The sequence below is a fragment of the Oncorhynchus clarkii genome, chromosome 7 (genome assembly GCF_045791955.1).
Source record: "Oncorhynchus clarkii lewisi isolate Uvic-CL-2024 chromosome 7, UVic_Ocla_1.0, whole genome shotgun sequence".
NCBI lineage: Eukaryota > Metazoa > Chordata > Actinopteri > Salmoniformes > Salmonidae > Oncorhynchus > Oncorhynchus clarkii.
In genome coordinates this window covers 63334785-63444355 of record NC_092153.1, presented here as the reverse complement: position 1 = coordinate 63444355, position 109571 = coordinate 63334785, and the positions used below count along the sequence as shown (strand labels likewise).

Here is a 109571-nt window from a genome sequence, read left to right as displayed (position 1 = left end):
GGAGGCAGGTGGAGAGGGCAGAACATACAGAAAGTCAAAGTGCAGCAGAGTTAGCCACAGGTTTGTGAAGGGTTGCTAGTCTCCCTCAGCATAAGGGTTGGCTAATGCTAATGAGCTAGCATTAGTGTTCAGCATCCGTAAGCTATTGGGTGTCAGTCAGAGTTATTTAAAAATACAACTTGATATTCTAACTCTGTTTAAAATGGGCAATGTTGAGGTGGTAGAACCGATGAAATAAAACGAATCAACAAGGTCTTATAACCTATTCCATTCTACAGGTAAACATGATTGACTCATGTTTGTCTCATGCTTGACTTTGTAAAAATAAATAAATACTGGTCATTAAATCTGTGAAATGATTTCATTTAGTTTTTTGTATAATTCTTTCTATTCACTTAGCTACTTGTTCTATTGTTGTTACATTGTCGAGAGGTTAACCTGCAATTAATTATTAATTATTTCATTGCACTGTGTACTCATGTATACAGTGGGGCAAAATAGTATTTAGTCAGCCACCAATTGTGCAAGTTCTCCCACTTAAAAAGATGAGAGAGGCCTGTAATTTTCATCATAGGTACACTTCAACTATGACAGACAAAATGAGAGAAAAAAAATCAGAAAATCACATTGTAGGATTTGTAATGAATTTATTTGCAAATTATGGTGGAAAATAAGTATTTGGTCACCTACAAACAAGCAAGATTTCTGGCTCTCACAGACCTGTAACTTCTTCTTTAAGAGGCTCCTCTGTCCTCCACTCGTTACCTGTATTAATGGCACCTGTTTGAACTTGTTATCAGTATAAAAGACACCTGTCCACAACCTCAAACAGTCACACTCCAAACTCCACTATGGCCAAGACCAAAGAGCTGTCAAAGGACAACAGAAACAAAATTGTAGACCTGCACCAGGCTGGGAAGACTGAATCTGCAATAGGTAAGCAGCTTGGTTTGAAGAAATCAACTGTGGGAGCAATTATTAGGAAATGGAAGACATACAAGACCACTGATAATCTCCCTCGATCTGGGGCTCCACGCAAGATGTCACCCCGTGGGGTCAAAATGATCACAAGAACGGTGAACAAAAATCCCAGAACCACACGGGGGGACCTAGTGAATGACCTGCAGAGAGCTGGGACCAAAGTAACAAAGCCTACCATCAGCAAGGGCATTGAAGATGAAACGTGGCTGGGTCTTTCAGCATGACAATGATCCCAAACACACCGCCCGGGCAACGAAGGAGTGGCTTCGTAAGAAGCATTTCAAGGTCCTGGAGTGGCCTAGCCAGTCTCCAGATCTCAACCCCATAGAAAATCTTTGGAGGGAGTTGAAAGTCCGTGTTGCCCAGCAACAGCCCCAAAACATTACTGCTCTAGAGGAGATTTACATGGAGGAATGGGCCAAAATACCAGCAACAGTGTGTGAAAACCTTGTGAAAACGTTTGACCTCTGTCATTGCCAACAAAGGGTATATAACAAAGTATTGAGATAAACTTCCACCATAATTCCACCATAATTTGCAAATAAATTCATTAAAAATCCTACAATGTGATTTTCTGGATTTTTTTATCCTAATTTTGTCTGTCATAGTTGAAGTGTACCTATGATGAAAAGTACAGGCCTCTCATCTTTTTAAGTTGGAGAACTTGCACAAATACTTTTTTGCCCCACTGTATATGACAAATAAACAAACTTTATCTTAGAAGGGAAGGGGGAGGGCAGCCAGAAAGAGAGTGGAAAATATGGCCAGCTTTGTGGTTAGATTGTATCTGAACTAAACGTTGAAAATACAGGTAACTGCCAAAATAAAGGAAACACCAACATAGTGTCTAAATAGGGTATTGGGTCACGTGCCGCCAGAACAGCTTCAAAGCGCCTTGACATAGATTCTACAAGTGTCTGGAACTCTATTGTAGGGACGTGGCACCATTCTTTCATGAGATATTCCGTAATTTGGTTGTTGATGGTGGTGGAAAACACTGTCTCAGGTGCCGCTCCAGAATCTACCTTAAGTGTTCAATTGGGTGGAGATATGGTGACTGAAACACGCACACCCTTTAAACCCCCTATGCTCCTTTGAAACCCCTCTTTCTTGCACTTTCTTATAGCCATGGTAGCCAAAATAATGGGCACCTGGGCATTTTTATGCATGACCCTTAGCATGATGGGATGTTAATTGCTTAATTAACTCAGAAACCACACCTGTGTGGAAGCACCTCTTTTAATATACTTTGTATCCCTCATCTACTCAAGTGTTTCCATTATTGTCAGTTACCTGTACATAGGCCCTTAAATTGTGTCCTCAAATGTTATGTCATCTAAAAATCACACATTAGCTGGTAGAACTGACAAAATTAAATGAATTAGAAGATAGGTTTCCAAAAATCCCAAATTGTTTGCATAGAGTCAACTTACACACACAGCTCTGACACACACATTTATCCCACCAAATATGCCACCAGGGGTCTTTTTATAGTCCTCACATCCAGAACAAATTCAAGAAAATGTACTGTATTATATAGAGCCCTTATTGCATGGAACTTCCTTCCATCTCATATTGCTCAAATAATCAGCAACCCTGGTTTCAAAAAACAGATAAAGCAACGCCTCTCCCCTATTTGATCTAGATAGTTTGTGTGAATGCATTGATATGTAGGCTACGTGTGCCTTTTTAAAAATGTATGTAGTTCTGTCCTTGAGCTGTTCTTGTCTAATGATGTTCTGTATTATGTTTCATGTTTTGTGTGGACCCCAGGAAGAGTATCTGCTGCTTTTGCAACAGCTAATGGGGATCCTAATAAAATACCAAAATACCATTGGCAACAGATTTTCATGCAAATATTCTAAAATCAGCACAAAAACAATATGCACATTTTCCCAGCAGAGGTGTTTCCATCAAATTGACTTGTTGTGGATAAAATGCTGTGGGTGATGATGTAGTGCACATTAAAATAATTTGCGGTTAAATTCCCATGTTCCGAATAGCAAAAAAGTTAAATGGGTTTTCATCGCATTTTCAACTCTACTGATGGTTTTCTAACAAAAAAATTGTGTGTTTATATAGTGAATGTACCAACTCTGGTATTGGCATGTGCTCTCTAGCCAACAGCTTGCAGATACAGTGCAGGTATAGGCTAAATTATGAGGTTATTATGGACAAAAGAGCAAAATAATTTTAATTTATACAATGGCATCCAAGCATGGATCATCATGTCAACAGAATGACATCCTCAATATTAATTGGAAAGTAGCATCAAACGCATCAAGCCCATAACTTATTTAATCTGTAGTTTAATGAACTGCATGCTTTCCCGAGTCTTAGTGGGAGGACCACGAACCATGTCATTGAGTAACTCCAAGTTTACTTCATTATGATGGATATTATATCAATATTTGCACATAAAAGCATTTCCAGCACTTTTTCTCACATAATACATTTTACTGACACAAAGTTTCCACCTTGTCTAGCGTATTTTGATTTGTCGACCTTTGGCAACTTTACTGACAAATTTGCTGTTACCATCATCCCTGTCAGAACATTTGTACTTTTCTCGCATAAAAAGGTTGGATGAAACCTGGTTAATGTGGTCTTATTCCATTTTACAGGTCAAATGTTTTGGCTCCTGTCTCTTTATATTCTTATAGACTAGCTTCTTATCTGTCATATTTGGAGTTATGTTGCTCTGTTATGTGGACACTTGAATTTTTCTTTACAGTTACCAGTTGCCCTGGTCGTGTCAGTATACAGCAACTTTAAAAAGCAACTGCCCCTAAAAAAAGAAAACAGCCTATGTGGCATTGCTATGAGTCAGAAGCATTTATTCTACTGTCAAAATGTACCATAAGGTGTAAAAAAATATTTTTGTGGTCATAAGCTCAGTCTCGTCCAAAACTGAGTTTTGTGAGACTTGTGGACTAGACTGCATCACAATGTAAATTAAGGTTGGGTTTGTTTCAATTCTGACCACAGCTGGCAGAACACAAGTTTTCATCAATTCGAAGTGCAGCTGCAAGCTACCCGATCATAATGCATGTGGTAAATTTGGCTTGACTTTGGATATCCCTATAGGACTCGTTAGGGACCATCTGTAAATTATACAATGTAGATGGGACAATACGTTAAAATTCCAATAGCTCCCAATTTCAATGACTTCAAAACAACTATAAACTGTAGAAATTCATACACAAACAGTGAAAGCATTTAATGTTTAAAATATTGTTTCATTTACATTACAGTGGAGAGAACAAGTATTTAATACACTGCCGGTTTTGCAGGTTTTCCTGCTTACAAAGCATGTAGAGGTCTGTAATTTTTATCATAGGTACACTTCAACTGGGATCTCTCACAGAATCTAAAACAAAAATCCAGAAAATCACAATGTATGATTTTTAAGTAATTCATTTGCATTTTATTGCATGACATAAGTATTTGATCACCTACCAACCTGTAAGAATTCCGGCTCTCACAGACCTGTTAGTTTTTCTTTAAGAAGCCCTCCTGTTCTCCACTCATTACCTGTATTAACTGCACCTGTTTGAGCTTGTTACCTGTATAAAAGACACCTGTCCACACACTCAAACAAACAGACTCCAACCTCTCCGCAATGGCCAAGACCAGAGAGCTGTGTAAGGACATCAGGGGTAAAATTGTAGACCTGCACAAGGCTGGGATGGGCTACAGGACAATAGGCAAGCAGCTTGGTGAAAAGGCAACAACTGTTGGTACAATTATTAGAAAATGGAAGAAGTTCAAGATGACGGTCAATCACCCTCGGTCTGGGGCTCCATGCAAGATCTCACCTCGTGGGGCATCAATGATCATGAGGAAGGTGAGAGATCAGCCCAGAACTACACGGCAGGACCTGGTCAATGACCTGAAGAGAGCTGGGACCACAGTCTCAAAGAAAACCATTAGTAACACACTACGCCGTCATGGATAAAAATCCTTCAACGCACGCAAGGTCCCCCTGCTCAAGCCAGTGCATGTCCAGGCCCGTCTGAAGTTTGCCAATGACCATCTGGATGATCCAGAGGAGGAATGGGAGAAGGTCATGTGGTCTGAGGAGACAAAAGGAGGAAGAAGAAGGATGAGGTCATCCCCAAGAAAACCATCCCAACCATGAAGCATGGAGGTGGAAACATAATTCTTTGGGGATGCTTTTCTGCAAAGGGGACAGGACGACTGCACCGTATTGAGGGGAGGATGGAGGGGGCCATGTATCGCGAGATCTTGGCCAACAACCTCCTTCCCTCAGTAAGAGCATTGAAGATGGGTGGTGGCTGGGTCTCCCAGCATGACAACGACCCGAAACACACAGCCAGGGCAACTAAGGAGTGGCACCGTAAGAAGCATCTCAAGGTCCTGGAGTGGCCTAGCCAGTCTCCAGACATGAACCCAATAGAACATCTTTGGAGGGAGCTGAAAGTCGGTATTGCCCAGTGACAGCCCACCAAGTAAGAACAGTAGGCTAAATTATGAGGGGAAAACAGACCAAATTATTAAGGTGAGGCACATGGGCTACTAACATCTTAATACACAACATACACTTAGTATTACTTTCTTAGCTACACTATACATATCTCCCTGGTATATTAAATCATTTATGAAGTAGCATACAATACATTTTTGGACTCACCTTGTTGTGCTATGCTCACTTGAACAGGAAGGTGGAGCAGTGGTCCTTTGTGGGCTAATTTTGTTTTCAAACTTTGTCATCACAGTCTGGCATTCTCTGGATTTATGGTGCTTTCAAGACAACTTGGAACTCTGAAAAAGACAAGGTCAAATCATGACATTAGTGATCTTCAGGTCGGAGCTCTAGAAAGAGGCCAGAGTTCCTGACTTGAATTTCCGAGTTGGATGACCTTTCAAAATGTATTTTCCCAATTGGAACTTGTTTTTTTCCCCCAGAGTTCCCAGTTGTCTTGAACTCACTGAAGTCTGAGATTTCCCCGTTCTGAGTTCAGATTTCAGAGTTTTCAGTTATTTTGAAAGCGACAGAAGTCATGCTGGATTGACATGGCAAATGTTGAATATTTATCATTTTAAGCTTGGAAAAGAGACCCTTAAACCCAGACTTGGACCACACATCCACTCCACTGAATAGCAGGCTAGTGATTGCTTTGCAATGCTTGCAGTTAGCCACTGATTCCTTCCAAACCACTCATTGTTGAATTTGCGCTTTCCAACTTGTCGTGTGATGTTTATTTCCAATGTGGTTTATCTATAATTTCTCAGAATTTTACTTCATATGAAAAGGATTTGCCAGTAGATTGTCAACTTGGTTCATGATGATGACTGCTAGCTTGCTACCTAAGATTTTGAAAGTATGATGTAGACATAAGTCCAATCAAAGCTACTGTAGAAATAACGTGATTTGACATCACTTTATCTGTGGCCCAAGACCTCGAGCCTTCTTGGATGGGTACTTCTAATGTAACTCTATGGCAGAACCCAAGGGGCTTGAATTTTTGAGCTCTCCCCGTAGATTTTGCGCTGTCGTAGTGTCTCCATGAGTGACAGAACACTGAGCCAATCACGGCACAACTAGAAAACATTACTAACCCCTACACTCCGTATTTTCTACTGGCTGCCCCACCACCACAGAAAACACTGAACTAGGCTGAAACACCTACATTTTGGAGCTTCCTTTCTCAAGAAAACAAAACATATTTTTTATTGTTTGCAAACTGATATATGAAACGTATTAATGCCAAAATAACATGCAAACAGGCAACAACAAAAACAAAATGTTTGTTGTTAAGCTCTGCCCACCTGCCCTGAATGACGGGTCGTCACTACACCGGCCCAAACAAGTTACCCCAGTATCCCCTTGACCATTTTAGATTGCAAAGAGACACAACAGATAAGAAACACCCAGCAACAGAAGAATAGGATATAATGGAGAGCCACACCAGACGAGACACAGAGACAGCAACAGAATGATAGGTGATGGAGAGAGACACACCAGACAAGATACAGAGACAGCAACAGAATGATAGGTAATGGAGAGAGACACACCAGACAAGACACAGCAACAGAAGAATAGGTGATGGAGAGAGACACAGCAGACAAGATACAGAAACAGCAACAGAAGAATAGGATATGATGGAGACACCAGACGAGACACAGAGACAGCAACAGAAGAATAGGATATGATGGAGAGAGACACCAAAAGAACAGAACAGGCCATAACAGAAGAGGATAGACAAATGAGATAGTAACAAGAACCTGAGATGGCAACAGACAAAACACAGACAGCAACAGACAAGACACAGAAAGTGACAGAAGAGGGCAGATGGACAGAGAGGGTTTGAGCACATAGTAGACTATCACTTCAAGCTGCTCTATAGTCTAGTTGTATTTACACAAATTATAACAGGTGACATAGAGACAGTTAAAAAGTAAAAAAAGGTTTACAAAGAATTTGCAGGTGAGGTGAAAAAGCCTTACTTCTACACTTTTTACAATCAGGACATGGAGGATAGACAAGAGACATCAACATAGAAGGCTAAGCGACAGCAACAGAAGAGGACAGACAAGAGAGACCACAACAGAGAAAGCAATGGAGAGAGGCAGATGGGTGAGCACACAGTAGACTGTCACTTGAAGCTGCTCTATGGATTCCAATTATTGCATAGTGTGTGTGTGTGTGTGTGTGTGTGTGTGTGTGTGTGTGTGTGTGAGTGTGTGAGTGTGTGAGTGAGTGAGTGAGTGAGTGAGTGAGTGAGTGAGTGAGTGAGTGAGTGAGTGAGTGAGAGAGAGAGCAAGCAAGCAAGCATCCGGGTACTGTTAAGCCGTGTTCTCATTGGCAGTTTGAAGTGACTCAAATCCTATGTATTTGCAGATCCAATTCAAATCTGTTATTTTTCCTGCAGTCTGAACAGACCAAAAACACATGGAATCTGATATTTCAAGCGACATTTCATACCACCTTTGTACAAATCTGATTCCTGGGCATGTGACTTGTGTCTGAATGGTCAAATCTGATTTATTTGCCCTCAAGTGGTTTTTAGACTGTGATTTGGCATATCTCGTTGCTTGCTAGCTACACTGTTGATAGTTTAACAAGAACATGTGGGAGCTAACTAGCTTGTTAATTGTTAAGTGAATGTGCTAGAAAGCTAAATGGTTACCTAGCTAGCTAGTTAACTGCTGTGGCTAGCAAAACATGATTTGTTTTGGAAGTTGGATCGTCTTATCCTTCGAGGCTTTAAAAGTGTTCTTACAGCATGATTTTCCATGAACATTCAAAGAATGGGCGCCGCCACCAATCAGCCTATACCACTGCACACACACCCATCATTACTATGACAACTAGCGTAGCCATGTCAGCAAATGACTGCTGTCTATACACACACATCCAATTTGGTCACTTGTAACTTGCTGTTTGGACAGTCAGTAGACCAAAACGGATTTGAAAAACAAAACTGATTTGAGCATTAAGGCCTGCAGTGTGAACAACCTTTAGATTCTTTAATCAGTTTGTCTCATTGGACATGTCAGCGTCTATGTTTTATGTTGTTGAGTGGTCTAGAGGTTTTTGGCAATACACTGTAGATGTATGTGTTCCAGGGTAGAGAGACCCACAGTTGCTACTGTAATTGACTACTGTCAGTGTCTGCTGTGGCAGGTAGGAAAGTGCAAGTTACCTGATAAAGAGCTAATCTCTCAATGTTCATCTCAAAGTGCACCAAACTTATGAATTTTAGCTGTTGAAATTCCTTTGCCTCCGGACCCCCTACTGGTTTTGAGCTAAGCTCCCAATGTCTTCAAATCCTAAAAATGCCCCTGCCTCTGGGGCCTGTTTGGTGTCACACTTTTTCCCCATCTAACACAACTGACTCCAATAATCAACTAATCATGATGTTCAGTTTAGAATGCAATTAGTTTCATCAGCTGTGTTTGCTAGGGGTGGGGGGGAAAGTGTGACACCACTCTGGGCCCGAGGACTCTAGCAAAGATTATGGATATACTGACAAGATACATGCCTCTCCGATCTAACAATGGGAGTCGTTGTCCACAAAGCGGCACGGCTGGCTGTCTAGCTCCCACCTATCCTTTCTTTGGATTGGTGGATACATCTCATTATTGTAATCCTTTTTTGAACATTCAATGAGGGTTGTTGGAGAGAGACGCTATGCTACCAGCCTCATGCCATAAATATGCATAGCCATCTCGAGACAACTCCGATATAAATATTTTTTTCTCAAAGTTGCTGGGATGTCACATGTCCTACTTATATCAGTACACTTTTAACAACTTAAGCATTACACAAAACATATATTAGATTAAATAAACCTCAAGTAGAAAATAAGCCATTCATTTTTTGTTGTTGACCAAATTCAACACTCATTGACCTCCATACAAGAATTCCTAGCTTGGTTGGGCGAAACAAAAAAAAAACGCTACCTGATGGATGGAGACAGAATTTCCGCCGAGTTTGGTCTCTTCCTCTCTGACTGTAGTTTCCCATCCCTGCCCTAACCCCTCCTCACAATGGAATGTCTCGTAGTCTACCTGAAGTTTGTTGGGTGAAAGTGTATACTTTTTTAAATGGTGATAAACATGATTGTTTTAATTAGTCTTTGACCTCTCCTCGACACTCTTCTCAACTTCCCATGCAGATTGATGTCTTCTGGTTCCATATTACCATCTGCTGGTCAGTGTTTTACCCTACATCCATTCTAATAATGGGGCTACAGTAGATTGTAAAAAAAACAAATAATATTTCTGCTATTGTATGGCGATGGCACACTAAATAATATTATTCTAACAACATCAGAGAAGTTTTCAGAGCATCTCAATAAGAGGGCCTGTTAGACAAAAACAACGCACTCTCATCCAGTTGGATCAAACCAAATCAGGGTCAAAGCCTTTATTATTTCTACTCCAGACACATAGGTAAGTCCGTGATGGTCACTTCACTTCCGAGTTCGTCGTTTCTTGGTGGCCCTCTGTGATGAGGAGAGACTCAGTGGAGCCCTGGATGGTTGGGGGGCCCGGGTTTGGCTTCTTAGGGAGCCTGGGGCCACAGCCACTGTCTTTCAGCTGGTGCCAGCGGTGGGTGGGGGTGTGGGGTTGGGTGCAGGAGTGGGGGCAGGGGGCGGGGCAGGGGCGGTGAAGCAGCCCCTTTTGTGCCACTGCATGTCACGCACTCGTCGGACGGACTGGATCTGAGGCGCCGTGGCTCCCCAGTCGTTCCAGTGCTTGTAGTCTCCAAGCTCAAAGACATACTGGCGACCCCTGTAGCCTGGGAACATGTAGCCCACCCACCTAGGGAGGATAGGGGAAAAGGAACATAGTGTCATAATCACATTTATGGAACACAAAAAAACACACTTGCATGATAGATAACCTTGCAGTAACCTAGCTGTAGAGAGATACTGTATTCCTGACCTCAATTATATGTAGAGGTGTTGAACTTACGTTCCATTCAGAGCCTTTACACTAGCCACACAGTCCTGGAAGCCATGGACCCACAGGCTGGGGATGTCGTCGTCCACAATCTCCATCTTCCTCCCTGCGTAACCTGGTTTGTCAAACAGGTGGAGCTTGTGATCTGCACTGTCCTGGAGAAACACAGATGAGAACAGGTTGTGGTTATGCTTTGTTTTCCACACTGCTATTTAGTTGGTGTTTAGTTTGAAAGATGGTAGCTACTGGAGATTGAACCAAACTTGCAAGCTTATTATGCAAGATTATAAAAGTCCTTCAACATTACCATCCACCAGTAGGTAAAGGTCAGTTCTGGGAGACTTTAGGCCAAACTGGGAGAGTTGACAACCCTAGACAGAATAATGTTTTGGTCTATACCCTTTAGCTTGACTAGTCTCAGATATCGCCAACCTTGGAGCAATATAAGCCTATAGCCAACAGGTCTGGGGAGGATGTTGTCTTTGTTGGCTTTTGTCTGACATTTCAAAAAATTATAACTTTTTATTTTTACAAACAACTCTCCCATCACACGGGCTAAACATGTGCCTCTGCCTGGGGCCTCCAAATCACTAAATCCACCCGTGCCTCTGTCCCAACTGATGTCCAACTTGTACAGACATTTTAGCTGGAGCATTGATACATTGCCAGACGCAAACCGTCTGTTTAGAGAGACTATATATAGCTTGACAGTCTTATCTTATGACAGCTGGATGCCTGTCCACTGTGGGTTGCTAAGGTCAGTAGGCTAACATCCTTATATACTGTATGTAGATTATGTGTAAATTATTTGGTCTATATTCTCTCTGTATATTCTGTTTATTGTACAGCGTTTCACCAGGTCAAATTCCTGAAACATGTAAATACTTTGTGAATAAAGTTGATTCTGATTGTAATTATAATTCCAGGGACATACTGACCACTTGGAGTGGCCTGAAGGACAGCAGGTAGTTGTTAGTCTGGCTGTTGGTCCAGGTGCTCCAACGAGGATACTCGCCCTTCTCCAGGACAAACTGCTCCCCGCCAAATGCCTGGCACTCAAACGCCACCCAGCTGAGAACACAAGTGTAATTGCACTTTACCAATTGTTTGTACATAAATGGTAGTTGTGAGATAATAAATAAAAGGTAATTGGTAATTGGTAAAAACTGTAAATGTGATCGAAATGTATATACTGTATGTATTTCAATAGGAATGTAATTAATTTTCTAGAGACTGAGGTTGAATTAAATAAGGGCCGTCAATGCCATAAGAGGCTGGGAGTAGTGGAGAGACAGGTAAACATTAAGTGGCTACGAATGAGGCATCATGGGTAATGTAAGAAATCAAAATCATTGACACTTACGGTCCAGATTCCACAATGACAGATCCCACCTTCTCACATTCCTTCTCAATCACATCCTTACACTCTGCAGACAGCTCCACCTTCTTCCCACGGAAATTCTCGAACTCAAACACCACCACCTGCAAGGCAAGCCAGGGAGAGGCACAGGTCAGTGTTAAGTAAGTAATAATACATAGTGTAAAATAAGATAAACAATCAAATGTATTTATAAAGCCCTTTTTACAACAATAACTTTTTGTTTTGTTTTTTTTGTTGAATTTTTACCCCGTTTTCTCGCCAATTTCATGGTATCCAATTGTTTTAGTAGCTACTATCAACAATACAACTCCCGTACGAGGCAAAGGTTGAAAGTCGTGTGTCCTCCGATACACAACCCAACCAAGCTGCACTGCTTCTTAACACAGTGCGCATCCAACCCGGAAGCCAACCGCACCAATGTGTCAGAGGAAACACCGTGCACCTGGCAACCTTGGTTAGCGCGCACTGCGCCCGGCCCGCCACGGGAGTCGCTGGTGCGCGATGAGACAAGGATATCCCTACCGGCCAACTCGACGCTGGGCCAATTGTGCGTCGCCCTACGGACCTCCCGGTCGCGGCAGGTTACGACAGAGCCTGAGTGCGAACCCAGAGTCTCTGATGGCACAGCTGGCGCTGCAATACAGCGCCCTTAACCACCCGAGAGGCCCTACAACAACAATTTTATCATTAGCACAAACTGCATAGGCCTACAAGTTGCACAGTTCTAATGTAACAATGTGCTGTATAGTGAGGTGTAATTGTTCTGTACTTGCTTATTTCATTGTAAATACATGGTATCAGTGACCCTTCATAAAAGTGGGACCCTGGGAACACTAGGATATAACAATATTTTTTTAAAGTCCAGTGACCTTGTAGCTCTGGGGTGAAGTTTCCCCAAAGTTGCAGTTCTACGATTAGCTTTTGCCTAACACCCACCTTATAGGTGGCTCCTGCCCCTCCTTGGCTCTTCCCAGCTGCTAGCTGCTCCGGTGCACCCTGCTGCTCTGACATTTTACCTCTACATTCCAAAACATTCCCAAACACAGTCAGTCACTTAACACAATGGCAACAGGGACTATAACAGGGACTATAACAGCTAACTCAGAGGTGGTCTGTGCCGTGGTCACTTTAGGTCTGGCCAATAAGATCAGCAAGCCTCTGGCGTTGTCCAGTACCACATTTGGCATTCGAGTGCAATCAAATACTGTAGTTTTTGCATGCACGAATACTCCAATAATGTATTGTCATTTTGGAGTCACTTTCATTGTAAATAACTATAGAATCTGTTTCTAAACACTTCAGGATCATCCATAATCATGGTAGCATCCACATTCATGTTGAAGCGTTAAGATTTCAATAAAAGTGACTCCAAAATGACACAATACATTATTTACCATTCATTTCTATTGGGCACAAAATCATCTGAAACACAACCAAAACAAACAGAAAATGTATCCAACAAATGTTTATTCACATTTATTGCGTGCTATGAATATTGGACCAGATATTTCCATTTTTACTACTTTATTACACATAAGTGAATTTGTCCCAATACTTTTGGTGGCCCTAAAATGGTGGAGACTATTCACAAAAAGTGCTTTAATTTCTAAACGGTTCACCCTAAATGGACGAAAATACCCTACAATTAAAGCTGACAGTCTGCAATTTAGCCTCATAGTCATTGTATAATTTATATTTCCAAAGTGCTGGAGTACAGAGCCAAACTCCCAAAATGTGTCACTGTCCCAATTCTTTTGGAGCTCACTATATTACATATTCTTTTCCACTATCGCATTTGATACATTCACACATATTCAATTCCAGGTAAAACAACAGTGCACACAGGGTTATGGAGAGCAATAAATAGGGATAATTGAAAACAGCAATAGTTGTTGGCAGCACAAGACGACAGACAGAGAGGAAAGAGAGAGATCTGTTTTTACCTGGATGGCTTGTGCTTCACTGCACCACGTACGAGGCACACTCTCTTCGTTTTTCCTTGTTCTTTCTTCTTTTTTAATTTATTTCTCTCTTTCTCACTCTGTATGAGGGCGTGTGAGTGTTGAGGCCTGGCGAGCAGGCACTAGGGGCCAGGGGGGGTATTTATGGTTTATAAATGGCACACTGCAGCAAAAAAAAACAGGAATGGGGATGCTGTTGATGCAGCAAGTCTGTCGCTTGCATTGTGTCCATCACACTGCCCCTCAATAGGGCTGCCACCCAGGCCGACCACGCTCATGCTGCCACCCTGCCAGTCGCCCGATGGTGGGCACACACAGACAGCGAGCCAAGAGGATTGAGAGAGATCAACCCCACTCAGCACTATTGGCCACACCTAGCTGCCCATATGTCTGTCTGTCCAGCTTTCCATCCGTCTGCCTGTCCACTACCCCACCATCTCTCCCTCTCTTTCTCCTGTCTATTGTTCTATTTACTCCCCTTCATCTTCTCCCACGTTCACTCTCCCGTAGTGCATTTCCTTTACTTCTCTCCTTTCGTCCTTTTCATCACCCTCTCTTATTTTCAGCCATTGCTTAATCCTTTAAGTTTCTTTCCTCCTCCTTGTTTGACCTCTTACCCTTTTTCTCTCCTTGCATCTCTCTCTATTCACCTCTTTCTCTAATCTGTGTGGGACACTGTTTACCTACTCTTAACACTACCCTGTCCTATGCACTAGGTGTCAGTACATGGTTCAGTTCTATATTAGCAGGATCCAAGTCAAACATTGGTCTTTGCCATGCAAACAGCAATGCAAACAACATGTAAATCTTCTTACACACCTCCCTTGATGCACTGGACATTTTTCCAAGCTCACTTTCCAGGGGGAATCTGGAGAAGCCCTTCCTTGCAATACAGTAATGATGTTGTCTATTGACACCTGGTGCATTCAACCAACATGCTCCTATCACACGCTTTGCACACAACCAATGTAGACAGGTAGGTGTAGGTGTCAGAAACATTCTATGGTGCCACTCAAAATAATGTTTCTTACTGTATATGGGCCAACCGTATTTGTATCTCTGAGTGTGTGTATTTTTGTGTGTTTTCTATTATTCCAGTGAATTTAATAAACATAGCATTAAAGAAACAAAAAATTCCATAGAACATTTTTGAGAGAATTGACATCTTTGAGACAGGGTTAGTGATCCTTTGACACAGGGTTAGTGATCCTTTGACACAGGGTTAGTGATCATTTGACACAGGGTTAGTGATCATTTGACACAGGGTTAGTGATCCTTTGACACAGGGTTAGTGATCCTTTGACACGGGGTTAGTGATCCTTTGAGACAGGGTTAGTGATCCTTTGAGACGGGGTTAGTGATCCTTTGACACGGGGTTAGTGATCCTTTGAGACGGGGTTAGTGATCCTTTGACACAGGGTTAGTGATCCTTTGACACAGGGTTAGTGATCCTTTGACACAGGGTTAGTGATCCTTTGAGACGGGGTTAGTGATCCTTTGACACGGGGTTAGTGATCCTTTGAGACGGGGTTAGTGATCCTTTGAGACGGGGTTAGTGATCCTTTGAGACGGGGTTAGTGATCCTTTGAGACGGGGTTAGTGATCCTTTGAGACGGGGTTAGTGATCCTTTGCGACGGGGATAGTGATCCTTTGCGACGGGGATAGTGATCCTTTGCGACGGGGATAGTGATCCTTTGAGACAGGGTTAGTGATCCTTTGCGACGGGGATAGTGATCCTTTGAGACGGGGTTAGTGATCCTTTGCGACGGGGATAGTGATCCTTTGCGACGGGGATAGTGATCCTTTGCGACGGGGATAGTGATCCTTTGCGAAGGGGATAGTGATCCTTTGCGACGGGGATAGTGATCCTTTGCGACGGGGATAGTGATCCTTTGCTAGTGCATAACATTCTGAGAACTATATGTTTCTTAGAGTTTGGTAAGAACGTGGTTGTCCTATGGTTATTTTTGCATACAACCTTCCCACAACTTTGGTATTTCATTTCTTTAACAGAACGTGTCCTAAAAGTTCAAACATGGTTACATTTCATCAACATTTTTTAAATGTTCTTGGAGCGTTCTCCAACTGGTTTCACATTGAGAATGTTCTCAAATAGTTCCGAGAACGTTAAGAAACAATGTTCTTCAGGGGAATTTCAGTATTTCAGCAAAACGTTTAATACAGGTTTCCTCATAGTTCTTTTTAAAGTCATGTTCTCAGAACATTAGGAAATCTTTCCATAAAAACCTCAAGAAAACATAAGTAACCTTCAAAGAACTTTCTAACAACAAAACACTCTCTAGCCTCCGTCTTGTTAAGCATGTTCAGGTGTGTTGGCTGCACCTGATCCCACTTGTGTTGGCCACACCTGATCTTAATGAGTGCTTGTTTCCATTGAAATGGGGTGTGTTTTGAATAGACTAAAATGAACAGCTTTGTTTCAGTTTTTTTTTTAAACACACCCCATTTCAATGGAAACAAGCACTCATTAAGATCAATAACCTTTACATTTCATTCAAAACATTTACAACATTTAGAGAACATTCTCAAAACGTAATTGAATTACCTTCAAATAACCTATAATTTCTGTTCTCCGAACGTTCATAAAACCTCCCAGGAAAACTTTCAGGAAACCATAGTAAAATGTTCTCAGAACCTCCCTGCACCCTAAAAATGTACGTTCCCAGAACAGAAAACCTTTTTACTTCCGTTTTCAGAATGTTTAAAAACTTTTCGTTTTACCAGTCAAGAAACGGTTGGTTTCATTCCCAGAACCAATGGGAAACCAAAAACGTACATTCCCTCAACTTCCATGGAACCAAATGTGCTAGCTGGGTCTTTGAGGTTGGTGAGAGCATGGTTGTCCTATGGTTATTTAGCATACAACCTTCCCACAACTTTCTGGGAATGATGCAGGATAGTTGCTTAGCTGTGAAACGTTTAAGGAACTTGACAAAAAAAAACGTTTTTCTTGCTATTTTATTACTTTAAGAGAATGTATCCTAAAATGTCAAACATTGTTACATTTTATAGAATATTTTTTTTAAGGAACGTTCTCCAACTGGTTTGACATTTGGGAATGTTGTCAAATATTTAAGAAACAATGTTCTTCTGTGGGAATTTCAGTACTTCAGCATAACATTTCCTACAGGTTTCTATTTAAAGCCATGTTCTCAAATTGTTCCTAGAATGTTAAGAAAACATTCCATAAAAATCACAAGAAAACTTTCATAGAATTGTTTAAAGAATGTTATTTAAAAACATACATTCTGTTCTCAGCTTTAACAAAGCTCTCTTTATCCTCTATCTTGTTAAGTGTGTTCAGGTATGTTGGCCACACCCACTAATTGGCCACACTTGATCTTAATGAGTGCTTGTTTCCTTTGAAATGGGGTCTGTTTGAATAGACTAAAATGAACAGCTTTGTATGTGTAAAAAACATGTCATGCTAGCTCCATCCTGGTGGCGCAGTGGACTAACAGAAGATTATAGGTTTGAATCTCAGTGATGGCTTGTCACAATAAAAAATATATATGTTTTTGCTTGATTAATGCCTAATAAAATACATTTTCATGAGTCCCATCTCTGCTTGGAGTAAATAAAAGTAAGCTGAACTGTTATTTTCAAATCATGGGAATATTGTTAATAATGTTATTTTACATTCTGGGCATTTTTTTAACAATCCCACAGAAAAATGCAGTAAAGTGCCTATACAAAGCCCTCCCTCTGTCACTCAGAAACTTCTTCCAGTGTCTGCCTGCCAGCGTGTGTAGGCTACTTCCCACTGAAGCGTGTAGCCTACTAAAAGACAATTTATGCTTGATCCAAAAATGTGGTTGGAGGCTCCGTATGGAGGGTGTGACGCAATGCAGAGCTTCCGGAGACATGCAGAGGCCAAATCAAGCTCTGTACCACATCACTGTGCACCTCCCCAATTTTGTAACAATGCGGAGGGCTCAGTATAGCTCCGCATTAACATGATTGGTTGACGGTAGGTGGGGGCGTGAGGTCCTGTATAAACACAAACTCACTGCTTCCTTCACAACAGCTCTGCACTGTTCTGCAAAGCGCAAGAGGTATGAATGCCCTGACTTCTGCAGAGGCCATATTTAAGAGAACTACCTAAAGTTCAAAGATATTCAAAGTTCCTCCATAGAAGCCGCTACTCCGTAGGTATAATTCTGTGGGCTTAATTCAGATAATGTATGTCATAACAAGATGCCCAGCGGTTCAAGACAAGCCTCCTCCACCCTCTTGTTATCTCCCCACCTGCAAAATTTCAGTCACATCTCTCTGCCCTACACTCTTTCCATCACACATGTAAACAACTATAGCTTGCCAGCTCCATAGCAAGCTGCTCTGTATGCACAGATTGGTGAAGTAATTTAATGTCGAGCTAAATGTTTAAAAAAAAGACAATTTCATACAGTAGGTTTAAAAAAGACCAGAAAATAATCATATTAACTGGTACTTTTTGGGGGTTTGAACCGGTTCAGAACTTTATTTTGCTGGTCAGAACAGTGGAACGGAACCAAAACAATTATGGTTCTATTAAGAACGAAACTATTGGAAAATAATTTTTTAAAGTCTTGAGACATTCAGTAAAGGTTTTAAGGAAGTTATTCAAAAACCTCCAGACAGAGATACTCCTTTTCCTGTTTGGATAGAGTAGAGATCATTTCAATTTATCTAGCAGATGCTTTATCAAGAGCAGCTCATCCGAGCAGCGAGTGAGTGCATAACATAAGAGCAGAGAAACAGATGGGTTAGTTCAAAACAAGAGATGAATCGAGAAAGAAAGAGAGTTCATGGCTAGGTGGCAAAACATGTACAATTCAAGTAGTTTGTGAACATCGTGGTATTGTGGATATTTGTGTGCATGACCTAAACACACATGGTAATTATGTCAAGTGAATCTGGAATGCAAGTATGGATGGATGGAGAGATACAGTCTAGAAAATACAGTGGCCTGGGATAAGAGGCAAATGTTGCAAATTAACAGAAAAGGGCATTTTGAGTCCACTCCTCAAAACATGTGTGTGTGTGTGTGTGTGTGTGTGTGTGTGTGTGTGTGTGTGTGTGTGTGTGTGTTGCAAATAAAGTATCTACATGCTCATAGTTCCTTTGTCAAATAGGAAAGTGGAAAAAGATGGTCACAACGCAGGGAAGTATCCAATGCTTCTCCATTGTCTCGCATAGTTAATTCATTAAAAAAAGTGTGTTTTTGAAAAGGTACATGATTGGAGTCCAGCCCACAGTTGAATGATCTCCTTGTCAATGGTATCTCCTAGAGGTAAACAGAAATACAATATTATTTACATGACACAGATAGGGGGCATATTTTAATGTGATATTTCTCTCCAAAATCAAAGTGTGTCTTACATTGTCAATCTGCAAACTTAAAGATGTAGTCTGCAATCTTAAGCACAACAAATTTGCAACATATTTTATGAATTGGATTCTTAACATATCATACATATTGCAAAGTTTTTTTTTAGCAGGACAACATATCATACAACATAGATGATGTAGTACACAACTGGGTGACATGGTACACCGAAGTGAGCAGCACTTTCAAAACTACTGACTGAAATTACACAAAAGTTCTGGAGCATCACTTTAACAAACGTTAAGCTTTCTTTAGAGTTAACTATCACTTTAAGGTGTGGATAGAAGGGGAATGTGATCAGATATGGACTTTGATTTGTAATATTTGGTGTAAAATTGGATCCATCCCCTCACCCTGCTCTGCTCAGTTAGGCCTCACTGTTGTATTGACTCGAGCGCTTCTTAGACTTGAGTTCCCGCAGCCATGAAGGAGACTTGTCCCCCCTGAGGGTCACACAAACAAAGATCAAACGGTTTGCCTTGCAGTTAACTATTGTAGCTAATAGCGAACTAATGTCGCCAGCTAGCTATGTCATCTGCATTGCTTGTTGTTATATCATATTGTTATTTTTTTCTTATTCACATTTTGTTGCTTCCTGTTGAATAACATTTTAAAACTACAAAATCACTTGTGGTTTTATGCTAGTAAGATAAGAGCAGCATGTTGGGAGTAAACTTACCCTGCACCTTTGTTCCCTACAGGGGGAAGCACTCGTGACATCCCGGGGAGGAAGGAGGAACGTCTTGGAGAGCGGGAGAGCTGAGAGGGGGAAGGGGAAAGTCTGTCTGTCTGACGGTCTGTGTCTACTCCTTCACCGGCTCCACCACCTCCTCCACCACCACCTCCTCGCTTCTTCAGTTGGGCCTAGGAGAGACAGTGATACATTTAAGATATGAACAAGTCATATATAGACATTTGTGATAGTACAGGAAAACACTTACTAAGGAAAATCACATTGGTTCTGCACTGTGAAAAATCTTTCTAAATTAATGTTGTCTTGATTCCTGCTGTAAGAAATAACTTGTAAAAAATCACACTCGTTTTGTTTATCACCCAAAATGCACTTTTTTTATGGAAATGTGTCGTTTTTCCACATGCAGTGCAGATGTCCAGCAGTGCAGGTATGATTGAATTTCAGCCTTAGGTTACATCCCAAATTGCACCCTATTCCCTATATCCCTCAAATTCTAATCTTTACCTCGAAGCCAGTTCCATTCTTTTTTTATTCTTCCCTCCTAATCAGGGACTGATTTAGACATGGGACACCAGGTGGGTGCAATTCATTATAAGGTAGAACAGAAAACCAGCAGTATTTCAGACCTCCAGTGTAGGATTTGAATATCCCTTCGATATATAGTGCACTACTTTTTATACCAAAGCCCTGTGGGCCCTACACAGGGAAAAGGGTGGCATTTGGGAAGCACACAGTGTTTCAGGTTGTAAAATAGGGGTGCTGAGAGCATGTACCTTGAGGGCAGACGGGTCCATTCCAGAGAAGAGGGCTATTCTCTGGGGCTGGGAAGGTTGTGAACAAACCTCCCTCCCTCTGGGTTGCTCCTCACCAGACGCACAATCCCCCCGTATAAGAGAGTCTAGCTTATCTGCAAAAGGGGCAAAACAGATGGTTGGCCTTGTGTGAATGACCTTACATGAGGGATGGTTGTAATAATCCTTAACCCCTACCTTCTAGCCACTTGTGTGTATCTGAAAAGATGAGATTGGTGTAAGAAATATATATTGGGACTTCCACCTAGACTATTAGAGAGCAAGGTGTAGCTATTCCCATTTTTCCTAGAACTATACGATCCCTTCAGGTCTACAGTGCATGGGGAAGGTCAGTTCTACGGGTTGATTTGGAATTGTCTACTAACCTGAGGAGTCATAGAACCTCCAGTCGTGGTCCGGGTCTTCCTCAAGCATTATTGTGGTAGAGCTCTGACGGAAAGCTCGAGTGGGGCGGGTTCGTCGACTCTTCCTCAGCTCTGCCCTCGCACGCAGAACACTGGTGTCCAATAGAGGGGCGGAGATCTGTATGCACACACAAAGGAACAAGCACAATCAAGTATTGTATTGCCTGTAAATGCTTGCATGCATAATGGAAAGTACCAGATAAGCCTTGACTTACATAAGGAAAGGGTAATGGGTCCTCTGTTTCTTCTAGTGGAGATGTACTGTCAGGCTCATCTGGTGTGATGACAGGCGAGATCTGGTCCTCTGTTTCTTCTAGTGGAGACGTACTGTTAGGCTCAACTGGTGTGATGACAGGCGAGATCTGGTCCTCTGTTGTCTGCCGACTGAGGATGTGGGAAATTCAAAAGAGATCACAACATCATTCAACTCCAAAAACTCAACGGATACAGTTTGGTGGGCAAAATATCTGAACTTAGTCTGTAAAAAATAAAAATAAAAAGGTGACATACATAGACAAGTAAAAGTGATTTCAAAGTATTTGGGTACTTGGGAACCGGTACTGCATTAATTAATATGGGTATACCAAACCATGGAGATGTGCCTGTTTATATACTTGTCATGACTTGGCCCTCTTTGGGTACAGCGAGCACCATCCCCCTCTCTCTCTCTCTCTCTCTCTCTCTCTCTCTCTTCCTCTCTCTCTCTCTCTCTCTCTCTCTCTCTCTCAGCACCTCTCTCTTCCCCCTACACCAAGGCTCTGTTATCGCAGGTCATAAATTCCTAGAGGAGTCTCTCTCCTCATGGCCATGCAGTATAGAGAGAGTGAGTTTCACAGGAGAACAAAGGAACCTCTTCCACATCACAGAACTTGAGAACTAAACAATGTCCATGTTTTGGAAAATGTGTACATGGTCGGGGGAGAATCCAGCTACGACAGGTCCATTTAGTTTAATGTTTAATGTTTGTGAATCTCATGAATCTCATTACCATAACTCTGTTTATACAAGAGTCTCAGTTGTGAGGCTTGCATCTAAAAATTAAAAATTATGAAATTATGTAATGTGATTTTAAACTGTTTAATGAAGGAAACTATATAACCCCCACCTTGGGAATTCCCCAGCAGACCAGTACCTCGATCACAGAGGGAGCTAAGGCTTGAGTAGAATGAGTGAGCGTTCATGTGCAAAGGATTAGCATTTCAATTAATATAATTATCAAGTGTGTAGTGACTTATTTGCGTAATTCCCACGTTTCTCAGTCTACACCCACTTCCCCAAGCCGTAATATCGGTTTAGCTCACTAGGGCATATCCCATATCATTTCCTTGTAACCATATCTACTTTGTTGTTTGTTAATGCATTTCTGTGATTATTTAGTTAGTTAATAAATACATGATTGAGACAATTGATGTATGGATGATTCATAGTGAAGACTGGGTTCGTGCAGATTACCAACAATTTATGGCGTTTGGAATGAGACTAACGTGAGGTAAAGAATAATTAATTCAACCTCTTCAGTCTACCCCCTCCTTTTTCGAACATTCTGTTAAAAATCGCACAACATTTCAGCGTCCTGCTACTCATGCCAGGAATATAGTATATGCATATGATTAGTATGTGTGGATAGAAAACACTCTGAAGTTTCTAAAACTGGTTAAATCACGGCTGTGACTATAACAGAGCGTGTGTTTCATCGAAAAGCGCAAGAAAAACTGGTCACTGAAAACTGAAAAAAATATCCATGCGCCACTTGCATGTATTGTTGAAGGGACACCAAATTAAATAGGGCCGAGATTGCAATTCCTACAGCTTCCACACGATGTAGCCAAAAACGTCATTTTCATTGACAAAAATCCTTTGTGTCATGACAAATAGATCCTTCATTCCGTCCAGCATACAGCAATCGATTTTGGAAGAGAGAAAAAGGGACATTGTTTTCTTGAGTAGCTGCTATTGAATACAGATCGCCCAGTGATCAATTTGATCGCTTATTAACGTTTACAAATACCTAAAGTTGGGTTACAAAAGTAGGTTGAAGTGTTTTGTCAAAGAATATAGGCAACTTATATAATTTTTAAAAATGACGTTGCGTGTTGGAAGAGAGCTTTTTTCCTGAACCAGACAGGCTATACAAATGGATATTTTGGGCATACATGGACGGATTTAATCGGGAAAAAGACCCAATTGTGATGTTTATGGAACATATAGGAGTGCCAACAAAGAATATCATCAAAGGTAATGAATGTTTTATATTTTATTTCTGCGTTTTGTGTAGCGCCGGCTACGCTAATTCTTTTGTTTACGTCCCCTTCAGGTATATTGGGGTGTTGCATGCTATCAGATAATAGCTTCTCATGCTTTCGCCGAAAAGCATTTAAAAAATCTGACTTGTTGGCTAGATTCACAACGAGTGTAGCTTTAATTCAATACCCTGCATGTGTGTTTTAATGAACGTTTGAGTTTTAACGAGTACATTTAGCATTTAGCGTAGTGCATTTGCATTTCCAGGTGCCTAGTTGAGACGTCTGCGTCTCAAGTAGGATCAAGAGTTAAAAGACTAATTGATCAGATATTAAAATACCTGAAAAGTTCTATTAGGAAAATTATAACTTTGTAATCTGAATATTTTCCTTGGTGCCCCGACTTCCTAGTTATTACTTCCTAGAATTGATTTGATAAAATAACAGTCTTCATTTTAATGATGCCAAAGACACGACATATTGAAAGTGTCGGTCCCAGGTTTTATGAGTTGAAATAAAAGATCCCAGATTTTGTGCACAAAATTGTTTACATCCCTGTTAGTGAGCATTTCTCCTTTGCCAAAATAATCCATCCACTTGACAGGTGTGGGATATCAAGAAGTTGATTAAACAGCATGATCATTTCACAGATGCACCTTGTGCTGGGACAATCAAGGGCCACTCTAAAATGTGCAGTTTTGTCACATAACACAATGCCACAGACATCTCAAGTTTTGAAGGAGTGTCTGAGACCAGCCTCACAGACAGCTGATGAAACAGAGGAGTATTTCTGTCTGTAATAAAGCCCTTTTGTGGGGAAAAACTCAGTCTGATTGGCTGCGCCTCTGCCCAGTCATGTGAAATCCATAGATTAGGGCCTAATGAAACTCAGTAAAACCATTGAAATTGTTCCATGTTGCTTTATATTTTTGTTCGGTATACACTACCCTGTGATGTGTTTAATCAACCAGCAGAGGTCGGAAGAAGCCAAACTACTTTCCCCTGTCCTATCCTGTCTCTTCACATCACAGCAGACAAAGAACAGGAGGCAAGGTAAGGAAACTACTTAGGATACGGGTGTATCTTAATCATCTTATCTTCTCACATCAGAGCAGGTAAAGGAGAGATGAGACCAGGAGAGGGAGCTACTTAAGACTATTGAGCTGCACCCTACTATACTTATCAGTAGTATAGGACTCATGTATGGTTCCCCTGTTTTGCAGTGCACCCACCAGTCATCCTCAGACAGTCTCGTGTCACAGCCCCCGTACTGCTTGTCTGGCTCTCCACCAATCAGAGACTCTGTGTCACGTCCCTCTCCTGCCCCCACATAACACGTCAACTGAACCTGATGGGTGGGGAGAGAGAGAGAGAGAAAACAGAGAGGGACCATTATCGAAAATGTAGATAAGTTTCATGGAGAGGGAAACTTTGCATGGAGTAGAACAAATACCGATACTCAGCTGACACTTTTGCCCAGAGGGCCGATATAATGCTAATGTAAGGAGCATTCCATGAATGCTGACCTATGTATGATACCTGTATGATGTACAATGACATAGACTGACAGACAATTGAGATATGGATAGTGTATGTGTGCCATTCCGAGGGTGAATGGGCAAGACAAAATATTTAAGTGCCTTTGAACGGGGTATGGTCGTAGGTGCAAGGCGCACCGGTTTGAGTGTGTCAAGAACTGCAACACTGCTGTGTGTATCAAGAATGGTCCACCACCCAAAGGACATCCAGCCAACTTGACACAACTGTGGGAAGCATTGGAGTCAACATGGGCCAGCATCCCTGTGGAATGCTTTCGACACCTTGTGGAGTCCATGCCTCAACGAATTGAGGCTGTTCTGAGAGTAAAAGGGGGTGCAACTCAATATTAGGAAGGTATTCGGAATGTTTTGTGCACTCAGTGTATGTATGATGTTATCTGATGAATGATCTTAGCTACGGTATCTGTATGATGTCAACTCTCATCAACTATCTTTTTGTTAACTGACAGATTACATCAAATATGCTTGTCTGTATTTTGTGGAATCTTGTTCAGATCTTCCCCTGAACATGGAGAAGACAAGGAGTTGCAATAGAATGGTGTCCAGTGGTGGAAAAAGTACCCAATAGTCATACTTAAAAGTATAGATACCTTAATAGAAAAATACTCAAGTAAAAGTGAAAGTTATCCACTAAAATACTAAAAATACTACTCGAGTAAGAGTCTAAAAGTATTTGGTTTGAAATATACTTAAGTATCAAAAGTAAATGTAATTGCTCGAATATAAATGTTACCCCACTCTTCCACCAAGGCACCTGCAATTTCCAGGACATTTCTAGGGGGAATGGCCGTAACCCTCCAATCCAACAGGTCCCAGACGTGCTCAACGGAATTGAGATCCGGGCTATTCCCTGGCCATGGCAGAACACTGACATTCCTGTCTTGCAGGAAATCCCCCACAAAAAAAGAGCAGTATGGCTGGTGGCATTGTCATGCTGGAGGGTCAAGTGAGGATGAGCCTGCAGGAAGGGTACCACATGAGGGAGGAGGATGTCTTCCCTGTATGCACAGCGTTGAGATTGCCTGCAATGACAACAAGCCCCAGACCATGATGGACCCTCCATCTCCAAATCGATCCCGCTCCAGAGTACAAGCCTCGGTGTAATGCTTATTGCTTCGATGAAAAATGTGAATCCGACCATCACCCCTGGTGAGACAAAACCGCGACTCGTCAGTGAAGAGCACTTTTTGCCAGTCCTGTCTGGTCCAGCGACTGTGGGTTTGTGACCATAGGCGACGTTGTTGCCGGTGATGTCTGGTGAGGACCTGCCTTACAACAGGCCTACAAGCCCTCAGTCCAGCCTCTCTCAGCCTATTGCGGACAGTCTGAGCAATGATGGAGGGATTGTGCGTTCCTGGTGTAACTCGGGCAGTTGTTGTTGCCATCCTGTACCTGTCCCGCAGGTGTGATGTTCGGATGTACCGATCCTGTGCAGGTGTTGTTACACGTGGTCTGCCACTGTGAGGACAATCAGCTGTCCGTCCTGTCTCCCTGTAGCGCTGTCTTGGGCGTCTCACAGTACAAACATAGCAATTTATTGCCCTGGCCACATCTACAGTGTGGCACATGCCTCCTTGCAGCATGCCTAAGGCACGTTCACGCAGATGAGCAAGGACCCTGGGCATCTTTCTTTTGGTGTTTCTCAGAGTCAGTAGAAAGGCCTCTTTAGTGTCCTAAGTTTTCATAACTGTGACCTTAATTGCCTACCGTCTGTAAGCTGTTAGTGTCTTAACGACCATTCCACAGGTGCATGTTCATTAATTGTTTATGGTTCATTGAACAAGCATGGGAAACAGTGTTTAAACCCTTTACAATAAAGATCTGTGAAGTTATTTGGATTTTTACGAATTATCTTTGAAAGACAGGGTCCTGAAAAAGGGATGTTTTATTTAATTATCAAAAGCAAAAGTATAAGTATAAATAATTTCAAATTTCTTATATTAAGAAAACGAGATGGCACCATTTTCTTGTTTTAAAAATGTGCATAAAGCCAGGGGCACACTTTTTACTCCAAACTCCAATGTATGGAGTAAAAAGTATAATATTTTCTTCAGGAAAGTTGTGAAGTAGAAGTAACATTTTCTAAAATATAAATAGTTAAGTAATGTACAGATACCGCCCAAAAATACTTTTACTTAAAAGTAACGGTAACTGACGGTGATAGGGAGAACACAATAAGTCAAGAGCGGTAACTACAACAACAAAAGGAAGAGGTTGAACAACGAGCCAAGCATGCATCTTTTAATGAGCTGGTCCTCCACAAACACCACGCACACACACACACACAGACACACACAGACACACACAGACACACACACACACACTGACACAGTCAAACACAAACACCACACAAGCACACACACACACATACACACACACACTGACACAGTCAAACACAAACACCACACAAGCACGCACGCACACACACACACATACACACACACACTGACACAGTCATACACAAACACCACACGAGCACGCATGCACACACACACACACACTCAGTCAAACACAAACACCACATTAGCACGGACACACTACACACACATACACACAGTCAAACACCACACACACACACACACACACACACACACGCACACACACACACACACACAAACACATTCTTTGAACCTCACCTCACACTAGTGTTTGTCAAGGCACACATGCCAACCTACCGTCGTTTTTTATGTTACCCGGCAACAAAAACAACCTCTGTGTAAATACAGTGGGAGAAGAACGGCTTTTGATTTAGTAAACATCTTCCTTCATAACTACTTTCCTGCTTTGTGCTGATTGATTGGTTGGGGTGAGTCAGGCTACACACACAGAGAGAGAAAGAGTGAGTGAGATATTATCTCTGTCTGACTTCATTTGCACAATGCTTCATATCGTGCTGCATCACTCTGGTCTGGCTGGCCTTGTCACTGTGTGACTGAATGAGCCTCTCTCAGGGGATTTGCCTACAGTACAGTAGGCTATGACCTCATAGAGGAAGTACAGTGACAGACAGGAGGACTGGGTGTGTTTCGGCTCCATCTCAAATGGCAACCTATTAACTATATAGTGCACTACTTTTGACTAAGGTCCATTGGGACAGAGCCGTATGGCCTTCACAACCCTGTTTGATACACTACATGTCCAAAAGTAGATGGACACCTGCTTGTCGAACATCTCGTTCCAAAATCATGGGCATTAATATCGGGCACTGATGTTGGGCGATTAGGCCTGGCTCGCATTCGGCGTTCCAATTCATCCCAAAGGTGTTTGATGGAGTTGAGGTCAGGGCACTGTGCAGGCCAGTCAAGTTCTTCCACACTGATATCAACAAACCATTTCTGTATGGACCTTGCTTTGTGCACGGGGGCCTTGTCATGCTGAAACAAGAAAGGTCCTTCCCCAAACTGTTGCCACAAAGTTGGAAGCATAGAATCCTCTAGAATGTCATTGTATGCTGTAACATTAAGATTGACCTTTGCTGGAACTAAGGGGCCTAGCCCTAACCATGAAAAACAGCCCCAGACCATTATTCCTCCTCCACCATACTTTACAGTTGACACTATGCATTCGGGCAGGTAGCGTTCTCCTGGCATCCGTCAAACCTAGATTCGTCCGTCAGACTGCAAGATGGTAAAGCATAATTTGTCACTCCAGAGGATTTCCAGAGGCAGTTTGGACCTCGCTTGTGAGTGTTGCAACCGAGGACAGACATGCTACGTGTTTCAGCACTCGGCGGTCCCATTCTGTGAGTTTGTGTGGCCTACCACTTCGCGGCTGAGCCGTTGTTGCTCTTAGATGTTTCCACAATAACAGCACTTACAGTTGACCGGGGCAGCTCTAGCAGGGCAGACATTTTACAAAATGAAAGGTGGCATCTTATGACATCCTATGACACTGAGCTCTTCACTGAGTTCTTCAGTACGGGCCATTCTACTGACAATGTTTGTCTATAGAGATTGCATAACTGTGTGCTCAATTTGATATACCTGTCACCAAATGGTGTGTCTGAAATAGCCGAACCCACTCACTTGAAGGGGTGTCCACATACTTTTGGTCATGTAGTGTATGTATAGCAGCAGGGTTAAATTGCCAGAGTTTCATTGGCAGCTGTATATCAGTTCAAAGGGCAGATTGCCATTGTTTACATAAAAAGCTTACAATGTCAAATAAGGTAGGCGGTAATAAGTAAGAGCAACTTTCTAATATTGAGTTGTACCTCCCCCTTTTGCCCTCAGAACAGCCTCAATTCATTGGGACATGGACACTACAAGGTGTCAAAAGCATTCCACAGGGATGCTGGCCCATGTTGACTCCAATGCTTCCCACAGTTGTGGCACGTAAATGTTTTGTCTTGCCCATTCACCCTCTGAATGAAACACACAATCCATGTCTCAATTGTCTCAAGGCTTTAAAAACCTTCTTTAACCTGTCTCCTCCCCTTCATCTACACTGATTGAAGTGGATTTAACAAGTGACACCAGCAAGGGATCCTAAGGGGGAGGGTTACAAGTCAAGACAGAGCAGGTAGTACTCTGCAGTCACACCTCATTTTAACATCTGTGCTTCACAGTAAAGTTATAGGGGGGCTCAAAGCCATCCAGACTGAAAAAGGACCCAATGCTAGCTTGCACGTCCTCTAAACAATGCAGCGATAAATGACACATACACATGTGCGCGTGTTCAGACATTAAATGTGCAGGCTTCAGGCCTGATAGAAATATACACAAGGAGACATACTCGCTTCCGAGACAGAACAGGGTTTTTAAAAGCGTACTCACATAATTTCGAGGAACTCACACTCACTAGTGGTTATGGACGGCATATTGTTGCACCCTGAAGCAGTCTACCTTTCTGCAGGTCTACAGCATAAACCACACCATTAGCTCTGTTACAGAGATGTAAACAATGCAATACAGCTGTGTGGTTCTGCTAAATGTGTTCTGCAGTGAGAGGAATAGAAAGACTATACATGGACACGAAAACATGGGCCTTGAGAGGTGTGTGAGGTTAGCATGAGCAGAAATGCATAGCAAGGAGCATACACACACACACACACACACACACACACACACACACACACACACACACACACACACACACACACACACACACACACACACACACAAACACAAACACACAAACACACAAACACACACACACACACACACACACACACAAACACACATGCTACAGTGTTTCCATGGATCTTATCTCTTTCCCTCAGGCCTCCTGTCACTTTCCCCAGACTCTCATTCACACCACTGACAGAGGGAAATGCACACTGATAAGCACGGCACGCACACACACGCACACCATAGGCCTACACAAGCCTCTGAGGGGCGAGAAGAAGGATAGGAATAAGCAGAAAGAGGTCGAAACGTGTTGGAGAGATGGAGGGGGAGAAAGAAGTGGTAGTGGCCCTACAGACTATTTAGGGAATTAAGCTGTTTGGCTAAGTAGAACTTTTAGGTCTATGTTCATTCTAAAAACAGTCTGGTTCAAGAGAAGATAATGACGTTGTTCAGATGAGTTCTCTTACAGCGCTGGTGTCTACTGCCCGTCTACTTAGCTTGATCCGCTGGCGACTCCGGACCGAGAACAACCTCAGGGATCGCCGGCTCTGGGAGGCAAAGCTACGCAGTGGAGACACGGCCCTCTGGAACCTCCCGTCCCCACCTTCTCCCTCCTCCTCCTCTACCTTCTCCTTCTCTTCTTTCACCACCTCATCCTCTTCATCATCATTTTTCCAGACTAAGTTCAGTGCCTCCTGTAGGGAACGACGCACGCTGCCCACCCAGCTAGAGACCTGGACCTGGGCGGAGGACAGTTTACCGCCCAGGTTCTGCATGTCTATTGGCTACCACCGTGATAATGCTGAGTGGTCACAGGGGTGACCGGGTTAATATGGAAACCAGCGGAATGTGCTAACCAAGGGTCAAGACTTTTTTGGGTTGGATTCAGGTTTGGGGTGTGGGGGTTGAGAAGTCCTCCTTCCCTGGCTGTGTTTTATTTACTTCCTGGTTTCAGAGGACAAAGGTCAAAGATGGCAGTGATAGAACATGTCCTCATCACGGAAGGTCCACAGTAACCAGTCCAGTTTGAGTTAATCAAAGTCCAATTTAGGTTCAAGGTGTACTTCTGTATACACAGTAACCAGTCCAGTTTGAGTTAATCAAAGTCCAATTTAGGTTCAAAGCATGCTTCTGTGTACACCTCACTCCCACTTACTGAAACAACTCTTCCTGTTTAGCCCTGCCAATCATGTGAACTGGCCAACCATGTGCTCTGAATACAACAAAACTTTCCTCTGACACCGCAGGGCTCACCACAATGGATGGGACTAGGCAAACCTGAGCACACACAGTGACAACTAGACTCTGTCAAACACTAAGAAACCGGCTGAAAGTGAAAACACACTGTAAGATATCAATCTATGACTCCTGTTGCAGCTGATAGACTATTTTCCTTATTGTATTGTTCACGTTCAATGTCAAACCCAGCCAGCCAGATGGACTACCTAGCCTATATCTACTCTTCATCTTTGTACAACCACTTAAGCTCTTGCATGTTCTTTATATATTAAGTCTCTTTCTCTCTCTTTCTCTCTCTTGCTCTGACACATTCCCTCGTTCACAAACCAAACCTGTCTGTCTCTCCCGCAGTTAAAGACCCCGGAACTCCCAGGTTCTCTCAGACCCTTCCTCCCATTTCTTTTAGAAAAATGGGAAAACCAGATGGGAATCTTGACTTCTCCTTGCATCCATTCATGCACAACCAGGTGAGTTGAGCTTAATTCTCTGCTTTTATCTCCACAGAGTTGGGTGAACGTTCTCAGAGGACAACAATCAAAGCTGGGCTCTGTGTTAGGAAGGAAGGAAGGTGGAAAATCCCACGGGAAGGTGAGGCTGGACCAAGGTGCTGCTCTGCTGTTGCTTCCGTCTCTCCCTTTCTCTGTGCTGTAGGTAAGGGCAGGTGCCGGAGTCAAAATCTACATTTTTCAGGCTTGGAGAGAGAGAGAGAGAGAGAGAGAGAGAGAGAACGAGTGAGACAGAGAGAGAGAGACTGAGTAGGTGAGAGAGAGAGAGAGAGAGAGAGAGAGAGAGAGAGAGAGAGAGAGAGGGAGAGAGAGAGAGGGAGAGGGAGAGGGAGAGAGAGAGAGCGAGAGAGGCACTCTCTCAGCAAAGGGAGGGGTGACAAGGGACGGAGAGAGAGAGACAGAGAGCAAGATCTAGCTTGTCGTACCATGTATGGTATTTATGAATTGCTATCATGAGAGAAGTGGGGTTGTTGAACAGTGTTGATGGATGGAGGGTGAGGGCAGGATTCTAATATCTTATTAAGTTATGCTTGCAACTTTCCACTACTACATACTGTCCATCTATCAATCAGTCAATCTGTCAGTCAATCCGTCTGTCAGTCAGTCAATCAGTCAGTCAGTCAGTCTGAACAGCCCTCATGGTTGGCTGCTCAGCCTGTGTTTGGAGGGCAAACACACTGACACTGCTCTCTCAGACCAGAAATAGCCTTTCTCCCTCTAGCTCTTACTGGAGAAACCTGATTCACCTTAAAAAATCCTAAAGATAATATGAAATGGGAAAGACTGTTTTAGCTTCACAGATGTGTTGTTTAGTTTTATATTGATGAATTACATCATATACATATTGAGCATTGATTGGGGGATGATCTAATCAAATAAAATGTATTGGTCATATACACATGGTTAGCAGATGTTATTGTGAGATAGCGAAATGCTTGTAACTAGTAACACAGTGTCTGTCCTCCTTTGACAATGCTCATTATTAACTTTTCAAATCTGCATGAAACCAGTGAAATGAGTGAGGGATTGCCACGATGGGAAGTAAATATAATTGGACTCACTGAAAGGTAACTTCAGGTTTTGTACAAGTAAATATAGTTTGGTTATTTAGCACCATCTACTGGACTAAATGGTAACTCACTCATTCAAATGAAAGTGAATTGAGGAAGTGAGCTAAATATAAGGAAAACATAAACTTGGATAGATGGCTCACGTGCCACAAAACCTATATCAGCATGGGCAGGGCCATTGAGGACTTTCACCATGTTGAAGTAGTCACCTGGGTGGGACTTCTGATGGGTTCATGAAAAGATGACATAATCCCATCCAAGTCAGCAGGATGGATCAGACAATGAATTATACTCCTGAGAAATAAATCCATGATTGCAGGTGGCAGTAAATCACCAAGCTTGGCTTTATACCTATTCAGACAGCAGCTGTATCTGGTCCACTTAGTTCATTTGCCACACACCAACCAGACAAAAAGGAGCCTATGAAATGTCTTGCTTTCTCTATCTTCTCTGAGTGTACCTTCATGTAAACACGATATAGTACTATAGAATGAGTAAGTAAGGCAGAAAAAAAAGCCACACACCAACAGGAAATGTGAATTCCTGTTGAAGGGAGATTACTTAGAATTTGACTTATTGGAAAGTCCTGTCAGCCTACAGAAATGTAACATTGAAACTGAACAGCATGTTTGCTACACATAAATGCTGTTGTTGTGTCAAACCAAAGAAACAGGAGCTGTCTCCATATAATGCACGTTGAAAACATTGCCTAGGTCTTGGTTAAAACTCAACCGCCCCAACATATAACTTGTGTCTGAAAATGGTTTGGGAGCTGTATGAGAGGGAAGAAATAACACATTCACTTAGATTATAAAGACCTACATTTATTTGAAGATGGAGCCCAGTAATGAGACTATTAATGGCATGAAATAAAGCCCCTCCCCACATTTTGTTTTGTATTTGTACTTTTTTGTGTGTGGGTTTGGGTGTCTTTTTCTATTGCTCTATTTGTTTATAATAATGATTATCTCTGTCTGGAAATGTTTTATGATTTCTGTTATGTTAAACCTAATATAGTTTCACTTATTTTACCATGTACCATGAACTGTACCCATCTGCATGTAGTAGTATAAGTAGTATGTGTCTATGTTCATCTGCTTTTATGAAATTGAAAATAAAAAATGAGTAAAAAAACAAACTAATTGCATAGGTCTAAATTGTCTTCATCTGCATCTGTCACTAAACCCCTAATTCAAATACAGATTTTGCATGATCAAAATACAACAGCATGTTGTTAGCTGCTACCTCTTAGTCCTGCCAATGTGCGTGGAATAGCTTGACTTTTTTAGTGGTGATTTCATGCTCTTCTCAGCGAGTAGAACGAGATTGATATTCTACAGTAAAGCTACACTATTTGTGTTGTGCACAGTGTGGCTCTAAAGAGATACCTTCCTATTTAGCCACGCTAACTGCCCTGACTTCTCTAGTTCTCTTTCACAATGAACACAAGTGTGACAGCTTTCAATATACAATATAGCTATTAGTTCTTCTATGAGCAGAAGAGATCACTCACCCATAGAAGCCTCAGGCATTTCTATTTTAACACTTCTTCATCAGTTTATCCCTATGTATCGGTACATAATATCTTATCTCTCTGTCTTCCTCCTTTATACATCACCCTTAGTATTGCCTATCCTTCATGTATCTCCCAACGTCCTTTTTCATATCTATGTCAAACAGCTAAAAGAGGAGATATGGCTATTCTAATTCCCTTCCTGTATACAACCCTTTTATTTTTATATATACGTTTTATTTATTGTTTTTAGATCACAACAAAAGACCTGAAACTAAAATACTCCTTAATTTAAACAGACCAACCATCCAAATTTCATAAGACAATATCATTGGAACTATTGGCCAATCATTGTATATACAACCCCTTTCTAGTAGAGAAATACATTGAGTGAAGGTAAAATGAAAGGAAGACAAAGACTGCAATAGTGATGGAAGGGAAGTAAAATGTCTCGATCTCGGTTACTTTCTATTTCTCGCTCACACACGAAAGCAAGCAGCCACGCCCACACACAAAGTACATGTGGGGATATTTGGGACTACTTAGCTATATTGCCGAAGGGAATTTCCTCATTAAAGAAACACTTTCGTATTTACTTATACTCAAGTTCTAAATTCTGTCAAATATCCCAATGTGTTTTGTAATACTGTCTCTGTACTGAATGGGGGCAGCAGAGAGCCACAATAAGTTATTGCTCAATGACAACTTCTCATTCAGTAGAAAACCACAAGAAGTGAATGAAATATCACCAAGACCAAGTAGGCATTGTCATTGTCTGTTAGTGTATGTACCCGGGTGTATTTGTATCGTATGTGTATTTTTGTGTGTTTGTGCAAGTGTGTGTGTGTGTGTGTGTGTGTGTGTGTGTGTGTGTGTGTGTGTGTGTGTGTGTGTGTAAGAGAGATAGAGAGTCTGTGTATAACTACACACCCCTTGAACCAACACCTATTTGTACCTATGGTTATCTAGGTAGCAGGCAGGGTAGGTAGTGAATAGGTTCTGGTTTCAGGGCATGTCAGTATCATTACACAATGACACACCTTGATCCAACTATTTACAGTTACACACACACACACACACACACACACACACACACACACACACACACACACACACACACACACACACACACACACACACACACACACACACACACACACACACACACACACACACACACACACACACACACACACACACACACTGCCTTCTTTAGCAGTGACTTCATACCTGTTCCTTTAGCAGGTAGTACCACATTAAAGGGATACCTTGATATTTAGCCAATAGCCGTGTAACCTGCTTTGAGATTTTATATAAAAATGATCTGTATCTGTATGGCTACCCCCATAAATGCCTTTATGTGGATTCTTATGGAAACACAATTTCCCCAGTATACCACCAGGATTTAAGCCAATGGAAAGTCAGTCAGTGTTGGAAAGGAAAATGACCTAGGCCATTAAATACCCTTTTTGTGTTATAATTTTCATATTTACTCCCCAGTTGATATTCCCCTTGCTTACCTCCTCCATGTCCATGATGGTGCCCTCCTCCTTATACTTCTCTTCCTCCTTCTTTTTCTTCTCCTTCTTATTCTCTGTCCCATCCTTTGGGGTGGGGACTCCCCCCTCTAGATCCCTCTCAGCTGGGTGAGGTTTGACGCTGACTGGACTCTCTTGGGCTGGCTCCCGGGTGTCAACAACGGTTCTCTGGAGGTCGGATTCCGAGGAGCCCAGTGACTCAGGCTCCTCTGTTCCAGGGGAGGGTGACTTGACCTGGGCACGGTCAGCAAGGAACCTGGCCTGAGACCCCCACCGCCGGGGCTTGACGGAGAAATCATCATAGACCATCTTGATAAGAGGCTTCTCCTCTTTGACAGAGAAGTCGTCGTAGACCACCTCGATGTGAGGCTGCTTCTCTTCTTTTGGTATTGGTTCTATGATGGGTACGGTAGTTGAGGGAGGAGGCTCTGGCTTGGGAGGTTGGTCAGGTTTAAGAGTGATGAATTGGATTGGGGACACTGCTTCTTCTTTCTTCCGATCTTCTTCTCTCTTTATCTCATCTTCCTGCATCCTTTCCTCCGCTCTCTGTATTTCCATTTCTCGCTCTTTTTCTTTGAGTTTCTCCCTTTCCTTCTCTCTCAATCTCTCCTCTTTCATCCTAAGCTTCTCCCTCTCTCCTTCCTCTACCTGTCTCTCATTTTCCCTTTCCACTTCTCTCTGTCTTTCTCCCTTCTCTTCTTTCCTCTTTCTCTCTTCCTCCTCTCTCTGTCTCTCCCTTTCCTTCTCAAATTCTATCAGTCTTTCTCTCTCCTTCTCTTCTTTCCTCTTTCTCTTTCTCTCTTCCTCCTCTCTCTGTTGCTTCCTTTCCTTCTCAAGTTCTATCTGTCTTTCTCTCTCCTTCTCTTCTTTCCTCTTTCTCTCTTCCTCCTCTCTCTGTTGCTCCCTTTCCTTCTCAAGTTCTATCTGTCTTTCTCTCTCCTTCTCTTCTTTCCTCTTTCTCTCTCTCTCGTCCTCCTCTCTCTGTCTCTCCCTTTCCTTCTCAAGTTCTATCAGTCTTTCTCTCTCCTCTTCTTTCCTCTTTCTCTTTCTCTCTTCCTCCTCTCGCTGTCGCTCCCTTTCCTTCTCAAGTTCTATCTGTCTTTCTCTCTCCTTCTCTTCTTTCCTCTTTCTCTCTCTCTCATCCTCCTCTCTCTGTCTCTCCCTTTCCTTCTCAAATTCTATCAGTCTTTCTCTCTCATCTTCTTTCCTCTTTCTCTCTCTCTCTTCTTCATCTCTCTGTCTCTCCCTTTCCTTCTCAAATTCTATCAGTCTTTCTCTCTCCTCTTCTTTCCTCTTTCTCTTTCTCTCTTCTTCATCTCTCTGTCTCTCCCTATCCCTCTCTTCCTCTCTCTGTCTCTCCCTTTCCTTCTCAAATTCTATCAGTCTTTCTCTCTCCTCTTCTTTCCTATTTCTCTCTCTCTCTTCTTCATCTCTCTGTCTCTCCCTATCCCTCTCCTCCTCTTTCTGTCGCTCCCTTTCCTTCTCAAGTTCTATCTGTCTTTCTCTCTCCTTTTCTTCTTTCCTCTTTCTCTCTCTCTCTTCTTTATCTCTCTGTCTCTCCCTATCCCTTTCCTCCTCTCTCTGTCTCTGTCTCTTCATTTCCCTCTCCATTTCTCTTTGTCTTTTTCTCTCCTCTTCTTCTTCCCTCTTTCTCTCTTCCTCCTCTCTCTGTCTCTCCCTTTCCCTCTCCACTACCTTTTGTCTTTCTCTCTCCCTCTCATCTTCTGCCTGTCTCTCTTCTAGTTCCAGCTGTTTTAATTTATCCACTTCTGCAAGTTTTTCCTCCTCTTTTACCTTAGCCTCCATCTCTTTCCATATTTGATCAACTACTAGCTCCTGTTTTTTCCCTCCATCTTCCTGTCCATCTTCCTGTATCCCTACTGTTTTGTAGAGTGGTACCACATCCTCCTCCTTCTCTCCCTCCTCCTCTTCCTCCTCCTCGTCTTCCTCCTCCTCCTCCTCCTCATCTTCTATCCCAGAATGTCCAGCGTGAAGTAGGGTGGAAGCCTTGTCCTCTCGAGGAGCTAGCTGAACGCTTTTGCTCGTCGCCAACGACCCCCCAGTGACACTCAACACAGGGTGAACTCTGACAGGGAATGGTTGAGGGGCAACATCCACCCTCTGATTGGATGCCTGAACAGGAGGTGTGTCTGCTGCCCAGTCTTTGATCCGCTGTTTCACACCACCAGAACTAACTGCTTGTTTCATTGGACGAGGTACTTCCTCCCTATTGGTCAGAGCCTCTAGTCTCGAGGAGGAGTCCAGCAGCAGACTGATCCTCCGTTGTATGCTGTTCCCTTTCTTTTCTCCTTCCTCCTTTACCCCTTCTCCATCTCTCTCTTCCTTCAGTGGTGTTGAGTGCTTGAGTCTGCACTCTGGTTCAGACGGTGACCCTGGTGAATCAGTGACCTTCTCTTCCTCTTTTGCCCCGAGGACTGACACTTTGGGGACTGCAGTCTCTCTCATGGTCACCTGTTCCCGTTCCTGGTTAGCTGGTGGCTGTGAGGGGAGTGAGAGGCCAGCAGACTCAAACCTGGAGGTGAGCTCCATGGACAGCCGCTTCCTGCCTCCTCCCAAGTGGGCTGCCTGATCCTTCCCAGCGTGGCGCCTGACGACTGCAGGGGTGGGCTCACTCACAGTGTTTTCAGACTGCGTTTGAAGAGGAGTTGAGGTGACTGATGGTACAGGCTCAGTTCCAGTGGCGGAGTGGCCTGTATCAGAGGGGCCATGTTCGTCCAGTTCAGAAAGACTGACTTGATTTACCTCTGAGGTTCCAGTTGGGTCAGATGTGGTAATAGCTGGTGGCTCAGATTTTGGGATAGTAAGGGATGTGGAAAGAGCAGTTTGGTTTTGTTCAGTAATGTGGGTCGATTCAGTTTGGGGTGTTATGGCTGAAGGAACTTTGAGAGCATTGGTCAGTTCAGGTATCGTGGTGCTCTCTGCATCGAGTTTCACAATGCTGCTTGAGTCAGACACAGGGGCACTAATAGGCTGACAAGGCTCTGGTTTGCTGGAGGTAGTGGGCGTGGTCTGAGATGGCTGTGGAGTCATTGTGAGTGTCTTTGGGGCTAGGATGGAGCGGAATGTGGTGTTCCTCTGCAGTGAAAAGGGTTTGGGAATCAGGCAGGGTTTGGGGCCTAGCTCAGGCTTGATACCTGCATCTCCTGCTTGGCCCACCTCACCAGAGGCCACGTCCACACGAGCTGCCATGCCCTCACTTCGTTCCTGAGAACAGAAAAAAGTATGAAAAAGGGGACGAGAGGATAGGGGAGTGGAGCAAAGGAGAGTGGTTGAGAAAAAGGGAGAGTTTGGCAGGAGAGGTGAAGGGACAGAAGTGGAGGGAGAGGGGAGGAAGAGGAGGAAGTGAGAAGAGAGGGGAGAAGAAGAAAGGCTATGTTAGGCTAATTGTGCTACATGAAGCCAGGTACAAAACAAATCATTGGCTTTACTTCACATTACAGTTTTTTTTGGATTGCTTACACACTAAAATTAAAAGTAGTACACTATTAGCAAAACCTTACACTCAAGAAGCAAAACATCAGCCCATATTTGCACAACTATAAGCACATTGTCAACCTCACACTTGTTGCAAAACTCTACACACAGTGATTTGCAAAACACTAAACACACTTAACATACATTACACACAAAAATCTATCATGAAGTCACGTCCTTGCAATACCAAAGCACTGACTGTCACCGTCCAACCAATTGGTTCAACACAGTCATCAGGTGTGCAAACACTAATTTGCTTAACTGTAGACACACCAATCAGGTGTATAAGCACTATAAAAAGCAGCAGGTGAGTTCATCGGTCTTCAAGCACAATGGAAAGAGTCAGAGAAAGAGTAAGACGAGGAGGAGGACGACGAGGAGAACGAGGAGGACGAGGAGGACGAGGAGGACGAGGAGGAGGATGAGGAGGAGGAGGAAGGGGAGGAAGAGGAAGACAAGAAGGTGCTCAAAGAGGACCGAATCTGACAAATGAGATCCGCGCAACACTGGTTGACCACGTTGTCAACCACGGCCTGACGCTGAGGGAGGCTGGATTGCGAGTACAGTCAAATCTAAGCCGATATACAGTCGCAAGTGTGATGAGAACATTTCGACTGGAAAATAGGTATTGTAAAAATATCATCATATCAAAAACATCTGCACGGTTTCAGTAACTGCTTACAGTACTGTATTCTATGCACTATCAGCACTTCTGTTACCTTTTCCTGTGAAATTACTGTACTATTGTATACTGGGTTTTTTTCTACATAGGATTGAGGGTCAGGGACGACAATGCTATAACACTCAAGCAGCTCCAAGCTAACATTGTCAATAACCACGCCATTTTCAACGATATCCATCAGGTCTCAACATCAACACTGGCACGCATCCTTAAAAAAAACATATTCAAATGAAGCAAATTTATCGAGTGCCTTTCGAGCGCAATTCCGAAAGGGTGAAACAACTGCGGCATGATTATGCAGAGGTATGTATTTACTTTAGCAGTGTGATCTTGCATACTGTCTCATAATCTATTACTGTACTGTAATATGTATACTAGATCTACACTGAACTACACAATTTTGCCTGACACTGTTTTACGAATGGATGGAGAGGAGGTCCAGCATGAGTTCATTTACGTAGATGAGGCTGGGTTCAACCTGACGAGAACACGAAGGAAGGGAAGAAACATCATTGGCAACAGTCAATGTCCCAGGGCAACGTGGGCATAATATAACACTCTGTGCAGCCATTATACAGAATGGGGTCCTCCACTGCCATGCCCATATGGGCCCTTACAACACAGCACTCATACTTACATTATTGGACCAATTACACAACATAACAGCAGCAAATCAAATCGATCATATGCAATACATTGTTGTCTAGGACTATGTGTCTTTCCACCGCTCTGCTCTGGTTCAGAACTGGTTTCAGCAACATCCACATTTCACCGTCCTATATCTTCCACCATACTCTCCATTCCTTTCTCGGCATGGCGGTGGAAGGTATATGATCTCCGTCTCCAGGCTGAGGTACCCCTCATCCAAGCCATGGAGGAGGCCTGTGACCAGATGGAGGTAGCAGCAATGCAAGGATGGATTCGTCATTCAAGATGTTTCTTTCCAAGGTGTCTTGCTAATGACAACATTGCCTGCGATGTTGATGAAATTCTCTGGCAAGATCCAGCTAGGCGAAGAGGCAATGTCTAGTTATTTTTGTATTTATTTTTTTGAACTTACAATATGTAAAGTGACGTTTGGTTACAGTATTATGACTCTCCTTGTCAACATTTTGGGCGTGTTGAGAAATAAATGAGTTTCTTCAGTCTGCAACATTGGTCTTGTGTAGTGTTTGGTGAATTTACATTATTTTGTACTTTGTTGATAGTAGCCTACTCTAATCATAGGGAAGTAGAAGTGCTAAAAGGGTTTTAGGTTTATCACAGCAGAGTGTAACTTGTGTAAACAGAGTATAGTAATGTGAAACGTGTGTGTTTCATATGGTAACAAAGTGTGGTTTTTAAAAAGAAGTGTATCGTTTTTACAAGAGTGTTTAATTTTGCAAAGGATCTGTAGTGTTTTGCTAATTGGGCGTGTGGTTGTGCTAATTGTGTGTAGTGTTTTGAAAACACAGGCCCTATTTTGAAAATCGTGCTTAAGCAATCAAAAAAAACTGTAAGCTGTCACTCTGCTCTCTGTGAAAATAACTTTCACCATAACATATCACTTTCACATACTCTGATGATACTCAGGGTTGAAAGCCAGTCGGTTTGGTTTTCTCAGGCCAAGCTAAAAGAGGCTGGTTGGGCTAGATTTTTACAGAGGAAAAATACCTCTGAAAAAGTTCAGTTGAAGTCTGAAGTTTACATACACTTATGTTGGAGTCATTAAAACTTGTTTTCCCACCACTCCGCAAATTTCTTGTAAACAAACTATAGTTTTGGCAAGTCGGTTAGGACATCTACTTTGTGCATGACACAAGTCCTTTTTCCAACAATTGTTTACAGTCAGATTATTTCACTGTATCACAATTCCAGTGGGTCAGAAGTTTACATACACTAAGTTGACTGTGCCTTTAAACAGCTTGGAAAATTCCAGAAAATTATGTCATGGCTTTAGAAGCTTCTGATCGGCTAATTGACATCATTTGAGTTAATTGGAGGTATACCTGTGGATGTATTTCAAGGCCTACCTTCAAACTCAGTGCCTCTTCGATTGACATCATCTGAAAATCAAAAGAAATCAGCCAAGACTTCAGAAAATAAATTGTAGATGTCCACAAGTCTGGTTCATCCTTGGGAGCAATTTCCAAATGCCTGAAGGTACCATGTTCATCTGTACAAACAATAGTACACATGTATAAACACCATGGGACCACGCAGCCGTCATACCGCTCAGGAAGGAGATGCGTTCTGTCTCCTAGAGATGAACGTACTTTGGAGCAAAAAGTGCAAATCAATCCCAGAACAACAGCAAAGGACCCTGTGAAGATGCTGGAGGAAACAGGTACAAAAGTATCTATAGCCACAGTAAAACGAGTCCTATATCAACATAACCTGAAAGGCCGCTCAGCAAGGAAGAAGCCACTGCTCCAAAACCACCATAAAAAAAGCCAGACTATGGTTTGCAACTGCACATGGGGACAAAGATCATACTTTTTGGAGAAATGTCCTCTGGTCTAATGAAACAAAAATAGAAAGTTTTGGCCATAATGACTATCGTAATGTTTGGAGGGAAAAGCAACCTTGCAACCTGAAGAACACCATCCCAAACGTGAAGCACGGGGGTGGCAGCATCATGTTGTGGGGGTGCTTTGCTGCAGGATGGACTGGTGCACTTCACAAAATAGATGGCATCATGAGGTGGGAAAATTATGTGAATATATTGAAGAAACATCTCAAGACATCAGTCAAGTTAAAGTTTGGTCACAAATGGGTCTTCCAAATGAACAATGACCCAAAGCATACTTCCAAAGTTGTGGCAAAATGGCTTAAGGACAACAAAGTCAAGGTATTGGAGTGGCCATCACAACGCCCTGACCTCAATCCCATAGAAAATTTGTTAGCAGAACTGAAAAAGCGCAAGGAGGCCTACAAACCTGACTCAGTTACACCAGCTCTGTCAGGAGGATTGGGCCAAAATTCACCCAACTTATTGTGGGAAGGTTGTGGAAGGTTTCCCGAAAAGTTTGACCCAAGTTAAACAATTTAAAGGCAATGCTACCAAATACTAATTGAGTGTATGTAAACTTCTGACCCACTGGGAATGTGATGACAGAAATAAAAGCTGAAATAAATCACTCTCTACTATTATTCTGACATTTCACATTCTTAAAATAAAGTGGTGATCCTAACTGACCTAAGACAGGGAATTGTTACTAGGATTAAATGTCAGGAATTGTGAAAAACTGAGTTTGAATGTATTTGGCTAAGGTGTATGTAAACTTCCGACTTCAACTGTACATCTTATACCATAAGCTACCTCTTACACCATAAGCTACCTCTTACACCATAAGCTATCTCTTACACCGTAACTGTACAGTATTATTGTTATGTCAGTGAAATAAATGTCATTGGACTGACAGTTGTTATGCTAAATTCTACATTATGCATAACAATTCACTTATTTTAGTGAGGGATTTGTAACTAAATACAAATCTTTAGCACTATATTCACTTAACCCTGAGACCCTCAGTTGCAAAAATGCAATGCTTCCTCAATTGCATCCTGTACAGGTCCTAAACTAAATAATTATTTAAAGCACAGTGCATCTCCTTAGGCCCAGATGTATCTCTTAATCATATTTGTGTGTGTCAGTGATTATTGTGGCATCATTAGCCTCTGAAACATTAGAAACCACAAGGCGCTTCAGAGGGTGAAACGTGCAGCCGAACACACCATTGGGTGTACACTGCCTGCTCTACAGGACACCTACAACACCAGGTGTCGCAGGATGGCCAAGAAGATCATCAGGAACCCCAGCCACCCAAGCCATGCGCTGTTCTCCCTTCAGACGTGGGCAGTACAGGAGCATCATGGCAAAAACTTGAAGACTGGCCAATAGTTTCTACCCTCAAACCATCAGGCTGCTGAATAGTCACCACTAGACAGATTTTCACTGAACCTTGCAATCACACCTGCAACCTTGTACATGTGACTATTAAACACTCTGAATCTGACACCTGTTCACTTGTCTGAGACCACACTGGTCCTCTACACAAGCATATGTAGTAAGCCATCCATGCAACTACGTGACTTGAAATATATTTTCCTGTCTTCTTTAAGAGGTAGTGATTATGAATATATATTTTTTTATTGTGAAACACGCACTCTGAGCCAGTTGTAGAGGTAGTTTTGTAAGTGTTGCAAAAAGGCAACATTGGGTTTATTAAAGAGTGGGCAAACTCAGGCATAGGACCACATTTATAGATTGATAGACAAGTTAAAGAGATTGTATACCTTCCGAATTCTGCAAATATGGATAACCAAATACTTCAACATTAACTTTGATGTTCCTTCTAGACATTAAAATAACAAAAATGAAGATATATATTATATTATGTATTTCAAAATAGTTGAGGCTTTGAAAAATACATGTTTTTGATAGCAACATACTAAAATATGGATTGGTCAAGATGATACATTTAGCTATTTCAGACAAAATAAGACAGAATTTTAGGTTTATATACCATGACACAATATTTTCTATCACCTGTCAATGATTTTGATCCATCAGAGGTCTATTAGAAGTATTAGAAGTATTTCTAGGGGGTAATATTTTTTTCCCTCATTTGAATCTATGTTTGGGTCTCACAGAGTTAAAGATGATTCATCTTATACTTATGATCGCCTTTACAGGGACGATCTACAAAAAGTGCTGTTGTTTACCCTCAAATACACAGTGACAGTTTGCCATGATATTCATGATTCAATCTCAAATCTAAACATATGTTATCTCTGATTGATACTAGTATAGCTGATAGTGCCAAATCTCTATGCTATTATGACTTTTTTATTGAGATGTTTAAGGAAGCTGTTCAAATTCTAACCATTCTTGGAATGACATTAAAGAGTCAAGCCAGGTTGTTTGGTTGATTTGTGAGTGAAGGCATCTGATTTGAATGGAACAAAACACAAATGTGTCCCAGTTGCATGTTGCACATCCTGTCTGGTTTTTCCTGTCAGCTCTCAATGTAGTATAAACCAGTCCAACCACACTCCACTGCTCCACATATGAAGCACTTTAAAACCATCTGAGGAGCCCCAAGGTCTGACTGGGAGGCATAGGTGTATGTTCCAAATCCCACTGGGCAAAAACTGGTTGAATAAACATTGTTTCCATGTCATTTAAATAAATACAAAATGTGGTGATGTTAAATCAATGTGGAAAACTGTTTGGTTTTGCAAAAAGTCATCAATGTAAGGGATTTTCGTAATTTATTCACCCAACTTGTCACCTAAATCCAATGACATGGTGAAATGTTTTGTTGATTTCAAACTGAATTCACGTAATTGCAAATCAAAACTAGATGTTGAACTGATGTCTTTGCCCAGTGGGATCGTACTCCAATTCCCTATAAAGTGCACTAGGCTACTTCTGACCAGAAAAGCACATTGTCCCCCTCTCTAGTCCCGTCATTATAGTACTGGCACTTAGGGCTCTCATCAAACTGGGTTTCCACGTTTAAGTACAGAACAGGTTTCGATTGAATAAGGCTCTGTCATATAGTTAAATACGATCTAATGGGAAATGTTTGCAACATAGTCACTTCTTGTTGTAAACAAATGGTGACGGTCACCACTTTCAATCAAAAACTATTAGCCAATTCTGTTATTTGTATTATCAATGATCTATTCCACCCCATATAATATGCCACACGAAATACTGTGTTTGATACTTTTTGTATTTGCTCCCACCAGTCTCAAATCGTTGTGTCTTATGTTCGCAGTCAGTCCACCAAAGAAAATATGAAAATACACTCTACTTAACAAGTCTATCCTTTGCAGACTGATATTTAAGACAGGCCTTTTTTTTCTACAGAACACATCAAGTATTGCGCTGTTTGGTTGTAAGAAAAACAAGCGATAAACAAAACGTATTTGACCGTAACCTTTACTTTGTATTAATAAGTGACCAATAAATAAATGGAGCACACAATGAACTCTCTGTCGTTGAACCTATGTACTCTTATATCTCCTTCGCCGCAGTAAAAAAGTTAAAATAACTAAAGTCCTGGAATGACCTCCTGCGCTATTATGATTCCTGGTAGTGAAATAGTTCAGTATACCTTTTCCTTGTTGCATATCCCTAGCCTATACCGACAAAATTAAAACCGTTTTATGATCAAATAGCCTACTAACGATAACGTAGCTGTTACAGGAGTGGACATATTGCTTTAATCAACTGACAACTGGTGTTTTATAGGAATAGGCTTGAGACTTTACCTGGTATCTTTAGGATCTCCAGATTACAATATGTGTTGAACAGAGGCTGTTTCGTGAATTTGTCTCCGTCTCTCCCAAAGTCATTCAACACAGATCCCACACAAGAATACTATTGTGCCACAGCGAACGATAGTCCGCGACAGTCCCTAGAGCGGGTGTCCGGACAGATCTGTCCCTCCCACAGGTGCTGCGGCATGACTGACTGGACAAACAGGTTTGATATGAATTGAAGAGGCTAGAGAAATGGGTTATTTTTACAGTTCAAGAAGCTCAAAATTTCCCTGATTGTTGATGGTGATTTTGGTTTTGCCTAGTTTCTTGCGCCTCTGACCACAATTTGCTAGTAGGCTAGATAGCAGTAGTTAATAGTTAGCTAGTTAGTAGTTGCAGTTTTGAAAGTCTAATTAGTAGGCCTATGCCTATAAAACATAGGCTTGTGTTGACTAAAACAGTAGGGGAGAGTGGGTAAATTGAGCAATTTTTTACATTCAGCATCACTTCATCATGGGAAATATTGTATTATTTCTAACAAAGATATCTACATATATTTGTGGATGTTGTGTATCCATGGAAATAATCAGAATTCATGGCCATTTCCTAGAAACCAGAGTGGCTCAGTTTAGCCATTTAGCTCAACCTACCCCATACTCCCCTGCAGCATCCTAAAACTCATAAAGCCGGCTCTTCCAGAATTAATGCGTATGAAAAGCAAGACATATTAGATTGTGTTTAAAATATTGAGGGACTGTTAATCAGTGGGGTGTTAAAAAAAACATGTGGTTCGAATGCCTTTGCCCACCACATGCGTAAATCGAATTGTCAATGCCAAATGTCCTTAGCGCAAAAGTCCGAGTGTGTTTAAAAGCAAGCAGGTGTAGCCTGTGCCATGTCTGGTCTGTGGTGCACATCCTGCCCCTAGCGGTATTTCTCTGAAAGTCCGCTTCACCTCGACTTTATCTCTGACCTGTTGCCATGGCAACTGTAAAGTGTGCGATTACAAAAACAAGTGCTTGACCCATCGTCAGCGAGAAGCGGAGGTTCTTCATTCGACATCTACGGCGCCATCTTATTGCTTTGAGCGAGGTAGACCGAGACAAATAGACAAGGTTGTCATCATCACTGGTAATTATGAGCGGAGCTAAAGCTCGCATCGACCCGCCTGTTGCTGCTGAGAATGTCTCGATCACCGGGCACAGTTCCGCGGCTGCTGCGCGGGAGCGCAAGCCAGGTGGAGGGGTTCTGAAGAGACTTAAGTCTCGGCAAAGCCAGGTGGATAGTAGGCCCGTCACAGAAGATGATCTTCGAACACAAGTTGGCCACATCACCCCTGAAGAGGTCCTACGATTGCCGGTTGCTACTCGGGGTAGGCTATATCTATTTTCTACATGATATTGGCAGTGGTTGGCTGTTTATACAAATGGGTAGCTAGCTACAGGTTCATTTACATACAGTGGAATTTACATAGCTACACTGGCGTTGAGTAAAACTGGCAATCTAGGCCTGTCTATTTACCTGAATAGCCTAGTTGCTATGACAACGGTGTAAGTCACTGCATCTCACTGCTAGAGGCATCACTACAGACTCTGGTTCAATTCCAGGCTGAATCACAACTGGCCATGATTGGGTGGCACACAATTGTCCCAGCATTGTCTGGGTTCAGTGGGGTAGGCCATCATTGTAAATAAGCATTTGTGACTTGCCCAAGGTAAATATAAATCACATATACTGTACAAAAGTATGAACACAACATGTTGGTTTCATGAGCAGGAATAATCCCAGAAATGTACCATGAGCACAAAAAGCTTATTTCTCTCAAATTCTGTGCAGAAATGTGTTTACATCCCTGTTAGTGAGCATGTATCCTTTGCCAAGATCCATGATCATTACACAGGTGCACCCTGTGCTGGGTAGATTAAAAGGCTACTCTAAAATGTGCATTTTTTTCACACAGCACAATGCCACAGATGTTTCAAATTTTGAGGGAGCATGCAATTGGCATGCTGACTGAAGGAATGTCCACCAGAGCTGTTGCCAGATATCGGAATGTTCATTTCTCTACCATAAGCCGCCTCCAATGTTGTTTTAGAGAATTTGGCAGTACGTCCAACTGGACTCACAACTGCAAACCACGTATTTCTCTCTGTAATAAAGCCCTTTTGTTGGGAGAAAAACAAATTCTGATTGGCTGGGCCTGGCTCCCAAGTGGGTGGGCCTGGCTCCCAAGTGGGTGGACATGGCTGCACTCCTGCCCAGTCATGTTAAATCCATAGATTAGGGCCTAATGATTTTACTTCAACTGTAACTCAGTAAACTTGTTGCATGTTGCTTTTATAGTTTTGTTCAGGAAAGAAAGAAAGATAGATTTTACTGCCCTATAAAATAGTATATATTTTAAGACAGCCACTGACCACCTCTACTGTCTGTCCATGTCAGGGTACCTGTGTAAACCAGAGGACAACATCTTCGACATAGATTTTATCCGCTTTAAAATCAGAGACTTGGAGACAGGGACTGTGTTGTTTGAAATTGCCAAACCACCTCATACGGGTACAGTTCATATTCCCTCTCAGTGTGAGTGTGTGTCTCTGTGTGTGTGTCTCTCTCTGTGTGTGTGTGTGTCTCTGTGTGTGTGTGTGTCTCTGTGTGTGTGTGTGTGTGTGTGTGTGTGTGTGTGTGTGTGTGTGTGTGTGTGTGTGTGTGTGTGTGTGTGTGTGTGTGTGTGTGTGTGTGTGTGTGTGTGTGTGTGTGTGTGTGTGTCGGTGTATTACTATTGTAGTATGTCTGAGATATACTCTGTATTTGTGATTGATCACAATTGATCATTGGTTTAAAAATATATCCTGTTTGTTGTTGTGTCTTTGACCTCAGAGGAAGATGAGGAGAATGGAGAGGGAGACACGAGTGCCGGGCGTTTTGTATGCTACCAGTTCACCACTGCATTCCTACGACTGAGGACTGTGGGAGCCACGTGCGTATAATCTCTCTCTCACACACACACACACACACACACACAGTACTTATTGTATGTTGACACCTTTCTCTGTGTGTCAGAGTGGAGTTTACGGTTGGTGACCGCCCTCTGAACAGCTTCAGGATGATTGAAAGGCACTACTTCAGGGATCACCTCCTGAAGAGCTTTGACTTTGACTTCGGCTTCTGTATCCCCAACAGCCGCAACACCTGCGAACACATCTACGAGTTCCCTCAGCTGTCTGAGAGCTTGGGTGAGTGTCACATTCCATCCATCAATCAATGACCCCGTTTGAAGCACTTTGGTACTGATGTTTTAGTGAAAAGTGCTACATAAATAAATAGTTTTGAGTAAATAAATCAAATGTGTACATTACATTTATGCGGAAATGCAATCATTTACTGAAGGACACGCACATCACCTTTTGAATACATATTCCAGACATATTGTATTTAGCAGTTGTATATTTTTTACCTTTATTTAACTAGGCAAGTCAGTTAAGAACAACAAAGACATCCCACACACAAACCTGTCTACATTAGCGTCTGTTGTCATGTGCTTACCTGGAAGTAATACACCAGTCAAGAGAGTGGTCTCCCAAATTAATGATTTTATTTATTTATTTAACTAGGTGTTTAGTCAATTAAGAACAAATTCTTATTTTCAATGATGGCCTAGGAACAGTGGGTTAACTGCCTTGTTCAGGGGCAGAACGACAGATATTTACCTTGTCAGCTCGGGGATTTGATCTGGCAACCTTTTGGTTACTAGTCCAATGCTCTAATCACTAGGCTACCTGCCACCCCTATGGATGGAAATAACATCAAAAACAGAACAATATGTTCCATGTTATGATTATGTTCCCTTCCAGTTCATCAGATGGTGGAGCATCCCTACGAGACGAAGTCGGACAGCTTCTACTTCGTAGACAACAGACTGGTCATGCACAACAAGGCAGACTACTCTTATAACGGGGGCAGGCGTTGAGTGTGTTATGTGCCTGTGTGTGTGCGTGTGTGTATGTTTGTGTGGGTGCTGTGCCAAAGCGTTTACTCACACAAACAGACTCTCACCCAAGTGTTGAGTACTGTAAGTTAAACAAACTCTATTATCATGGCATAGCTGTATGGGCTAGCATGGAAAAGTTTAAGAACAGCAGGACAGATCCACATTAGGGCCATATAGACTACTGGCAGTAGTATGGCAACATTCTGCCATATAGACTACTGGCACTAGTATGGCAACATTCTGCCATATAGACTACTGGCAGTAGTATGGCAACATTCTGCCATATAGACTACTGGCACTAGTATGGCAACATTCTGCCATATAGACTACTGGCACTAGTATGGCAACATTCTGCCATATAGACTACTGGCAGTAGTATGGCAACATTCTGCCATATAGTGCTTTGTCTTTCTCCCACCAAAAAAATGAAATGTGTCTCAGCTAACCAAGTGATTTATGTTAGTGTGTAAAAGGACAGTTAATGTACTGTCATACTCATGAAGGACCAGACAATGCCCACATACATATAGACAGGCAGACTGACAGGCAGATAGGCAGACAGACAGGCAGATAGACAATCTCCCTCGCTCCCTCCTTCCCTCTCCCTCTCTCTATTTCTCTCTCTGTCGTTACCTGCTGTGCCCACCCGCCACTCTAGATGTATTAATAAGAGAGGAAGGGGGAAGACACACACAAACCCACTCACACACACACTCACTGTCAAACACACATGCCAGCTCACTCACATACTGTGCCTAGTGAAAGTCTACACACCACTTGCTTGTCCCCGGCAGGGACTGGTGAGTTTGTCAGGATCAAAATAAATATGAAACAAGCAAATTCAAGGTAAAAAAGTTAGAGGACAACCTGCCTCAGTTCTCTGAATATCCTGGTGTTATGACTGTCTGATAGAGTTTATTTTACAACGAGACAATTACACCAATGTTAATGCCAAAGACACACCAGAATGGCTTTCAAAGTGGTGTTGAGTGTTTCTGAATGGTCCAGTCTCAGTCCTGACTTAAATCTGCTTGAAAATCAGAGACAATGTTTGAATATTGCAGTCTATCAATGATTCCCTACCAAATGTACTGAGCTTGAGCAATTTTGACAAAAACAATGGATATATGTTGCCCTAAGAGTTGTGCATAGTTGGTAGAATCTTATTCTAAATGATTTACAGCTGTAATGGCTGCCAAAGGTGCTTCCACCTAGTATTAACTATGGGGTCTGAAGACATCTTCATTTTTAATTTAATATGTGGAGCTTGTTGTATATATCAGTAGGAAATAAAAACTAAATGTAATCTCTTTTTGAAATATTTAATTTGAAGGCAGAAAATGTGACAACTGTGCAAGGGGTGTATAGATTTTCACTAGGCACTGAACTTTCACCACACCCCCTCCCAGAGAGACCTACTGTAGCATGTCACCTGAATGTACTTGCATTCAAATTCAACTTTATTTATAGTGCATCTAAACATGCAGGTCCAATAACATACTTCACAAACAAGTTGATCAGAGGAAGGACTCTTACGTTTACAGTCAAATCGGATTCAGAATCATCTAAAGCAGTAACAGACAGGTATTGCAACTAAAACATTTCTGTACATAATTTATCCTTTATTTTTGGTGTCCTTCAGTGATTTGACAGGCACTTATAAATAGAACGTAGTATTATATTTTTATTTATACAAACTGAAAAGACAGCCCTGGTCAGAAAATTGTCAACAATTATATATGCGGTCATATAGGATACAGTTCTTTACACAACTCTTGATTGTATTAATATGGCAGGTTCACACTTTTGTTACCATGTTTTATCATGTTATAAAGTAAAAAGTTGTAGTGTTTTTGATTGTTTCCTCAAGAAACACCAAAACTTCATGAGGCATCAAAATGTGTGAAATATATGTGGATTTTAGGGAAATTGGTGATAGATCTTTGTTAGAGATAGCTAGAAATCAAATAGTGTATCCTTTTGTGTTTTGTAAACTACTGGTGTCCAGGGTTAAGTGAATACTTGTATAAAAAAAAAATATCCAAAATAAACATGTGAATTTTCAAATGCCTTTGATGAGGTGCAAAAGTATGTTTCAGCAATGTCATTCATTCATTCAACCTGTTGAGAAGTTACTTTAAAGGAGAGTGAGCGTTTGCCCTTCCGGGTTTCCTAAGAAGGAAACAGTGTCAGGTGTTGGCCACGAGGGGGAGTTATGTGACAAAGAATCAAGTGAGAAGAACCTGTCCTGTTTTGGTGAAGAAACTACTACAACAACAAGAACTAAATCACAGATGATCAATCTGTTGAATGATTAATGATTCAAAACCACTGATTCTTGAAGAATATAATTTGAAATGCCTAATGAGCTTACTAATGAGTCTTATCCACCGTTGTGTAAAGTAACTAAGTAAAAATCATTTGAAGTACTTCCTAAAGGAAAATGCCACCCTTTTGGTATTTGTTTCATTAGTACCTTGTTTGATATAGTCCCAAATGTTTTGCATGTCAGCAAGCAAGTTTTCAAGATATATCACTTTCAAAGTACAGAAATATATCTGGTATGATGCATTTATCATATCATGCAAAACGTAGTGTCATGTGATGCAACATTCATCATACTGGTTGTATTTCTGTATTTTGAAAGTTATATATCTTGATAACCTGATTGCTGACATGCAAAACATTTTGCGACTATATAAACAATGGACTAATGAAAGAAATACCAAAATATTGTTTTTGGGTGGAGTTTTCCTTGTAGTTTTTTTTTAGGGCTATCTGTACTTTATTATTTATATTTTTGACAAATTTTACTTTTACTCCACTACATTACTAAAGAAAATATGTGCTTTTTACTCCCATACAATTTCCTTGACCCAAAAGTACTCATTACATTTCGAATGCTCAGGCAGTACAGCAATTATGGCCCAATTCACACACCTATCAATATAATGCATTGTCATTGCTACTGCCTCACTAAACACAAATACTGTTTTTGTAGATGATGTCTGAGTTTTGGAGTGTGTCCCTGGCTATTTGTAAATAAATAAAAAACAAGAAAATTGTGTCAACTGGTTGGCTTAATATAAGGAATTTAATGTATAGCATTTACTTCAATTTTGAACTTTTACTCAAGTATGACCGTTGAATACTTTTCCCACCACTGTACTGAAGTACATTTTAAACCAGATACTTTTAGATATTTACTCAAGTAGTATTTTACTGGGTGACACTTTCACTTGAGTCATTTCTATTAAGGAATTTTGACAAATGACAATTTAGTACTTTTTCCACCACTGCTTAACCTATCACAACCCTATGATAACCCTATCACAACCCTATGATAACCCTATCACAACCCTATGATAACCCTTCCACAACCCTATGATAACCCAAAATGTAAGGTTGTAGAAATTGGATTTAGACGTAGTGTATTATTAGATCTGATACACAGAAAGTTTTGTAGAATGACACTTTTTTTATACAAAATGGTGTAGTCTATTCAGTGATTTACAGTGAACACTTACTTACCCCCAGCTGTGTTAGTCCTGTGAGGTTTTAAACAAAACCTACCTCTTTCTCCCTCTCTATTTTCTTATCTGTATGTACAGCTCTACATCTCCCCCTTTCTCAGTTTCTCTCTCTTTCCACCTCTCTTCAACTCATGTCCAAATCTCATTCTCTTTTTCTTCCCTCATCGCCTATTCCTCTCTCCACACTTCTCCGCCCCGCCTCTCTCCTCCTCTCTCTCGCTTGGGCTCTGTTTTTCCATTCTTGCTTCCTCTCTCACCTGGTAACCAGACCTCCGGGGAGAAGTGTTGAGTTTCCACTTTCCCAGAGAAGAAGACAATCTGAGCCTCACAAAAGCCCCACAATGGAGCCTCAGCAACACTGTACCTCCCTGTCTCCCTACCCTGCCTCTCTCTCTCATTTTTGTTCTCTCTCCTGTCACTCTGTTAAATGGTTTTAAGTTAACTATATTATGTGAATTGTCAAACATTTGTTATGTCTGTTTGACGTTTACCTTCATGTTGTACTTCCGGTTCGGTTCACGAGAAGGCCCCTCCAGCCGACCTGCTCCTTTCAATACTGAAATGTGATACAGATATTACATTGAATTTTTCTAAATGACTGGCCAAAATCTAAACTGCTGAAGAGTTTCTGCAAATCTTCAGCGAGTTTCTGCTCCTGCTGATTTTGTCATCTTTATATTTCCTTACTGGTGAGGTCACAAAAAAGGCTTTTCCTGAGGGCCACTTGGCCACATTACCATGGTGAAAGGTGAGAGGGTTAGATGTAAATATACAAGCTCATGCTACATGTTGGAATACACACCAATTACAGCATGAGTTACCTCTCTCCCATATCTCTCTCGTTCCCACTCACACAGACACACAGACACATACATACAGTACATACACACAGAAAATCAATCAATCGAACAGCAAATCAGTACACTATCAAACTATAGGCTTCTGAATCAGATAGTTCAATCTGCCTCTTCCCAATAAATCAAGAACCATATAGGGGTCGTTGATTGGCATCTGCCATTTCTTTCACCCCTCTCCCTTCTGGTTGGGATCAGTGCAGATGAAGGAGAGGAGAGGAGGTCACTGTTGATTATTGAAATGCACCCCCATGTCTGTGCTTAGGCAGGGGGGAGCGGATGAGGGGGCAGTCGTATCCTATAAATAGCAGGGAGGTATGGCGTTGATAGGCCCTGTGGAGTGGGGAGAGGAAGGATTAAAAGAGTACAGGGCCATATTCTGACTTCACTTGTGCATGTGTGTGTGTGTGTGTGTGTGTGTGTGTGTGTGTGTGTGTGTGTGTGTGTGTGTGTGTGTGTGTGTGTGTGTGTGTGTGTGTGTGTGTGTGTGTGTGTGTGTCTTTGGCAGAGGTGCTTTGTAAATGAGAGCTGTAGATTTTGCCGCTGGGCAAAGTCCTTCCCCCAAAGGTCCCTATGGGGGAGTTTCTGATCTGACGGACTATTAACGTTATTTGGTGGTTGATCTGTCACATTGCTCATGACCACAATATTTGTATTTAGATCTCACATTGACCATCTTCAATGGCCAAAGACATTACGGTAATGTTAAATATGTAATGATGGGCGTCTACACGGTTACTATGGTGTCTAGAAAACTGTCATTTTCTGCACTTATGCAATGGTTATGTCACGTTCTGACCTTAGTTATTTTGTTATGTCTTTGTTTTGGTATGGTCAGGGCGTGAGTTGGGTGGGTTGTCTATGTTCGTTTTTCTATGATTTGGTGTTTCTGTGTTTGGCCTGGTATGGTTCTCAATCGGAGGCAGCTGTCAGTCGTTGTCCCTGATTGAGAACCATACTTAGGCAGCCTGTTTTCACCCTTGAGTTGTGGGCGATTGTTTTCTGTTGAGTGTTGGTATCTGCACCAGACAGAACTGTTTCGGTTTCGTTCGTTCACTTTATTGTTTTTGTTCAGTGTTCATTTACTTTAATAAAAAGATGGACACTTACCACGCTGCGCATTGGTCCTCCGATCCTTCCTACTACTTCTCGTCAGAGGAGGAAGAAGACCGTTACAGGTTATCCAACGTTAATTGCGCTGATGTATAATGTTTGTGCAACCATGGTACTACTGCTTTAAAAGTGAATGCATGCCCAAGCCTGAAAGTTACCACGAACCACACAACCCTCAAAGCTAGAGATTTTCAACAAGAAAACACCATCTATCAATGTATCCTTCCTTTCCAAAGATAGCAATTGTAACGTTATAGCACATGTGCAAAATACTCAAAGGGCAGCTAATAGTGCAAAAGGAGTTTGGTCAATGTCTAGAAATGACATGATCAGTGAATTGTGAGTTAGTTGGGAGAGACTATAATGCAATAAGACAACGATGGATATAAAGTTTCCCTAATGATGCCGTGTTTCCCGTAGCCATTGTCTTTGTGGTAACTTTGTATTGACAAGCTGTCCGTAAGTGTTAGGCCTGTGCTAAATCGTAGCCTCTGTTGTGACTGTGTTGTGTGTATGTGTCACTCCCAGTTTCTTATTTTGAAACACCTAAAATAGTCACCCAGTTGTCTGAGTAAAATAATGTGTAAATAAACCCTTTTTTACCTCACCCCTTTCCTTTCTCCCCCTTTGCTTTTCCTTGCTTCCATATACTATCAATCATTTGATAGTATATGTATTGTGCTTATGAGATTAAAGATGTAGCAAAATGAATTAAAACCAGCTAAACGTCTACCATTGTGTTGAAGCTGTCTGAAGCATTCCTCTACATTTCACCCTTTCTCTCTTTCTCTCCTCCCTTTGTCTCATTCCCTCGCTAAACCCTTCCCTGGGGATGGAAGGATTGTCATACCAGGAGAACAGAGGTGGAGCTCTGTCCTTGCAGCACAGGTGTGCTTGTTTTTTTTTCACTCCTTCTCCTAAAGCCTTCCCTTCCTCCTCTTGCCACCTGCCAGTTGAACAAATACCTCAATTAAAATGAATTACTTCTTTCCTCTTGGTGTCCTTTTGGTCTATTGGCTTCCTCCCCAATACCCAAGGCAAAGGCTTCCTGGCGTGCCATGAACCTACAACGCAGTGGCATTGGGCAAGTGATTTGTGAGGGAAATCTCTCACTCAGCAGTAATTTCCATTTCCCTGCCACTGTTCATTTACATGGTAGAGGTGCAAGATTCTACGAAGGCATGCCCCGAATTTGCTACAATATGACAAAATGATCTCGGAGTCTGTGTTGGCCTGCACAGCATTTATGTATTGAGAACGTACACAAAGCCATAGAACATATGAAACCTACAGCCTAGCCACAAACACTCCCAGTGATTTTTGGGATTGCAGCAGCAACCCCAAAATCCCTTCAGGGTCTCTCTGAGCAGGTCCTAGGACCTAAAGGGTCAAAGGTCATGGTTGAACAATATGCTTCCCACGCTGGGTCTGTTGTGATCAAGGAAACAAATATACAGGAGAGTCAGATTGGACAAACTATCACTGTGTTTGGAGTTGGTGGAGAGAGAGAGCGAGAGAGAGAGAGAGAGAGAGAGAGAGAGAGAGAGAGAGAGAAGCTGAAGCCATTTTGGTTTGGTGAGGTTAATTAACAAACCAGAGTATGAAGAAACCATAACCATATCTTTGTCCAAATTTCTAAATCAAACATAACTAATCTGTTTACAGGTCTCTTGAGGACAAAAATGCATGTCGTGTAGAGGTTGAAAAGTTGAATGACTGAAGCTGACATTAATAAATATAATATTGCTCAAATAACTAATTTCTAAAGGAAAATGGGTTAATCAAGTGTTATAACACACAGGTGTGCATGCGTGCATCCCATCCCATTCTTGTTCATTCAAGTGTTGCTGAAGAGCTTCAAAGCAAGTGGACAAAGGTTGGATATGGCATACCTTACATACTTTAAGTCTTAATCTTTCTCTCTACTATTCTTATAAGCGTCTATTTTGTACTGATTGGATTTCTGTTTGCCTTCTCTCTTTTTTAGCCCATTTTTACTCATTCCCATTTACTCATTCATATACAGTATACTAATATACTTTCCAAGTGTCTCCCTCTCTCCATCATATCATATCTAGCACCTAGTCCCATCACTTTCTTTTGCAAAAATGTTCCCTACCTTTCTCCTTTTGCTCGTTTTCCTATCACTTTCACAACTAATTCCTTCCCCTCCCCCTCTCACTCCCTCTCCCTCGCTCCCTCTATCTCTCTTTATTCAGCCCCATTGATCATGCATGCAGAAATGTATCACGCCCACAGCTCCAGTCAGTCAGTCAGTCAGGATAGGGCGCTAGCTAGGCTCTGTCCTACATACTGTTCTCTCGCCATGGTCCACCTCTCCCCCCGCCAGCCCCCACCGCGCCAGCCCCCACCCCCAACACCAGCCCTCACAACCGTTTGACACACATACGCCTGACAGCACGTCTCGTGAGGCTGCACATAAACAGCCACCACTCATTATTGTGTGTGTGTGTGTGTGTGTGTGTGTGTGTGTGTGTGTGTGTGTGTGTGTGTGTGTGTGTGTGTGTGTGTGTGTGTGTGTGTGTGTGTGTGTGTGTGTGTGTGTGTGTGTGTGTGTGTGTGTGTGTGTGTGTGTGTATTAAGTGCAGTTTGATGCATTGGAGGTATTGTAAACACACGTTTATGTGTGGAAAATGAGAGTCTGGTCTAGAGTTTTTAGTTGTTGGAGCCCCCTTTCTCTCTCTCTCTGTCCTTTCTCTTTCTTTCTCTCTTTCTCTCGTTCTCTCTCTGTCACTCATTCAGTGTTTCGATGCATTAGATGTTTCCCATTTCTCTGTAATGCACATATTATGTAGGCTATAGCTCAATGTGCACCTTTCAAATCTGCACAGTAAATAGCAGTAAACAAACTGCAGTTTTGACAAGTACACTTTGACAGTTCAGCTAATATACACATAGCTTGTAGGGTAGTACATGCACTTCACTGTACTATAGGACAGGAGCAGTCCCACCAATGCATTTAAAGCCCTCAGGTGACTTTCTTGGCCCAGTGAAGAGGGTAGCCTACTTAGGGGAAAAGCTGTTAATCTGCCACTTAGTTGGTTAAGGCAGTCACATGGGTGGTCACATGGGCATGCAGTGTGGGGGCATAAGGACTTTTGTCCCAAATGTCACCCTATTCCCTACACAGTGCACAATTTTTTAACATAGCCATATGGGATCTGGTCAAATCTAGTACACTATGGAATAGAGGACCATTTGAGACATATCCAGAGTGACTTAAAACCTCAGCCATTTGTAAAGAGACAGAGAGCCATAGCAACCTGCTGCGACTAAGAACAGGCATGTACAGTACAGTTAAAACTGTTCAAAATGAGCAGAGGCAGGGTACTGTGTAGCTTACATATCAGGCCTCTGGCACCCCGTGAGCAGAGCAGTTCCTAGAGAGAATGCCTACTATAGGCTTTAGCTCAGCAGGTTAACACAGTTTTGTGGTGTGCAAGAGACACAGGTTGATGGTTTGAACCCAGTCAGTCAGATTGGTGGCACAACCTGGATGGGTCTCTGCAAGGAGGGGGTGTACTGACTCTAAGGGGGTGTACTGAGCTGGGCCAATAAAAGCTGTACTACCCTGTCCTGGTTATGCATCCATAAATTGCTGGAACGGTGAAATAAAATATCGTTGCCAGCAGTGTAAAAATAGTAAATCAACAGTATGGTTAGGGTCAACGTGATAGTGTAAAAATCATGTATCTGTGTCTGCAAGGCGTAGTGTAGTTGTCATGAATCCCTGGGGTGTACCCCATTTCAAATCCATAAAAGTGTCTTGACGCCACTCCATCCTCTCTGATGCATTAGAAGACGCCTTCCACATTTCACTACATCCCCCCTACACTCAGATTTAGTCACAGAGTGTACTTTATACTTACTTAAAAGCTGGAGGCCTTATTTTACTAGGCATATACTGTGTACTAATAATTTATTCGCATAGAATAGACTTCCTCAAAACTTCCACTATGCACATCATTATCCTTCCGCGGGGAAACGTTTCAAGAGAGCGCCAAACCAACAAGGCGGTGTGGTGAGGGGAGGGAATCGCGAGCACGGAAAAGCGAGAGAGAGGCGGAGCCTGCTTGTGTGTGTGTGTGTGTGTGTGTGTGTCAGCGTGCGTGTGCGGGCGCCACGCTCGCTCGTCCCTCCTCCTCTAGACAAACCACCCCCACACCCCTCCGCCACCCTGAGTCTGCTACTCACTGCCTTTCCTCACCTCATAGTCGAGAACAGAGGAACGGAATGGATACGGAAGGGAGCCAAAGCAGCCTGTCCTCCGTGGACAACTCCCCCCACGACCCTTGGTAAATCTCCGGCGCCGTCTCTCCAGCGTCTTGGCCTTGCTTGCTTCCCTATGTATGAGAGATAATAGTAGAGTTTGGTTTGTGTGGAGCCGACCGGAGCGCGGAGACAAAAGACAGGCAGGCATGCTTGTTCTGATGTGCTGTGCTCTCCAATGTGGTCCGCTCAACCGTGTATCAGTGCCGCTCAACCGGGCAGGACCCAATACCTATTCTCTTTTTTATTTTGAGTGAGGAGATAACTATTGTAACAACTTTTTATTTCCATTTGGAGAGCACTTGATTACAGTATTTTCGCGTAAGCATTTTACTGGCCCGACTTGACCACTCGTGCATTCACAACATGGCCGATTTTCCCCCTTTACTTTATTTCAGTTATTGTGTATATAAATCTATGAATTGCAGTTTGGTTTTAGTGTCTGAGGTCTATTTTACGGTAATGTGTTGTTCTTACTCTCGCCTTTATCTCTCCCATTCAGCAAAATGTTCATCGGGGGTCTCAGTTGGCAGACAACACAAGGTGAGCTGTCCCGCGAGCGACTTTTAAAGTCCCTGGATGCAAATAGAATGCTTTGATAGATTTAGGCTAGTGTTATTACCCGTTGTATATACTATGTGTAGAACAATTCTTAACGTTGTTGAGTGGGCTATGTGAAGCTCTCGGAAGTTTGTTAAACAAAACAGTTCATAGTTTATAGCCTATCCTGCCGAAATCAAAGCTTTCATTCAACGAGGATCAGTAGGCAGCGCAGGATTTGGACTGCAGACTGAAACAGCCGAGACGATATGGGATTAACATTGTACATTTGGACTAGTATTTTAATGTTTAAAAGTATTTTATGTTATTTGGGCGTTGGTTACCATATGGAACACGTTTTTTTATTTTGATATCTGATTGAAGCAGGTGAGAACATCGTGCCTTTTGCAGCTTTGAGGGTGTTTTTGTTTGTGATATTGCGTTGTTTCGCTTATTACAGCATCATTGAGGCCATTCATTCAATAGAATACAGTGTTCTTCAAAAGCTCATTGTTTGTAAACTGTGTTGCCTATTGGTTGATTATAAAAGTATAGTCTATAGTCAAATCGGCTTATTTGTATACCCTACGTTATATCAATTGTGAAGTAACTATGGTTGTATCAACATAATATAACATGGGCTATCAACCCAGACAGCCATGAGTTGAATAGTCTACCCTTATCCTACTTTCAATGAATGACGTTTCGACAGACAGACAACGTGGTCTTGCTCAGATGCGTTGTCTGTCGTCTTAAATACCCTATTATTGCCTACATTTAAATAATATTTCGTCTTTGGAACGCTGTTCGACCATCCTTTCATATATATATTTTTTTACAGAGGGTTTGAATGAATACTTCTGTAAATTCGGCGAGGTGAAGGAGTGTATGGTGATGCGAGATCCAGTTACGAAGAGATCAAGGTAAGGAGGCGTGCGCACCTCACCGTCCTATCATAGGAGCGCGCTCATTGGTTTATTTTCTTAATAGCCGGGGCGATAGGTTGTGTTTTGTTGTGTCAGCCAGTTATAATTCAAAGGCATTGTTTTTTTCTTCAGGGGATTCGGGTTTGTCACATACATAGACCAAGCTGGTGTGGATAAAGTTTTGGCGCAAAACAGACATGAGCTGGATTCTAAAACAGTAAGTTTATGCTGGCATCCTTATATTTATTTAATCTGATTTTAGAACAGTACATTTATTATTAGGCCTACATGCATCTATGTATTTTATATGGATGACAATATATACCACACTTTTGTATACCATGTAATGAAAAGGTAGGCCCTGGTAGAACAGTTTGGGAGATACTATGGGAGCCTCCTTCCTCCCCTACAACCAAATGCTGGTTTAGGGCAGCCAACAAGAAAGGTTCTTTCTTGCTGTTCATCGCCATGGTTACCTGGGGACTGAGACAGGGAGGAGGAGGCTTGAGCTCTCTCACACCAAAAAGAAAGTAGCGTTTTAGACACACAAAAAAATTTTAGGGCTGTGAAACATAAGTTGGGTTGTGACTCACTGTGAGTTCGTAAAACTCTTCAATTACGTTTAACCAAAATCAGAGAACTGTTTAGATTAAGTTAAGCCTACAAAAACTTGAAGCGGTCTATTGTTGTCAACTAGGTCTTGAGTTCAGTCCTTTTTATTATTTTTTATTTCGTTAACTAGGCAAGTCAGTTAAGAACAAATTCTTATTTACAATGAAGGCCTACCCCGGCCAAACCCTAACCTGTACTACGCTGGGCCAATATGTCAGCATTTCCCAAACTAGGGCCTGCTACCCCATATGTGGTTGCCTGATTTGAATATGGGGTTGCAGGAGAAACGCAGACCCCTAGTTCATAGAACCACATTTACTTCAGTAACCTCTGGTAACTGCTAGATTCCCATGTAATAAACAGCGGTTTCTGTTTCCTTCCAACAAATGTGTCTCTGTTTTGAATGGTTTAAGCTACAAAATATTATGACCCCATCACTGAAAGATAAGACTCTCTGAAACACGTACATGTCTTCTGTTTCCCTCTACAATGTCCACACACCACCGCAGGACTCATTAGAGCAGAGTGGACAAGACCAGGAAATACATTGGACTGGGGGGAAATAACATCAATAATGATTATGTTCTTTTCATAGCCCCAATTAAGAAATGTAACATTGTCCGTTGATTACATCACCTTTTTACATGGTGGTTTACATGGTGGGGGTCGCAATTTATTTTAAATATCAAAATGGGGTCGTTGGCCAAAACAGTTTGGGAACCCCTGGGCTATGTTGACTTCAGTGTTGTAGTACTCGAGACTGGTCTTGTCTTAGTCTTGTCTCGGTGTCCAATACATTTGTGCTCGGCCGTGACTCGGTTTCGGACAGTGAGGACTTGCAATTTCTTCCCGAGACCAGTGGAGTACAAAGCTCATCATTATCAGCTTTCATTCAGTCAGCGCATAAAACTACTTTGCCAGGCCAAATATATACACTCCTTTCTTGAAACATTAATACTGTCGGTCTTTGTATCTAGACATGTTTGCTCAGTGGCGGACCTATTGGACATTCAGTGTGTGGCAGGTTCATGATGCTGAAAGGACAGCTACGGTAATACCAGCGCACTCATGTAGGAGAGTGTACTTTTTGTAAAACACAAAGGGCCAGTGGCATAGTGGAGGGTATACGCTGGTATACACCGTATACCCACTTAAAAATAAATGGGCATTGCATAGACTCACTTCTTATTCCCCACTGATGCTTATCAAAGTAGTAGTGTAGGTATACTACTTTGATAAGTATAGTGTAGGTATATCAATGATGTAGTACAATAAATCATAAATCATGCACAAAGTAGCCTACGCAATCACAAAGCACGTGAAATCTATTCACCTGCGTGCCGCACACAGCCTAGTTTTAGCAGAATATCATCTGCAGGCAACAAGAGTGTGTAGTGCTCAACTGGTTTTGGAATGGAGCAGCTCACAGAAGAATGACATCGGTAGTCGGTGGGGTAGGAAAGACGTTTCAACTAGGGGTCGACCGATTAATCGGAATGGCCGATTAATTAGGGCCGGTTTCAAGTTTTCATAACAATCGGAAATCAGTTTTTTTGGGCGCCGATTTCCGACTATTACATTTTTTTTATATAACTTTTTTATACCTTTTATTTAACTAGGCGAGTCAGTTAAGAACACATTCTTATTTTCAATGACGGCCTAGGAACTGTGGGTTAACGGCAGATTTTCACTTTGTCAGCTCAGGGGTTCCAATCTTGCAATCTTGCAAACCGCACAGTTAACTAGTCCAACACTCTAACCATTGCACTCCACGAGTAGCCTGCCTGTTACGCGAATGCAGTAGAAGCCAAGCTAAATTGCTAGCTAGCATTAAACGTATCTTATAAAAAACAATCAATCATAATCACTAGTTATAACAACTAATCCAGTTTAACAGGCAATATTAACCAGGTGAAATTGTGTCATTTCTCTTACGTTCATTGCACGCAAAGTCAGGGTATATGCAACAGTTTGGGCTGCCTGGCTCATTGCGAACTAATTTGCCAGGATTTTACGTAATTATGACATACATTGAAGGTTGTGCAATGTAACAAGAACATTTAGACTTAGGGATGTCACCCGTTAGATAAAATACCGACCGGTTCCGTATTTCACGGAAAGAATAAACGTTTTGTTTTCGAAATGATCGTTTCCGGATTCGATCATATTAATGACCAAAGGCTCGTATTTCTGTGTGTTATTATGTTATAATTAAGTCTGATTTGATAGAACAGTCTGACTGAGCAGCAGCAGGCCCGTAATCATTCATTCAAACAGCACTTTCGTGCGTTTTGCCAGCAGCTCTTCGCAAGCACAGCGCTGTTTATGACTTCAAGCCTATCAGCCTAATGACTGGTGTAACCGATGTGAAATGGCTAGCTAGTTAGCTGGGTGTGCGCTAATACTGTTTCAAACGTCACTCGCTTTTAGATTTGGAGTAGTTATTCACCTTGCGCTGCAAGGGCCGCGGCTTTTGTGGAGTGATGGGTAACGATGCTTCGAGTGTGGCTGTTGTCGATGTGTTCCTGGTTCGAGCCCAGGTAGGGGCGAGGAGGGGGACGGAAGCTATACTGTTACACTGGCAATACTATAGTGCCTATAAGAACATCCAATAGTCAAAGGTATATGAAATACAAATGATATAGAGAGAAATAGTCCTATAAATACTATATTAACTAAAACCTCTTACCTTGGAATATTGAAGTCTCATGTTAAAAGGGACCACCAACTTTCATATGTTCTCGTGTTCTGAGCAAGGAACTTACACATTAGCTTTTTTACATGGCACATATTTTACATGGCACACATTTTTACATGGCACATATTACTTTCTTCTCCAACACTTTGTTTTTGCATTATTTAAACCAAATTGAACATGTTTCATTATTTATTTGAGGCTAAATTGATTTTATTGATGTTTTATATTAAATTAAAATAAGTGTTCATTCAGTATTGTTGTAATTGTCATTATTACAAATAAAAAAAAATAGTCTGATTAATCGGTATCGGCTTTTTGGTCCTCCAATAATCGGGTATCGGTATCGGCGTTGAAAAATCATAGTCGGTCGACCTCTAGTTTCAACGTATGATATCTACCAGCAAATGCTCACTTAGGCAACAAAGGGTATGCAAACCAGGTATTGAAAAAGGTTGGTCCCGAAGTCTTGGTTAGTAGGCTATTTGTGATGCGCAATTCAGTCATCATGCCCTGTTTACACCAGGGGCGTAGGCATGGGTGGACACAGGCCCACCCACTGGGGAGCCTGGCCCACCCAATAAGAGAGAGCAACAACAGAAAAAGAACACATTATTATTACAAAAATACTCCTCCATTCCCCCCCACCCCCCAAAAATATATATCTGTATGTTTCCCAGACGTCGAAAAGGGTCTCCCGATGTGGTTTAAGCATTGTTGTGGACTTAGAACATCACATTTCTTTTGTTTTTCTGTAAAAAGAATGTGTGATTTAGAGAGTGAAAATCTTTAAAATATATAGGAAAACTAATAAAAAAACAAAGGATTTTTCACACAGACAGGCCGTTTGCGAAATTATTGGGCTGGTCGTTTGGGAAATGATTAGCAAAATTTGAGTATACCCACCTCTCCAGGCACCACTACACTAAATGCAACAATGTTACGCACATACGTTATTTTCAAAGAAATGGCTAACGAGAGCAAGCGAGCTGCAATAAAAACACAGTTCCACTCACCAAATGATGATCAGTTGAACCTTAACTTCTTGTTGAAAGTCATTCTTGAAAAGGGAGAATCTATCAAATTAGCAACAATATCCTCTTTGATAGCACCTGTTGCAGTTGCTGCAAACTAGCCTACAACAGAAGATAGCAAGCTAGACAGTGGGAAAACCACTGCTCGCTATTGCACAGTGACCTGTTGGACTTTGAGAAGGCAGAAGTTTCCATACATTTTTGGAAAAACGGTCCCACCCATTACAAGTAAAAATGTGATTTGTTGATTCCACTGTCACTCCAAAATGTTGCCCTAATACAGTTGAATGGCAGATGCCTTCTATCTAGCTTCTGATGGCCTAGCCAATGGCTGACTTAGCTATCTAGATTTATCTCCCTAGACACTCCGGTCTTGGTCTTCAATCGCTCTGGCTTTAGGTGGTCTCGAACACAACACTGGTTTACTTGAATGGAAATGTCAGGTCTATTCATTCTAATTCTATGGAAATCACTGTAGTGTTTGAAGCCGACTGGTAATGCCACGCACAGTAACATAACCATTGACGAAGCTTGTGTCTAAACACTTTGTTGTTGATGGCCAACACAAAGATTGATTGCTGCTAATATCAACATTTGAATGACTATACAAGGTGTGAGTATGTGTCTGTGTGACTTTGTGTTGCATACAAATCAAATCAAATCAAATTTTATTTGTCACATACACATGGTTAGCAGATGTTAATGCGAGTGTAGCGAAATGCTTGTGCTTCTAGTTCCGACAATGCAGTAATAACAAGCTTTGTCAGCAATGGATGTGTGGGTGTTTCTCCATCCTCCACCCTTCGATACATACTCTCACATGTGCACACACTACTATTACCACAAACACACACTGCCTGGCCCTGGAGGGTGAAAGAGAGAGGGAGGATAGAAGGCAAGTGTGGTTACATGAAGCAGGTCTGTTGCCCTAGGTGAAATCATTCACATTCACAGGGGACATTATGGTGACTCGACAGCCTAGTGGGACTTTTGTCTTCATGATCAATGCAGCATGTACTGCTGCCACCCAAAGGATAATAGCCAGTATGTCATAAAGACATACAGTTGACTTCGGAAGTTTACATACACCTTAGCCAAATACATTTCAACTTAGTTTTTCACAATTCCTGAAATGTAATCCTAGTAAAAATTCCCTGTCTTAGGTCAGTCAGGATCACCTCTTTATTTTCAGAATGTGAAATGTCAAAATAATAGAGAGAATGATTTATTTCAGCTTTTATTTCTTTCATCACATTCCCAGTGCGTCAGAAGTTTACATACATTCGATTAGTATTTGGTAGCATTGCCTTTAAATTGTTTAACTTGGGTCAAACGTTTCAGGTAGCCTTCCACAACCTTCCCACAATAAGTTGGGTGAATGTTGAACCATTCCCCCTGACAGAGCTGATGTAACTGAGTCAGGTTTGTAGGCCTCCTTGCTCCCTAACGCTTTCACAAATTTTCTATAGGATGAGGTCGAGGCTTTTTGATGGCCACACCAATACCTTGACTATGTTGTCCTTAAGCCATTTTCCACAACTTTTGAAGTATGCTTTGGGTCATTGTCCATTTGGAAGACCCATTTGCGACCAAGCTTTAACTTCCTGACTGATGCCTTGAGATGTTGCTTCAACATCGGCTTGCAAGCATCCCCTTTTTTCCTCCAAACGTAACGATGGTCATTATGGCCAAACAGTTATATTTTTGTTTCATCAGACCAGAGGACATTTCTCCAAAAAGTATGATATTTGTCCCTATGTGCAGTTGTAAACCGTAGTCTGGCTTTTTTATGGCGGTTTTGGAGCAGTGGCTCCTTCCTTGCTGAGCGGCCTTTCAGGTTATGTTGATATAGGATTCGTTTTACTGTGGATATAGATACGTTTGTGCCTGTTTCCTCCAGCACCTTCACAGGGTCCTTTGCTGTTGTTCTGGGATTGATTTGCACTTTTCCCACCAAAGTACGTTAATCTCTAGGAGACAGAACGCGTCTCCTTCCTGAGCGGTATGACGGCTGTGTGGTCCCATGGTGTTTATACTTGCGTACTATTGTTTGTACAGATGAACGTGGTACCTTCAGGGCGTTTGGAAATTGCTCCCATGGATGAACCAGACTTGTGGAGGTCTACATTTTTTTCTGAGGTCTTGGATGATTTCTTTGGATTTTCCCATGATGTCAAGCAAAGAGGCACTGAGTTTGAAGGTAGGCCTTGAAATACATTCACAGGTACACCTCCAATTGAGTCAAATGATGTCAATTAGCCTGTCAGAAGCTTCTAAAGCCATGACATAATTTCCAAAGCTGTTTAAAGGCACAGTCAACTTAGTGTATGTAAACTTCTGACCCACTGTGATACAGTGAATTAATTATAAGTTAAATAATCTGTCTGGAAACAATTGTTGGAAAAATTACTTGTTTCATGCACAAAGTAGATGTCCTAACCGACTTACCAAAACTATAGTTTGTTAACAAGAAATTTGTGGAGTGGTTGAAAAATGAGCTTTAATGACTCCAACATAAGTGTATGTAAACTTCCGACTTCAAATGTGTTTACATGTTTGTCATTTGGCAGATGTTCTTATCCAGAGCAACATACAGTAGTAGTGAGTACATGCTTTGTCATACTGCCCCCCACATGGGAATTGAACCCACAATGCTGTCATTGCAAGCACCATGCTCTACCAACTGAGCCACATGGCAATAGGAAGTAGTTTTACAGGTCCTTAGTTACATAGCTTTGACTAAACTAAAACGTGTTTTTCAGTTACAATTCACCTCTTCAATATAGCTAACAGTTTATGATGCGATAATATGCCTATTATAATTTTTTTGCAAAGCAAATGCACTGGCTACAGGCTATAAATTCTACAGTAATTACAGTAAAATTAGTGGGTTTTGTGTATACAGTAAGCACATTGTCATAACATGGTAGATATACAGTATGTTTGTGAAGATGTTGAGTTGTATTCATATGACCACCACTCCAAATGAATCACCTGTTCAAGACAGATAAAAATACTATTACGTTAACTATCCTATAAATAGATCACACCATTTATATCTTGTTGTTTACTTGATCGAGGTGGTAATGTTTTTTGTGTAACCCTGTTGGTATTTTATAGCCTGGTTGCCATCTCTGTTCAGCTATTACATTCCACTCCTTGTACATATCTTTGGCATATGACACAAAGAGTCGATTTTTACAGAGACAGGTACCCAGACTAGGTATTTTACACTTCAGAAATGGTTTGAAATCAGGAGCAGATGTGTGGGTTGGGTGTCATGGTGATATCTTTGTGGATCCTAGTGACAGTAGGCCTTGTATTGTCAGAATTGTGTGTGTGTGTGCGTGTGTGTGTTTCTCAATCTGATCTTTGAATATCTGATGAGCTTGGTGACATTTGACGACCCCGGGCTCTACTGTGTTGATGTGTGTGTGTAAAAGTGTGATGGTCAATCATTGAGTTACCGTGTCTGGATGACGCAGCGCATAATGTTTGAGAATGAGAGGGGAGTCTGTGATGCTAATGCTTGGCCATAGGTAGGAGGAGGCCAAGCCTCTGAAATCACAGCAGGGTTTGGTTTGAGACATATCACCCTGAAAGGAGAATGTTGTGACCATGTTGAGGGTTGAACGGCAGGGACACCATTTTTGATTTGTAACAATATTTTGGTGCAGCTCACCGTGTTATGTTTCGGTGTGCTGATTTCACATACAGTACGTCAATGGATAAATCATGTCTCTGTGTAATTGGAAAAAAAATTCCATTTTGGTCTTCCCGTCTCCCTAACTCTGTCTCTCTCTTTCAATTCAATTCTATTAAATTTGCTTTATTGGCATGACGTAACAATGTACATATTGCCAAAGCCTGCTTTGGATATTTACAATATGAGAATTGTAAATATAAGAATAAATAATAAGAATCAAAATTGTCAACGGGACAACAGTAACAACAATAACCAAGGGTCAAAATAACTATACATTGAACAATAACAATAAGCATACAGTGGAGGATATGTGCAGGTTGATTGGTCTGTCAGACACTGTCCCTCATCTTATTGCAGGCAGCAATGTAGTGCGCTGCCCGAGAGGTCTTTGAAACCTTGAATAAGGGTTTCAAATTTGGGGAAATGACACTAATTGTTTTATATTTTTGTGTTCTGCTGTTGTGCAGTGGTTGCACAGCCTTTCCTCTACAGGGAGCCAGGTTTTCCTGTGTCTACCCTTTTCAATGACAAGGCTGTGCTCACTGAACCTGTACTTTGTCAAGGTTTTTCTAAGGTTTTGATCAGTAGCCATGGTCAAATAGTTAGCCACGGTGTACTGCCGATGTTGGGCCAGATAGCACTGCATTAGGCTTTGTGCTTGTGTTTCCCAATAAGCAATGTAGTTTTGTTTTGATGGTGTTGTAATTTGGTTTATTCTGATTGGTTGGATGTTCTGGTCCTGAGGCTTCAGTGTGTTAGTAGGTGTGTTAGTAGCCCCAAGACCAACTGAATGAGGGGACTCTTTTCTTTGCTCAGCTCTTGGCATTGCAGAGCTTGGTAATGATATTAGAGGGGGTCACTGTATTTTAGATGTTTCCAAAACTGAATTGCTCTTTTTTGAGTTTGTATTATTAGTGGATATTGGCCTAATTCTGCCCTGCATGCATTGTTTGTAGTTTTCCTCTGGACATATAGGAGAATCCTACAGAACTCTGCATGCAGGGTTTCAATGGGGTGTTTGTCCCTTTTGATGAAATCTCGATTTGCAAGTGGACACTACACCTCACTGCCATAAAGTGCAATTGGTTCAATGACACATTCAATTAGTTTTAGCCAAATTTTAATAGGTATTTCAATTTGAATCTGTTTTTTAATGGCGTAGAATGCTCTGCATGCTTTCTCTCTCAGTTCATTCACTGCCTCATTAAGGTGTCCAGTGGAGCTTATTTTTAAACCTAAGTAATTGTAGTGTGTGTAGTACTCTATATTTTGTACCAATTGAGAACTTTGGTCTAATTCCCTGAGATCTGGATCTTCTCTGGAAAATCATTATTTTGTCTTTTTGGGGTCTACTGCCAGGGCCCAAGTCTGGCAGTACTGCTCTAGCAGGTCCAGGCTCTGCTGTAGACCATGTGCTGTGGGTGACAGCAGGCATAGGTCATCTGTGAAGTGTATGGATTTAACCTCTGATTTGTGGAGACTAACACCAGGGGCTGAGGATTTTTCTAGAATAGGGGCCAATTTGTTGATGTAAATATTGAAGAGTGCAGGGCTCAGATTGCAACCCTGGCGAAGGCCCCGTCCCTGGTTAAAGAATTCTGTTATTTTCTTGCCAATTTAAATGCTGCACGTATTGCCAGTAAACATTGATTTAATTATGTCATATGTTTTACCCCCTACACCACTTTCAATAACTTTGCAGAACAGTCCTGTATGCCAAATAGAATCAAACGCTTTTTGGAAGTAGATAAAGCAAGCGTATATTTTGGTATTATTTTCGTGGACATGTTTATCTATCAGGGTGTGTAGGGTGTAAATATGATCAGTCGTGCGATGTTTTGGTATAAATCCAATTTGGCTTTTACTCAAGACATTGTGCTTATTAAGGAAGTTTAGAACTCTTATATTTATAATACTACAGAAAACCTTCCACAGGTTACTGTTCACACAAATGCCTCTGTAATTGTTAGGGCCAAATTGTCTCCGTTCTTAAAGATTGGGGTTGAGTCCTTGATTCCAGATGTCAGGGAAATAACCTACACTCAGGATCAAATTAAACCGTTTTAATATAGCCAATTGACATTTTGCACTAGTGAGTTTGAGCATCTCATTTAGGATGCCATCAGGTCCACATGCTTTTTTAAATTTGAGGGCCTGAAGTTTCTTATAGAGCTCCTGGTCAGTAATTGGGGAGTCCAATGGATTTTGATTGTCCTTTATAGCTTTTTCTAAACCATTCAACTTCTCGTGAATTTGGCGTTGTTCTGCGTTTGTGTCAATTTGAACAGTGTTGTAGAGTGTTTTAATATGGGTTGTCCATATGTCACCATTTTGTATCGCAATTTTTTTTATTTTATCTAATTTTGCCAGAAGTTGTTTGTGTTTTTATGGACTCTTCAATTAGTGTCAGCTGCTTGCTTTTGTACTGTGCTTTTATGGTTCTGAGTGTACGTATATAGAGTTTTAAAGTCTCACAGTAACGAAGGCATAATTCACCATTATTTGGGTCTCAGTGCTTTTGGTTGGTAGTGCTCTATGTTTTTTCCTCATAATTTTACAATCTACATCAAACATTTCTCTCTCTCGTGCTTTCTCTCTCTATCTGACTCTTCCATATTTTTCAACTTCTCAATGTCCCTCACCTTCTCTCTGCCTATCTATTCACCTATTTCAGCCTGTCCTCTTTTTGTACCATCTCTTCTACTTTCCTTGTGCACTTATACCTCTCAAAAACTCCCTCCCTCTCTCCCTCCAAACCGTTTTCCCTCTCTCCCTTGTGGATGGCTATTGTTTGACCAGCATGAGATGAGAAGGAGAGTGAAATTCCTTTCTGGAATTAGAAAGAATGTTCCACACTTTGAGTGGTTTTTTCTATGCTAACCCCATGGAGGGTGAGAAAGAAACAGAGAGAGAAAGGCCAAGGTGAATGAGAGGGGTTTGGCAGTAGGAATGGGGGCAAGTTTAAGCACTTTGAAAAGCAGTGACAATAGGCTTGACACTGTAAAATCAAAGAGCTGGGGACAAATATAAGAGATGTGATGTATTTTTGCCAACTACGTGATTGGGAAAGTCTGTGTTGCTAATTGTAATTTTCAGATAGAAAACATAGCACAGTCTAATCATATAAAGGAAAGGGAAAGGCGGATACCTACACCCCACACACATGGTTATGGGCTTAAAAAAAGAAGCCATCTGTACCATGTCAGGTATAGAGTTGAAATGTATTCAATTTTGAGTTTGCATTCCACCCATGAGGCCAAAGAGGGCGCTTTTGGTCACTGACTGCAGGAAAGTGCTTAGTCACCCATATCTCAAGTTAGGCCTCGCCCCTCAGAAGCCAACATCTAGACGACTTTCGTGTTGTTATTGACAATGACACTATTGACCAATTGAATAAGTTTTCTATGAGCGATGCATATTGTTGATATTTTGACATAAAGACAGAGTTCTACTTGTTTGGCTGCTTCAGAGGACTTGGACACAGGGCAGTAGTGTGATGTAGTGCATAGAAAATAGGACCCGTGTTGTTTCCTGTCTGCAGTAGGACTATCCAGGGTCGTTTTTTATTAGTGCACCTAATGGGAAAATGTTTTGTACCGGAAAATGGAAATTAGTCTTTCTTATTGGACTAGTCTGGGTAGTCCTGTCTAAGTCATATTTATTCCATTTGATGCCTAATGAACTAGACCCGGGTCCTATTTTGACTATGCAAAACAAATATAGTATATTACTAATAGACTTTAGCACATCGAATCGTCGTCACTAGTACAACGTAAGTTTGGATTGCATGGATTTCCAAAGCACGTAGTCAAATTCCAAGCCCACACAATTTTTTGTTGATGTTCTAGCACAACACAGCTAAGTAAACCAATCAGTTTATTAGGTATGTTAATCCTACTGCGTTAAATATACCTCATGAAGAGTGTGAGAAAGAGAAATAACTTTGGTTACACTTTAATATCATATTTGAAGGTCTGGTTAAGGGCTTGTAAGTAAGCATTTCACGGTAAGGTCTATCTACACTTGTTGTATTCGGTGCATGTGACAAATAAAGTTTGATTTGATTTGGTCATAAACTGCCCATAAACGTTACTACTACATGTAGTTAACCATTGCATTAGATTAATACACAATTATGTTGATTATAATTTAGGCAGATTACTGGCCCGATTACTAACAATGCTTTATGCATACATGTATTTACATATTCTAATACATACATGAATGGACAGTCTACTGATGTTAGTAATTCTAGAGCAGTTTAGTGATGACCGCTGCTCCCGAGTGACGCTGCAGTCTAAGGCACTGCATCGCAGTGCTAGAGGTGTCACTACAGACACCCTGGTTCGATTCCAGGCTGTATCACAACCGGCCATGATTGCGATTCCCATAAGGTGGCGCACAATTGGCCCAGTGTTGTCCGGGTTTGGCCGGTGTAGGCCGTCCTTGTAAATAAGAATTGGTTCTTAACTGACTTGCCAAGTTCAATTTTAAAAAATGCCACAGGCCTGGTTAAAGTTAGCTATCAAAGCTGAGATGCCTCACCAAGAAAAGGCTATTAAATGTTTTTGTCACAAGGGTATAACTCATTACTGGACTCAGAGCAAGCAAAGAGATTTAGCATGATGACAAAATCTGCTACGCTTGCAAATCTGATCATTGGATTTGGCTGTGTGTCTGTTTACTGGTGGGTGATTGGTCTCCATATGGGGTGAGACCTAAAAATTCTAAATATGGAGTGAGAACTAGGTTAGCATTAACATTAGCTGTTTGCAATGTCGCAGGTCATGGCTCTGTGGAGATTAGCGCTCTGGTGGTGGCGGGCAGAGGAGACGAGAAGGGGATGGAGGAGAAGATGGAAAGGAAGAGAGAGACAGAGAGGCCCTGGTCTGTAATTAGTATGGATCTGAAAGGAACCTAATCGGATTGAAGGAAATAAAGTGTTTCTTCTGAAGTATAGCATCATCCCTGAATGTGTATCTTCCCTCCTGAAGGAATTGATCAAGTCACACACGCATTAAAAAAACACACATACACACACACACACACTCACAAACACACATGGAAACACTCACACACACATTCACTCGCACATCAAAAACACACACACACACACACACACACACACACACACACACACACACACACACACACACACACACACACACACACACACACACACACACACACACAGGTTGTCCTAGCTGGGTCTTAGGGGTAGGGGACTTCGTTAACTAATTACTCTGCCATTGTTCAGCTGTGCAGATTGACCCCGATAGCCCAGACCCAAATCCAATCGCTGTCCACAGTGGTACAATAGCCTAGCCACCTTCCAAACGTATTGTTATGGCTGTTTCTAAACAGATTTTATAATGTCTTGAATTATGAGATGATAGGATAGCACATTTTTGTTAACTATTTATGTGTGTTTTCCTCGCAAACATTTTGTGAATGAGAGTGTTAGAAAAAACAGTGATTTGGTGGAGCATATTGTGTGGGTGTGCGTGTTTTAGGTGTTTAACCGCACAATGAGTGTGTGTGTGGGGGGGGGGTCCCTGTTCCTCTGTGGGCCTGTGCCTCTGTGGGCCTGTGCCTCTGTGGGCCCATCTGTTTTTTCCTCCTTTTGTCCTGTTAATTAATCAAATCAGAAGGGCTGCCTTCTGGGCCAGGACTCCCTGCACACACACGGTGGAGTTTTTGTTTTAAAATGAATGGTCACGCTTTCTCTTTCTCTCACATCTTTTCCTCTTCCTCGATCTAGGCCTATCTCCCTTTTCATCCTTTTCACCCTCCCCTTCACTCCTCTTTGGTTTACATTTACATTTTTAGTTTAGCAGACACTCTTATCCAGAGTGACTTACAAGACCAATTATAGTTAAGTGCCTTGCTCAAGGGCACAGATTTTTCACCTAGTCGGCTCTGGGATTTGAACCTGCAACGTTTCGGTTTCTTGCCCAAAGCTCTTAAAGGGATACTTAAAGCAATACGTATGTTTATCTACATCCACAGCGTCTGATGAACTCGTGGATAACTTTTATGTCTCCGCGTGTAGTTTGAAGGAAGTTGCTAACTAGTGCTAACGCAATTCCTAACTAGCGTTAGCGCAATAACTGGAAGTCATACCCATAGACTTCCAATCATTGCGCTAATGCTAGTTAGCATTGGCGTGCCGAACTACCTCTAACTTCCTTCAAGACATACAATTTTTATCCACGAGTTCATCTGTAGATAACAGGCCTCATTGCCAACATCCCAAAGTATCCCTTAACCACTAGGCTACCAATAGACTACCTGCCACCCTAGTTCTTACTGTTTATTCAGTTCATTCTTGCTTTCATTCAATCTCTTCCCCCATCCCGATCCGAAAAAGAAAAAAATACACAAGATAAAAATGTGAAAATATCAGTAGTGCTGTGAGAGTATAATGCGAATGTTGTAAGACTGCAACTTTTTATGTTGTTCTCTGCCTTTGCGACATGTGTTGGCAACTGGGTGCTAATGATGATTTGTAATGCCTTCACTTTGTTTGTTTGTTTCAGTTTTAAACATATAGGATAGGATAGGTTTGGCAGTTTGAGGTGACTATCGGATGTAGTCTAGTCCTAAAGGGATACCTCGGGATGTTGGAAATTAATCTACTTCCCCAGAGTCAGATGAACTTGTGGATAACATTTTTATTTCTCTGCGTGCAGTTTGAAGGAAGTTGCCAACTAGCGCTAGTGCAATTACTAACTAGCGTTAACCATTGACTGGAAGTCTGCTAGCGTTAGGTATCCCCTATCATGCTAGCAGATAACAATAGACTTCCAGTCATTCCTTCATACTGGACACGGAGACAATGAAATGGTATCCATAAGTTAATCTAACTCTGTGGAAGTAGATAAAGGTCTCAGAGTATTCATTATTTGTTACTTTATTTCTTAATTTTTGGGGTATGTTTCCTAAAACTGCGTTGTTGGTTAAGGGCGTGTGAGTAAGCATTTCACTGTAAGGTGAAATTGTATTCGGCGCATGAGACAAATAAAATTTGATTTGTATTCCTTTAACATAAAGCACTCAACCAATACGCTCTGGCTTGATGGGATCCTTCTCTGCTCTCCTCTAGTATCCACCCGGGATGTATGTCACAAAGCAAGAAGTTGGCCGGCGAACATTTATAAACTCAGTTATAACTTTGTTACTATTATTCTCTGCTTTATAACGTAGAATATGTTATTAAGTCAGTTATACCATTGCCATTTTAAGTTGTTATTTGCGATCAAGGACATGTTTCTGAATATTTATGGATGTTAGTTGGGAAATTGCTCCTGGTTTGTGGAATAGACTGATTTGGGCTAAACTAAAATAGTTTCCTATAGCGGCCATGTAGTCCGAACATTCACTGTACTATCAATACCTATATATACCTGCTTTCTGCTTCATTCAAGGGGCTGTAGATCTGTACCCTGTCATGTCTTTATAATGTAATGATACTAAACAGCATGGCAAGATGTAGCCTATGTAGCTTATAGCACAACTCTAGTAGTCGATACTTTAGGTCCAATACTTAGTTAGGGGTGTCGGTCCTTTCCTCTTTGATGTGTTTTTCTATCTTTATTCCAAACATGCTTTGTTTTACTGATTCATGAGCACTAGAGGGAACAGGAACATGCTTTGTTTTACTGATTCATGAGCACTAGAGGGAACAGGAACATGCTTTGTTTTACTGATTCATGAGCACTAGAGGGAACAGGAACATGCTTTGTTTTACTGATTCATGAGCACTAGAGGGAACAGGAACATGCTTTGTTTTACTGATTCATGAGCACTAGAGGGAACAGGAACATGCTTTGTTTTACTGATTCATGAGCACTAGAGGGAACAGGAACATGCTTTGTTTTACTGATTCATGAGCACTAGAGGGAACAGGAACATGCTTTGTTTTACTGATTCATGAGCACTAGAGGGAACAGGAACATGCTTTGTTTTACTGATTCATGAGCACTAGAGGGAACAGGAACATGCTTTGTTTTACTGATTCATGAGCACTAGAGGGAACAGGAACATGCTTTGTTTTACTGATTCATGAGCACTAGAGGGAACAGGAACATGCTTTGTTTTACTGATTCATGAGCACTAGAGGGAACAGGAACATGCTTTGTTTTACTGATTCATGAGCACTAGAGGGAACAGGAACATGCTTTGTTTTACTGATTCATGAGCACTAGAGGGAACAGGAACATGCTTTGTTTTACTGATTCATGAGCACTAGAGGGAACAGGAACATGCTTTGTTTTACTGATTCATGAGCACTAGAGGGAACAGGAACATGCTTTGTTTTACTGATTCATGAGCACTAGAGGGAACAGGAACATGCTTTGTTTTACTGATTCATGAGCACTAGAGGGAACAGGAACATGCTTTGTTTTACTGATTCATGAGCACTAGAGGGAACATGAACATGCTTTGTTTTACTGATTCATGAGCACTAGAGGGAACAGGAACATGCTTTGTTTTACTGATTCATGAGCACTAGAGGGAACATGAACATGCTTTGTTTTACTGATTCATGAGCACTAGAGGGAACAGGAACATGCTTTGTTTTACTGATTCATGAGCACTAGAGGGAACAGGAACATGCTTTGTTTTACTGATTCATGAGCACTAGAAGGAACGTGAACATGCTTTGTTTTACTGATTCATGAGCACTAGAGGGAACAGGAACATGCTTTGTTTTACTGATTCATGAGCACTAGAGGGAACAGGAACATGCTTTGTTTTACTGATTCATGAGCACTAGAGGGAACAGGAACATGCTTTGTTTTACTGATTCATGAGCACTAGAGGGAACATGAACATGCTTTATTTTACTGATTCATGAGCACTAGAGGGAACAGGAACATGCTTTGTTTTACTGTTTCATGAGCACTAGAGGGAACAGGAACATTCTTTGTTTTACTGATTCATGAGCACTAGAGGGAACAGGAACATGCTTTGTTTTACTGATTCATGAGCACTAGAGGGAACAGGAACATGCTTTGTTTTACTGATTCATGAGCACTAGAGGGAACAGGAACATGCTTTGTTTTACTGATTCATGAGCACTAGAGGGAACATGAACATGCTTTGTTTTACTGATTCATGAGCACTAGAGGGAACAGGAACATGCTTTGTTTTACTGATTCATGAGCACTAGAGGGAACAGGAACATGCTTTGTTTTACTGATTCATGAGCACTAGAGGGAACAGGAACATGCTTTGTTTTACTGATTCATGAGCACTAGAGGGAACAGGAACATGCTTTGTTTTACTGATTCATGAGCACTAGAAGGAACATGAACATGCTTTGTTTTACTGATTCATGAGCACTAGAGGGAACAGGAACATGCTTTGTTTTACTGATTCATGAGCACTAGAGGGAACAGGAACATGCTTTGTTTTACTGATTCATGAGCACTAGAAGGAACATGAACATGCTTTGTTTTACTGATTCATGAGCACTAGAGGGAACAGGAACATGCTTTGTTTTACTGATTCATGAGCACTAGAGGGAACAGGAACATGCTTTGTTTTACTGATTCATGAGCACTAGAGGGAACAGGAACATGCTTTGTTTTACTGATTCATGAGCACTAGAGGGAACATGAACATGCTTTATTTTACTGATTCATGAGCACTAGAGGGAACAGGAACATGCTTTGTTTTACTGTTTCATGAGCACTAGAGGGAACAGGAACATTCTTTGTTTTACTGATTCATGAGCACTAGAGGGAACAGGAACATGCTTTGTTTTACTGATTCATGAGCACTAGAGGGAACAGGAACATGCTTTGTTTTACTGATTCATGAGCACTAGAGGGAACAGGAACATGCTTTGTTTTACTGATTCATGAGCACTAGAGGGAACAGGAACATGCTTTGTTTTACTGATTCATGAGCACTAGAGGGAACATGAACATGCTTTGTTTTACTGATTCATTAGAGGGAACATACTGATTCATGAGCACTAGAGGGAACAGGAACATGCTTTGTTTTACTGATTCATGAGCACTAGAGGGAACATGAACATGCTTTGTTTTACTGATTCATGAGCACTAGAGGGAACAGGAACATGCTTTGTTTTACTGATTCATGAGCACTAGAGGGAACAGGAACATGCTTTGTTTTACTGATTCATGAGCACTAGAGGGAACAGGAACATGCTTTGTTTTACTGATTCATGAGCACTAGAGGGAACAGGAACATGCTTTGTTTTACTGATTCATGAGCACTAGAGGGAACATGAACATGCTTTGTTTTACTGATTCATGAGCACTAGAGGGAACAGGAACATGCTTTGTTTTACTGATTCATGAGCACTAGAGGGAACATGAACATGCTTTGTTTTACTGATTCATGAGCACTAGAGGGAACATGAACATGCTTGATAGGAATGTTTTGAAATAAAATGGCACTAAACTATTGGGATGATCAGGCTCTTGTTTGACCCCAAAAATTATTGTTTGTATCATGGTGTGATCACTCTGCCACAAGGGCCAATTCAGTCAAGTGTCATTAGGCATATGTATCGAGCGACAAGTGTGAGATCATCAGTAGAATTCATGGTTTCTTCCAGGCATACGGGGTAAATGAGAAGCAGAATTTGAAAAGTTCCAGGTGCTCAACACTCGACAAGAGCTGTTGTGCCACACCTGCCAACGTAGCCATGCTATGTAGTCCCCTTCCGTCGTCAACAGTACCCTCTGACACTGAAGGCAGCCGGAGTTGACAGTCCTCCCCTCCTCTCCATCCTACACCATGGGGTGAGGAGGAGCCCTCTGTCTCACTCAAACATCAGCCATTAATGTGTCATTTAGCAGATGCTTTTATCCAGAGTGACTAAAAGTAGAGTGAGTACATACACTGAGTGTACAAAACATTAAGAACACCTTCCTAATATTGAGTTGCACCCCCTTTTGGCCTCAGAACAGTCTCAATTCGTCGGGCATGGACGCTACACGGTGTCGATAGCGTTCCACAGCGATGCGGGCCCATGTTGACTCCCAATGCTTCCCACACTTGTGTCAAGTTGGCTGGATGTCCTTTGGGTGGACGACCATTAATGATACACACAGGTAACTGTTGAGCGTGAGAAACCCAGCAGAGTTGCAGTTCTTGACACGCTCAAACCGTTGCACCTACTACCATACCCTGTTCAAAATCACTTTCCTAATGTTTTGTACAGTCATTGTAGATTTTAGTAGTATGTAACCCCAGCATGAATGGAACCCGTAACCCTGCCATTCCTAGACCAATGCTCATACCAACAGAGCCTCACACGACCGCAGCCCCTGATTTGACTTGAAAACCTGAGCCTTTATGCAAATTTTCCACAGCATACAATGCTCTGATTTGCACAGAAGCTTTTTTCTCAGTTCAGACAGTGTTTTCCACAAGTACTCACTGTCAACATGAGTCTATTCATTGATATACTGTGTGAACTTAAAGTTTTTTTGTTTGTTGCTATTGTACTGTGGTATGCTAGCCCGGTCCCAGATCTGTTCTTGCTGTCTTGCCAACTCATATGGCGTGACCATAGGAGTTTGCCAGACAGAACAAGCAGATCTGGGACCAGGCTGGTGGTATGCAGTCTGCCACTACATTGGATGAAGTCATATAATTCCAGTGTATCACAGGTTGGGGATTGTCAAAGAAATGGAATGTAACACTTTTCAAATACCAGAAAAGCTTTGTATCATAAAGTTTGTATCATTCAAGTTTGTGATCCATTGTCTTGAACTTTGAGTCACAATTACCAGTATGGTCTCTAAATGTTTTTCTCCGTCTGTTTCTAACACATCGTCTCTCCCTTGCTCTCTCTATCTCCCTCTCTTTCCAGATTGATCCCAAGGTAGCGTTTCCTCGTAGAGCCCAGCCCAAGGTGAGTTCTCATCCCTGCCAGGGTTAACTCCTAGATGCCTAGGTGACGTCACAGCCGCCATGTATCATCAGGAGAGGCCTGCCTGGCACACCAGATTATGTTCCTATATTCCGTTCACGTGATGAAGGGGCAGTAATCCTCCGTCCTCCCTTACCCCCAACCTCATCCGACCTGTATATGACCCCAATACATAAGAAACGGGGTGGCTCTACCAGCCTAAAGACTCATGCACACATACACACTCATACACACAGTCACACACTGGGTCAAATGAATTGTGTTATTACTGTACTCTGCTGTTCCGAGTGCCTGGCAACCACCGCCCTAGATATTATTTTTTACTGCTTAACAGATCTTAGAGATTTATTATCTGAAACATCTACCTTTTCAATTTGCTGCGTGTTAATGATTGTGTGTCCTCTTCCCCTGTGTTGTCAGCTGGTGACCAGGACAAAGAAGATATTTGTGGGAGGTCTCTCTGTGAACACAACCATCGAAGACGTCAAGCAGTACTTTGACCAGTTTGGAAAGGTAAATGTGACACACTGTCTTAAGACACGTTTGTTGACATGATCAGGGATCGGGAACTGGCGGGCCGCATGCAGACAGGCCACCATTTGAAAGCCCTCGGATAAAATGTTGATTTTCTAGGAACTCAACTTACTGTTGTGAGGCAGAATAGTAGAACAAGGTGCAATTTCGAAATGTGTTTGTCCATCAATGGGGTTTCTCTTGTTATGTCAGTCCCTGATAGTGACTCGTTTTTTTAGATTGGCCAGCTATCTAAACTTGTAGTAATCAAGGTCGAATTAGAGCCCGGCAGGCCCTCATTGATTTTGTTAGTCAGTGTCACTCAAATATCATATTAAAAATTGCAAACACTTCTTTCCACCCAATGGCAAAATGTTTAGAATGGCAGGAAATTAGCTGTACAACATTTTTTTTGTTCCCCCACCCCATCAAAGTTGCCCATCCCTGTACTACATGTATATATTGAATCAGTAGTAGTTCTCCAGTTCTCCCCCATCACTCTATATCTCATGTTTTCTCAGTCTATTTGTCTCCCTGTTTCTCTCTCTCTTTTTCTCTTATTCCACATTTGGGTTAGAGACAGGGTAAGCGTGGCTAATTTCAGAGAACAGTTGAAAGGGAGGAGGAGAAGAGGGAGAGATCCCAAAAGAGGGAACACAACAACATTATGTTTGATATTTACTGTCAAAAGGCATTCTGATGGATATTAGCACTTCTGTCTTCCATTTTTCTCCCGTTGTTGTTGTTTGAGTTGCTTCGGCTGGTCAATTTTTCTTCAAGCCAGTTAAGCCTATTTGAATGAGATGCAGTGAAAGGCAAACTCATGCTGGGATGACAGAGGAGTGGATAGAGAGAGAGAAAGAGGGAAGGGGGAGAAAGAGGGGCACCACCTGGAGAGAGGTTGGGGTACTCAGAAGGGAAGTGTTTTCAAGCTGCAGGAGAGAAGAGGAACACAGACATGTATGAGAAGAACCAACTCTCACTCAAATATAAGAGAGGTTCCAAATAGGCTGAAGAACAAGTGTCATAAAGGGATGACAAGTGGAACAGATGGAAAGAAAGTTGACAAACAGTCTTGAATCAGTGGGAAGGAAGAGGTGGAGCGGTGTTAGGGAGAGAACAGAGAACGAGTGAAGAGGTGGAGAGGTGTTAGGGAGAGAACGAGTGAAGAGGTGGAGAGGTGTTAGGGAGAGAACGAGTGAAGAGTTGGAGAGGTGTTAGGGAGAGAACGAGTGAAGAGGCGGGAGGTGTTAGGGAGAGAACGAGTGAAGAGGTGGGAAGTGTTAGGGAGAGAACGAGTGAAGAGGTGGGAAGTGTTAGGGAGAGAACGAGTGAAGAGTTGGAAAGGTGTTAGGGATAGAACGAGTGGAGAGGTGTTAGGGAGAGAACGAGTGAAGATGTGGGATGTGTTAGGGAGAGAACGAGTGAAGAGGTGGAGAGGTGTTAGGGAGAGAACGAGTTAAGAGTTGGAGAGGTGTTAGGGAGAGAACGAGTGAAGAGGCGGGAGGTGTTCGGGAGAAAACAAGTGAAGAGGTGGAGAGGTGTTGGGGAGAGAACAAGTGAAGAGGTGGAGAGGTGTTAGGGAGAGAACGAGTGAAGAGGCGGGAGGTGTTCGGGAGAAAACGAGTGAAGAGGTGGAGAGGTGTTGGGGAGAGAACAAGTGAAGAGGTGGAGAGGTATTAGGGAGAGAACGAGTGAAGAGGTATAAAGTGTTAGGGAGAGAACGAGTGAAGAGGTGGAGAGGTGTTAGGGAGAGAACGAGTGGAGAGGTGTTTGGGAGAGAACGAGTGGGGAGGTGTTTGGGAGAGAACGAGTGAAGAGGTGGGGGGTGTTAGGGAGAGAACGAGTGAAGAGGTGGAAAGTGTTAGGGGGAGAACGAGTGAAGAGGCGGGAGGTGTTAGGGGGAGAACGGGTGAAGAGGTGTTAGGGGGAGAACGAGTGAAGAGGTTTGAGTGAGAGAGAGGTGTAGTTAGGGAGGGAGGATAGTGGGGAGGAGGAGGAGAAGGGTCTCTAATTCTGAACTAATCTAATGCAACAGCTGCTCCTGCCACGAGACCCCCCCCCCACACACATAAAAAAACACACACACTATCATAAACACACACACACACCCCATCCCAAAACACACTCTTACACACTCTTACCCCCTGCACCTGTCTCAGTATGTTGCCTTGGTGACCTGCTTTAGCCAATGTCCCTTGGTAATTTAGCAGTATGTCTGTGTGTGAGGCTTATGTCTCACACTCACCGACTTAAAAGAGTGTGTCCTGACTGTATTGAGCAGCAGTGGACAGAAAACCTTCTAGAAAGACAGAATCACCATCCCCTCAGAAGGGGCTTAATGATGTCACTTTGAGGCGGGAGAGAGAGGAATAAACTAAAGGATGGAAGAGACTGAGAGAAAGGGGGTAGAAGAAAAGGAGTTCTGGTGGAGGATCCTGTCAAGTATCTCTACATAGTGGATGCTTGGGCCAAATAAAATCTTTGCAGATTTCCACATTGCGTTTCCAGCATTTGATTTGTACAGCAGCGTGTTTTGGAGGGAGTTTGTCACTTGGTTTAAGAATGGACAGTCTCGTCAAATCATCTGGTACACTCAACAGAACTGTTAGTTTCTTACCATTGTGGTCTGTGCACTTTCAAATTAGGTCAATGTCAGTCTAGTGCAACACATAAGCCCTTTTTTATTTGATGTGATTGACCACCCGGATGTAACTGTACGCGGGTTGCTCAACCGAGCCGATCCCAGCGCTCACGGCGACCATGTTTATCTGGGAAGCAGGTCAGAATCCCACAGAGACGCGTCTCATTTTACACCCCTGCCTTGCCTGGCCAGAAGTCTGCTGTGTTGCCCGGCACTCTGTCCTGGTGTTCCCACTATCCCATTCCCAGACCTGTCCTCCCAAACAGTACTGGGAAACCATCGGATAGCACTCTACCTCAAAGTACAGTGCAATAATTCCACAGCACCAGCTTCACTTTGAAGAGTCAGCAAACTATAGGCCTAATTTCGTCCTTCAAAATGGACGAGAGAGATGGGGGAGGGGAGGTGTGGAGATAGAGGGAGGGGAGAGATAGAGGGAGGGGAGAGATAGAGGGGTGGAGAGATAGAGGGAGGGGAGAGATAGAGGGAGGGGAGAGATAGAGGGAGGGGAGAGATAGAGGGGTGGAGAGATAGAGGGAGGGGAGAGATAGAGGGAGGGGAGAGATAGAGGGGTGGAGAGATAGAGGGAGGGGAGAGATAGAGGGGTGGAGAGATAGAGGGAGGGGAGAGATAGAGGGGTGGAGAGATAGAGGGAGGGGAGAGATAGAGGGAGGGGAGAGATAGAGGGGTGGAGAGATAGAGGGAGGGGAGAGATAGAGGGAGGGGAGAGATAGAGGGGTGGAGAGATAGAGGGAGGGGAGAGATAGAGGGGTGGAGAGATAGAGGGAGGGGAGAGATAGAGGGGTGGAGAGATAGAGGGAGGGGAGAGATAGAGGGGTGGAGAGATAGAGGGAGGGGAGAGATAGAGGGAGGGGAGAGATAGAGGGGTGGAGAGATAGAGGGAGGGGAGAGATAGAGGGGTGGACAGGACAGACGGATAAGTTGGGCTCCAGTCAGCCATGTGAGTTTGCAATTAGAGGGCTTCACTGGACACTTTGTCTGCTGGCTTGTTTGGAGAGGTGGGTGGAGAGAGGGATGAGAGAGAGGGAAGGAAAGAGAGCTAGGGAAGAGTGAAACAGAAAGGAATGAGTGAGGTGGTTGAGGTGAGAGTGTGACCGAAAATGTCCTCAGAACGTTCCTGAAAAGTTCCTTGTCAATGTAACCTAATGAGAATGTTATGTGCCATGCTGCAAGGGGCATGCTCTCTCTACTGGGCAGTGAGTGTGAACTGTGCTGAGGTAAATACTAGACACTATAGTTCAGCCAGATAGTATTAAACTGCTCTGGACACAGTGGACAACATGTTGTTTACCTTTGACTTCGGCCTCGAGGCTAACTTTCCTCTCAGACACAAAGATAGCTTGTTGCATATCCTAGTGACTCTGTAACAGTTGGCCTAACACTTTTGTTATTGATACTGACGGCAATAAAGAATTACCCACAGCTATACGCTTCAAGATGTTAGCTAGCTAGTAAATTTGTATAATTCACCAATAGCCATCCTCACAGCTCGATAATAGGGCTGAAGGTGACTGATTTGTGTTCACACCCACACGCGTTAGCCTAATGCTAACGTGCCTAAATGAACATGTAACACACCGCTTATGATAACATGTCTCTGGTGCTGCAGCTGTCCACTTGCTGTCCCTGTCCCGACTTTGCTCTGTCATTGGGTTTATAGGACCGTAAGGGTGAAGGGAGAGGGGGGAGATCAAACTGAATGAAGGACAGAGGGTGGACTGGGGGGGTTGTGTGTGTGTGTGTGTGTGTGTGTGTGTGTGTGTGTGTGTGTGTGTGTGTGTGTGTGTGTGTGTGTGTGTGTGTGTGTGTGTGTGTGTGTGTGTGATGTGGAAGAGAGAGAGAGACTCACTTGGACTAACGGGTCTCCAACCCTGACCTTTTCCATATTTCATGGTCACACGCAGGGACACACACCCAGATACATACACTCACACAGAAAATCTTTCTCTCACAGTCAGAGAGACAGATGCACACATGCACAGCTTGTGTGAGCTTTCTTGTCAGATTGAAATAAACTAAATATATTTTTTATATGCACTGCTTTCATTAAGACACTATCAGATGATCTCAAAGGTTAGAAATCAAACTGAGTCTAGAGCTTTCCTCCACTCACATTTCACCCTGTGTTAGGTTTCATTACACTTCACTGATAGGTAATGAAAATAGCAATGCAGTCATGCTGTGTGTGCGTGTGTTAGCGTTGGTACAACTGATGATGTCTCTCACTGGCAAAACGTGGAGTAGTTTCACAGTTTCTCTTATTAGAGGAGAGTTTGTGCTAACTTTCTTAGGAGAGCGAAGAGGGCAGGGAGGGAGGAGGTCAGCATGAATAGGGCTGCAGGGAGTGGGATAGAAAAAAAGAAAAGCGGATGGAGAGGAAGAATTAAATGGGTGCGTGTTGACAAAGCCCCACTTCTCTTTGTTCTCTCTCTCTCTCACTTTTTCTCTCCCTGTCTCTCCCTCAGTCTGTCTTTCTGTCCATCCAACCCTCTCTCTCTCCCCCAACTCTTTTCTCCTTTTCACTCTCAACCCACTCTTTCATATGCACCAATCCCCCTCCCATCTTTATTCTGTCCTGAACTATCTCTCGCTTCCTCTCTTCTCTTCAAGTCCACGAAAAATTCATTTTCTCTCCTTCTAGTAAGCCCTTTTTCAACTGTGTCCCCCTCTCTACATTCCCCCACCCCTCTCTCTCCCTCTCTGTAGTTCTATTCATAGTGAGAGTAGTGAGAGGAGGGTGAGTTCTCCTAATTTAAATTCTTTACAGGGTCTCCATGGGAATAGTAAACTTTGTGGAGAGGAGAAGAAAGAGAGAGAGTGAAACAAAGAGAGAACAGGACACAGAGTTTGTGAAAAGCTTATCCCCCTTACCAAACAGAGAGAGAGAGATAGAGAGAGAGAATGGGGGAGAGAATAGTCCCTCCTCCACTCTTAGAAAAAAGGGTTCCAAAAGGGTTCTTCGGTCTCTCTTCTGGGTAAAAAAAAAAAAAGAGTGTTCTACCTCGAACCAAAGGGGTTCTACCTTGAACCAAAATGGGTTCTTCTAAGGGTTCTCCTATGTGGACAGCCGAATAACCATTTTATGGTTCTAGATAGCACTTTTTTTTGTAAGAGTGTGGAACTTTGGGAGTGAGTTAAACAGCAACTCTTTAACTTCACAGAGATGGGACCTCCTTTTCCTATCTCTTCTCATTCTCCGCTTTTCTCTTTACCTCCCCCACATTCTTTCCCCTGTCCCCCCTTCTTTCTGTCTTCCTCCTTTGTCACCTGTCACCCCCCTGCTCCCTTCCTCTTTCTCCATCTGTTGGTCCCCTCTCCTCTCTTGCTCCAAACGACAGGCCCTGAAGGAGGGACAATGAAACCCCATGCTGTGTAATGGCCTGTGTGTGTGTGCGCGTGCGTGCGTGGTGTCCAAGCTCATCTCTCTCAATGAAGTTCAATTCAAACAGTTTTAATGGCATGGGGGGAAATGTGTTTACATTGTGGAATAGACAATCAACAAAAAGGGAAATAAACAATCAGAAATGAACTGTAAACATTTCACTCACAAACATTTTAAAAGAATATAGACATTGTTATATTATTGGCTATGTTGTAACAGTGTGGGAAATATTGCTGCTGTGGTGGCACTCTGGTATTGAACCTACTAGAAATGGGAGTTTATCAATATTGGATTTGTTTTAAAATTCTTTGTGGGTCTATGTAATCTGAGGGAAATATGTATCTCTATACATTTGTCAGGAGGTTAGGAAGTGCAGCTCTGTTTCCAACTCATTTAGTAGGCAATGGGCACACAGCCTATCTTCTCTTGAGAGCCAGGTCTGCCTATGGCAGCCTCTCTCAATAGCAAGGCTATGCTCACTGAGTCTGTACATAGTCAAAGCTTTCCTTCATTTTGGGTCAGTCACAGTGGTCAGTTATTCTGCCACTGTGTACTCTCTGTTTGAGCCAAATAACATTCCAGTTTGCTCTGTTTTTGTTGTTGATTCATTCCAATGTTTAAAGTAGTTATCTTTTTGTTTTCTCATAATTTGTGTTGCTGTCCTGCAGCTCTGTGGAGTCTGTTTGTGTTTGTGAACTGTTTGTGTCTCTCTGTCTCTTATAGGTTGATGATGCCATGCTCATGTTCGACAAAACCACCAACAGACACAGAGGTATTGCCACGAAACACCAGCCCACACACACACACACACACACACACACACACACACACACACACACACACACACACACACACACACAAACACATACAATTAACATTTTACTGCAGTGGGCTAAATCAGGGTCACACAGAATCCCACAGAGATTCTTGGTGAGTCTTAAACAAATCTACTGTGAAACAAAAGTATACACCTCACACACATGGTTATGTGCTTTATAAAAGAGACACATGCACCATGTCACACACACACACACACACACAAATATATTATATATATATATATACAGTGCCTTGCGAAAGTATTCGGCCCCCTTGAACTTTGCGACCTTTTGCCACATTTCAGGCTTCAAACATAAATATATAAAACTGTATTTTTTTGTGAAGAATCAACAACAAGTGGGACACAATCATGAAGTGGAACGACATTTATTGGATATTTCAAACTTTTTTAACAAATCAAAAACTGAAGAATTGGGCGTGCAAAATTATTCAGCCCCTTTACTTTCAGTGCAGCAAACTCTCTCCAGAAGTTCAGTGAGGATCTCTGAATGATCCAATGTTGACCTAAATGACTAATGATGATAAATACAATCCACCTGTGTGTAATCAAGTCTCCGTATAAATGCACCTGCACTGTGATAGTCTCAGAGGTCCGTTAAAAGCGCAGAGAGCATCTTGAAGAACAAGGAACACACCAGGCAGGTCCGAGATACTGTTGTGAAGAAGTTTAAAGCCGGATTTGGATACAAAAATATTTCCCAAGCTTTAAACCTCCCAAGGAGCACTGTGCAAGCGATAATATTGAAATGGAAGGAGTATCAGACCACTGCAAATCTACCAAGACCTGGCCGTCCCTCTAAACTTTCAGCTCATACAAGGAGAAGACTGATCAGAGATGCAGCCAAGAGGCCCATGATCACTCTGGATGAACTGCAGAGATCTACAGCTGAGGTGGGAGACTCTGTCCATAGGACAACAATCAGTCGTATATTGCACAAATCTGGCCTTTATGGAAGAGTGGCAAGAAGAAAGCCATTTCTTAAAGATATCCATAAAAAGTGTTGTTTAAAGTTTGCCACAAGCCACCTGGGAGACACACCAAACATGTGGAAGAAGGTGCTCTGGTCAGATGAAACCAAAATTGAACTTTTTGGCAACAATGCAAAACGTTATGTTTGGCGTAAAAGCAACACAGCTGAACACACCATCCCCACTGTCAAACATGGTGGTGGCAGCATCATGGTTTGGGCCTGCTTTTCTTCAGCAGGGACAGGGAAGATGGTTAAAATTGATGGGAAGATGGATGGAGCCAAATACAGGACCATTCTGGAAGAAAACCTGATGGAGTCTGCAAAAGACCTGAGACTGGGACGGAGATTTGTCTTCCAATAAGACAATGATCCAAAACATAAAGCAAAATCTACAATGGAATGGTTCAAAAATAAACATATCCAGGTGTTAGAATGGCCAAGTCAAAGTCCAGACCTGAATCCAATCGAGAATCTGTGGAAAGAACTGAAAACTGCTGTTCACAAATGCTCTCCATCCAACCTCACTGAGCTCGAGCTGTTTTGCAAGGAGGAATGGGGAAAAATGTCAGTCTCTCGATGTGCAAAACTGATAGAGACATACCCCAAGCGACTTACAGCTGTAATCGCAGCAAAAGGTGGCGCTACAAAGTATTAACTTAAGGGGGCTGAATAATTTTGCACGCCCAATTTTTCAGTTTTTGATTTGTTAAAAAAGTTTTGAAATATCCAATAAATGTCGTTCCACTTCATGATTGTGTCCCACTTGTTGTTGATTCTTCACAAAAAAATACAGTTTTATATCTTTATGTTTGAAGCCTGAAATGTGGCAAAAGGTCGCAAAGTTCAAGGGGGCCGAATACTTTCGCAAGGCACTGTATATATATCAATAAACTCAGCAAAAAAAGAAACATCCCCTTTTCAGGACCCTGTCTTTCAAAGATAATTTGTAAAAATCCAAATCACTTCACAGATCTTCATTGTAAAGGGTTTAAACACTGTTTCCCATGTGTCACGGTTGTCGTAAGAACGGGACCAAGGCGCAGCGGATGTTGAGTTCCACATTTTTATTGAAAAGTGAAACATAAAGCAAAAACAAATAACTCAATTAACAAACAACTAAACGTGACTAAGTGGTGCACAGGCACAAACACAAAACAATATCCCACAAACACAGGTGGGAGAAATATCTACTTACAGTTTTTTTCGATTGCTAAACGACAGTGGGCACAACTGGAGTCACATGTGCAAAACTCTAACTACAGTCTGCACTACCAACAGTCACCTGAGCTAAACAGTTCACATCACCTGCAAAACTCATTCCAAGCAACACAACTCTTAACACATGGCTCAAAACACGCTCAGTGCAGCCAAACACTATGCACAACACTCACTGAGATAACACACACTGTCACTCAGAACACACTGAGAATAAAAACACTAGCATCAAACACCAATACAGAAAATACAAACTTTTCATCTTTACAGTTTGAACAATTTCAGTGACTTCATACAAAGTAATATTTTCTTCAAAGAAAAGAGTGACATTCTTTCACATGATTTATATATTTTTTTTAAACATAACAATTCTTTAAGGTAAATGAAAATTAGCAGTTTGCTTCAATAGTCTGTAGTAATTTACGGAATTACAGTAATGAGGAAAAAAAAGGTAGAAACTAAAAGTACATATTGTAATTCGAACAAATAATTGAGGGGCTAATTCTGCCTCTAGCATCAGGCCACAGGTTTTCTTCAACATCACATCTAATGTTTTCTCTTGCCATGCACCTGGGGAAGAACCTTCTGGAGTGCCTTATCCATCCCTGGCAGTCCCCTGGACTCGTGTCCTCACATCCGGCACGCATGGCTTCCAAAAGAGACATTTGGTCATGTGGGTGGTGCAGGCAGGCAGGTACAAAACCATAAATCTGTGATGTGCTGCAAACCAATCTGTGACAGCTGCAGAGTGGTGAAAAGCAACGTTGGGGGTTTCTTACTGGCTCCCCCTGTTCTGCTGGCACTAGCTGAGCATAGAGCTGTTCTAGGAAAGCTATAAGCCTTTCTGTGTTGTATGGGCCAATGAGTGGTGTGTTGAGAAGCAAACCATCATTGGCTATTGCAGCACACATGGTGATATTTCCCCCCCTTTGGCCTGGAACCTCCACAGTGGCCCTTTGACCTATAACATTCCTTCCTCTGCGCCGTGTTTTGGCAAGGTTAAATCCAGCTTCATCGATAAATACAAATGAATGTGGTCTTTCCAGTGCTTCCACCTCCATTACTCTCTGAAAAACAGTAAGTGCACAGTTTTACTGTAGAAATGCTAGTGTTTTTTTTTACTGTAAATATTTTGTATAGCTGTGTACGTAACCTCAGACGTCTTACCTGGACATATTGGTATCTTTGCTCTTTTACCCGTTCACTGTTTCTCTCGAACGGTACAGTGTATAACTGTTTCATTGTAACTTGGTGTTTCTTTAGGACTCGAGCAATAGTTGTTGTGCTGACAGAATTAACATTTTCAAATATAGCATTATCAGCCAGCACTCTATCTTGAATCTCCCACAGTTTTATTGCATTGTTGACAACAACCATGTCAACAATAGCATTTTCCTGCGCATCTGAAAATATTTTTCCTCTTCCCCCTGTTGGGGGCAGCCTTTGGGTCCTGTTGTAAAAATATATTTTACAGTCAAACTTACTGTAATATATATCTGTGTAAATATTCTATAATTGCAATACAAAATAGATTCCTGTAATGTTTTCATTTACTGTAAGGATGTAACTCTCACCTGTTTGCATGGTGGAAAATTTGCATTACAGATGCCACTGTGGATCTTTGCAGATTGGGTTGCACCCTCAACCCTGCCTCTCTCAATGAGAGACCATGGTTCACAACATGGTCTATAAGTGTAGCCCTTATTTCATCTGAAATAACAGCTCTTTGTCTTCTTTGTCTTCCTCCACGCATCCGCCCTCTCCCTGCCACCCTTCTCCCTCCACGAACCCATCTTCCTTGTTCCATTTCCAAAATGAGTCTTTCTGAGCTCTACCTATATATACTGTAATATGTGTGTGTGTTCACTAACAAGTCTAAAACAAGACACCTGCTTAGCCTTTCAGCTGAAATTGCAATCAGCAGTGTTTGACAGGCACAAGGCTGAAATCTATTCCGTTTTGAATGTGTGGTTCACAGTTTTGACAGCAGTTAGCATTTGAACAAAGTGCTGTAAATCCACAGTGTTGTGCAGGTTGTGGTTAAAGTCATGGGATAAGTGTGTAGAGTTTTGAAAACTGTGTTCAAGCAATGAAAAACGAACTAGAGTTTGGTCCACATGAACTGCTGCTGTGCAGACTGTAGTTAGAGTTTTGCACATGTGACTCCAATTGTGTCCACTGTCGTTTAGCAATCGAAAAAAACTGTAAATATGATCCCCAATTAGAGACAATGATTACCAGCTGCCTCTAATTGGGAATCATACCAACATAGAAAATATAAACTAGAACACAACATAGAAATTATAAACTAGAATACCCCCTAGTCACGCCCTGACCTACTACACCATAGAGAAACAAGGCCCCCCCCCCCCCCCTTCAAAGGTGCGGACTCCGGTCGAAAAACCGGAAACCAAATTTGGTGGTTAGGGGGGATGACTAGTGTCGGTGGCAGCTCCGGGGCGGGTCGTAGCCCCCCTCCCAGACCCCGGATCCGACCATGGAGCCGGGCTGAACACAGAGGAGGACTCCGGCCCGGGAGTTGGGTCGGACGCCGTGCCTGGACTGGGCATCGGCGCAGAAGAAGGCTCCGGCCATGGAGTGGGACTGGACACCGTGCCTGGACGGGGCACCGGCGCAGAGGAAGGCTCCGGCCTTGGAGCGGGGCTGGACACCATGCCGGGACTGGGCACCGGCACAGAGGAAGGCTCCTGCCATGGAGCGGGACTGGACAACGTGCTTGAACTGGGCACCGGTGCAGAGGAAGGCTCCTGCCATGGAGTGGGACTGGGCACCGGCACAGAGGAAGGCTCCTGCCCTGGAGCGGAACTGGACACCGTACCTGGACTCTCTGGACCGTTGATCCTCGCTGGAGGTTCCGGACCGTGGACCGTCGCCGGAGGTTCCCGGACCGTGGACCGTCGCAGGAGGTTCCGGACCGGTGACCGTCGCCGGAGGTTCCAGACCGGGGACCGACAATTTCCAAACGCCTGAAGGTACCACGTTCATCTGTACAAACAATTGTACGCATGTATAAACACCATGGGGCCACACAGCCGTCACACCGCTCAGGAAGAAGACACGTTCTGTCTCCTAGATCAATCCAAGATGGCGTAGCAGTCAGACGTATTTGTCCTTCCTCTTGTCGTGTCCCATGTATATATATTTTTATATATTTTTCTTCGCATATCTTTTTATATTTTTCTAAACCCTTACTTCAAAATACTCTCCTGCAACCCGCCTCACCCAATGTGGTATGGACCTGCTTTTTCTCTAAAGTATTTTTCTCTGCCTCTATTACTGGAATCTCTCCAACATAAACTAGCCAGCTAACTAGCCAGCTAACGGTCATCAGCTAACCCCTAGTTCGGAAAGCTCTCGCCAGTTTGTACACCGCGATTCAGCCAGAGCATACCGGACCTATTTTTCTCTCCATATCCCCGGATTCCTATCGCAAGCTCTGAACCCTCTCACCTTCCGACCTTCGCAGCTAGCGTCCCCTGAATGCTAGCTGTCTAGAGCACAACGGACTGTTGGCTTACAAGGCCCATCGAATCCATTCCGAAGCCACTAGCTAGCAGTCAGCTATCCTTTGCTAGCGGTCATCAGCCAACTTTATCCCGGACAACTCTCACCAGTCTGTACAGCGCGACTCAAACCAGAGCTAGTCGGACTTATTCTTCTCCATATCTCCGGATTCCTACCGCAAGCTCTGAAGCTATTTAAAAAAAAAAAACATTTTCATTATGATAAAAAAAAATCTCCACCTGGAATTATAGCAGCTAACGACCCCTGAACGCACAGCGACTAATCTGCGGCCTGCTAGCTATCTAAAGCACATTGGACTGCTGGCTTAAATGCTATTTCTAGAGATAATATATCTTTCATTATCACTATATGCACAGGTTTACCCCCACTGTATTCACATCCTACTATACCTTTGTCTGTACATTATGCCTTGAATATATTCTACCGTGCCCAGAAATCTGCTCCTTTTACTCTCTGTTCTGAACGTACTAGGCGTCCAGTTCTGTTAGCTTTTAGCCGTACCCTTATCCTACTCCTCCTCTGTTCCTCTGGTGATGTAGAGGGTAATCCAGGCCCTGCAGTGTCAACCTCCACTCCCATCCCCCAGGCTCTCTCATTTGTTGACTTCTGCAACCGTAAAAGCCTTGGTTTCGTGCATGTTAACATTAGAAGCCTCCTCCCTAAGTTTGTTTTATTCACTGCCCTAGCACACTCCACCAATCCGGATGTCCTAACCTTGTCTGAATCCTGGCTTAGGAAGACCACCAAAAACCGAAACAAGTCTCTCACCGTTGCCGCTTGCTATAGACCACCCTCTGCCCCCAGCTGTGCCCTCAACACCATATGTGATTTGATTGCCCCCCATCTATCTTCTGAGCTCGTGCTGCTAGGTGACCTAAACTGGGACATGCTTAACACCCCGGCCATCCTACAATCTAAGCTTGATGCCCTCAATCTCACACAACTTATCAATGAACCTACCAGATATAAACCCAAATCCGTAAACACGGGCACCCTCATAGATATCATCCTAACTAACTCACCCTCCAAATACACCTCTGCTGTTTTCAACCAAGATCTCAGAGATCACTGCCTCATTGCAGTGCAAACGACCACCCTCATCACTGTCAAACGCTCCCTAAAACACTTCTGCGAGCAGGCCTTTCTAATTGACCTGGCCGAGATATCCTGGAATGACATTGACCTCATCCCGACAGTAGAGGATGCCTGGTTATTCTTTAAAAGTCCCTTCCTCACCATCTTAAATAGGCATGCTGTAACGACGGGTGAGTGAAATGAGTGAGGAGTCAGATGCAGAGAGCGAAATGAACAGGAAAACGCTTTAATGTCCTTCAAATCGTAACAGGTCCAAAACATGGGTGAATGCCCAAAACGCTGGCGCTAAACCAACCCAAAACCTAGACGCACACTGGACAACGAAAAAACCCAAAACCAAAACACGACACATCACCAAACGTAACAACCAACAAGCCACAAACACCAGCGGGCAAAACTAACTTAAATAACACCCATCCCAAAACCCCAACAAGGAACAGGTGAAAACAATTAGACAAAAACAAACTAAAAGGAAAAAGGGATCGGTGGCAGCTAATAGACCGGCGACAACGACCGCCGAGCGCCACCCGAGCAGGAAGGGGAGCCACCTTCGGTGGTATTCGTGACACATGCCCCATTCAAAAAATGTAGAACCAGGAATAGATAAGCCCTTGGTTCACTCCAGACCTGTCTGCCCTTGACCAGCACAAAAACATCCTGTGGCGTTCTGCATTAGCATCGAATAGCCCCCGTGATATGCAACTTTTCAGAGAAGTTAGGAACCAATATACACAGGCAGTTAGGAAAGCTAAGGCTAGCTTTTTTAAACAGAAATTCAAAAAAAACTCAAAAAAGTTCTGGGACACTGTAAAATCCATGGAGAATAATAGCACCTCTTCCCAGCTACCCACTGCTCTGAGGCTAGGAAACACGGTTACAACCGACAAATCCACTATAATTGAGAATGTCAAGACTCTGGCAGTCTCTATGGGGTGCCACAGGGTTCAAATCTCGGGCCGACTCTCTTCTCTGTATACATAAATGATGTCGCTCTTGCTGCTGGTGATTCTCTGATCCACCTCTACGCAGACGGCACCATTCTGTATACTTCTGGCCCTTCTTTGGACACTGTGTTAACTAACTAATACAACTCTCCTTTCGTGGCCTCCAACTGCTCTTAAACGCAAATAAAACTAAATGCATGCTATTCAATCGATCACTGCCCACACCTGCCCGCCCATCCAGCATCACTCCTCCGGACGGCTCTGACTTAGAATACGTGGATAACTACAAATACCTAGGTGTCTGGCTAGACTGTAAACTCTCCTTCCAGACTCACATTAAGCATCTCCAACTCAAAATTAAATCTAGAATCGGCTTCCTATATCGCAACAAAGCCTCCTTCACTCATGCTGCCAAACATACCCTCGTAAAACTGACCATCCTACCGATCCTTGACTTCGGCGATGTCATCTATAAAATAGCCCCCAACACTCTACTCAGCAAACTGGATGTAGTCTATCACAGTGCCATCCGTTTTGCCACCAAAGCCCCATACACTACTCACCACTGCGACCTGTACGCTCTCGTTGGCTGGCCCTCGCTTCATACTCGTCGCCAAACCCACTGGCTACAGGTTATCTACAAGTCTCTGCTAGGTAAAGCCCCGCCTTATCTCAGCTCGCTGGTCACCATAGCAGCACCCACTCGTAGCACGCGCTCCAGCAGGTATATCTCACCGGTCACCCCCAAAGCCAATTCCTCCTTTGGTCGCGTTTCCTTCCAATTCTCTGCTGCCACTGACTGGAACGAACTGCAAAAATCACTGAAGCGGGAGATTCCCATCTCCCTCACTAGCTTTAAGAACCAGCTGTCAGAGCAGCTCACAGATCACTGCACCTGTTCATAGCCCATCTGTATACAGCCCATCTATCTACCTCATCCCCATACTGTATTTATTTATTTTGCTCCTTTTGCACCACAGTATCTCTACTTGCACATCCATCTCCATTCCAGTGTTTAATTGCCATATTGTAATTACTTTGCCACCATGGCCTATTTATTGCCTTAACTCCCTTATTTGACCTCATTTGCACTAACTGTATATAGACTTTGTTTTCTTTTTTTCTACTGTATTATAGACTGTATGTTTTCTTCATTCCATGTGTAACTCTGTGTTGTTGTATGTGTTGAACTACTATGCTTTATCTTGGCCAGGTCACAGTTGCAAATGAGAACTTGTTCTCAACTAGCTTACCTGGTTCAATAAAGGTGAAATAATTAAATAAAAAATGAACATACTTTGGTGCGAAAAGTGCAAATCAATCCCAGAACAACAGCGAAGGACCCTGTGAAGATGCTGGAGGAAACAGGTTCAAAATGATCTATATCCACAGTAAAACGAGTCCTATATCGACATAACCTGAATGGCCACTCAGCAAGGAAGAAGCCACTGCTCCAAAACCGTCATAAAAAAGCAAGACAACGGTTTGCAACTGCACATAGGGACAAAGATCGTACTTTTTGGAGAAATGTCCTCTGGTCTGATGAACACCATCCCAACTGTGAAGCACGAGGGTGGCGGGATCATGTTGTGGGGGTGTTTTGCTGTAGGAGTGTCTGGTGCACTTCACAAAACAGATGGCATCATGAAGTAGGAAAATTATGTGGATTTATTGAAGCAACATGAGTCAGGAAGTTAAAGTTTCGTCGCAAATGGTTCTTCCAAATGGACAATGACCCCAAGCATACTTCCAAAGTTGTGACAACAATGTCTTAAGGACAACAAAGTCAAGGTATTGGAGTGGCCATCACAAAGCCCTGACCTCAACCCTATAGAAAATGTGTGGGCAGAACTGAAAAAGTGTGTGCGAGCAAAGAGGCCTACAAGCCTGACTCAGTTACACCAGCTCTGTCAGGAGGAATGGCCAAAATTCAACCAACTTATTGTGGGAAGTTTGTGGAGGGCTACCCGTACCGTTTGACCCAAGTTAAACTATTTTAAGGCAATGCTACCAAATACTAATTGAGTGTATGTAAACTTCTGACCCACTAGGAATGTGATGAAAGAAATAAAAGCTGAAATAAATATTTTGAAATAAAACTATTATTCTGACATTCACATTCTTAAAATAAAGTGCTGATCCTAACTGACCTAAGACAGGGATTTTTACTAGGATTAAATGTATATATATAGGCAAGATGCAGTAGATGGTATAGAGTACAGTATATAAATATGAGATGAGTAATGTAGGGTATGTAAACATATAAAGTGGCTAGTGATACATTTATTCCATCAATTTTTCCATTATCGAAGTAGCTAGAGCTGAGTCAGTATGTTGGCAGCAGCCACTCGGAGGTTCTGATGGCCTTGAGATAGAAGCTGACTTGATGATTGAGTTGGAGGCGTGCATGGCCACGCAGTCGTGGGTGAACAGGGAGTACAGGAGAGGGCTGAGAATGCACCCTTGTGGGGCCCCAGTTTTGAGGATCAGCGGGGTGGAGATGTTATCTACCCTCACCACCTGGGGGCGGCCCGTCAGGAAGTCCAGGACCCAGTTGCACAGGGCGGGGTCGAGACCCAGGTTCTCGAGCTTAATGACGAGTTTGGAGGGTACTATGGATGTCAGGTTGGGTGGAGGTGATATGGCCCTTGACTAGTCTCTCAAAGCACTTCATGATAACGGAAGTGAGTGCTACGGGGCGGTAGTCGTTTAGCTCAGTTACGTTAGCTTTCTTGGGAACAGGAACAATGGTGGCCCTCTTGAAGCATCTGGGAACAGCAGACTGGGATAAGGATTGATTGAATATGTCCTTAAACACACCAGCCAGCTGGTCTGCGCATGCTTTGAGGACGCGGCTGGGGATGCCGTCTGGGCCTGCAGCCTTGCGAGGGTTAACACGTTTAAATGTTTTACTCACGTTGGCTGCAGTGAAGGAGAGCCTGCAGGTTTTGGTAGCGGGCCATGTCAGTGTCACTGTATTTTCCTCAAAGCGAGCAAAGAAGTTGTTTAGTCTGTCTGGGAGCAAGACATCGTGGTCCGCGATGGGGCTGTTTTTTCTTTTGTAGTCCGTGGTTGACTGTAGAACCTGCCACATGCCTCTCGTGTCTGAGCCGTTGAAGTGCGACTCTGCTTTGTCTCTATACTGACTCTTAGCTTGTTTGATTGCCTTGCGGAGGGAATAGCTACACTGTTTGTATTCGGTCATGTTTCCGGTCACTTTTCCCTGATTAAAAGCAGTGGTTCGCGCTTTCAGTTTTGAGCAAATGCCTGAGGGATCTCCTCCCAGACCTGGACTAAAGCATCCGCCAACTCCTGGACAGTCTGTGATGCAACGCCACATTGGTGGATGGAGCGAGACATGATGTCCCAGATTGGATTCAGGTCTAGGGAACGGGCGGGCCAGTCCATAGCATCAATGCCTTCCTCTTGCAGGAACTGCTGACACACTCCAGCCACATGAGGTCTAGCATTGTCTTGCATTAGGAGGAACCCAGGGCCAACCGCACCAGAATATGGTCTCACAAGGGGTCTGAGGATCTAATTTGGGTACCGCAGTCAGGCTACCTCTGGCGAGCACATGGAGGGCACTGCGGCCCCCCAAAGAAATGCCACCCCACACCATGACTGACCCATCGCCAAACCGGTCATGCTGGAAGATGTTGCAGGCAGCAGAACGTTCTCCACGGCGTCTCCAGACTGTCACGTGCTCAGTGTGAACCTGCTTTCATCTGTGAAGTGAACAGGGCGCCAGTGGTGAATTTGCCAATCTTGGTGTTCTCTGGCAAATGCCAAACGTCTTGCACGGTGTTGGGCTGTAAGCACAACCCCCACCTGTGGACTTGGGCCCTCATACCACCCTCATGGAGTCTGTTTCTGACCGTTTGAGCAGACACATGCACATTTGTGGCCGGCTGGAGGTCATTTTGCAGGGCGCTGGCAGTGCTCCTCCTGTTCCTCCTTGCACAAAGGCGGAGGTAGCGGTCCTGCTGCTGGGTTGTTGCCCTCCTAGGTTCTCCTCCACGTCTCCTGATGTACTGGCCTGTCTCCTGGTAGCGCCTCCATGCTCTGGACACTACGCTGACAGACACAGCAAACCTTCTTGCCACAGCTCGCATTGATGTGCCATCCTGGATGAGCTGCACTACCTGAGCCTCTTGTGTGGGTTGTAGACTCCATCTCATGCTACCACTAGAGTGAAAGCACCGCCAGCATTCAAAAGTGACCAAAACATCAGCCAGGAAGCATAGGAACTGAGAAGGTTATCACCTGCAGAACCACTCCTTTATTGTGGGTGTCTTGCTAATTGCCTATCATTTCCACCTGTTGTCTATTCCATTTGCACAACAGCATGTTAAATGTATTGTCAATCAGTGTTGCTTTCTAAGTGGACAGTTTGATTTCACAGAAGTGTGATTGACTTGGAGTTACATTGTGTTGTTTAAGTGTTCCCTTTATTTTTTGGGGGCAGTGTAGTATATATTTATAAAAATATTAATATCATACAGTGGACACCTAAGCCTATAGGCCTTTGCATGCAATGCCCTGATACATTTAGTGCTCAAATCTCTGACAGCTGAACCATGAGGTCGACAATTATTGTTTTAGAAAAGTAGCCTAAACAAAACCTGTTACGTTTTAGGCTGGAAAGTTTTACATATTCTACACATCGAAACACATGGAATTATGTTTTTGTAATTTGTTATAGGCTGTTTTGAAGGACAAGTAAATGTGGCTCATTTGGTCAACATCCCTTGTTTATTGATGGCGCTGGCTGCAGCAGTTTGTATCTGAATGCATATGGATGTCCATTACATTTCTCAAATATCCAGTAAATTAAAATCTTCCCAGTCATGTTGTCCAGCGCCAAATTTTCCTAAAGGAAACTGAAATGGCATATTGTTTTTTGGAAGATTTAGAATATTCACATGAAAAGTTGTCGTCAGTTGGATGGAAACCTAGCTATAGGCACCCTAAAGACTCTGGCAAGGGTGCTAGTCCAGTGTCACTTTGATTATGCCTGCACATGGTTCACCTGCAGCCCCAAACATCTAAAGAATAAGCTACCAGCCAAACAAGCTTGTAAGAACTGTACTTAAACTCCTCCCTCATTTTTTCGTCTCGTCTCTGTAATTTGTCTGTTTCTCTGTAATGTGTATGTATCTCTGTACTGTGTCTGTATTTCTGTACTGTGTCTGTATCTCTGTAATGTGTCTGTATCTCTGTAATGTGTCTGTATCTCTGTACTGTGTCTGTATCTCTGTACTGTGTCTGTATCTCTGTACTGTGTCTGTATCTCTGTAATGTGTCTGTATCTCTGTAATGTGTCTGTATCTCTGTACTGTGTCTGTATCTCTGTAATGTGTCTGTATCTCTGTAATGTGTCTGTATCTCTGTAATGTGTATGTATCTCTGTACTGTGTCTGTATCTCTGTACTGTGTCTGTATCTCTGTACTGTGTCTGTATCTCTGTAATGTGTCTGTATCTCTGTAATGTGTCTGTATCTCTGTACTGTGTCTGTATCTCTGTAATGTGTCTGTATCTCTGTAATGTGTCTGTATCTCTGTAATGTGTATGTATCTCTGTACTGTGTCTGTATCTCTGTACTGTGTCTGTATCTCTGTACTGTGTCTGTATCTCTGTACTGTGTCTGTATCTCTGTAATGTGTCTGTATCTCTGTACTGTGTCTGTATCTCTGTAATGTGTCTGTATCTCTGTAATGTGTCTGTATCTCTGTAATGTGTCTGTATCTCTGTAATGTGTCTGTATCTCTGTAATGTGTCTGTATCTCTGTAATTGTATATGTATTTATGTCAAAAATAGGGACCACAATGGAAGTAAGTCCCCAACTTTATTGTGTAATCCTGGTCACTTTGTGTAAAAAACGTTTTTTTAACTGACAAATAAAATCAATCAATCAAGCAATCAAGCCAAACTGTGCATAATTGATAAATGGAAAGAGACTTCTGACATCTGGAGATTGTCAAGCCTTCGATACTGAGTGAGCCTACACGGTAGGGAGGGATGTGTATTTTCTGTTTGTTGAGATTGACCAAGTCTATTTATTGTTGAAAACGCAAACCATGATATTGAATAGCTCAAAGGCGGTATGCTTTGTTTTTTGGTTGTGTGGTGCATTGGCACAGAAACCTGTTGGTGGAAAATCAACAGTACAAAGGTAGGGTCATGTGAAAAATGTTGGAACTTTGGGGAGGGAGGCGCTTTTTTTCTTTAATGCCACTTTGAGTTGGACCAGCCCCCCCCCCCTTAATTCCAATCTGTCCGTAATGGGTTACGGAAGGAGAGGGAAAAGGGGTAGAGACCAGGTGAGTCTCAATACTTTGATGTAGTCTCCGCTACCTATTTGTTCTTTCATCTGAAAGGGATTGAATAGTTGAAAGCAAATAAAACATGCTTTGAGGGAGAAAGGAAGGGTATATATAGATTTTTTACCTTTATTTACCAATGCAAGTCAGTTAAGAACAAATTATTATTTACAATGATGGCTTACGAACAGTGGGTTAACTGCCATTTTCAGGGGGCAGAACGACAGATCTTTACCTTGTCAGCTCAGGGATTCGATCTAACAACCTTTCGGTTACTTGCCCGAAAAGTGAGGGAAAAGTGAGCATTAAAGGGGCTGTGTCCCAATCATTAACTATCTTTCCTCGCCTCTTCCCCTAGTCTCCTTGTCTTCATTGGTGATCCCTAACCTGAAAGAACTGGACATGTGAAGTCATGATTGCAGTCAGTCTGATAGAAATTTAAAACAAATGGCCATAGTGGAAAGCTAAAGCAGTCTGTCTGTGTTCCTGTGTCCCCCAGGTTTCGGCTTTGTGACCTTTGAGAATGAAGACATGGTGGAAAAAGTGTGTGAGATCCACTTCCACGAAATCAACAACAAAATGGTATGTATGTGGACAACATATACAGTGTGTGTGTGGACAACATGTACAGTATGTGCGAGTGTGTGTGTGTGTCAGTGTTGATGGCGAGGAGGGAGTGTCTTTGTGCAGAATATCTAAAAGTATTAGCTTTCATCTCCAGGTGGAGTGCAAGAAAGCCCAGCCCAAGGAAGTGATGTCACCGACGGGTACGTCTCGAGGTCGTGCCAGGATTATGCCCTACGGCGTGGACGCTTTCATGCTGGGGATCGGCATGCTGAGTAAGAACAGAACATCAATAACACGGTCATGTTGCCACCACTAAACACTGGAACCATATTCACAAAGCGTCTCTGAGTAGGGGTGCTGATCTAGGATCCGTTTTGTGTTTTGAATTCACAATGAATACGATTCACATGATATAACCGGGGAGACCTGATCCTAGATCAACACTCCTACTTAAAGAAGCTTTATGAGTTCAGGACCAGTACTGGAGAGCAGGGCTAAAGAGATGGGAGGAGAGGTAGAGGGAGAAGGTGTTTCAGTGGAACTCAAGTAAGCCATGGCCCACAGTGAAATCATTGTCTCTTGCTCCACCTACAGTTATGGCAACAGCATGGTACAGAGTTGTAGTGCTAGTTGCTACATGCTACATGAGGTCTAATATGAATGCAATTTAATCTCCTTCAGCCTTGTTCAGCCATATCCTGATGGGTATTTATTTGTCTCTCTCTTCGCAGGCTACCCAGGCTTCCAAGCAGCTACGTACGCTAGCCGCAGCTACCCTGGCATCGCTCCTGGATACACCTACCAGTTCCCTGGTATGAACATCACTCTCTGTCACATTGATTCATGGAGAGGTTGAGTTACAGATGTACAGACGATTTGAGTCTGTTATTCATCCAAAGATCTGCCTAGGAAACAATGCATTGGCCTAGTGATCCAAACAGATACATATTGATGTTATTTTTATGTTAGTTGATAAACATATACACACACACCTACACTTTATACTCCATATATAAGCACATATAGCAGAGTATCTGGCTGCTTGTAGATTTCAGAGAGTTGTATTTAGGATTTCTCATCCTCCTCTTCCTGGTCCTCTTCTCCATTTCCCCTCCCCTCTCATGGTAAAAGTAATCTTGCAATCTGTTAAAATGTGCTGTACTTCTATCTCACTCCCCATCGCCTAATTTTCTCCTTCTTTCATGTCCACTCTCCCCTCACGGCTCTTCCTTCCTCTACTTTTTCCCTACCACCCTTCTCCCCTGTAGTCTCTTCACTGTAAATTGCTTTCTTGTGTGTGTTCTCCTATGTGCCTGTTTGTGTGTGTGTGTGTGTGTGTGTGTGTGTGTGTGTGTGTGTGTGTGTGTGTGTGTGTGTGTGTGTGTGTGTGTGTGTGTGTGTGTGTGTGTGTGTGCGTGCGTGTGTGTGGGTTTGCGTGCGTGTGTGCGTGTGTGTGTCAGTAGGCACATGGATGGTGTTTTTATTAAAACAGCGCTCTCTTGACATTTCTGTTCTAGAATTCCATTTAGAGAGGACCCCCCTTCTGACATCACCCCACCCCTCTGAGCTCACAGGTCAGTGACTCCTCTAAGATCTACAAGCAGCTCTCTTTCTCTTTATTTGCAAGGCAACAGTGCAAGCCTGTTGCGGAATGGTGTAATGGCCATCCTTTTCCAACCGGGAAGAGTTCAAGCCTACTAACTTTCATATAAGCGCAACTTTTGCAACAACAAAAAATATTGATGATCATGGAATTGACCGCAGCAATATAAAGCTTGGATATTTTTTTGCATGGTTTCACCAACTACCTGACGATGAATGGTTTGGTGAACTAAATTCACACACTGCCAAACACTGTGAAATTGTCCCTCTCTCCTCTGTCCCTCAGCCATTCCACTGTCAGCCTACGGACCAATGGCAGCGGCAGCAGCAGCTGCTATGAGAGGTAAAGATAATTCTCCTTCATCATTCTGTTTGTGTCTGTCTGTCGTCCATGTGTATGTGACTGACTGACTGTCTCTCTCCCCTCTCCCTGTCTCTCTCTCGGTTTCTCTCTTTCTCTCTCTCTCTCTCTCTCTCTCTCTCTCTCTCTCTCTCTCTCTCTCTCTCTCTCTCTCTCTCTCTCACACACTCTCACACTCTCACACTCTCAGGTTCCACCCAGTCACGTAACTCAGGCTACCTGGGCACCAGCAGCCCTGGGCCAATGGCTGACCTGTATGCAGCAGCAAGTCAGGACTCAGCAGTCAGCAGCTATCTCAGCACAGCCAGTCCTGGCCCCAACTCAGGATTTGGCCACGCGCTCGGGGTACGTCACTATCACTGAGACAGAACAGGGTCGTTGTGTTCATTAGGGCAAATCATAGCAAAATGATTTGCAATGGAAAATGAGCATTTCTTATTTGACAAGTCCAGGTAGTCCTTCCTTGCTTCAGTCTGTTTTGTTCCTTTTGGTTCCTAATGAATACAACCTAGGGTTGGAATATCGCAAAGAGGGATCTATAAGAATCAGCTAAAGGAGCCCGCTTGGTGGCATATATATGTATCTGATGCTAGGGGAAACCAGGGGTTTGCTTACCAGTTTAATATGGAAGTGTAAAGCTGCCAAAATTCGATTTATTCGATAATGACAAATCACTGCACTATTTGCAATTTTGTTTAATCATCTCCTTTCTGAATTTCAAAATATCTACCAGCTGCACTCTCTAATAGTCTGTGTGTCTCTCTTCTTTCTCAGGGTCCTCTGATCGCAGCCTTTACCAACGGGTACCACTAAGTAGATTCAGCCAATCACCGGACACGGAAGGAGGTTTCTTCTGCTGACGAGCCAATCAAACTGCTGTGTGCCTACCCTTGGCACAATCCAATTGGCAGCCACAGGTCAAACCCTACCCCTGGCTCCCTCTGAATCCACCCACCGACTGAAGAAGATATTTTATATTTTAGACTCCTGTATCTTGTATTACTGTACTAATATCACTTCCTCTTCTCAGTCCCTTGTTTCTTCTATTCTTTACCTTCACGTAGGTTTATTTAATTAGATTCCAATGCTGTTTCTTTTTAAAAATATTGTTCTGACAGAAAAATACATGTGAAAAGAACGACTGTGGGTTGCGCTCATGGCAAACACAGATTCTGTCAGATGTATTTTTACTTTATATCTGAGGAATTTCTATTTAATCACAATGTTTTGATTTATTGTCTGCTCCTTTGACCTCCCTTTAATGTGTTACTGAGGTGAGATGGAGAGAACGAGGAGAATAGAGGGGTAGAGAGAACTGAAATGGTGTGTGGGGTGGGGTCTCCTCGTCAAAAGGAGTACCTAACCCATTTTAAACAGTGGAAGAACAAAGAAATGATGTCCCAGGAAACATGAAAAGAAAACTAAAATGTATATTTTGATAGTTTTTAAAACAAAACATTTGTAATATTGTTATTAATATTGAACGTAATGATGATAATCGGTAAGGTATTTTATTCCGTAATTGGTTTTGAAAGGAACATTTTATTTCCTTCCTGTAAAATATTGTATATAGAGTTTGAGGGGGGGGTGTACTTTGATTGGCAGGTAAGGTTACTATTAATCGTTCGGGCGCCATTTAAACTGGAAGTCTTTTTAACTTCTACTTGAAAGTGGCTATCCCCTAAGCATTTGTTTAGTGTTTAGGCCAACAACATGCATGAGCAGGGTTGAAGACTAGATGATATTTGTAAATAAGTCGGAATGATAAGATCCTATTCATTAGAAATTGGTTTCAGAGATTATCCAAAAGTAACAACAAGAGAACACGCTTGAATTTACATGCAGTTGAGTTTCATTCCGTGTCTTACTGTAAACATTTATTAACTGTAGTGTGTGAATTCCAAATCTGCATTTTGTCATACAGCGCTACAACAGAGTTTGAGTTGTGCCAGTAACCGGTTTCTATTGAATCGTGCCCCTTAAAGGCACAGCCTTATCACGTCACATGAACATAAAAATAGAATTACTTGAATGGGGATCCCCATTCTAGTAATTCTAGTTATATGGACATGACATCCATGTATCCCTCAGAAGAACTTGAATTGGAACAGATGATTGGATAAGGAAAAACTTAAATGAGGCCCTGTTTTTTTATATATTGGCTATGGTAAGGGTGCATGGGTGGGGTTAAGGGGGATTGGTGGGATATATTTTGTGCTATTTTAGGTATATTTTGTGCTATTTTAGGTATATTTTGCGCTATTTTCCTTCATTATGTTTTTTCTTTCTTTCTTGGTGTTCAATGTACTGGTCATATGGACCATAGAAACAAATGAAGGACATACTTAACAAAGCAATTGACTCTTAAAATACTATTACATCATGGTTGTATTTGTCCTCTGATGACTTTTGAAATTGCGTGTGTCATTATGTGTGAAAGTGTGTTTGTGTGTGTGAGTGTTTGTGTACACGCACAATAGTGAGGTGAAGTATGGAACTAGCTACATTCGACAGTTGAGATGCATTTTTTAAATTTTGGTACAGCCATTTTGGTACTGATATGTTTGCCTGGTTCCATTTAGTCTAACACCCCGCACATAGGGACTAGGACTAGATAAATCCAAATAGAATAAGGCCTCTGTCCCAGTCAGTACAGAAAATAGGTATACACAGACCAGTAGCTGGAAGGGAGGAGGAGACAGAGTGTCAAAGCTATTTCAATGAGAATCACATGAATTTTGTATATTTTCCTCAAAGTCTTCCAATAAACATGAAAAAGAATATCCCATTTTGAACTGGCTAGTACTGCCCTTTTCTGACTGGCTGTGTCACTACACAAAACTACTGCTGGACACGAACACTGTAACTTTTTAACTTACAAAAAGCAATAAGTTATTTTTTACCTTAGAAATAATAATGATATTAATAGCAATATGAGTATTGATAATTCCATGGCATTAAGACTTATTTTCAGAACAAAAAAAACTATATTTTTCTTTTGTACGATTTCGTTCCCCATGTACAATAATGATTCAGTGATTTTTAAGACGCTGGTGTTTTTTGTTTGTGTTGATGCTTTCTTCAGGGTCGGGAAAGGGGCAAGGCCTTGGTTGTTAAAGCTCCAAGGTCTTTACCAACACTGTAACTAAACTTTTATTTGGACTGTTCCCCGCCCGCTTTTTCATATGTATTTCTTATTTTGTTCTACTCTGGAAATTTCAATTTTACAATTCCTAATAAATTATTTTAAAGCATTCCACTGAGATTGTGGTTCTGTTTGTTTTTCTGAGAGTTCGAGACTAAGTTGTATGAAAGCAGATTAATACCAAAACAAATATTTTGATTTAAATTTGTATTTGTTTTGGCATGAATCTGCTTCCATAAATGTAGATATAACATAAATAAATATTGAAGGAGAGACATTCTTGAATATTTATTTTTGTATATATGCTTTTATACCCTTTATGTATTTTGACGGTTGTCCTATTGCAAGTTATACAATGCGTTATTGGGTCACAGTGTTGCAATTTTATTTCAGAATGTCTTGAAATTTGATATTAACTTAATCCTGCAGAACAGGTACCATGACATGTCAACATGTGCTTAGCTACAGTGTCATCTAGACGGTTGTGTCATCACTCTCAGGGACTGATGTCATTTGTACTAGCCTCTAGTAAGCCCATCTATAGTAGGAGGAGAATATAAATGTATGGGAAGAATTAGCACATATATTTTGGCAGGACTACAGCACCACCTTGGCAGTGTCACAAAGCAAATCATAATAATAATATGTAAAATTTTTACTAGGTATATTTGTCCTGTTTCGTGCCTACTGAACATGAGCTGGGTGTGCTCAAGGTGGGCTGAAACAGAAGCAGTAGGGTTGGCTATTCACCCTTGTGTATTGATTGCAGTGTATTGATTGAGTAAATGTTGTTTGTGAGTGTGGGGAATACAGTGTTGTACATTTACCAAACTGTCATTTGGGGATGCTGGAGATTCCAGTCTGTCTGTAGGTCTATGTGTGTGAGAAAGAGGGATATTAATGTTAACCACAGCAAATTAGGTCTAGTCCTGATCTCGCTTCTCCCTCCTTTCTCTTGCCTGGGGAGG

General features: G+C 42.4%; 4 protein-coding genes across 5 annotated transcripts; 2 read left to right on the top strand and 2 right to left on the bottom strand.

Moving 5' to 3' along the window:
- Window positions 1–9847: 9847 nt before the first annotated feature.
- Window positions 9848–13866, bottom strand: LOC139413656 (beta-crystallin B3-like). Its single transcript, XM_071161287.1, has 6 exons — window positions 13741–13866; window positions 12734–12815; window positions 11780–11898; window positions 11355–11487; window positions 10429–10571; window positions 9848–10275 (listed from the first exon to the last, which is right to left on the bottom strand). The coding sequence occupies exons 2-6, from the start codon at window positions 12806–12808 to the stop codon at window positions 10047–10049; spliced, it is 699 nt and encodes a 232-aa protein (XP_071017388.1). The 5' UTR covers window positions 12809–12815; window positions 13741–13866; the 3' UTR covers window positions 9848–10046.
- A 4353-nt stretch (window positions 13867–18219) lies between these two features.
- On the bottom strand, window positions 18220–46424 carry LOC139413654 (trichohyalin-like). Its single transcript, XM_071161285.1, has 10 exons — window positions 46234–46424; window positions 41982–42014; window positions 35775–39017; window positions 24531–24646; window positions 21274–21442; window positions 21020–21176; window positions 20616–20749; window positions 19828–20012; window positions 19502–19591; window positions 18220–19046 (listed from the first exon to the last, which is right to left on the bottom strand). Exons 2-9 carry the CDS (start codon window positions 42012–42014, stop codon window positions 19516–19518), a joined length of 4113 nt encoding a protein of 1370 aa, XP_071017386.1. The 5' UTR covers window positions 46234–46424; the 3' UTR covers window positions 18220–19046; window positions 19502–19515.
- Window positions 46425–47259: 835 nt separating this feature from the next.
- LOC139413655 (protein unc-119 homolog B-like) lies at window positions 47260–52694 on the top strand. Its single transcript, XM_071161286.1, has 5 exons — window positions 47260–47596; window positions 48667–48780; window positions 49102–49201; window positions 49285–49457; window positions 50076–52694. The coding sequence occupies exons 1-5, from the start codon at window positions 47362–47364 to the stop codon at window positions 50189–50191; spliced, it is 738 nt and encodes a 245-aa protein (XP_071017387.1). The 5' UTR covers window positions 47260–47361; the 3' UTR covers window positions 50192–52694.
- A 7223-nt stretch (window positions 52695–59917) lies between these two features.
- On the top strand, window positions 59918–107843 carry LOC139413650 (RNA-binding protein Musashi homolog 1-like). Of its 2 annotated transcripts, XM_071161279.1 has the most exons (14): window positions 59918–60028; window positions 60505–60545; window positions 61384–61465; window positions 61601–61685; window positions 81373–81414; window positions 81853–81945; window positions 88716–88764; window positions 103428–103510; window positions 103650–103767; window positions 104227–104307; window positions 105013–105069; window positions 105384–105440; window positions 105649–105803; window positions 106233–107843. In XM_071161279.1, the coding sequence occupies exons 1-14, from the start codon at window positions 59967–59969 to the stop codon at window positions 106269–106271; spliced, it is 1044 nt and encodes a 347-aa protein (XP_071017380.1). In that variant the 5' UTR covers window positions 59918–59966; the 3' UTR covers window positions 106272–107843. The 2 variants fall into 2 exon arrangements, with proteins under 2 accessions (XP_071017380.1, XP_071017381.1); XM_071161280.1 differs by lacking the exon at window positions 105013–105069.
- The last annotated feature ends 1728 nt before the right edge of the window (window positions 107844–109571 follow it).

Bases quoted from the DNA above. Each gene is read 5' to 3' on its own strand.
- LOC139413655 (XM_071161286.1), top strand. From the start codon at position 47,362: ATGAGCGGAGCTAAAGCTCGCATCGACCCGCCTGTTGCTGCTGAGAAT. The intron at 48,781-49,101 runs GTACAGTTCATA...CTTTGACCTCAG, and splicing joins TGCCAAACCACCTCATACGG to AGGAAGATGAGGAGAATGGA. The intron at 49,458-50,075 runs GTGAGTGTCACA...GTTCCCTTCCAG, and splicing joins TCAGCTGTCTGAGAGCTTGG to TTCATCAGATGGTGGAGCAT.
- LOC139413650 (XM_071161279.1), top strand. From the start codon at position 59,967: ATGGATACGGAAGGGAGCCAAAGCAGCCTGTCCTCCGTGGACAACTCC. The intron at 60,546-61,383 runs GTGAGCTGTCCC...ATTTTTTTACAG, and splicing joins CAGTTGGCAGACAACACAAG to AGGGTTTGAATGAATACTTC. The intron at 105,070-105,383 runs GTCAGTGACTCC...TCTGTCCCTCAG, and splicing joins CCACCCCTCTGAGCTCACAG to CCATTCCACTGTCAGCCTAC.
- LOC139413656 (XM_071161287.1), bottom strand. From the start codon at position 12,808: ATGTCAGAGCAGCAGGGTGCACCGGAGCAGCTAGCAGCTGGGAAGAGC. The intron at 11,488-11,779 runs GTAAGTGTCAAT...TTGTGTTCTCAG, and splicing joins GTCATTGTGGAATCTGGACC to CTGGGTGGCGTTTGAGTGCC. The intron at 10,572-11,354 runs GTCAGTATGTCC...GTGTTTCTCCAG, and splicing joins CCTTCAGGCCACTCCAAGTG to GACAGTGCAGATCACAAGCT.
- LOC139413654 (XM_071161285.1), bottom strand. From the start codon at position 42,014: ATGATGTCAATCGAAGAGGCACTGAGTTTGAAG. The intron at 39,018-41,981 runs GTAGGCCTTGAA...TTCTGTTCTCAG, and splicing joins AAGAGGCACTGAGTTTGAAG to GAACGAAGTGAGGGCATGGC. The intron at 20,013-20,615 runs GTACATGCTCTC...TGTCTCTCCTAG, and splicing joins TGGACCCGTCTGCCCTCAAG to GCCCAACTGAAGAAGCGAGG.